This window comes from Hypomesus nipponensis, chromosome 12 (genome assembly GCF_054491055.1).
Source record: "Hypomesus nipponensis isolate SF chromosome 12, ASM5449105v1, whole genome shotgun sequence".
Lineage (NCBI taxonomy): Eukaryota > Metazoa > Chordata > Actinopteri > Osmeriformes > Osmeridae > Hypomesus > Hypomesus nipponensis.
Genome location: NC_140372.1, coordinates 7422122 through 7566300, shown reverse-complemented (window position 1 = coordinate 7566300; position 144179 = coordinate 7422122). Strand labels below are relative to the sequence as shown.

Below are 144179 nucleotides of genomic sequence, written 5' to 3'. Positions count from 1 at the left end.
TTTTTTTCTCACCCTTTTTTCTTATTTTTTTCCCCCTTTTTGCCCCAAGGCTTTACCAATGCTCTGCAGCTCACTGTTTATTCCTCGTAATCTTCCTCTCATCTCGAGGCTAGCAGTGACAGATGGTTATAGGCACACAATAGTATTAAGAGTTAGATTTTTTTTCTTTTCTCCCATCCTTTTTATGCTGCCTGCGCTCTGTACAACAAATAGCTATCAGACACAGGGCAGAGGCTCCTGTTCATCTAGCATAGGTAACTCCACACAGACATCTCTCTGCAGTATGCTCTCCTGTCATTTTCCTCCTCCCTACTGCCAACTCTCAAAGGTAAACTGCATTAACCTTGCTGACTGTTATTAAAAAGATGTATTTCCCAGGTTTGCCTCTCTCCCTATACCAGCCCTCCTGTTTTCTCCTCTGGTGCGCTTGCTGCTCACATACCAAACAAATATTGGGTGTCATCATAAATTCTGAACGGCAGGCAGGGTTGGTCTAATTTTCAATCCCACTGTCTGAGTGTCAGATGAGCGCTCCTGGATGATGCATTGGGGTAAATAAGGCAGGCAAAATTAGCCCTCCTGTCAGACTCTACCTTTTACCCCAAGGCTGCCTCAAAATTGACTGCATGCTCGATTTTCAAAATGAGCCCTTAATGTTAGTCTGACAAACGGCATCTCCGTAATACTCTTCTGTGTCTCACACTAAGCATTAATTAGCTTTTTTTATCCCCCCCCCCTCCCACCTCCCACAGTATTGACATTTATGTAACATGCCATCAACAATTATCCGTTGGAACCAACAACTCTAAGATACCCATTGATTATCTAAACAAAGATAACATGACATGACTCCGAGTATAGTGGTAGCAGGACCTTCTGGCAGAATTATGTTGGCTGATGACATTGATTAGATGAGAACTACTTCTGTCTTCGCAATGTATTTCACAGCATATGTTGGGCAATTTCAATACACTGAAAGGGTTTGGGATGAAGCTCTGATTGTTGGCATAGGACCTAAATTCCATGTCTTTGCCTGTGATGTGCTGTTGATATTGATGATTACGACTACAAAGTATGTCTGTTGTCAAGGCAGGTCAATCGGTCACGTAACTTAATCAGTGCAGCTACAGTAGACTGTCTCCGAATTTAAGTTTGGCGACAGAAAATGTAAGTTCAGTCAGAGTGCTCAATTAAAGACAGGGCACGGCTGGGGTAGGCCCAGTATGGTGCCATGGGTCTCTAACCAGGGCCTCCGCCTCATTCTGCCATCACCCATGGAGGTGAGTGGGCCGGGACATAGGGTGCAGGGCCTGCCTGGACCAGTCTAGGATTAACACAAGCGCTGTGCTCAGGACATATGGCATTTGTCATCTCCCACTGAGAGAGAGACTCCCTAGACTCCCCATCTCCTCCTGTTGGGATTTAGAGCTTGGAGTGCTTTAGTTGTTTACTGTGCATTAAATATCCTCATTCGCCGTGCTCCCCTCTCTAAACTTCGCAGCGTTAAGAGAAAAATGGCTCAAGTGGCCTGCTGACTCTGTGAAGCCCCCTGAGATAGGACTGGAGTCATCAGTAGGTGCACTGTGTAATTCCATATGAAGAACTCTACAGAAGATGGACTTCTGTGACCCCCGCTATCCGCGCATTAGCAATGAAGACAAGCACACATTTTTTTTTTTCATTCTTGGCGGTGCTCTCACTAAACTCTCTTCGGAAACAGGTCTTTCATGCTGGTTTGATAAAGTGTCTTTTGACTCCATTACATGGCAGCTATTAGTTGGATACTAAAGCTGGATTTCAAGTGCTCAGAAATTTGTTAAACAATATGTCGCAATAGAAGAAAGGGTGGTGAGAATCTTGAGGGAGTTTGCCAAAATAATACCAGATTCAGCATGCCTGAAAATGCCTCTTCATGGGTCTCATATTTCATGGACGAACAAGAAGTTAGCTGCACGGGCCGTGATGAATTGAACTGTAGCATATACCTTATGGGAAATCTGGATGGGAGAAAGCACGAGCTCTGGCAACAAATTGCCTTCACTGGCAGTTAGTTCCATGTTCCATTCTTTGTTGGGTGTTGTTGAGGGTCTCATATTGTTTAGTGGAGGTTATTCTTTTTGGTAAGACATTTGGAATCAAATATGAAAATCCCTTTAGGTAACAGTTGCTCCCGATCAGATGCTGCGGGCTGCCACAGTTTTAATGTGCTGGCAGTAAAATCCCTCACGTCAAAGGTCATTTGATGTGCTGGTGCACCATGCTGCTATCGTCACCTGCTTACAGTGGCCCTCATGGCAACAACACTCCCATCCCACACCCCATCCTCAAATCCACGGCATGGGAACAAGCACAGGGCGACCTCTAATCAGGACACATGCAGATTAACAAACTGCTAGGGATTGTTGTCACAAAAAGAGGGGAATAAGAATAGAAAAACCTGAACAAGCTTGTTGGGCTTCCATGTGGAGGGATTCCAGAGGACCCCCTACCACTTCCAATCCTAATTTACCTCTGAATAAACATCACATTTATGAGGATGTTCACAGAAATAATCCAGCTCTGATTTGCCCAGTGTAGAGGAGATTACAAAATGGGATTTTTGTCACTGATATTAGATTAAGTGGCCAACAACACCACCGCAAAAGAGAGAAACATGGCCAGGATAATTCCCACACAAAATATCTATGAGCCAACACGACAATGTAACATAGGTGGTCTCCGCTTTTTGGAAGACTTATTGATACACCTCTGAGGAAAGCTTTGTTTTTGTGTAGGATGTTAAGAATGTCCAGTCATAGCAGAAATAAAATAGGTCAGTTCTGCTGAGAGGATATTCTCTATCAACCAATAAAGCCAGATCAGGGTACAATAATGGTGCCTAGAAAAGACTTTCAGCTCCAACAGACAGTGAATCTGAACTCCCCTCTACTCACATACAGCTTCTAGGCTTCACAATTTGCATGGTTTTCATACAGCCCTTCCTCACTTTACAAATTGTAAACTCAAACAATTCTCATTCATGCACCTTAATTATTAAATTCTTGTCACAGTAGAATGGGTAATGAGACATATCGACTGCTGGGGGATGATTACACAGGTAAGAGTAATTGGGCTGATACTATTGTGATGGCAAAATGATATTGGCTTTATTGCCTGAAGGAAAGCATGATCCACATTCAAACAGTATCTGAAAGAGATCATCACAGCGAAGCATCTATCACTTATCCTGGTGCCATGCATTTGTTTATATTGTATATGGTGTCTCATATCTATGAGACTTTCAATTCCATCATTGCTGTCCCACTTCGGCTTTCATTTCTCTTCCCATGCACTTCCACACATTCACTATAAACGTCTTAAAGACACCTGACACCAATTATAAATTAACAAAAAGTTTTAAAGTAATTATCCATTTTTGTGTGTAATTGTAGGTGGGAATGATGGAAGAGATAGATCATGGAAATGAGAGGAAAACTACTCCTGCTGAGATATGGATACTACAAAAGTATAATTCTAGCCTGCTATTGAAGTTTGTAGTTTAATTTTGTTGTTTAATTAAGTTAACTACCTTTAGGATAGTGCTATAAAATCCACACATTTGAGCGATGTGTTGTCATTTATAAACCCAGGTAGCCTATATTATATTTCCATACAACACTACTATACTATGTACAGTAGCCCAGTAGCCCATTGTGTTGTTTTATTTATTGTCCATCTTTGTCTGGCTCTTTTTTAGTACCATGTTAAATCAGAATTAGACATGCTCAAATATGTTCTGCAGCTTTCATAGATGCAAGAAAGAACCTGCCACATAATTAGCAAAATATGGTTCTAATGCTCTTCTCCTTGAGAGTTTGACCCTGTTTGTTTACAGAGGTAATTTCATTATGCAGTGATATTCCCACGAGTTTCCCTGAGTTAATGCTAAATGTTCACAAGAGGGAGGATAAGTATTTCGCAAATCATCAGCAAAGAGAGAAGAGAACAATAACACTTCTTTTTTGTTGACAAATTCCATTAGTGAGCAAATGTTTCTTTATGCACAAGTTTGCAATAATGACATGAAGCGATGAAACCTACCATCTATGTGTGTATGCACATGATGGTTCGAGCCTACAGTACATCTCAACACAGCAAGGGTACGGATTTTTACAATTTTGGTCAGAATACCTTTGCTTCATATTTCATTCATGCTTCATAGATGCATGAATAGGTGTTGCATTAATTGTTAAGATCTATTAAATCCTTGGCTTTCATCAGTAGGAATGGAAAAACTGTATGACTGAAAAAACTCAAACTGTACAGTACGTGTCTGTCACGTGTTTGTGATGTGTGCCTCTGTGTGTCCGTGTGTGTTTGTGTGTATCTTAGGGGGTTGGAGGGTAAGTAATACAGAAAGACTGAGGTTGGAAAGAGCCTGATGTCAATGTTGAAGAAATAAAAACCACATTTGAAGCCCTGGCACTGATGCTTGTATTTAGGGCCAGATGAGTTTATGACAGAGAGTGCTGGATAGTTACTGAGAACCGTGGCCTTTCTCTTCTCCACACAAACAGAGAATGAAGATGTACATACCATTTCAAAAGTGAGCCTCAGAGCATTCAGCACAGGTTGTACCTATTAGGACAGCTTAGTAATTCAAGAAGCAGCAATTTAGCAAGGAAAAATCTAAAGCCGGCTTGGTTACTCTAAGGGTTCCCAAAAGACAGCTTTGAAAAGTGGAATAGATGACAGAGGGGATCGTCATCAGAGAGGTGGTTAAGGACTGTTAATGAGGGGCCAATTCTGTGCCAGACACTATCTGGCAGATTGCAACAAAGAAAAAAAGGCCTTCATTGTCCCCTAATCTCAGTTGAAGTAGTAACAAAGTGCATTGACGACATTGAGGGTTGCATTTACAATGACAAGTCATGCAAAATTATGCATTGTATCATGGTGTCCAAAGACCTGGAGCTGAACTTTGCTGATTAATGGAGATTCTGACATATTATGTGACTATTGTCGTAAATACAAATCAACTCACTTCAGCTATAAGCTTGCCAACCATTCAGAGATGAGGAAACCCAACATCATTGCTGTAGGTTGAAATATTATAAAATGGCAACAGGACCGACCAAAGGTCAATTTAAATTCTCTTTCCATTGTGACAGGAGAGACTGAAATCAAGGCAACGTTATACTATCACTTAAATGGTTAAAAGTTACATGAGTAAGTTACTGTCCAGACCACTGCAAAGAAAAAGTGAAGTCATATTGTCTTTCATGAAGTCCTTAGTACTGTATCCTGATTTTTCTGTAATTGCATCAGAAAATTGTACTACTCTCCCTTAACATGTCGAGCCATCTGAATTTGCCAAACGGTTACTGTCCTAAGTATGGATGGAAAAATGTATTCTGTTTTCCAGCATAGGGTTTGTAGAACTTGTTAAGACGCAAAACTATATCACACCACGTCTTCCAAACTGATGACCTCACAGGAAAGAACATGAGTGCCAAGCCATTAGAGACGAAAGACTAAACAAGGGGTTCCAGCTCAAGTTACACATTCACCTTGTTAAAGAATCAACCACTAGATCAACAGCACATATTTTTTGTCTGATGGTGACATTGGTTTGGACCATTAGCCAGACGTAGTTGTTCTATCTTAACAATGAACAACAGAACCATTAATTTAGTGAGGGGTACACAAGGTTTAACATATTTGATTAGAAATGCAGAGAACAGCCACTTACTGCCCTCATAGTTTAAGCAATGTTTCACTCCACCTTTTGCTAAGTAATTTGCAATTAATTTGCATAATCTTCTTACTTAGAATCTGAATCAAAATGACATTTTCTTCAATTACAGCAAAACACTGCGACGACTCATCAAGCACTGCAAATCAACAAAATAGGAAATATGAATCTTGAGAAATTAGAATGATTTTGATACCCACTCCTCAGCCACCACCAGCCCCCACAGCCTACTTGGCGGCGTAATCTACTAAAGATTAAAAATTACTATCATAAAACAGACATTCCCTGAAAGTAATCCCCCTTTTCTTAAAACAGGGGGAGGGAAAAATCTGCACGGAAGCCTTTGCTTCTAGTTATGTCAGACTGTATTTTAAACAGTTCTAATCATATACCTTTGTGGACACTTAATTAAAATTACAAAACCAATTTTAATCTGTAGTCCAATTAATATGCAAATATATGCAAATGTAGTAAAACAAGGTGGTGATTAAGTTAAGGACACTCTATTTCATGTCTCCTTTAAGTGTGAAAACAAACCATCTTTTTTCCCCAAGACTTGCTCTGATGGATTGTGATGTTTACTGGATGCATGCTGAGCTGAAGAAAATAACCTTTCCGGTATCATTTCAAAAGGGAAGAGAGGGAGCCGAGACAAAGTTATTCAGCGCATGTGTCCCTAATCCAAGTACCAAGTCATTTTACACACATCATGGTAATTCCCCTAAGGTCAGTGCAAAGTTACATTTATACACTGGCCATTTAGAATACTGTTTGGAATTCAAGACTTCCAGGCTTGAGGTGAGAGTTGACAATTCAAAAGAGAAAACGTTAATTCTACGTAAATTCTAATTAGGCCTCGGAGATAGTCTTTCAAAGTCATATCTGAAGGCAAAAATGTCCAGAGCAGGTAATAAATCTGGATATTGAATAATCTTAAAAAAAAAAAAATATTAGAAGAAATAGACTATAGGTATTACAAATTGAAATGAGTAGTGGTCACAAAACTTTTTGTCAAACTCACCTACTTTCAGCAAAAGATTTACTAACCATAAAATACTCATTAGTTAAAAGCAATTTAAGGCTTTTTTCATGCCAATTGCTTGAAATCTTACCCTACATTCGGAATAACTCTATACAGTGGAATGCATGTAATTTACATATCCATATAAGAATAAGATAATTGGACAAACTGCCAAAGAATTTCGTAAGACAATTAAACCAGACAATGAGACGGGAACAATTCCCTTTTTCTGCAAGTATTGTCCATCTAGGGTCACATAATTGCCTTTTGGTGACAGATTCAATGCAAATCCAATTAGCATCCCTGAATAAAGAAAAACATTTCTGTAGACTTTAAACACGTGAAATCTGCAAAAAAGTTAAATATTCAGTGTAAATGTATTATTATGTTTGATCTCAAAACAAACATAATACAGTGCACTGACAAAGTAATCTAAAATTATGTCTGTGACTGGACAAATACATTGACTATAGATTAACATAATGGAACAGTGAATACCCCAACTGGAGTTGGGGTACCTCTTGCTGACCAGACCTGTAAGTGAAGTCTGGCTACAAGGTAGATGCAAGCTGCTTGAGTCATCGGGCGCTGCTACAAACCTGTAATCCTGTCTGAGCCGAGCGGTGCAGACCTCCCTCAGCATGACGCTTCCCTGAGGCTACCACTGCTGCCGTGCATTGCGCCCTGCTGATACCTCACAGACATGGAAGGATCCAGGTGACTTACACGCTAAAACACCGGGGGGTTCAGACACACAGGCAACACCAGGGCAAAGTCATGACAAGCCCAGAGATGAATGAGGTGGTGGGGCAGAGAGAGGTGTAAGTGAGGGTTTGACATGGAATGCAGGCATGTTGCCATTCGCTTATAGGTTACCTTCTGAAGAATATGCCTAGATGTTGTTTCATTCAGAATTGCAGTCTACAATGTTGTCTGTACCATTGGCAAATGCGCAGAGAATTATCCGAATGACGCTATGGTAATTATATAAGCACCTTTTTCTTTGGAAATAAATATTACAGCCAGATAATGCAGTATAAAACAGGAGACTGAGATGTATTAACAGTATGAAGGTTGGCATTACAACACTGGCCCATATCCATGCATCTCAGGTTCAAAAACCACCAAGTTTTAAACATTAGGAGTTGAATGCCAAACCTTAACCATTACCAAATGCTGAAATTTGTTCATTTTACAACACATGTGCTAGGTTAATGCATATAAATATGATAAAACATTGCTGTTGTGCATGGAGAAAGAGTGATTGAGACAGATATTTTTTTAGAAAAAGTCCATCAGTTGAACATGAATGTAATGATCTTGTCAAAAATGTCTTAATACGGATTCTTCTTTTTTTTTTTACTGTGTATATGCCTTACACATGTAAATGATTTGCAGTATACGTTCAAGTCAATCATTTATAGTAAGGCCCTATCTTATCACAGGGAACATAAGCTAATCACTAACCAGTGCCATCATATTTTATACACAAGTATACTTGGTAAACTGCAAAGACTGCCTGCAATCAAAATACCTAAATACAGAAACATCAAACCGAAGTGGATCCTTATTTCACATAGAAAGTGTGTGACAGGGGAATGTTAGGTATTAAAGCCTGTGTCACTGTGCTCCAACATTCTACTCCATAGTAACACAAAGCAGCTGGGATCAAAATGTGGGCTAGCCATCTGATAGAGCACAAGGAATCGCTTTGTTTGCGTTCAGAGAGGAAGACATGGATGCTTTTTGATGTGACAAAATATGAGCATTTCAAATAACTCACAGGCTTTCAAGTATAACCACACAAAGTAAAGTTGAGAGGTAACAACTGTGGTCTTAACAATCTATGGTCAGTGGTGATTGTAAGGCTTAGAATGGGGCTTGCTGATCCATACCTGATCCACATATCCATATACTAAGAACTGTAGACTAACAACCCCTGTTTACTTAAGCTGGCATGTTCAGGAGATCGGGATCATGGCGATGGAAAAAGAGTGAATGGAGCTTCCCAAAAGTTCTGATCAGCAGGAGTACTGGGACACCATTTGTGCATTAGTGAATGGCAAAGGTCCAACTATACAGTACTTTACAATGAAATCATTATCATAGAAATAATCTAGCATGTAGGTCCAGTAACAACTAGTATGTGATCATATTAACATAGTGTCCAGGACACAATATATTGCTACTGGTCCTTGGCCAATGTAATACTTAGAAATAGGCTTGACAAACGAATAAAGAACTGTAAAGCACACCTCTTCAAAGTCAACAAGGAATTTCTAGCGGAAAGGTATTACAGATGGTAGAGTGAGGGAGGTCCGAGGAGAATTCCACTCAATAGGCAATTTAAAAATTGAATGAGGAGGTTTGACTAAGCAATAAAACCATGCACCCTGTGCCAGTGAGAGCTACTTGGGAGGAATGCCACCAATTATCTTATTTATAAATCAGCGTCCATTTCACTGATGGCTTTATCTCAAATTTGATTAAACACAAATTTCAAAGTAAAAAATCATTTGATCTAATTCTCTTTATTGGTAATAATCACAAGTCCTCTTTAGCCTTCACTAATCAAAAACTCTATTGATTTCCACTGGGCTAGAGGGGGATGGCTTTGAGAAGAGGCTGGACAAGAACACACGGCTCAACAGTCACAACGCTCAAGTGGCCAGAGAAGGCCTGCTCGTTCTTTGGGCACCAAAAAAGGCATGTAACCTAAATGTCAAATGCGGCAGCCCTCTCACGGTGACCACGACTCATCATTATAATGCTCAACTCGGTTCCACCACTTCACAAACCCTGTCTGAGTGGAGTAAACGAGGTTACCCGAATGTCAGGTTAGTGAGAAGGGCGATCGTTCTGCCACGGGTGTCACTTTGGGATATCATCCACACAATCATCATCCTCATTACCAGAGTCACTTTACAGGTGAGAGCACCTCAATGAAGTGCAACCAAGCTCTGCCAAAAGAAAACATCAAGACTCTTGTTGCATATAAAAGCAAGTCATTAGAGCACATTAAAATCCACATTAGAGCTATTACAGCCTTCCCAGCAGTCACAGAGTATCAGTGACTCACCACGCACAGTTCACCCTGCACCACGTCCTAATGGCATCTCGTATGGACAACAGCCCACTGGCTCCGACATCATGATCAGATATTGTGTTTCAGTATCTGTGGGCAAACTTTGAATGATCAGGCTGACAAAAAGTGAAGATTCATATTTTAAGTGACAAAATATGCTTCATGAACTCCAGTTTGCCTCCAGTTCCCATGTGAGATGAAGAAAAGAATACTCTGAAATGCAAACTTCAAAACCTTGAAGAAAACCAACTCTCATAATGATCACTTTTGCTCTGCACGGTCTCTTGAGGAAAACCATTAGATAATGAAATATGCATATTAGTAAAAAGGATGAAAAATCTTTGAAAATACATAACATTGGCTTCACAAAGTTGGAAAGACACACTTGGTGGACAACTGTAAGAACTATTGTAAGCAATACATGTTTGTTGTGAACAGAACACCATTCAACCTTTTGAAATGGACAAATGCTACAATACATCAGATGCTATATTAAATACCACAATATCCAAATGAATTGAGTAAGAGCAAATACGTACTTTAAGCAAGCAAAACGTATCTAGGTCTAAAGGTAGAGAACATCAGATTATAATTGAGCAAAAATAATTTTGAAATGATGCCACAATGTGGAAATCCCCAATACTCACTGGGCCTCCCTTCATTCAGCTTTAATGCCAGCTCACTGGATCTTATCAGAAACTGTCTCTGCCTTCGACAAAAATGAAAGCCCAGACTTGCAGCTTCTTGATTTGCTAAATTATTCACAGAAATATAAAAAGTGCCTTAGTACTGTGTACCTTTATGTTTCACATGGGAACCTCTCAGTCAGGATATCCTGCCGGCTGCCATGGTTACAGACACTTCAGAGTGCCAAGTAAGGCAGTTATTAGACCTAAAAGTCCTAAAAGTGTAGTTAGTCTCTCATATCCGTAAATGTACTTTGACACCAAACTTTTGCAATTCAAGACAATAATATTATTAACCTGGCTAAAACATTTTTTCTCTAGAACACTTTCTTTTTAGTCACACAGTTGCAGTGTGACTCCTGCCCTCAGCTGAAAACAACAAGGATAAGAAATGATATGCATTGCCCCACGTTCAACTGAGATAAATGAGTTTGCATTGTCTGTCAGCCTGGCTTCCTGCTAGTCCAGGTCAGTCCTTATGAAATTACTTCTTGTCAATGTTTTCAAATCCTGATTGATGAATAGGCCAAATTACAGTTTTTGTGGTACAGTATTTCAATCTGAGAAAGCACCATGAGATTGTTATTGACACATATTGAGCCATGGTGATGTGCCTCAGTTATATGTGTGTAACTTGTGTTACGTGGCCTGGTGAGTATAGAAAAAGTTTTCAGCCCTGTCACAAAGTATTGCAAAGCAGTGTACATAATATGTAAGATTTTAATGGTGGGGGACAAATTAAAAAATACTTCAAAGAGAAGGGAATTTAAAAATCAACTCACATGTTTGCCTTTGGTCTACCCAAGGTTTTTTTTTCAAAGACTGGACAAAACTAGAGCAGTTTGAAAAGGACCGCAGGCATGTTGAATGATTGTCAGCCATGCAAATAATCATTTACTTACACTCTGTGAGTTTGCTTTGGATAAGGCAAATTACCATTTGAAAATGAGCTGAAAAACACTCTGGGCAGAGGCTTCTATCATGAATTTCTGCTATGTTGCCGTAGCCACATATAACCACATATACATGCCTATAAACATGTACAAACACACTTTTCACATACCCCCAGATGTTGTCTGATGTGTAATCCTAGACATCCAGACCTGTGATTGACGTCTCAACCAGTGATTAATTGATAAAACAACTGCACACTTGACAATGTTGTTCTCCTGTTTATGGAATAGCAGAAATCCACATGAAATGCATTAACCCTTATTGAGGTATCTTTTAAGAACTCTTGTTTTATTTAAAGTTCAGAGGCATTCAGTTCTTTTTTCTCACTACCCATTTTTATGTTAATCCTGCCCAAATATTTAAGATAGGTGTTTCATTCTATGTGACTATACTTCATTTCACTCCTTCAAAAGGGAATAGCAAGGTAAATACGTTTTCAAAGCCGATTTCACATCTGACCTTGTGACCTTTTAACTTATTAGTACGTTTATCAACTGTCAACAAAATGTGTGAACAAAAGGTTCATAGCTCAGAATCAAAGATAAGCAATGTTAAAGCTGCACTACCAAACTAATACCATTTTGATGAAATGGTCAGGACACAAACAGCAGGGGTTTCTGATCTCTGCACCATTGCAACTATCATCCTCGGGTTTTCACAGAATTTTATCATTGTACTGCAACATTTTGTCTGAAATGCAGTATTTTTATACAGTGATATGTTTTCAGAACTGGTATTGTGCCTTAACTAAGCCCCTTTTTGTTAAACAGATTAAATGACAAATCATAGATTAGTGATGGCAACTCCAAGACTAGTAGGGGACAGCTTAATGATACTTCTACCCTGAAAAGCCACAAAGTGTTGCCCTATATAACAGGGTTAAATAAACAAACAGATAGATTAAATATATAATTTAAAGAATTAGAATTTTGCGAAATGGACAACAACTATCTTTCTCGGAGCAAATTATGTATATTTTTTGTGATGAATAATCATGCCTTGTCTGAAGAGGAGTCAGTACACACGAAGACAGACAGCACCACTTTGGGCCCTCATAATTAACTGACTCACTCAACAATGGACAGATTCTCAAAGAGGGAGCTTATTAACAAAGACATTATGCGAGAAGTGCATTCTTAAATTGATCTTTTGGAGTGTCAGTGGGTATAAGACTGGGGAAGCAAATAAAAGTGTTCTACATTATGTCAATGTCTTTGTCATGTATTTTTGAGTTAAGTCAAGACCTGGGTCAGGTGATCTGTATGGGATGTCCTTTCTTTTTTCTAATAGCCAATTGTAAGGAACAGTTATAAAAACATAAAATATAGCCATAGCACATGGACAAGACATTGTGCTTTTATGCAATGCACACATTCAACACCTAATCTTACAGCTGAATAATAATGGTCTGAACTGTGTCACAGGTTTCAAGCCTTTTAGGAGAGTCTAAATGAGCAGTTAAGGTGACCTATTATGCAAGCAGTTCAGTTTTGTTTGAAACACCTCTGTCAGTTCAGAATGGGTTTTGGCCATCACTTCTCTCTGTCAAGCTAGGTCGGGTCAAAGGCCACCTGGTTCAACCAGGTTGAGGACAGAGCTGGTGAGAAGCAACCTGGGACAAAAGGGCCACTGTTAGAGTTCTGTCACTTTGCTAAAAACATTCACCTCCACCCCTCAAGCCTACTAAAACACAAAAAATATCCCCTGTGGGGACGCTTCAATGGAGGGTTGTGAACGCCAAGCCTCTGCAGAGAAAAGTTTTGATCTTGTCAAGGGAAGTCACAGTGGGACCTCATTGGTGCACTCTAATGCAATAAGAAAACGGTGGAGAAGGGTGAAACGCACCTCTGGTTTCACTGAAAGTCCATTGGACAACGCTCTCAGAGGAACGATAACCTTCACAATCCCTTTGCTTTCATGGTCACCAAACATTTACTGCCTCTGTGACATTAGCAAAGGGTTAGAGAATACATATGCATTTGCTCAACTAAACGTTGTTAAGGGGCTTTTGCCATTTCAACCTTTTTCAGTTGCCTAATACCATTGCTAATCAAAACAATGTGTTATGAAATTAGATGAAAGGGTATTATTAGATGAAAGGGTATTATTTTCATACTTTCATACACACTTTCACTCTCACACCGAGGAAATCATATGTGTTGAGTTTTGCAGATAAGAGTTTAAGAAACACTGGCACAGGCCTTCTACTAATCAAACGATTGCAAGCGACACAGGAGACCAGTTTGGAGAAGTAAGACAGTTTGTTGTTTCACCGCCTTTGACTAAGGTCATACCAAATTAACACCCTTATGACTGAATAAAAATAGCATACTATTAATTTTTTTCTCCTCATAAATCTTAAAGGTTGACCTGATTTTTAATGTTAAACTATGGGAAGGAATTAGAGGGACAGAGGGGAAAAAAACATTCAGATAAGCAGACTGAACTCATTTTAGTCTGTGTTGTCTCTGTGGTTTCATGAGTTCCATGGAGGCTGAGCCATGTTTGAGCTTTTGTAAGTAAACAAATAAAAATGCAATTCTACTACAGACTGTAACAATATCTGCCCTTTTAAAAATACATTATTTAAAATCCAGCAATTTTCATTATTAAGATTGCTACTTTAAGTCAACCAATACTACAAAATCATTTAATTGCAGCCCCATTTGTTAACAGGCTTACCGCTTTGTCTAAGCATTGTGGTCAGTATTCTGTCTTTAAATAGAGCGTAATTATTTCTAGTTGAAGGTCTTATGTTTGTCATTCTGTGTTACTCAATGATAAAGCAAGTTGCTTTCAGACTTAATCGTTACAAGTACATTAGATGAGCATAGCTGGCTAAGAGGTCAGAACTTTATCAACACTTGTACCCGCTGGTAAAGGGTCTGGCTCTGACAAAAGGGGATTATGTCTTCAAATCGAGAACTGATGATCGAGCTCCAAAACAGTCAATTATAGAATTTTCATTACAATCTTTTGTGCTGTGCATTTGTTGTTGTTAGTTTGATAACATGGTACAATGACTTTGGATTGACAAGGAATTATGCCGGTCTGCAGTATTTGGGGTGCAAGCCAATCATATATGTACCAATCTGAAGTTTGCAGAAGAGAAATAACAGCAGCTAAATCTTAATTTTCTAAAACTGAGGATGAAAAACTATAGTTAGCCAGCAGACAAATGATGGGCAGCACCAACATCATGAAAATATGCTAATCAACCTCTGAAATAATGTCTGATAAACTTCTGCGTAACAGTTGATGTGAAGACTTTAAAGAGAAAGAATTATTATGATAATTGGTTGTTTGAGACTGTCTTGAAAAAAATAAAGATACTCCACTGGGAAATGCTACAGTATGAAATATGACTTTTTCCACTGTATGCACACACTGTATGTGTCTATATGTGCAGATCAAGCTGCAGGTTCCTACAATCATAGCTACCACATTAGGAAAAGACTGGCTTCCTTCACTGTAGTCTGTCTGCAGCACAGAATGTTTTGGAGGCATACTTTACTTCAGTGATGGGCTGATGAATATTGCCTTCAGGCCCATGTTTTTTCTAACAGTCTGATGGCACAAGATTGGACAACATCACTGGTGAGTGTCCGAACAGACCTTGAACCTGACAAGGTACACTTACTGCAACTAGCTATGTGGCATGTACATGTTATCACTTTGGAATACTCAGAAATCCAATACTGTATTTATTGCACAAAAAAGGCTTTGCAAACAAATGCAAGGGGACATGCTGCCAGAAAAAGAAACATGGAAAGGATGGCAAATCCTCAAATCAGTGGATAGCACTGCAGTGTCAAACCCATACATAACACACAAAGGAAGCTTGCCCTTAATCTAACTATCATTTATGGCTTTGATATAGCTCTTTCCTTACCCCCCCTGACATATGGCAATTAAAGAACAAAGAAATGGGTACCAAAAACTGAACTGGATGATTAATTCTATTAATAAAAGGCACATATTGTCACTCCCAATGCAAAAGGATAATGTACGTAGCTTTGAAGCCAGCAGTCTCCCTAACTTAACCCAGTCCCTGTTCATCTGTTGCTCCAGTGTCTTTAATGTGGTGGGCCCACAAGGCCTTTATACTGCCACACAATCACGTCACTGTACATCCTTAGAATGAGGATTATTCGCATTTCCTGGTCCGTTTGAGCTTCAATCAAAAGTCTAGGACCACGTACAAAAGAAGAAGAAAAAACCCAGTCCAAGTAACGTGGTTGCTAGACTCAAACCAGATGAAATGTCTCTATTTTTACCTTTTCCTGCCAAGAATAGTCTCAGGAACATCCTGTATTGTAAAGGTTTGGACCCACTGACTTAAGCACTCAGGATACTCCATCAAACAATAATAATACAGGGGATTTGGTTTTGGAAATTGTAAAAGAAAATAAAAAAAGACATCATCCATGTGCATAGATTTTCACTTTTCCTCTCAATCGGGATTTGGATGGAGAGTTGGTGACTATGAAACTATCTGTAACAACACAGTACTCAGAAATTGAGATGAATTTGTTGTAGTGACTTCTAACCTTTGAATAACTAAAGTAATCCACTGGGTTATTTATAGTTTATATCAGGAGCCATACCAGCCATTAACACACAGATCATTATCAGACATTTCAGGGCACATGATAGCCGGAAGGATGAATTAAATATATAGAATGTGCTGTCATTTTAAGAGGGTATTTGGGTAGGCTACAGTAATGTCAGACTTTTCCAACAAAACACTATTTTACAGTTCATCAGCCAGATCACCTTCTTGCATTGACTGAAGTATAACAGATAGAGAAACCAAATCCAACCAGAAATTCACTTTAAAAAGGGATTTGGAAAGATTACCTCACCAGTGATCCAGTATTTTTCTTTTCTGCCTCATAATATGTTACCCAACAGAAAAGAGTTTACATCAATGTGATGTTGTGTACTTATGATATTATGTTTATTTGAGGCCAAAGGGTGTGACAGAAGCCTGGGAATGTAAGACAGCTGGAAACAGTCATCCAATCAGAGCTCTCCTTAACCAAAGTACAGACAACATGTGGTAACCAGAAATCACATCAAAACACACAACAAATCAAACCAAAGCCAAAGACAAACAAAACAACTCATTTGCACACAAAAGAAAACTGAATTAAGTATTGCCCTCCTCTGATAGGGATTCTTGTAAACACGCATCAATGTTAAGATGATACAGCTGGATATCCACTCTATAAGCAGTGATAATCATCACTCAGTGTTTCTAAACAGACGGTTTTCCTCACCCAAGCAGATATAGGCTTTAAATCCAACAAACCAAGAATGAAGCAGTCTCTTCTCATCCAATTTCCATTTTCAGTGTTACCCCAAAGTTTGGACGACAGACATCTCCAGTATAATAACAATGCAGCTTCTATTGGAATGAGTCCTGTTGACGAGGTCATGTGTTGTTAAAAGGTTGCAGTAACTTTCTCAAATAGTGTATACAAACAAAATGCACATTTGCTGTAACATAAAATTGTTGTACATTAAAAGTAAGATAACTGCCTAATCGCAGTGAATATTTTGTAACTGTGTTCAGGGTGTTTTTAAATACATGTGCACACATTTTAACCACTCAAACGTATTATTTCTCTTTTTCAAATAGAGATTATCATATGCAAAATGCTATAAGGCTCTGTCTTCAAATGCTTGCTTGAGAATGCAAACCACTTTATCTCGCTGTGAATTCCCTGGGGAATTCTCTAACCAAGTTTTTCAGTTGCAAAGTTTAAGTTTAATTCAACTTGGCACATATTTTCTGAATACCGTGAGGGAAAACATAAATGTGGTCGCACTTGTTAGTGCGGTTTTGCACTGAAAAGGATCAGACAAAGGCAAGGGAAAGGGCTGCCGTCTTGCGAGGTATTGACACAGGAGATATTCCAGAACAAAGTGGATCCGTGAGAAAGGAGAGAGCGGAGAAAAAGAAAGATTATCTTAATTATCATTCAGAAGCTGCTTAGTGCAGCACCTGTGCATGAATAATATCATTTATGGCCACATGCAGATGTGCATAAATCCCCTTAAATCATACACATTAGCAGAGTAACAAGGAATGAACAAACCATGCTCTCTTATGCTCAACTAGGAGCAAGAATAGTCATTGTCAATCCTCACCTACTCAAAAGATCAGCTTTTCTCTCTTATAGTATTTAGTACCCAGTTCAGCAGAAAGGTTTTGGAACATAACACTTCCTATATTAGGTTTTCAGTTTTTCACTGCATTATAGTGACTATGTTGAGATTATGTGGCTTCGACCTGAATTGAATGAGAGAGGTTGTAGTGCATTCCACCATCTCCATTGTCTTGAAATGAAAACCATTTGATTGGATAAGCGTTAAGTGAATGACTCAGTTATTCCCATGTCACAAATCATCAATTTCAATTGAGTCACACCTACATCAAAAGACTCAACATGTTTTATGAATTTCAAAGAGGTAATGCCATGCCATGTTGTTGTGGTTACATTATATATAGAAAATTATATGACATTTCATAAAGTACATACACACAACAGAATTTTCTGGAGACACTGTTTTCTATTATATTGTAGGCTATATTGGTATACCAATATATAAATAAGTAGAGGACGTGGACAGGATGTGGAAAGTCAGGAACAAATGTATATCAGCACACAGAAATGTCAAGTATTCACCCACTGGAGACTCCTTGAGCGTGGTGTACAAGAGTGGAGCAACAACCCACACTGTCAAAAGTTCAGTGCAATAATAGGACACATTGTGTCGGCTAAAGTCAAACAGGGCTCCATTTGAGTAGAGTACTTGAGGCGAACAATGCCAACAGAGGTATTTGATTTGCCCCCATGTGTCATTATACTGCTATCCACCATGCGTGGCATGTGGAAGACGAGAGAGCTCCACGTTTCTTTGTTTAGTTTTGTGTGTTTTTTTGCCTCTATGCAAATATCTGAAAGTGTGTTTTTATATTAAATGAAAGGAGGGCTATGTCACCTAAACTTGAATAGGGTGGTAGTAAACAGTTTTATGAGCAAGGTAGTTGGCTGTGTTGTGGACGGTGGAAATAGGAGGGAGGGCACACATTTGTGCATGTAGTATGTGTGACCTGGGTTCAACCCCATAGAAGTTATAGAACGGCCACAAAGGAGAGACAACCCGCACTTGCACATCATGATGCCACCCAGTTTGAAATGTCGAGTACGGGACTGGACAGAATACTCAAACAGTGTTAATATTAATCTGAACAATACAGGCATTCATTTGTAATTTGATGCAGTCAACATACCATAGGAGACTTGGTTTGACTTAATCGGACTGGACAGAGCACACATTTAATGAATCTTTCAAACTCCTCTAAGTTGAGCAAAACACAACAAAGGTTAAAATATGTTTGCCAGACATTTTATCATTGATCTTCACTGAACTTTGGGACAATTGTCCTAAACAGTTTTAAACATCTAAATAATCCAAAGGAAATATTCTCATGAATATTCCTCGGTCCCTGACGTAGATGCATGTTTCAAGTGAAATGTTTGAACTCTGCTTTTATTTTTCTCTCACTGTTTGATTTCTATAAGATATTGCATCACAATAAATTATTCATGTCAATTAGCTTTTCATCTTCTTAGACACAAACTCATATGATCCCTTTAATAACTATTTTTCATATTAAAACAGAGCTCTCCCAAGAAGTAGACTACTAATGCCTGAGGACATATCCTTTAAATAAAAGCATCAGATCTTTGCATACCTATGATTTGCATATTAAAGAAAGGAAAGACATTGGAGGAATTGAGCATAGCAATCTAATCATTGCCTTCCTCTGACTAGAATTCCAAATTCTTCTGGGTCTCCCTTCGGTAGTGTAACAAGAAACTTTTCACAAATTAAGAGTTCATTATTCTCAGGACTATTAAAGAGCTTGGAAGATTTTTCTTTGAGCGTCAGTTATGTTGTCAAACTCTATAACTGACACTATTTTGACAGTTTAAGAAAGTCAAAGCGTTTCATGAATATTCGGTGTAAGGCAAAATAGTTTTAGGATGCAATGAGGTGTAACAAATGACGAGAGAGTACTAATCACTGAGATGTGAATAACATTTACAATATTTGTTAAACAAAAACCCATGTTAGGCTGCAGCTGTATAGAAACTGCTTTTCCCCCTAGATGTTCCAGAACGGTGTAGAAGAGTTGGTCAGAGATTGCACAAACCAAACTTCAAGCTTACCAAGCTGAGCACTTCTGTTTTGTGTGCCTTTTGGGTATATATGTCCTGTACATGGGCAGACAAGAGAGGAGGTGCCCAAAGCCGATGACCATGGCTCTAATGGGTCAATCCAGACATGAATGTCACTCGGATGCCATGTCGAGTCACCTCGGACCTGACCCACTTTGTTCAGTCCACCCGTCCACTTGGGGCAGTGGCATTTTCTTGTCCATAGTGTCATCCCCAATTGAGCCTGACATGGGAGAGGTCATCAGTGATGCAATCCCACCACAGGGCTAATTAATCCTTCATAGGAGATCAGATGAAAGATTCCAAACAACGTTGTAGGAGAGACAAGGGATTGATGCTCCCCTGATCAAGTAAATGAGGATCGCTGCCTCAGAGGAAATGTTGATAACTTCATGGCCTCTTACAAACTTAGGCCAGGACGATGTCTGCCTGTTGATGAAATACCCTTAGAAAACTAGGTAACTAGGTAACTAGATCTAGAAACTAGGTACTGCATGCACAGAACTCAACCTGAATTGTGTGGCCCCTGCACTGCCATCTGAAAATGAACAAAATAAAAGTAGCCAATTGCATTATTGGCATCATCCACCAAGGTGTGGTGTTAGCCATGTATTCCATGTAAGCCCACACACAGAGGGCTGTGGAGTGTCACTTGTCTGTGGATCCATTTCAGGTTTTTTCCTGGAAGGTCGTACCTCATGTTACACACAGGGGACAAATGTGGAGAGTTACAGTAAGACCAGCTTTGTTACACACGTAACATTTTCCCTCACAGAGCGCAGGCTGGTCCCTGCTGATAGCAGGAGTCTGCCAAGGAGGACCACCAGCTAGCAAGGTATCCCCTCTGCACAGCACACTGAAGATTCCCATGATTCTTTTAGGTACTGAACAACCAACTTGTTTTTCTTTTTTCAGCATGTGTTTAACTTGATTCAACATGGATTCAAATCTCTGGCGTTGGAGGTCCACGGGATTCACCAACTTTGATTTTGATGAATAAAAAACAACACCCACACAAGTTCATTGGCTTCCCACTTCTTTCCTGTGCAAATTTGGAGATGATTACTCGTGAAAAAGGCAAAGGGGGGTCTGGCTTCTGAGCTACAATTTGTGTGTTTGTGTGTGTATGTGTTTCAGTAATATGGATTTCTAAATATGCCACATTCGTTTTCTCATCAAAAAATATCTAAACCAAAAACTGCACAGAGAAAGAACCTTTAGCTTTAATAGAGGATGTCATATTGTAGGCCACTTACTGAATGAATTCTTGAACACCAAACAACATTTAGGCAACATAACATGACATGCAAATTACCTACAAAAAGTAAATCATATTGACAATGTAGACTCAACAGATTCATTTAGTAATGAAGGAATCTAACAGCTCAGCATTGTCAAATGCTGAACTGCTTCTACACAGCAGTCTGACATTGAATGGAATGTTATACTTTTTACAGATTAAGGAATCAAATAAGAACTATTTCCTTCTAGCAGCATCATAAGTAGCATGATTTAGAGTCATTACACTTCAAAAGTGCTGGCTACACACTTCAGCCAATCATTAAATGATTCTCAGAAAGGAAACACACCTAAATTAAAGGAAGCCTAATGCATGCAGAACTTCCTTGCACATAGAGCCAAGCTCTTAAAAATATTAACCGGTGAGACTCATAGTGTCTGACACAACTTTTCCTATATAGATTACTCTCCCCTCAGTTGTAAGCAGAGAAATGAAAGACCTGTGGTAGATCAGCAGTCAAGGTAAACAGTCGAGGGTTAGGGTAAGAAACATGCATGTACGATCTGAGGTCAAATCTACGACATTTGACTGACTGAAGATACAACAATCACGCTGATGAGTGCAAGTAGCAAAAAGACAGTCTCTAAGTGAGCAGGGCAACACACTGCAACATTGAATCAGTACGATGTAAAGCACCTGCTCCATGCCCACCGATATTTATCCTTAGCTAATCTACAGTGCATTGCGGCCTGTTCCCAATCATTGCCTGTCCAGTCATCAAACTGACGGATACAACAGACAATGTTGATACTTTTTTGTAAACAACTTCAGCATAGCAAGCCTTGTGTAGACTGTTTCTATGTTCCAAATAAAATTATATATCCAATCATGGAGGGCCCCTCTATGCCCAAGGGCCCCTGGGCACGTGCCCAGATTGCCCATATGTTAGATCCAGCCTTGCTTAGGTACATGCTATTTTACACCTTTGTTCTTGAGATATTAGGCAATTTAATTACCGTTAAGCGCATTAAGGAGTGATAAGTATAATTTGCAGTTCATGAACTGTTTTTCAAAATTACACTTAATATAATTAACTTCTGTCATTAGATTTAATCCCTGTTGGGTACATGGGAATGCTTGCCTTAAGAAATTATATATATATATATATATATATATATATATATATATATATATATATATATATATATACGTTAAATTACGTTTACTTCATTTCACCTAAAAGGTTTGGCTGTAAAGGTTTGGCCCCTTGTGATGTAATTATCATTTCCAGGGAGTGAGTAAAAACTGTGCTGAGTCCATTACAAACTCAAACGCATTTTTACCTTGCATCATCATACAGCAACAATGTACTGACCTCATAAAATAATTGGCAATAGCCTCTTCAGAGCTCCCGCTTAACATTGTTCAGGGTTACGGGGCGCATTTTGAACATGTGAAGCTCAATCATTTAGGCTATTAACGATATCCTGTTTACTTTCATACAAACTGCAAACAGATAATAGCTAACATCAAATAGGAGGGCACATGGAGATGTCAATGTCTATCTGAACTTTGCTGGAACAGCATTCAGTCTCTGGTGAGGTATGACACTTTAAATAGACATTTTCCTGTCACATAATGTTGGGGACCATGTTGAATTAAGTCAGGCAGACAGTAACATATTAGTGATGGGAAAGTCTAGGCAGTCTTCCACCATTTGCATGATGCATTCATTAAAAATGCATGTGCCCATCTTGAAAGGATCACCATCATTTGCAAAGGGTTTGTGCAGTGAAATGAATATGACTAGTAGATAGCATTGAAGTTTTGCACTGAAAAGCACTTGAAGACAATGTCATCAAATCCCAAACCTTGGTTATCATACCTACAATGGGAAACTTTGGCTCACTTTCCCACTGATAGGCCTCAGGATGTGTCACTTTGTCTTTGTCTGTGTTTGAATCACGTAGAGGAAAGCCTGTGGCACAGATAATGGTCTACTCTATAACTGACCACTGATTTAAATAGATATGATTACACCTTCACTGGCATGCTGGGCTGTTGCATGAATTAAACTCCTCTCGAAATGTGTAATGAGTGATGCTCCCTGTGCCCAGCTGAGGCCCTGCAGACATAGCCATGATCCAGCATTCTAATCACCCGTCAGCCAAAGCCGCTGTTGCTTCACATTAGAATCTGTGTTTGTGCATATCAAAGATTCCACAAACGCATTGGCAAAACACATAATCACTTTCCCCTCAGAGAGAGTGAGAGTGAGTGAGATAGAGAGAGAGAGAGAGAGAGAGAGAGAGAGAGAGAGAGAGAGAGAGAGAGAGAGAGAGAGAGAGAGAGAGAGAGAGAGAGAGAGAGAGAGAGAGAGAGAGAGAGAGAGAGAGAAGAAGAGAAAGTGAGATGAGGGGAGATCTTCATCATGTGAAGCTGAAAAAGGATATTGAAAAGGTTGAACTTAGCCTACAGATGTGGAATAGGAAAACAGAAACATGCAGACAATACTCAGAACATGAGTATCGTCTGACTATTTTTTGTATTTTACTTTTTGTATTTATTGAGAACCTACCCTGAAATTGTAAGATTGGTAACACTGATGTCAGTGCTGTCTCCTGGGACATGGTTTGTGTGTGCGTGCGTGTGTGTATTGGTTGAGAGGTCCCTTTGGATGTAACACAAAACCAGCGTAGCTTGAATAGCTTCTCCTAAACACTGCTTTGCCGCCATGACTCTGCCAACTATCGCTCATTGGTGGGAACAAGTGCATCAAATGATAAATGAAAAATAATAAAAGTCTATGCAGGGGTCTTTGCAGAGCCGTCCCACTCAACGCCCCAACCCCCTCCGATTTGGTGAGTATTGTTGTCTTTGTGCCCTTCACTGCCTCCTCCCCGCTTTGCACCTGCTGCATTCATCAACAGAGGGAATGTGGGCAGACGTTATCCTCTGTTCATCCCAGAGTGGTGGTATTCAGTTTGCCAATAGTGACACTTTCATACCTTGACAATCAAAAGATGAAATTGTTTTGAAGGCCACAACCATTATCCAGGCTAATATTGTGCTTGCACGGTCAAAATCATACAGTTGAATATGGATATAGTTGAAGCCGAAACAATCTGTTCACAAAAAAAAACCCTGTATTTTATTTCATGGTTGTTACCGCCAGCCCCATTCAAAAATGTTCATAGGAATATTTGTACGAAAAAATCCTGATCTCATGCTTGCCTATTCCAATCCTTTATTTCTAGATTTGGGGTTCCTCCATGACGGCCTGAAACCAAGTTTTGGCTTGGCTTTGGCATCAGGTTGCACATCGTCTGACACTCCTGTCTAATAGCAGATGACCTATATGACATGCGTGTAGTCCAAGGGCAACAATTGCGCTTCAAGGACTCCATCCACTATGGTAGGATAATTTCTTTTATGTTCTTTTTTCTGTTTATTTTTATTTTTTGCACCACTGGCACACAGATGCACCACCTGCTCTGGGTCTCTTTTTGCTATGGCCAGACGGAACAGCTGGCTGCTCTTCTGACACTCTGATTGGCTAATCCCTACTGGTCACTTGTGCTTTTCCTCCATGCCTGTCATTGAACTTTCTCTCTCTCAGTGCCCAGTCCAAGTCTCCTTCACTAGGGCTGTCCTTCATGTACCCCAAGAATGATATGGGTGGCATATGGGAATATGTAAATTATTTAATGAGGTCAAAAGTCTGATCTCTCCTCTACCTTTGACATCCTAGCCACAGCTATTCAATGCTATAGCCTATGCATGCATTATCCAGGAACCAAAGGTTTGTTCGACGTGGCTCTCTTAATTCTGGAAAGTATGAATTTAAGAAATCTTGTACTTTGGAGGACTTGTGTCCAGCATAGGAATCAGGATTTTTTTTCACAGTGTGTCAGAGAGCTTGTACGTTGTGTGTTTCAAGCCAATGGCAATATTTAGTCACTCAGTTATAGTAAAACTTGGATATATTCATGGAACCAATTGTGCACCCTGAGGCAAAATTTACACTTCACCAGAGCCTATACGTAAAATGGAGATGAATCATCAGAGCTCAGCTGTTCCAAACGCACCACCAATCTGGCCAAAACATACGGCAAGATGACACTATTATGAGTTACCCCAACAGCATGTCTTTCTTTTCAAAAATTCAACAGGCTAGACTATTTTTATCTAAATTGTTTTCAAAGCAAAGTTAAAAAACATCATTTATTATGTTGTCTTACAATAAGAATAAAATGGATCAATTAATCTGGAGAATTAGTTGTATTCCAAACATTCTTCTCCTTTTGTTTTCATAAATGTATGGTACTGATGATGGTCTGAAACAGTTTAAACTCCATGCTCAAATTCAGTAGATAATCATTTAAGACCAACCCTTTTATCTAAAGGATAGCACTGAATGATCAGATGGCATCAGGATCAATATGAAAATTGGAATATGCAAAGCATGTTCTGCATTTGGCATTGCTCGACCTTTTCCTTTCATCTGAGCCTTTTGATGTTGCTTTGAATTTGCATACACAGTGTGAGTGGTTAACAGCAATAAGCTATCTTAACACTGATGTACTTTTCGGGTGGTGTTCACCTTGGGTGTAATGTATTCCGTGATACAAACTTATCATGTTTTTATGTGTTTATGTTCTGAATATAATTAGGAATTGTTTGGTACCCACTGGAAAGAATGTGGAACTCACCTTTTTAACTTTGAGACACTTTTGTAAGGTTGGTGGTACAAGGCTGTTGAGGTCATATAAGGAACAAATGTTAAAACAGTTAATTTTTATTCAGTAATTTGGCTACTTTATTCGAGCATGGTCATTTCCAAGAAAAATTACAAATTAAAAATTCAATAATACTTTTACAAAGACAATTCAAGAAAGATTTCTTCAGTCATGGTATCATACATTGTATTTTAACAGTCCCTCTTCATTTTTTTTGCAAAAACAAAAAAAACAACAAAAAAAACAAGATGAAGAAAGTGGAATTTTTCAGTCGAAAATACAGTGTTTTCACAATATTGTATAAAAGTTCCCAAATTTGGAATTTCCAGTCACTGGAAAATTAAGGAAAGAAAATGAAATGAAATTGAAAATTTGCATTTCACAAGTAATGTTTCAAAACACAATAAATGCTCTCTTCACGTAAAATCTGCCCCTAAGATCAGCGCCTGTTCCTTTTTACTAAAATATATCTATATATTGAAGAACTATAGTACTGTACACTACAGTATGAAATAAATAAAATTAGGAAATATAAAATGGGCCACATAAATAAAATGTTATTCAACCTACAAATAAAATGAATGCAATTTTGTTGTTCCAAAAATGGTTTGGTGTAATACTGACAAAAGTTAAAGGAAAGAAAAACCTGAAAATTGCACAACATAATGTAAACTAAGGAACTGCTGCCTATTGTTCTAATACTGACATGGGTGCCTAAAAGAACAAGGCTAACTATTTTTTTAATACTGAAGCTGGTGAAAAGGTAACACATCACGTTACCTTCCTTTTACACAATACAAGGATGGCACTTGCAGAAACACACAGGTTAAAAGGTTTGCATATAAGGCTTCGGCTGTCTCCTTCATTGTTCACTTGACCTCTTCCCTATGCTGTTTTGTCAAACCATTTCCCTTAATTTCAAGGTCTCTTTAAGACTTTAATATCTTAAATACAAGTATTTGTTAAGTTCCTTCACATAAAACAATGATGAGGCCTAAAACGGTGTGGCTAGCTGGCCTGACGACAGGGCAAAACTATAAACACATTAAGTGAAAGAGAAGCAATAATACTGATGGACTGTAGTGTGGACACTACTGCTCTTTTCAACACTGTATAAATATATACATAGGCAATACTTTTTATTATTTTTGTAGTGATTATAGAAGCGGAGTGCAATTTGTACAAGTCACTAGTTGTGCTATAAATACTATGAAACACAGGGTTTTAGGATGTTAGCACCACACATATTTTTAGGCCTTAATACTGTACAATTTTAAAATGTCATTAATGTATTCATTTTTCATGTTTGCATAATGCAGCTTCTTACACTAACCCCTCCCCCTACCCAAATCAAACTTCAAATCAATGTTTCATTGGGCAGACATACTGTTTACCAGCCATGAGTCCTTCAGTGAAAGCTTCCTAGAAGCTTCAGGCACGTGCATGTACAGCTTAAACACAGCAGTGTGTTTTAAACCAAGCAGGTAATAATACTGAACAGAAAATATAATGGGAAGCTATTGAATGCAGTAGTTAATTACATGCCGTCCTCCATATTGTCCTCGTGATCAGATTTGGTTTCTGTTTTGCCATCTAACGAACTGTCGTCCATTGAGTGCTCTCCGTTCTCCTCCTCATCCCTCAACGTGTCCGGGTCCGTGTCCATGCTCTTGTTTTCGCTCTCCTCTTCCTCTTCCTCAAAATCATCCTCCCTCCTTCCAATCTTTGCGTACGTTTCTTCGACTTCCTTCACACGTTCTCGTATTCCTCCGTTCATACTGTCCCTCAGAATGCCTTCTCTGTCCTCAAGGTCCGGGTAACCCTGAGGCGTCATGCCCTGTAAGTAAGCCCTGCTCATCAGCAGCTCTGTGGGCTCCAGGTGGCCCTTCTCACGAGCCTCTCTCTCTGCTGCCTCCCTCTCCTCGGCCTCCCTCTTGCAGTAGGAGTAGCGATGGTTCATGTGCTGGGAGTATGAGCCAGAGTGAGAGAAGCGTTTCCCACACTTGTCACACTGGTACGGTTTTTCACCCGAGTGCAGTCTAGAATGCTCGATAAGGTGATGCTTATGCTTGAATGCTTTCTTGCAGATTTGACACTGGTGTGGCCGTTTACCTGGGAGACAAAAGACAACAGGAAAGAAGACATGAGTTTCCAGCTCACTACTGTTCAGTTACATTATAAAATTAAAACAATTAGGATCAAAATGAAGACATACTTAAAGAAAACTCTGATGATTAGAATGGCATGAAGCAAAAGGGCACAATAAAGCATCACATCAAACTTTATGAACTTGTATGCTTATCCAAAATGAGAACAAAAAGCTTAAATCAGATAATGTGCTTGCATCCATGTGTCTACATTACGGAATTCCCTCCTATTGCTAAAACATGGAGAAACAGCATCACAAACACTTATTGTTGGCATAAGTGCCATACTGATGGACACAACATAAATAAACCATCACAAACTAAACCAAGATAAATCTGTATCAAGGAAATAAACAAACAGAAGATGAAATTGAAGGACAGACTCCTATTGCTTCTCTGATGATCTCATAATGCCATTGCACGATTACTTTGGGGACTACTCTGTTCACCATTGAAGATGAGAATGCAAATAGGGGAAGATGAAATCCAAGCTTCCCACATTGATGGAGGGAGATTTCATTACGTCATGCCTCCAAACTATCTGGCAAGATAAAGGTCCTGGCCCTGCAATGGTGTTACTGGTCATTCCACATATCACCGACACAACTGTTGGGCCCTCCCCGCACCCTTTGAATTTACTACAGCTCAGCATGAAATATAGCAGTCTATCAGACACAAATCAGGGTATATAGTTTCTCCTATGGCATTTTAATTGGTTTGTGACACCCACTTGTGAGCCATGCACACCTGCACGTCTGGCCAATTTCCAGCCTGAAATAGCCCTGTAAGGCCTACAACAGTGGCCATGATATTTTGCCTACACTCTTCTACCACTTCCAACCGGACAGACCGTAGTCTGCAAGTGAACACAGCACTGAATAGCCTAATGCTTGTAAAGAATGATGCAACCAATTGAAATAGATTCCTTGTTAAGGACACCCCTGTCAATGAAGAAACAAGTTAGGTCTTAATTTACACACAACTGAAAAAGAACAGAGCAAGAAAGAAGGGAAAAGTAAAATACCAAAAGGGTTCAGTAACACAAACATTAAAAAGCATGGGGTAAAGTAAGTGTCTAGAACAGTATATACCTGTGTGTTCATATTTGTGTCTTAGGAGGGAACTGCTCTTCTGGAATGTTTTGTCGCACAAGTCACACGCGTACATACCACTTTCTGTCTTCTTAATCTTCTTCCGGGATAGACAGGAGTCAGAATCTGTCATGTCATCCAGGCCTGACAAATAATCTGCTGTTCCGTCAAGCAGTTCCCCCTACAAAATAACAGAGCTTTTTCAATAATCAACACAATGATGTGTACTGGTAAGGCGCAACAAACATCTGAATTGTACTTATTTTGACCTTGTTTAAGGATACTGCATTGATGCAATCAAATGAATTATGCAGACACATTTAAACATTTTCTTAGCAATCTCTATGAAAGAAATACAAAAGGCAAAGTTTGACTGACATGACGCTACTCAAAATGTGATTAATTTTCCCTTGCTCATATATTTGCATTCAAATTTGATCTAATTTTATACATAAAAGGGTGTTAATTCTATATTTATCTGTTCTTTCATATGGAGAAGATTAACCTGATAGGCTTAAACTTAAATTAATGGGGAAAATATTATTACATTATCAGGTCATATTAACAAGAGAAGACCTCTACAGTGCATATTGCCATATTCCTATAATTTCCAACTCATAATGATTAAATCAAGATGAGCGCTAAATGACCATTATTGAGAAGCACCGATGCGCTCATTAAAAGTACTTGTTCTGGTCTGACAATGATTCTACCACACTTGTTTTTAAAGAACAGAGCACTATCATTTTGCAATCAATTTAAGCTAAATGCCTGTAGCTGTATTTTTTAAATCTAATTTAATAACTTAGAATAGGAAACATTATTAATACTTTTTATCAAAATGGTTCCCTCTATGTTAAACAGCCTTCAGCATTCAGCTTTAATGAACATGGAGTCTGTGCATTATTAATCTGAATATAGAGGCTCATTTTGGCTTCATTCCTTTTTTTAAATAAGAAAGTGGCATAGAATTCTAGTTTATCAAGCTTTACCATAGCAGTTTCCACAATCTGCATTTTACTCTAAATGTAATTATAAATACTGTAAACAGGAGCAGGACAGTTTTATTTGTAATAGACATAACAGCTGGAAAACTACTGCTACATGCATTCTGTTGTTGGGACAATTCACAGAGGAGTCTGGAAACAACTGAAATCCTACATTCCATCCTTCAGAAACCCCATGTTATGCCAATACCACTAATGCCTGCTTGGGAGCCACACCACTCTAGGCTTGTTTGACAGCTGGTTATCTACCCGACTTTGCTGGTTCAATGTGCTGCAGGTGAGTATGCTCATTTCACACTCTCGAGTACTTTTTAATTAGTGGCACAATGAGCAGATCTATTTAGAGAATCAGCTGGAGAAAAATCATAAAACCCACACAAGAAAGTGGCTTATTTACCTGGAAACCTGGCTTCCTCTGGTATTTCCTCCTCTGCTGCATCTCAGCAAAGGTAGCTGCTCCGGTTGCATAAGTGTAGGCCATGTGTGGTAGGAAGCCCATTTGATCCATGCCTGGGTATGGCCTCAGTCCCGGGATGCTGGCTTGCATTGGGGGCATGAATGTGGCATGTGGGAACACGTTTTGTGGTGGAAGGGATGTGTACATGGGCTTGGCACCAAAGGGGTTAATGCCGAACATGGGGCTAGTGCTTTTGTCGAGGTTTCCATTGTTGTTGGAGCCGGCAAACTCCTTCTTGAGATAGGCCAAGTTCAAAGGCTCTTCGAAGTGCTGGCGGGGGGAAGGAACACCGTTATGGTCAATAGCGATACTGTTGAGTTTGGGTCTGCTCTTTACAGTTAGGGCATGCTTAGGCTCCTTTATGAGTTTTGGCAGTGACAAGTCCAGTGGCTCAGCCTGGTTCAGGTCCTCAGATGCTAAGCTGTTTGGAGTGTATGAGCTACTGTGGGAGTTTTTAGAGGATGTGGAGGAGAGGTTCAGGGGGGAGGGCGTGTTGCTGCGGGAATGGTCCAATTTCTCGCCCATCTGTTTGGTGGCACCAAACTGGTTGTTTTTTGAGAGTCTGAGAGGGTTATCGCAATTGTTGATGTTGTTGTGGAGCTCTGCAATGGAAGAGGATGTGATGTGGTCAGAGTGTTTGACTAGAGACACCGGTGACCTAGCTACCATTGAGTCTTTACCTGGGGTGTGATTGTTTGTGGCCAGGATCATATCCATGTTGTTCCGCTCTAGCGGAGGGGTTCTTGCGCTGCCGTATTGATACATTTTCCTCTGATCAAACCACTCTTTGACAAATTCCTGAGGAAGCCCAACGGCTATAGAAATCTTCAGTAGTTCCTCTGAATTGGGCTCCATGTTCATGGCAAAGTATGCTTTGAGCACGGACATGTGGTCCTTGTAAGGGTTGATGGGACTTGATAGTCCCTTTTCCGACAGCATGGACGACAGCAAGTGGGTATGCTTGTCTACATATATCCCTTGTTTTGAGGGCATCAGGTTCTCGCTGGGCTGGAGAACGGCCTTTATCTCCTCATTCATTTTACACAGGTAGCGTTCGTGTTGATGCAAAGGAATTGGACCAGTGAAGGTTTCTTTGCAAAATTGGCAAGCAAAAGGTGTAAACATAATGTTGTTCTCATGCATCTTCTCCTCAATACCTGCATTTAACATGTGGTTGGACTTCTCTCTTTTGATATTGCTAATCTGTCTCTTTGAGTCTGTAGTTAAGCTCTGGAGGCAAGCTTTGGCTTCATTAACTTTTTCTAATGTGTAATCGATAATGCTTTTGGTGGCCCCATTGTGGCTGACGACTGGAAGACCAACGGGGGAAGCCCCTGTCAGCCCCTGTTTCTGCTCCTCAATTTGGTTCCCAAGCTCCTTCATGTAGGCCTTGAGCTTAGTGATCTCCTCAGGTTTGCAGTCCATTTTCTGCCTGCACACAGTGTTGTCAACAATCTGAAGGACCTTTTGCACCTCACTCAGGTTGTTCCCCAGGGAGGGATAGCAGAGGAGCTGCGAATCAATCCCCAATCCTAAATGTGGCATGGGGCTTTGGGCTGAGTTGTGGACTCCCAGGGGGCTGCTTCCTCCCATCCCTCCATTCATGAAGGGCCCAGGTGCACCAAAGCCATGGGAGGCCATCATTAGCTTGTAGTCATTGAAGTCTAGTGGTTCTGTTTTGATGTTCAGGTGGTTGTTCTGGTCCTGGAGGCCCATGGGCTTGCCGTTCTCCAGCTTGTGTCGCAGCTGTGTGATGGCAGTGTTAGTGGGGGAGGAAGAGGCTGATGTGGGAGAAGAGCCTGTTTTCATGTTGTTTCGCATCCTCCCGTTGACTGCTATCAGACCAATGCACTTCTTGCTACTGATGTGAGAGCTGTAGGATCCAGAATGGGAAAAGCGCTTCTTACAGTTTGGACACTCGTACGGCTTTTCACCTGGAAAGAGATCAACATTCAGATATATATGACATGGACATACATTGTTTGTAACAATGTATATACTGTATATACAGTATATAATATACTAAATCAAATCTATATTGCCATCATTGCTAGACTGACCAAATCCAGATATTTAAGTTTACCCCAGTCTTAAATCATGGCTATACATATTAAAAGAGAGTGCACAAGCCCTCTTGCTACCTACCACTGTGAATCCGCAGGTGTTCCTTCAGATGGTGCTTGTATTTGAAGGCCTTGCCACATTCTGTGCATTTAAATTTGCGGTTGCCAGCCCCCTGGTTCAGCAGTTGCTGCTGCAGAGAAGAGGATATTCACATGAGCTCCACACAAACATTACAGGGGAAGAGTTCAGTAAATAATCACAATCAGTCAGCAGTCAACAAGCCAAATGGCTTGTGTTGCTAAAGAGCATCTTGCTTCTTCTCTTCCAATTTCAGTGATGGAGTACAAGAGTGGCGATAATAACAGAGGGAATCACATACCTTTTAATTTCCTGGCTTTTGAGCCAAGGAATCATGCCTTTAGAGTTTGGCAGGCTCAAAAATAGAATACATGAAAGGGTCTTTTTTTAGACAGTTTCTCCCTCATTAGATGCCGCAATCTGATCTACTTTTATTAATTTGGGATAATCACTCCAATAATATTCAAACTATTTCACACGCCTTTCCGTTTGCATACCTGCTCATAACTTAATTGTACATAAAGAATTGCACATTTTCACAGATTCATATATTTCCTAATTGGCTGTGTTTTTTGAATCCTCAAACGTCTCTTTAATAATTGGAGAATACATGGCATAGGCTGGGCCTTGATAAAATGTTCAAAGGTAAACATCAGCTGCACCCCTCAAATTTGCAATTCAAACGAGGCCTCCAAAAATCAAAATATAATACCAATAACAACAACAGCGAACGTGCAAATGGGCGCACCAGGCATGCACAATTAATTCAGAGTGGGAGGTGAGCATGTTAAATGGTTAGGAAATACAAAAGATCTCTCAGCGCAGAGAAACCAGCCCCTGATCCTGCCTGACAACTGCTGGGGTGTGCTGATTCTACCCACATTCCTGGGGAGACAGATGGTGGTGCACAGGACACAGGGAGGATTGTTCAAACAGCAGCAACCTTCAAAGATCAAGCAGGAGTTGGGCCGCCAAGCGCCAGTGAGGGACCCCACCGTTCGTATGTTGCTGAGTTGCATAAACAAACAGCAACAGCTGCTTTGGCTCCCCCTACTTCCCTCTGAGGACCTGAGTAAACTTTAGTTGTGACACCATTAATAAGATACAATCATTCTCTTTTCTCTAATTGTGAATGGCACTGGCAAATGATTTTTTTTTTCTGTCACCATCCTTTCCGTGTCATGGAAGGTTAGACATATGTGGGCGGGGACATGTCTGGGTGTTTGTATGTCACTAGCTCCTAATTAGTCATATTCTCTCTAATAGGTTAAGTAGAGAAGGGATGTTGGCCAATAAGCTGCTTTTATAAATAATAAACATAATAATCATAATAAACACTTTTTATATTGACAACATCAATTTTTTGTGATCTATACGTGGTATAATTTTACACTGATTCTCCATTTTTTATAAATACAAAATAGCCAGAATATTAAGGTAGCATGTGAAAAAAACAAGCTCTAACAATATATATTATATATTTTATCTTCTTACAAATAAAAAAGATAAACTAGAATAAGGATAAGAGGCTTTGTATGTGATAGAGTGGAAGGTATCCATGGCCATTTATGGAAGACACAGGGCTCAATAGCAGGTAATAGGAGGATTGGGACAGAGGATCACTGGAGTAGGCCATCTGCTCCTATTTAGATCCGTCTGGTGGATCAGGTGAAAGACTTTGCTGTTGACATCTGATTATATCACCATAGTCACAGAATCTGCTAAAAATGGTTGTGGTTAAGGCGTCCTTATGCAGGTCAAAATAGGTCACCTTAAGAAAATCTGTGATTGCTTCCTCTATGATTACTTCACACCTTCCCTGTTCTTTTTCTGATTGTTTTTTTGTTGTTCATATGTAAATAACAAATGTGCTTGTTCTCACAGAGCTCACAGAGGTATGTGCCACATATTAATTGCCAGTGAAATCCCATGATAGTTAGGTATATGGCAAAACAATTTGAAGTGAGAATATATCATGTTTGGGCAATGCATGGCTTTGAGGTGTTAGAGTACTATGGCAAAAGTTCTTCTTTAAGAACATTAAAGCAAGAAATGAAGTGAAGTTAAAGAGCAGATAAAATTTCTAAATTGGAAATTAACACAATCATTCGATCGTGAACATAGGACTGCAAAATCATATCAGAGGAGGCCATCAAAAAACCATTTAGGCCCCAATTAAAGTTATTACCATTAAAAGATCTGCATCTTCAAAATGCCATGAAAAATTAATAATGATTGCCAATCAAAATGATATCTTTTCTCCAAGGAATCATAGTACATTAAGAATGAGTGAGTGAGTGAGTGAGTGAGTAAGCGAGCGAGTGAACGACAGGAGAGAAAGTGAAAAAAAAGAAAAAAAATAGGCCATATGATTCTCACCTGATCTCTGCCTGGCTTGTGAGTGGCCATATGCCGCTCAAGCTGAGTGCGGTAAGCAAACGTGTAGTTGCACAGGGGGCAAGCAAAGTTCTCTTCGTTTTTCTCATGGCGGTACTTGATGTGCTCCTTGAGCGATGTCAAACGCTTGTAACCCCGGTCACAGTAGGGGCAGGTCAACAGTTGGGCGAAAGCATCTGGAGTTCCAGGTGGTAGGTCTGCATAGGAGACAGGGGAAGGGGAGGAGGGGGGAGGGTTGGGGAGGGAAAGCGGGCCAAAGGGTCAGCAAATCAATGGCAGCTAATGGGCGTTCTGCCCGGAATGGTATGGGAGGTATCTCTGCAATCTGCTCTACCGAGTGCCATCGTGTCAGGCTGGCATCCGTGCCCGTCCACAGACACACATGCGCACACAAACACACACACTCACACAAACGCACACACTCACACGTGCACACACACGCACAATGTACATACATTGCCACATACTGACTACATGCCAATTCTTCTGTCCTCTACATCACTCACAAACTCACGCACACACACACACACACACTCCCAGTCATAAGCCTTGTTCTCTTTGTCTGCTGTTCATTGGAAGTTTTCAATTGAAGCAATATGACATCCACCTCTGTGTCTTATTGTGTAGAGGATGTGCTGCTGGAAAAATGCACCTTGGCCTGGTTTCAACGAACACGCCCAAACCCCCAAACCCCTCCCCCTTTCCCTCCAAACCCAAATCCACTCACATTTAGCTATAGATTCCTATTGGTAATTTAAAAAAGGTTAAGTAATATATAGTTACTAAAATATGTATAATATATGCATTCTAATTCAAACCCTGTTCCCCCTCAAGCCTGAGAGGTGAGCTATCTGGTTTCAGACCTCTGGCAGCTGTTGCTTAAGACTGAAGGTAAACACAGAGGCATCCAGCGAATCTGTGAGACCAACAGCTGCCCGTGTCACTGAGGCTGGTCTGCCCTCCCTGGATTCTTACCATTTTCCTCCTGGCCATTGGCTTCAGGCGTGCCGAGGCGTGTCAGCTCCTCGGGTGCTTCTGGGTAAATGATGGCTGTGTCACCTCTCTGCAGGTACTCAGCGATACTGACAACATGGCTCTCGCTCTCATCCAGCTTACGTTTGGCAAAGAACTCCTCGAATTCTGAAGTGCAATCAACATTCTTCACTGAAAAGGCACGGCAGAGAGAGAAAGGGGAGATAAAGGAAAAGAGGGAGGAAGAAGAAAATTTGATTAATTCTTCCCCAAGAGAAATATCTTACAGCACTGCTCTGAGAACATTGTTGGTCCAAATGTGATGAAGAAAACCTCCAAAACATTAAGGTAGTAGTTGTGAAAGAATACATCTAAATTATTGTGTTACCTGTCACACATTGGCTTCTAAAATAAGAGATATGAGTTAATCTTACAAAACCACTATATTGAGTCATGGGATTTCTTTTTTCAGACAACTAATTTACTAAAACACATGACCAATTATGTTGTAAATATAAACAGATATGTCAGAGACTTGACAACATTTTTTATCATGTTCTAAATAACTGAGAATTTGGTTAGAGTATTTGATTACAGTAATTAGGCAGCCCCCCCAAAATCTAGTCTCGCTATCTAAGCCTTTAAAGCACCAACATTGTTTACATATGTTTTATCCACAGTGCAACCCCATTCCCCTTGTATTGACTTCCACATAAGAAGGTCAATAATGGGTCTCTTGCTGGCTAATTTGGTGTGGAACAGATTACTGGGACAAACCACAATGCTGCAAAAAAATGCCTGACCAGAGTCAAGACAGGCCTTAAGCTGTAAAAAGTGCTGAAGTCACACATTGTGTTCTTTAATATTTCTCAGTCCCTTCTCTTCAGGGAATCCCTAAGCTGCATTGTAGAGATAGCTGCTTCCAAAAACAAACAAGGCTAATAAAAACAGCAACCTTCATTAGTCAAAAGATGACAGACCTTCAAAAGTCCATTCCATGCAAAACAGCATTACATCAAACTAAGGAATTTCAATGCCTTGTTCACACAATAATATCACTTCTATGCTACACAAACAATTACCTTATTTTTTTTTTACCAGAAATTGTATGTATTAATGTAATTTGATTTACCTTTTAATTGGACATTTTCTAAGCCTAGGTACATTCTAAAGTGTGATTTGTTGGATATTGATTATTATGGTCCAATTTGTAAAAGGTCAAGGTGGTGGATTTGTTTGTCAAAAATGGCATGAAAATGTCATTGGTGTCAATGGATCTTTTTAATCGTATGATATCACAATTTCTTGCATTCTCATTAGAGGTCCTCTGTGTGTTTTTGTTGTTTTCTTGTGAGTTTGAGAGAGTGCTAAGGTAAGAATGGCTCATAAACTGTCTGCTGCAGCTTAATAAACATATATTTAGCATATACTGTGCTTCCAGACTAAGAAAGTGAATTCAATATAAACAAAGTGTGCTACGCTACAGCTAACTTAAGACATTTTTACTGTAACAGAGGAAATCACCTAGGTAAAAGCTGCTTACACAGTAATGCGATTGCACTGTTCAGTTCACTTAAACGAATACATATGAAAATAATGGTAGGTTTTCAAAGCAGTGCCACAGCATGCTTTCCACAGCCTTAATGTCTTGAATGGAAACATTTGCCATGTCAACATTTAGAGAACAAAATTCACCAAACACACCCACACACGCTCTTACTCTTAACACACACATATACACACACACACACACAAGAAGAAGTTCTAAGGAAGGGTCCCCGTTATGAAGGGACTGTTTACCCTGATGGCTCCGAGGCCAATAGTCAGTGGTCAGGATTAGATCATGGAGGGAGAAGTTAATGCCCATGAGGCTTGTGGGTAAAAATCTGCATTGTTTGTCTAATTGAAAATGGCAGGTAGGATTTGGCTCAACAGGGAACAGAACGGGACCACAAATACTTATAGAGACACACAACCTCCCACACAAGATTGGCCAAGTGTGGCCTCCAAAGCAACGTCTCCTTCCAGTGGATTGAACTCACCTGTACCGTTTCCAACTGTCTGAAGAGTAGCATCAGGCCCCATAGCGTCAAACTCATCTTTCATTTCATCTGTAGAGAAAAGAAGAGGGAGATGGGGTTTAGTGCCGAAGAGTAGCAAGCAGACCACACTCACAATAAAGACTTCACAGGAAGGTCCTGAGAAAGAAAGGGTTTGCTGTGCTGCAGTGTGCCTAGGCATTGGTTGGCATTCTTAATGAATGCTATCATCTGGACCAGACAGACTTATTTGCCTTAAACATGACAAGACATTGTGTGAAGCATTCTGCCATTCTGGATGAGCTTTAGTTGCCAAACAGAAAGATTAATTCAAGGAGTCCCATCCACCTGAGCAATCAGAGCAGGAACCACCACAAAGGCCCCCATTATTATTCCCTAGCTATGACACTGCGACAATCCATGGTAAACCACAGAATTATAAAAAAGAAAAAAAAGTGTGTGTGTGTGAAGGGGGATTGAGGGTTGCGGGGGGCTTTTAGAAACAGTGGACTTAGGTTCTATTATCAATCAATGTAATGCATGCAGTCTTTAGATTGCCAAGGCAGACTTGCATTTGGCATCCTGGTGCAGGTAAGATAGTTGTAAATAACCAGCTGACAGCCAGGCCCATAAATAAGGATGAAACATCTTTTGACATTGGGTAGATTCCATTGGCAAAGCTAACCAGAGGACACTCTGGGCTTAAAGACAATTGACTTAAGGAGTCCTCTGTAACTCTCTTGCCATGTCTGTAAAAATAACATTGTACTTCCGAGAAGAAAGAGGAAAAACTCTGGTAGCTATTTGAACCTGGGTGAAACCTAAAATGAGGGGAAACTGATAGAAGTCCATCCTTTGATTGCCTTAGTTACACAAAGGAAATCACTCAAATGAAAGCATGGAAATAAAAGAGTGTTACTGAAAGTAAAATCACTAGAAGCCCAAATTTATAGGGAAAATATGTGTTTTTAAGTGTAGAGGAAGGGTTGTTGTTATAATGGTTTCTGTAAAAAATGACAATCATCAAGTAAGGGTCCACTGTATCCTTTTCTTAAAGTGAAACACTTTCCTTCTGCACCAAACAGATAAAAAAAAGCACGGCCAATAGCTTCAGAGAATGAAATGGATTCTTTTGAATGAGAAGTACTAAAACTTTCCCTTGACATGAAGCTTGACTGGGAAGGAACTTGCCAGCCGTTATGCATTTGCATATGAGGGGTTTTAGAGTGCCGTTGTCTCTCAGTAATGACATCAAAACAGACTGCACTCTAAGGAAATGGCCCTTTAGCACCATTGTTGAGGATTCTCTGGTGCATGGTGAGCAACAGGGAAAAATACCCCCCGCTATAGCTACCAAAAGAAATCCATTACATCCCATACTAAAGTTTTGACATTTGTAATTTACTTAATGTTGATAAAGCATTTTTCTCACGTCTTCAGTGATTTGTTTGTCTGTACTATTTACTTAGTTAAAAACAATGTCTGTGCACAGTTGACTTGCCACCTTCTCTCTTTACATGGCAACTTAAAAGTCCTTCTTATCTGTGGTCAAGGGATCTTAGAGTTCTTCCAGCAGGAGGTGGGCTAAGACCACATACATATCACTTCTACTACCTTGCACACACTACATTTGAAACCACTTCTTGTTCTTTTTTGTTTCTCTTTTCCTTTGTACAAAGAAAGTTGTTTTATCATTGAAAGTGAAATGTGAGTTTGTTATCTGCTCTCTCTGTCTGTAGCTGATAAATCCCATGTGCGTGTGACACATGTAAGAGGTGAGGGAGTTAGAAAGCATACACCTAAACAAAGTACAGACTAAAATTTCTCAAAAAAACCAGGTGTCCAGAATACCTTTCCCCGGCCATAATTCCACCTATTTACTTAACACCATTCATACTGTTTATTTTGAAAACATTCCTACTTTTTATGGCCAGTTACTATTGGAACAGGGAAGAGTAAAAACATGGCTCCCCCCTTTTTGTTATTTCTTTGAAAATCCTTGAGCTGTCCAGAAAAGGAGATAGAAAAAAAATACAAGGGTAGGGGAGAATGCAGGTGATTTATTTAAAGTCTCTGTCAGTGATAATGATGTCATGGTTTCAGCACACTGCGTCCACCCCATTGTGGGATGAAAGAATGTCAAGGACAATTCCAGACACAAAACTCTGATTGTGCTTGAACCGGAAAGGCACAGTAAGAAACCTTTCTGTGGTCTTCAGTTCAAAACCTGTATCCTGCGGACAAAGTACCAAAGCAGTCGAGGAGACAGGAGAGAAGCATGGCTTATCTCAGGGTAAAGCTATGTGCTGAGGTGTCATTGCAGACAGTGAGGCACCGTGAGAGAAAAAAAGACAGACAAACACTGTGCCCACAAGCTTGGGAAAGTGACTTCTAGCATCTCTCTAATGAACTTCACCCTCCTCAAAAAATATGGCAGATGTTTTATCACATGAGAAGCATATTAACTGGGAATTGCAACATAGTTGAATTACAGACATTAAGGCACCACAGGCTTTATCAAATAAACAATTACAGCATGCAATGGCTGCATGTTTATCCTCTATCGGAATGTATTTAACTTTTCTTCCGTTTCTAGGGATTAGAGCCCAACTGCAAGTTTGGAAAATGAACTGTGAGTAAACACTAAAAACTGAACATTTGAGATTGATTTTCACTTATGTTTTAGCTTTATGTTGACATCCACAAAATTGTTCAATAACGTGCAATTTTTGGATAATCTTTTTAATTTTTTTTATCCTGAATATTTCCTCTTTCAGCACTCTGCACAGCTAGTTCATTAACAGAAATGAATAGCTAACACCGGCTCATTTAAATGGGGTGTCGTACATGAGTTCTCGCCACACTCTGTTTCTGTCACACAGCTCTAAGAATCATTGACTCTTATTATACATGTAAATGGCTATCATAAAAATAAAAATTTCATTTAAGATTGTTAATGACTTCTGCAGCAGTCTGGCTTCCTTTAATGATTATCCTCTGCCCCTAATTAAAAGTATTTATCTTTCAAGCATCCATGGCCAGGCCCCTGCTATCAGTGATGCTTGGAAAAAAAATGTGCATCACAAATGTTGTATGTATCACCTGTCTGAAATTAACTACATTATTGGTAATGATACTGCAGATACACATTATTTCAGTCACTGAGGCTTGATGTGCTGAGAATGACACTAACATTAATGAAAAGAAATACGTGTTATTTTGGATCTCACAGCGCATGCTGTCATTGAATAACTGTGATTCACCGTTTACAGTGTAGCTACAGTAAATACATAAAACTGTGGCTTTACTACCAACTTGTACTTGGTTAATGTTAACTGTGTTGGAGGAGACTATGTATGTACATGTATATGTACGTATTTTCGACAGCCTTTGAATGTCATTTTCAAGACTATGTTTACCACTGGTCATGAGGTTAACGTCCCCTGACTGTGCTCTGCCATATTACTGTATGTCAAAAAGGGGCCTTCAATCTATGTGACAGCAATGTTGAATCTAAGTTGTGGGATAAGAGTATGTGTGTGTATGTGCGTACGTATGTGTGTTGGTGAGGAGTACTGTTGGCAAGCCTTTCATCTCATGGAAAGTGAAATAAGCTCGGAAATTCTGGCTGTGATCTGAGCGTGGGTGCCCCTTACAGGCCAAGACACTCACCAGTACCGTCGACTGAGGCGCTCAGCATGTCGTTGTCATGCCAAACGTGGTCCACTCCACTGTCCCTCATGTCGTCGTCGTCCTCCTCCTTCGTCAGAAGGGCGTGGCCCACTCTCGGGGAGCCTTCATGGTTGGGCATGCTGGCCGGGCTTCCCGCTCCGTTGAGCAGGCCGTCCTCCTCGGAGACCAGCAGCTTGTCCTCCTCCTCGGTCTCAGACCCCGTCTCCAGCACATTCTCGTAGTTCAACGCTGCAACAAGAAGAACAACAAAAGAGAACATGAGGGGTGTAATTCTTTCGATTCATGTTCCCAATGTATTCCTGTATTGGAGAGAAGAAGAAAAAAAATGATTGAAGCTGCTCCCAGGATCAGGTCCTGATTACAGGTCCGTGTTTGGGATAGACATCCTTTTTTGTGGGTTACACCCCAATTACATTAGTGCCACTGGAATGTGCAGCTTAACCATCATGGTGCATAGACAGCTGCTATGTAGACATGCCAAAATAGCCACTATTTTTCGGGTTGCCGTAAACTGCCTGGGATGCCAGCTAGCTGCACCTTGCGGGTGTGTGTGCGTGTGTTGGAGTGGGGGGGCTTAGATCTCAAGCATACCTGCCATGTTTGAGATGGCCCACAGTTTTGATATTTACAAGTGGCACGTCTGTCATACCATGGCATGCGAGATGCCTAACCCCCAGTAATATGTTGATATTCATCACACTCCACCTTCGTGCTGTCAGAGAGACTGGTGAAACACTTCCTTCCTTTCCTTTTTCTATGTTACATGCAAGACAATAATGGCCAAATCAAGCCATATTCATAAGCACAACTGTCAATGGAAAAAAACGTTTCTGAGATATTTGGATAAGACCAGATATACAATACATTACACTCCGATTAGCTTTTCTTCGTCACGGAAGAAAAATAAAATACAGCGCAGTCAAGACCCATAACTCACAAGTAGCAGCCCGCTTGATTCCACAACACTTGGTCCCAGACACATGGCAGATTTTCCTAAAATAGACAGCCCGTAAATAAGGTCAGTGAACTCAATTGAAGGTGGCTGTTTGTGAATTAGTCAGTCCGCACAACGCTTTTGGGCCTACACACTGGTCCATAAATTGTCCCACGAAGGAAGTCAAAAGACTTATTAGGGAACTAAAGAGTGGGCATGAGCTCAGCTAGAGAAACACAGCATCATGCACAAACACACCTCACTGCCAGTTCCTAAAACACTACTCTGGAGAAACACATGCACAGAACCGCAGGAAGAACAAGAGGGTATGACATCATGGGAAAGCTATTTAAAAACAACCACTTTGTGAAAAAGCTCAACCATTTTTGCTATTTTTTCTATGTGAAACAACAATGAAATAACAACTTAAAAAAGAAAAGCCAAACCTAAAGATTAATTGACACTATTAATTATGGGTTTATATCAATCTATGGGCACACGTCAACCCTTTTGATAGTCCAGACATTTTGTCATAGCTACTCATGCACGTCTTCATTTGTCCAAAATGAAAATTAGGTGCCCCATTTTTGTTCTCAAACTTAAGGGGGAAAAACACTGCACATATCTGTTCATAACGTGATCTCTGTATAATCCACGGGTCTGCACTTGCCTTCCGAACAACTGCACAACAGGTGCAAATTAAAATGAAAACGGCTGCGCAGACGAGGCAGGCAGAATCCGCTGACCTGGTTAGAATACCAATTGACGGGAGAAACAAAACCTTTTCAAGAGGTGTGACCACAAGGGTTTAGGCAAGTTCAGGCTGGGTAATGCCCTCAGACATGAAAAAGAAAAAGGGAAAGCCAAAGAAAGTGAGACATTTCAAACTTGCTGTGTGGTCCAGATATACCTTGGCATAATGCGCTTTTATTATATTTCCCCCCATCCCTCCAAAACCCACCTCCCACTATCCCAAAGGTTTAACCATTTCTTAGCAACGTGCAGCAACCCCCTTTCTCCCAACTTTCTATGGGTGGCCTCGCAGGCTGCTACAACAAAAGAGCAGGAGGCCTGGGAAGCTATCAACCCACCCCTGAAAACCTGATCTCTGGACGCAGACTGAATGCAAGCAGGGCCAGGAGGAGTGAATGAAATTATCTAAGGCTGGACAGGTTTAAAAAGACTTTTTTCTTTCCAGGAGGGTCTTAGGGGGCTTCATTTTGGTGTTCTACGTCGCGTTCCGAATAACACCCGAACGACGGCAAACACACATTGACTTCAATATTTGGACATGGAAATTGAGAGGATAGGCTCTGGGCAAATAGGAGGTTTGAATAGGAGCTAGTATATTAGCCCCAAATATCAGGAGAAGACCGATTACTAACAAAGTAAAGTGAGTCACTGGTACAAGGGAAAAGTTCAATTTCACTGTTGTTGGGTGATTAAAACAGTGTGCTGTCTGTTACTCACATATATAATACCACAAAGGATTTTACTGTCCAAATAATCCCCAACAAGAGATGCCTGTGTATGTCCCAAAGGGTAGGCCTCCACAACTCTGCAGACGAGGTTGAAAAGTAAAGGGAAGCTCCAGTAAATGTGATCTACTCAAACGTCAGCTGTCAGGACAGTATTTATCAATGCAGAGCTCAAAGAAGGCAGAAATGACAGTGTGGAACTTGTCAAGTCAAACGTGTAGCTAGCATTAACTTTAGAAAGGCAGCATTGTTAAAGTGACGTCCCTGACAGATACCGTCTTGATGCACAAGACTGCCTTAGGCATTGTGCGTCGCAACAAAAGTCATTCAAACCTACTAATGTCACACAGGCCATTATTTTCTTCTGTACTTCACTACTAATCAATCTTTTGTGTAACAGAGGAGCGAGACAAAAAAATGATAATGTTTACTCCTTTGCTGTGTTTTCTTCAGATGACACTTTCTATTTTTCCCTTAGTTGAAGTGTCAACTCCAAACAAAAGGCAATTATGGCTGACATTTTCTGACTGATGCTACCTGTTTGATTAAACGTGCTTTCATTTTTTTTCTCCTGAATTGACGTAGAAAAAGGGAACATCTTGTATTGAAGTTGTTCAGATAATTAAAATGACACTTGTAATTGCTCCAATCTGGCTTAATTTCAGGTTTAGAACTCTCTGACATAACCTTTTCATAGTACTGGTATTAGGCTGTCAGTCTTTTGATACAGAGGGTAACTGCAATTGTTTATGGATAGGGTGACAGGAACTGCATCTGAAATAAAAGTTACAATTGAGCACAGAAGGAAAGATGGAGTCAATAAAAAGAGACAGAGTCTGATTCAAATATCGTAATCTTCCAGAAAAACGGAATGACCAACACTTCACCTTTGACAGCTTTCTTCAATTAATTTGATGAAAAGTCAATTCAACACGCTTTATATGTACAAAAGCTATTCACGCCGACAGACAAAAACACATCACAAGTATCTACAGTATATATACCAAAACTCGGATAGGCATAACTTTGATCACTAATAGTTCATCAAACACACAGCCATTAAGACCTACCTTTGATGAGGGAACTGCCATGCTGCTTCTGAGTGTCTACTCTCAACCACATAGCCCTCTGAGTTCCCCAAGCTGGGCTTTGCTGAACCTGCACTCCATCCATAATAAGGCGCAAAATAGAAATACGAAATACAAGAGCTACATGTGCTTAAGGAGCCTTGTTCCTGTGAGCCTTCTGTCCATACTCTATGTTTAGAGAGGGGCCTGTCCTGTCCACACTGCTCCCGCTGCGGTGTGGAGAGAGGTGACGCACACAAGCTCTGGCTGCCTGGCTAGCGGTTAAGGCTGTGCTCCAGGTGATGTGCTGCTTCCCTCCCTATCCATGTTGGTAATGAGCGGGGACATCTACCCTATTGGAGGATAACCGCTCGCACTCTCTCCTGTCTCATGAATGTGAACTAGGCAGATCACCTGAATGGCTGGAAGGGAGAAGCTGGCAGGGGGGTTGGGTAGGCAGGGGGAGGTGAAAGAATAGGCATTAAGGTGGAAATGAGGTCATAGCCTTGTGGGCTACCCACTGGAACGGGTCTAACAATGACCTTTTAATAGTCATAATTTCTTTTAACAACAGTTTAGGGCTTTGAGTGGGCTGCACCCTAGATAATCAGTCTTTCAGGGCAGGAACTGAGGTATGTGGGAGGAAGGTTGTTGATATATCTTACCTTTCTGTTTTCCCCCCATTAGTAATGTGCTGTATTTCACAATTTGCGCACTCAATAATGCAAGTCAATGGGAATGGTAGTATGGTAAACGGACTTCCAGTTATCTTATGTTACTGTACATGGCAGATTGAAGGGGGAGCCGAATGAGCTATAACCAGTAAAAGGGCAGTAGCATGGGGGGAACAAAGGCCTGAAAAGAGAGGGGCAGCTATGTAGAGGCGATGAATGATGAAAACTCAGCGATGTGTAAACCTGGGAGTGTGTGTCTGGAGGAGTATGTGTCTGGGGGAGGGTGTGTCTTTCATTGGAAGGGGGGGGGGATTCTGAGTGTGTCAGGAAGGGGGAGGTAATTTTCAATAATTTCTGTACCCACAGTAGCATTACTGTAATTGAATTAAACTCCCATTTGTTTGCAAGAGTCCTGAGCAACAGGCTGGGAGCAGAGAAAGCTTGAAGGTTTGCTTAACTACTGTGAGGGTCCACCTTCCCTCAGCCTGTGTGGATCCACCATCTGTGCCTCCATGCACACACGCTCCTGCTCTCGACAAATATGCTGGGCCCCTGCCTCCCCAACGAACAAGCCCCAAAAAAGGAAGGCACACAAAAGATCCCTAGGCTGCCCTCAGGACTCAGGACAAGAGGGAGGGGAAATTCAGAGTAAAAAAAAAAAAAAAAAAAAAAAAAAACAACAACAAAAATAACATACTCCTTAAGATCACACCTCAGGTGAGAGTGAGCGCTAGGTTTCATCTAGCACTGACATACGTCAAGCAAAGGAAAGGTTAAAATTAGAAAATTTAATTTATTTGATAATTTCCCAGAATAATTAGAGTTAATATGGGTTAATTAATATGCAAATCTCTCAGCAGATGTTCTGCAGCGGGGCCTTGCGCGAGAAAACAGCCTTTACTTTCTCCTGCATGATTTTGGCTGTCAGTTATTGGCTATAATTACTGTAACTAACCAAATACACACAAAACCTTTCGCAGGATGAAACGACTTCAGTTTGAGTCGTGGGCAAACTGGTACTTTTCTCGGATAAAGGGAGACAATTTCTCATTTTCTTTGACTAAAAAGGCCTTTAAATGCTTCTTACCCTCTCGTCCGTAAATGCAGCAAGTGCTTAAACTATTTAAAATGTGTGCTCTTTGTGTATGAATGTATGCATATGTAAATTGTAAAGCAATTACTATGGTGACTGCTAAAAGAGCACCTGCGCATCAATGCCATCCCTGTTAGGACGAAGGAAAGCTCACCTATCTCTCTTCTGCCTACTATAAGCAGATGGATTATATGCAGTCCTGAGATAGCAGATCAAAGCCATATTTAAATGGTGTTTTGTATTGACGAGTCAAGTTTCTAATGAAATATTAATGTCCTTCCGAAAATAAAAATAAATGCTGAGCCCCAGACAACATTTTTCAAAGCAAATAAGGGCTATACTGAACTTCAAATCCAAACTAGCAAATTCAAAATGATATGGTAGTTCTAGAAAGGTCTGGCTCTTCAGGATTCTTTTATTATTATACTTAGGTGTTTGCTAAAGTGCTCCTGTGATTTCCCCATTCAAACAGAGAGATCAGACTTTTTTATAGGAGTGTTTAGTGAGGGTGTGTGCATGAGCATATTCCTGCCTGTGTGTGTATGCTTGAATGTACTGTAAGCTGATACTCTTATCTGGGCCTGTCTTCTCTCTGTGGCCATGGCTCTGTTTGAGCCTCTTCATCTGTCTCTGTCCCTTCCCCTGCCCCCCGCCCCCCCCCCTCTCTCTCTTTCTCTCTCTCTGTCCCTTCCCCTGCCCCCCGCCCCCCTCTCTCTCTCTTTCTCTCTCTCTCTATGGGCCCCTCCCCAATTGCAAAGGGACACCATGGCTCACTGCCACAGGTCCACGCCTCACCCTCTTGCCTTTCCGCCCCCGCCAGCCCTCTCCACAGACTGCTCTTTTACACACAAGCGCACGCACGCACACACATGCAAACGCACACACACAGTAAGTTTCAGGTAAAGGAATCTGCTGACGGAGGGAAGTACAGTGCCTGTTGTTGGTCTGATGTGGGGTGTGGCAGACACCAAATTGATAGTCACAGCAGAGTGTTATCAGCTAGCTGTTTAATATGACCTGACTCTGGAGCTCTGTTGTACTGTGAGTTAGCTCAAGCCCTCAGAGAGGTAGTGGGCCTTGCTCTTGTGTACAGCCACCACTATAACACCGGTGCTTTCCCTTTATTTATTCATGCATCACTGTCATCAATTACAGCCTTCTGCAAGTGCTGCAGAGCTCTCATGCGTGTGTGTGTGTGTGTATGTAGAGATAGAGAGGGGGGGGGGGAGTGAGACAAAGCAGGGGGAGAAAATGAGAGGGGGAGGATAGAAGGATTGTGTTTTCTCTTGTAGCATGACTTCTATCATGTTTCTATTTATCAGGGACAAAGTAAGTTGCGTCACTGGGAGTATGATCTACACTTACCAAGGCCAGGGAGGACGACTATATCAAAAACACAACCTGTTTACGCTGAATGTCAAGTTAGTTCTACAGGTCAAAGGACAATTTAAAGTTGAGTTGTCCTTTCAACAACAAGATATGTTTTGTTTTCATACATAATGGCACTCAACAGAGAAATCTGCTATGTTGTTATGCTAAAGGGCCATATGCCTCATTTTAATAAAAAGGAATCCATAAAAATAAATTACTGACACTAACTATATGCTAATTCAAATGTAAGCAATCATTGCAAAATTAATTTTGCCAGAACTGATTAAAAGCTTTAATAAATCTATATACAGTATTGCTTCAATCTGATATAGTAAATTTATTACACTTCCTGTAAGATTAATTAGAGAGCTCAGTAACATATTGCACTGCCAGAACAGATTACTGTACGTTTTTGTTAATAGCAGTTAAGCAGAACCTGAGTTGTAATTATGCACTTTAACAAAGGCCATTTGATGGTGATTTGCTTTACTTTAAGGAGAAAATGGGATTAACAGAAGAAGGACAAACAATAACTATAGGCCAGAACATGTTTTGTCCATTCATACTATGTGAGTGATTGTTTTCTGTTCTCACAAATAAGTCTCACCTTTGTGAGGTTGTCAAGCAGACCATGAGATAAGAAAGTAAAAAACGGTTTCATCCGGTCAAGGTTGTTCACGTCCAAACTGCTGTAGCCAGGAGGAGGATTATCTCAGGCACATGGATACACATTGAGGCTTTGCACCTGAAGCATAGCACCGCTGCAGCTGTCAGTATAACATCTCTCTTTGTTATATTAGTCTCCTGGTCTTGAAATCTTTCCCCCTCAAAAAATACTGTTAACATTTCATTTAAGGAATAGTCTACATCCACAGATATTTATTAACTCTGACATTTCATAAATTGTCTTTTCCATCAAACTCATATTCTGATTCTTGCACCAGCAGCCCCATGTAAAGAACATTATTAATGTATTCATATCGGAAATATGAAATAAGGTCTCACTGTCAAATATAGTAGTTGGCAGACATCCAAATGAATAGCAGTAGTTTGGATTCATTGTTAAGGACAAATTTCCCTGATCTTTATCATACACAATGAGGAAAAAAATTGGTGTGAAGGCACATTTTCTGAATAGCATCTGTGCTCCGAGCTGTCGAAGAGACCGCTTACTGTCATAAAACTCTGCCAGTCACCAGCTGGGGGTCAGAAGGGGGCTTTAAAAGGGTCAGGGGGGGTGGGGGTGGGGATCAGGGCCCTCAGATGGGATAAAGATCAGAGGGGGAACTATCCAGGTGAAGACCAGGGCCCCTGGTCTGGCCAATCTGAGCACCTCATTCAGATGGTAATGAGTGTGTAAATCACATCTGTTCCCCCCTCTGTGCCTGGATCTTTGTCACCTGAATAGCATCCCCACCAGGTATCAAACGGGCTGCAGGAAATGGGCTCTTTTCATCCCGCAACCTCGGCTCTCCAATCAGCAAATGAGCGCCCCCTGACAACGGGGCCCAGCGCCCTACAGGGATACAGCCTCCAGAGGCTGCCTAGCCTGACACTGTTACCACTTCCCAATTAGTCACCGCCAGCACAGACAGAGAGAAAAGAGAAGCCTCATCGCCACTGTACACTAGGCCAATCTTAAGATGCAAAAAATAAAAAATAAGAAAAGGGAAAACTGCTCATTCTTACACCACTGACAACTCATGTGGTCCATGTGTGAAGCTGATAAAGATAGGTATCATCTCCCAGACATGTGTTTGTGTAGCGAATAGGTGTTGCAAGAGGCAGAAGACAGATTTAACCTCTGTACCGTTCACTCAGTCGGCAAAGCGAGCGCAGAAACACTCATCGGGTCCCAGTCCATAAGTTATGGATGATGAGTAAACAGAATCAGTATTTTTTTCCTTGAGTTTGGCTTTCTAACTATTTTCATGTCTCACCTGCCTTTTCTACGCCCAGAGGAAATAGAAACTACATGGTTAATTATATCACAAGGGGCATCCCCACAGTGAGAATGTAGGGGGCCTCCAAGTCAATTCTAATTATGATTTCTGACTGGTCCACAGGCCACATGGGGACCTCCTAAGGGCCTTTCACATGCTAAATGCACCTTTATAAGGCCCAATCTTTACCCAGGACAGTTAAACAAAACACCCCCTTTTAGAAGGTTATTGCATAACAGAGGGATTTTACATTACAAAGAGCCTATATCCTTTTCTTTCCAGAACATCTTTTAAGGTGTTGTTGAAGATTGTTTGGTGAGGTTGGGTGCTGTACTCATTCTGCCAGTGCTAACCATCACATCCTAACATCTTGGCCAATGTGTGAGGAGACTATTCTTGAAAATTCAGTCAAGACAAAACTTCATTAAATTTAACAAAAAAAATGACCTCATGCTTGCCCGTGTGTAAAATTACAAAGAAAAAATGGTTGCTACCCCGGTTTAACCATATCAACACATTTTCTTGTCAATAATATGCATGGATGGGCATGAACTATATAATATATAAGTATGTACCTTACATAATTGAGTGGTTTCTTTGGCGTGATGTCAAGGGGGACCAGAGAGTAGGGTACACAGGAGTTTCGTGAGTAAAAAGGAAATTTTGATCTAAGGCTTTTTTCTCTCCACCCTTGGGTTCAGCCTCCCTGTGTTTCCGTCAATCCACCCTTTTTTGATCAGCAGCATGAAAGACTGAGCATGTGTGAATGCTTAGGTACCTGGGGTAAGGAAAGGTGCTAATTAGCACAGCGGGATAATTGATGTGTAGATTACACCAGGAACAAATGCCTCGACTTGTTTGTTCTTCTCACTTTTTACCCCGCTTGCCCTCCCAACCCCTCCCCCACCCCCTTACCTCGGTCTTAATGAACAATTTACCTGCCTTGTTAAGACCGAGCTGAAGCCTGCCAATGAGGAGGCACAAAGGGGGGGTGTTGGGGAGTTCAGTTCCCACAGGTGGAAACACCTTCTTTGTGTGTCAATCCCCCCATCTCAATCCCGCTCCCTTCTCTATATCCAGGGTAAATTCCCTGGTAGGGGAAGATGCAGGTCCTCACAGAGGAGAAGCCCAGAGAGAAGCAGGCCAAGAATCCAGAATGCTAAAAAGGAAACCATTTCTAAATGAAAAGCATGCCATTAGAGCTCCAATGGGCTCCTATTGTTATGCCCCTATAATGCTATTTCCTTAATCTTTTGTCTTTGGGAAACTATTATTAGCTAAGCACTCACAGCTGCGAACGCGTTCAATAGGGTTTGAATTTGTTCATTAACAACGGAATATCCGCAAACACATTTGCCGAAGCTCGCTATTGCTAATAAACTAATAATGAGTAGTTCTCTAATTGGAAAAAGGGAATGGAGGAAGAAATAGAAATGGCGCCTGAGGTTTGGACTGGCTTCCCTAGCTCTGGGAAGGGAAGGGACCATTAGCAGGACAGATGTGGAGGCAAAAGGTGAACAGTTGAAACGTTGCCTCCACGCTGCACTGCCTACCCTGGTAATCCGTCTCCTACTAGTTTACAAGTTAAACACATTATTGTGCTTATGGAGTCTCATTTAGAGACTGCGGTGCAGGATTTTCTCACAGCAGACTCACACACGCAGGGCACTGTCACTGCCTGCGAGCTATCGCCATTTCTCTAAGACAGACGATTAGGAGGCCGGGGGAGAGCTAAGCCAGACAAAGTCGTAAGCTCATTGTTTCTTGATACTTCCTCAAAGTTCCTTGAAAACCTCTTTCCTCTGACTCGGAACCCCCAGTGACTTGGCAGCTCTCAAATTTTCATCTTGACCGGAAGTCATATTAATTCTACTTTCCCTGTTAGAGCACTCCCAGGCAAAATGATTTGCACAATGTAAACCAGAGGAAATGTACCCTGTGAGAAGACTTTAAGTGCTCCTGTTAACCCTATGTCCACAGGATGCTTGCTTACAAATCCATGCAATTTGGTAACAAAATGCAATAGTTCAGGTAGTGTAAAGATGCAAAATTTAAACTGAAGTTCCATTGCCATGGCTGCATTTTATGCCAGTGGTGTTTTTGTGGCTTCTGCTGTTCAGCTGCCTAACTTGTCTTGAGCAGGTGATAGGGTTAAAAGGATGAGAGCTCTTTTTTTATCAACCCTGAACCGATGTTACCCCGACAGATCACCATGTCATCGAAATGCCAGAGTAGCATGTTTGGACTCTGCAACATCAGACTAACTGGCAGTTTCCGTCGCCAAACTTGTTAATTCTCACAACATCCCTCACCCACCCTGCCTTTTGTTTTTCTTCCCTGCCTTTTTCCTGTCGCCATCTCGGTATTTAATCTTAAACTGGCAGGCAGCAAGAAGGGTTTACTTTTCCCCTCAAAGACAACGTGCATGAGGAGGCAAAAGGAAGAGTGGAGCGCTTGCGAGGGACAGGGGAGTTAGCTAGCACAGGAAACCTGGACCGAGCGTAACTTTTAACAAAAGCCTTTCATCTTCCCTGTTTTTCTCAAGACAGTGCACTTCCAACAGTGGCTTCCTTTTAAGTGCATACCTGATAAGGAATTTATTTTTCAAGCATAGAAAAGAAAAGTATCCCCCCTTGTATGTCAACCCTCTCATGGCTTTGAACACGAGATACAGTCCTTTTATCCCCGCAAAACGGGTTTCCTACGGCTATTAACTTGTTCAAAACAGGTAATTACAGCAGGCAAACACAGCCATGGCAGATCAGTGTGTTGCCCGGGCCCACTCCACCTTGGCAATAATACGTCGCCTTAGTGCGTGAGTTAACAGGACAGAGGAAATTCAAGCCCAGGATCCATTTGCGGATAACTAAGTCTAATCCATTTCAGTCAGTTAGTCTTTGTGTAAGGGCCTGGGTGGAGGGGAGGGGTGCGGGGGGGCACCCGCGGGTATATCTGATGGTAAGAGTCATAAATCACATAAATACTTTTTTTTCTTCCAAGTAGAGCTCCCACGGTGTATGGGGAATGGAGGGGTGAGGTGGAGCGGTGAGATGGAGGGGTGAGGTGAAGGGGTGGGGGGTGGAGGCAGCTTCCCTCCGAGCCCAGCATTAGGCATATCATCACCAGGTTAAACCATCAGTGAGATCCAAGCGACGGGACTGCTCACAGATGCCACCCTGCCTTCCCCACCTCCTCCCTGGGTAGCTCCCCTTGCCCACCCCTCTTCTCCTGCAGGACACAGAGCAGATCTGAAACTCGAATAACAGAGGTGAAGCATTAGCTCCTCACCTATCTCCTGATCTAGACAGGAAGTCCAAAAGGCACTTTCGGCAGCGCCTGTGGAGACAACTCCGTTTTTCCCCTTCTCTGTTGTTTGTTGTTTCAGTTAATGAAAACAAAGGGCTGACAGAGAGATTTTATGTTGTTCCTGTGACACACACGACATGCCAGAGACTCCCACGTGGGTGCTTAAACAGGAAGTATGGACTGACAAGGCCCTAAATGTTCTTTACTTTCAGTCTTTGTGTTTGTGTATATAATGTGTGTACTCGACCTCCAACACACATATAAACTACGCCTATGCTTTTTAACATACAAAGTTTGAGTTAACATCAGTTATGGACATTCGTTATTAATTCCTTGGGCTTACAAAGACACAAGCTCTGTTAACTATTGTGATAAAAAGACATTTGACACAGCCCTTTTATATGGCTGTTCCAGAGCTTTCATTACCACTGTGTGTGTGTGTGTGTCTTTCCTTGTTAACCTATTATCTGTTTTGGTCAGTGTAAGGTGTGATAGAGGGAATGGCTACCAGTTTGCCTTTTAAGTGTGTTCACAGGGTGACAACTACCCAGCCGATATACTGCCGAGAGGAACTAATCAAGCTTTAACACCTTGAGCTTTTTCATGTGGCTCTTGGAGTGTGTGGAGCACCTCTCCTGCCCTGGTCGCTCACTGTCTGAGCTACAAATTGGCTCCAAAATGAAATCCAAGGTGCCAAAGAACCATTAGACAGTCAAAGGCCTGAATTCCAACAACGTTGTAATGTGTCAAAATCCTTACCCCACTCTTTGGAGGAATACAATTTGTCATTAGTGCTTGTTAGCGGCCGCATTGTAAATTTGCATGGCCGATACAAGCCTCGGAGAATCAGCAGAGTATCATTCATCCTTGTGGCACCGCATTTCTATGGATCTTTGCCACACATGTATAAATCAAATACACAATGAGCAAGGCAAGAAGAGCCCTCCTTAACCCCTTTCCAAAATGTAATATGATAAAGAACAGTAAAGTCCGGTGAAAAAAGAGACTTATATAAGTCACTGCCACGGATCTCAAACAAACAAGGACAAACAGACACCTGCACTGTTGGGTAAATAGGCTAGCTGAAGGAAAGCTGTCTCCAATTAGACAAAGTAGTAATCTTGTTCTGACAGAGAGGATTATATTTTGTCCTGGTGTGGCTGGGGAGCCGATTTCATTTCCTGTAAAAAGCCCTCAGATCCTCCCAGAGTTACCTGACTCAGCTGCTTGTAGGAATCAAATTCAGTCAGAGATAACAGCTAATCATTTGTCACCCTGAGAAGCAATTCCCTGCAATCGTGGAGGAGAGTGCGCCACTTTATTCTGCCGCTCTGTCAGATGGCAAGAAATTGCATTCCGCCGTGCCTAACCTCTGCTCTCCAGAGCACCGGTAACAACAGTTGACTTCATCAGAAAGCCGCCACGGACGACCCCGCTATCGATTTGGACCGGCCCACCTCAGTACCCCTTGTCCTCCCTGCCCAGCCCTCAACCCCCATCCAAACTGAGCAACCCCTTGGAAACAAGCTCAACTGCCCCCCCCCCCCCCCCCCCACTCACACACACAGAATTCCACAAGACGTACTGCTGCTTTCCTCGTCCTACCATCTTAATCGACAGCTTGGCGTTGTCATGGCAAGGTAATCCTGAACATAAATTATATACTGCTTTTCTTCAGGGGACGTGATGATGATTGCTAGCATGGGTCACTTTGTGTGGAACATTTCATAGACAAGCCTTTCATTCACACCCAATTTTTCTCAAAAAAATATATTAAAAAGATTTTAGGTTTGAAAGACAGAAAAAATCCATTCTCAGTTCATAAGGTTTATAATTTGTGTTACTGAACTGACTCTGGGAATGTAGCCACACTGCATTAGCCATACTTAATTGCATTATTCATGGCATGGAGATGTTCATAGCAGACAGGAGGGGAAAAACACAATATTGCCAGTGTGCAAAAGTACCTCTAACAACTAGCAAATCTAGTGATTTATTTGAAAGAGACTATTCTATTAGATTAGCAATGCTAAATTAAAGACAATTTTTTTGGGTGGGGGGAGTCTAACCTCACAAACGATCATTGAAATGGCAGCTGTCTTTGAGACAGTGCCTTGTTGATTGCGTAAATGCTAAGTCTGTGTTTTGCAGATAAGGCTCTGGACTAGATACAGTGTTGGCCTGGTGTGCACATGTGTTAGTGAGTACAGGAGACAGGGGGAAGGTCAGAGGTGTGAAATCCCTTATCTTTTCCCTTTTTCTCCTGAAAAAGAGAATGAGTCAGCCGTTCAGTTGTTTAAAGAGACAAACATGTGTAGAAGTGCAACCGGGACCTGTAAACCTGACAAGTAAACCTGCCAAGTCCAAGAACAAATATAGGGTGAGAATGTTCAGTATTGTGTGTGTGTGTGTGTGTGTCTGTGTGTGTGTGTGTGTGTATGTCTGTGTGAATGAGAAAAGGGAAGAGGGAGGCGGTAAAGTAAGTGCAGGCTTTAAAATATTTGAAGAAATCTATTGAGCAACTGAAAAGTGGGTTCCTTTCCTGAAAACACTTAAATGATTAGTAAACCTCTTTCTCTGCATACCAAAAAATATGAATAGGTAACATTTTGTGGAGGTTTTAAGAAAAGCTGAGTATTAGTATTCCAAAATATTTCTATCAATTAATGGATGTCGTTATTGTGCAGGCAGGAAGGAAAATGTCTACCTCTCTGAAATTTAAGTAGACTGCACAGACACAAATACCTAGGGAGAAGTCTGATTTTCTCAGGTTTAACTAAATAATGTATGCATACTTTCTCTTTGGCATGATGAAGCAATTTTAGCCTTTACAACCCACCACTACTCAGTGGGGAGAAAGGCCTGCTTCCTGCATGGCTGAATAATTCAAATATCCAGGTGGAGAAGCTCAGAATACCTCTGTTCTCAAAGAAGAAGGAAAGGAGAGAGGGGAAAACAGAGAAGAGGTTTCAATTGGCTAATACCTCAGAGACTAACAGAATGGCACACTGGTAGTGTCCTCTCACTCATATTATATGTGCTGGAGCATTGTAGTTGTGGGTGTGTGTGTGTGTGTTTACCCACATGTTTAAATAGTTGCAAACATACAAATTGTAGGCAATTACGAGAAAGAAAGGAAAGAAAACAGCAAAGTTTTGTAGCCCGAAATGTAGGCTGTCGAGGTGGAAAAAAGGCCAGAAAACGTTGCAAATAGGCAAAAGAAAAACAAATTGTAGGTGTTGTAATGAGAGAAGGTCACATTTGGTTACCTCCCCTGGTCGGCGAGCGTCAGAACCTAGTCAGTTCAGACGAGGGGTAAAAATGGCATTCTGAGTCAACACTGCTGGCTTCATGTCAGGTTTCAATATATGCCACAGGGGACTTCGCCTTCCCTCTCACAAATCTGTGATGACACGCTCACAGAATAACTCACTGCTTATTTTTTTGAGTTCAGGTTGCCCCTGAAAAAAGAAAATCATTTAAATACCTATTTATCATAAAGAAGAAAAAAAAACTGTATTCAAGGTATTGGAGGTATACAATAATGTGTTTGGCAGTTTAAAGTGATAAATGATCTTGGAATGGACACCTAGTTAGTTTTAGCTATGTACAGAAGTAGCCCTCAGGACTGGACTGCAGGGGCTTGTGACACATAGTGACATCAGTGTATCAAATGAAGGACGTGGCTCATTCTTTGAACCTACAGACAGCTCAGCGGTGTGGTCTGTGGTCGTTCAATGCCAAACACTGTTTTACACCTTTGTTGCAATACACTAAGAAAGTAAACGAAGGATAATGAGGGAAGTTATAAAAAAACCCACAAAGCTTAAGTCTAGTTATCCTCCAACTCATACTCAACACCCTAGGATGGAAATGTACTGCCCTGCTGGCCAAACAAAGAGAAGTATGTTGTCAGAAAGTAATAAAAATCAATAAAGCAGGAACTCCCCACCTGGCCAAAGGCCCCAGTGTAACATTGTATACGTGGCGTAAGAGCTAGGATTGTTTTCCATAGACCCCGTCCTACGCCAGCACTGAGCACGGCCTGCAGCCACCTGGGAGCCCACTGAAGATTCACGGTTCATCCCACGGACTTGTCTGCATGCCAGCTCTATTGCATCAGTGTCAGAATGGGAGCAAATGCTAGAGCGCAACTGGACCACCCTTCCAAAAATGTTCAACCCTGAACTCCTGCTTTACAACCCCCCCCCCCTCCCGTTTCCAACCCACCCACCACCTACACGCCCTGGCAGGTCCAAACCGACCTCCTTCGAAAGTATTAAAAAAGAAATTCACAGATCCTTGGGGACAGGCCTCTCATGACCCGTACTGTGGAGGAAGCCCATTTTTACAGGCCCCGGCTAATTTAAGTGTCAGTTTCACACACACACACACACACACACACACACACACACACACACACACACACACACACACACACACACACATGGAGGACGCCCTCCATGCACGCAGGCTTGCTTCTTTTACCCATGTAAGAAACAAGCCAGTCTGGCAACACGTGGCTAAACAACATAAAAACCTGATGCATCTCAATGGTGGCCACAACCGAACAGTCCAAGACTGCATCAGGCATGAGCCTCCAGCCGAGGGGACTGAACTCACTCACATAAAACACAACATGACCCCCCCCCCCCCCATGTCCTACCAACAATATGAGCAGGTGAGCACTGGTGTGCTTCACACTTTGGTACTGAACATGTTCACTATTCTATCCCTTCCTATGGCCTTGTTAGCAAGCGCAATTGACTTATACATTGGACGGGTGAGGTCAGCAAGTTGAGTTGGAGGCTTGCACTTCATTCCAGGCATGCAATCTGTATTAGACAGTCTTAGAGGATGGGTTTAGTGGGCTGTTTTTTTCACAGGGTTTGGCTGAGGATAAGCCACATTTGTGGAGCGAGATTCCTGGGATATGTTGGGCCCACCCACGCGTAGACTGACCTCATCATGGGTGGATAGTAGGGTCACAGATACCAGTGCAGCCCCACAATCAGTGGGTCTCTCCAGTAGAGGACACACTGTACAATGTAGGTGTAGGTTGTGTAGAAACATCTCCACAATGCAGCCTGGCTGTTCTATCAAGTGCATGTGATCCACACAAATGCCGGAGGAGTTTTGGTAATGTTAACTGTTAGCTAACTGGATTTCAAGTTAAATATTTTATCACGAGCGCCTTCAGCTGATGTATGTAAATAAACCAAGATGAATAAATAAACAAGCAGAATAATACAGTTTTTGGGTTGGGTAGGAAATAAAGTAGATTGGCTGACATATATTTATTCTAAGTGCAATGTATCCCATTCAAATCTGCATTCATTAAGCCTTCTTAGGCTTTTATCAGCTGCAGTGGGGAGAGAGTAGAAAAAAGGAATGAAGCATGATGTCTAATTACAGTCCCAAAAGGGGAGCTTCTTGCTTCGTCGTTGTCCCCCCCCTCCACACACACACACAAACCAGCCCCTTCCCACCTGCCCCACCAAACCCTCTCTTATAGAGAGACAGAAATGTTAAGGAGGGCACAACTTTTTTTAATCAACATTACACCCTTGTGAATCTTCCAAACCAAAAAGAGCGACTATTCGCCATTGTCTTGGAAGGGCCTTGGAGAGAGAGGCTCTTGACGATGACACCCCCCCACCCCTCCCTTAAGAAAAAAAAATACAAAAAGAGAAGGGGCTTTATCAGACAGAAGTTGTCTCTGATAGCACTCGGGCTATGGAAGTGCCACTCATGGACACTCGAGCTGCACCACTCTGTAGCCTAAGAATAGCATAAAGTTCCATGGTAAATTAGAAATTATAACGTGGAACCATGGGCCTTTCTTCTTCTGTGGGCCAGAAGGGAGGAAACCGGGGCATGTCGATGTCAGGAGGTGGTGGTGGGGTGTGTGTCGGGGGGGAGGGGTTACAGATCTTATAAAGGACCATTGAAATCTTCTGATAAAGGATTATGACACAGATAATAAATATACTCAACCTTATAAATATTTTAGCTTGGCTACTTCACCGGCTTAATGTGCTGTACGGGCTCTAATTAAGTATGTATCTGATAGATGCCACTACATAATGATGTACTGGTGTCTAGAGTGTTGGCGAGGGACAGAGAGTATCAACTGGAAGCATGCTTTATTATAATGATAGCAAAGTTAATGATGATACTGCTACTTCAATTAAAGCTGCTTACTACTACAGATACTTCTGTAGGCCCCGCCCATTGCCTCTGAAGAGAAGCTAGCACTTCTTACAATGATTTGTTAAATCACATGCGGTTTTGTGAGGACTCTACCTCTACTACACACACACACACACACACACACACACACACACACACACACACACACACACACACACACACACACACGTACAGTGTTAGCCACAGCATTGATTTACATCAAGTCAGTTCTCAGTGCTCAGTTACACTCCCTCTCTCCTCGATTAGGTAGAAGTACCTTTTCAGCACTTAATGCATTTTAGGGGACAGTCTTATTTCAGTCCACCTACTGTATTTGCAAATAGCCAACTAACTCCAAGACTTGCTTCATCGAGCAATATCTCAGATAAGGTAGACATAAGCTGAAGATTTAGCACATTTACTAATCTCATGTTAAACTATGCCAGTGTTTTAACTGACGCTTTATAGAATACAAAAAAAAGTCATGCCTCGAACAAACCAAAAATAAAACATGGACCAAAATAACATTTGTAATGCTTTTCTAAAATGTCTGGGCATTAATGGTATTGGTGAAAGGTCATAAAATACTTAACAATCACAATAAAGAAAGGAAACCTGGCATAGTTTTTGCACAGGATCTTAACACAATTTGTGGTTTAAAATACACATTAAAACATCCAGTCCTTCTCAGCTCAGGGAAAAATGCTAATTGGGACCAAACTGATTCTTCTGGGCTTCCCCTGTTTCTGGGGCAGGCCTGTCTACAGCAAGATACCCAGCATGGCCTTTCGGTCAGAGTTCAGCAAGGTTACCTGTCACCCTCCCCTCCCCCTTTCCTCTCTGGTCCGAGTCTGCTTCAGCAGGACTTGGAAGAAATGCTGAGCAACAAGACTTCACTGCTCAATTATTTCTACATTTGATTCATGTGCAAACCAGATAATCGATGCATATTAATAAACGTAATTGTCATTTTGGCTACAATCCATGCAGTGGAGGCCACCTTGTTAAAAGCCCAGAAAAGTTAAGAGTCTAGACCAGCCGGCCGTTAAGATGGCGAGAGCCAGAGAGGGGGAGTGAGGGACATGCTAACTATCTGCTCAGGTACATACTCAGGGCTTTATTGAATTACCACAGCACAGCATTACATTGGGTGCTCCCCCCTCCCTCCCCCCTCCTCCATTCCCCTTCAACAGAGCTGACCTGTGCCTGACAGGCTCTCAACTGCTCTTATTACTGAGCAAACACGGCTGCCAAGTGCCCATGAAACAGGCCTAATGAGAACATTATTGTATTTACCTTAGATAAGGTGAGCTGCCTGAGTCGATAAAGTCCAGATAACACCTTGTTTGAAAAGCAAACGCGTACGCAGGTCTTTTGGCATGCAGGGGCACTGCAGAGCAACATACTTCAGGTTGTGGAAATAACACAGAAGTATCATGGTGAACTAAATCCACTTCCTTCAAATTAATTATTTTTGATCTATGCAACATGAAATCAGTGATATCCACATTTGTGATTAAAATCAGGGTCATTTAGCACAGTTTCAGTGACCTGTTTACTCATGCATGGTGAGTAGCCCTCACATCGCCTCTTCGCTATGCTAATTGCTAACTGATATTTCCAATGAGAGGCCTCATTGGGAACTGACCTAGTCAGCTCACACTAGAGAAAAGGTTACGGATGAGTCTTTCATTTCATCATCCCTGCTGCATCCAACCCTGGATCTCCTTAGATTTAAAGCATCACTCGATCGTAGGGGATCCTTGAATTTATCACCTATTGACCAAGGTTCAGGACGAGGCTATAAAGACATGGTTAGAGTCTGGCAGATGGACTCTCAAAGCCCTTTCAGCTCAATAATAAGAATAGGATAGAGGATAGAAAGGGTACAAAGCTTGAATTGTGCGCTCAGGAAAAGGTATCCACGGCTGTCAATTCTATGTATTTACACTTCCTGATTCAATGTATTTTGTCCCCCGGTGGCACCTATAGTGTGCCAGATGTGTGCCTCCTGCATGTGACCTGAAACAGGCCTGGAGCAGTAGCTGGGTAATTTCTCGCTCACATTCTACACCGTCGATCGCGGCAGATTTTTGAGGTGAGAGAAACTGACAGCGCTAACTCTCCAGGGCAGAACTTTCCAGTCAAGTGGATCAGCGGACTGAAAATCGCTTATGAATAGTCATTAGGCCTTCATTACAAACCCCTCACAACCCAGTTCTTCCTGTGCAACCAAATGCCTTTTGTCATCTTCACAAGGTACATCATTTAATTGCCAATTGATTTTTTTCCCCCTATATGACAACATGTCACATAGCAAAATGCAGCCATATTCCCCTTAGGGACAGCAGTAACTCTTAGCATCCTGGAATGCTGTGAACATTCTTTAAATAAGGAGCATTCTACACCTAAACAGCTTAAAAACCTTGCTAGGATAATTCTAATGAATACAAAGTACAAATGCAATAATACATAAATTATAATTGGTATGCGGGCTAACAATGAATTTCTTTATGACACTGTTTCTCTCTCTTACCTATGTATATCTTTCAAAGCAATGCAAGATTGTGTGCTTAAATTGTAGAGTCAGTCTCCTGTTTTGGACAGTAAAATGTACAGAGAGGAATATAACCATTCACTGTCAATGGTATTAGTCAATTTGACAGACCTATTTGTCTCCAAGTAAATGTAGAACAATTGTCCTGATTGTTGCAACAGACAAAGGCTATCAGATGACAAGCAGGCAACATTTTGGTGACAGTTAAACAGACAACCTCTCAAATTTCTCTTTTAGACATTCCCATTTCTGTCTCTCTCGCTTACAAGCATGTTTGAGCCAAGCATTGCCGGATATCCAAGCTGGGAGAGGAAAATGCATATGGCAAGGCTGGGTCACTCTCCTAGCATCTACTGTAACTATGACATTATGAAGTTATAGTAATACTCAACACTTCACGTCAGTTATTCTGTAAGCAAGAATTGGCCTGGTTTGCCTGTTGTAATGACACATCAAATCAACAAGGTAATCAGTAAGGTACACTTTGTCTGGGTATGTCTTCCAGGGTGTGTGGGGTTGGGGGACAGGGGGTTGAGATTGTGGTAGTGAGAAAAAAAAAAAACATTATACATCCCCATATTTACAGAACAATTTCATCTGCCTGCGTGGATTGAGTCTGCCCCATCCAGCCTTCAAATGTGGTAAATCAGCACAGTTCCCCTTTGACACAAAATGCAGTGCGATTATCGAGTTGGTACAGCCTTAATAAGCTGAATAATGAGGGAATTTCAGAAATGCACAAGCGCCATTATACCCCAACAATAAGAGCTAGGAGTGAGTAAACCAGAGCAGGGCAGAAGGTAGGCGTTGTGGATATAATGAGGCTAGTGTTGAAGTAATGTACTCTCTATTGTGCACCAGTGTAAATGCCCATTTCTTCACATACACAGCAACGGCATTAAGCCAGTCTGAGATTTTTCCGAAGAATGGCTCAGTGGTGGTTCTCTTTTTTATACTTCACCCTCTGTGTCTCTCTCTCTCTCTTTCCCTTTCTCCCTTGTTTTTTTTTCTCTCTCAGTGACAGGCACTGACATAAACTGGCATCAGACTAGCTTCTTCAAGGCAAACATTACGGCATAAGATGAGCTGCAGGTGTGCCAGGCTTGTAAACATGCACTAATTACATATTTTCCCACCGAATGACAATAAGGTCAGTGAAAAAATGGCAGGTTTTTAAATCCTTTACTAACAGAGAGTGACAGGATGGGTTAAACACAAAGCTTCCGTGTTTTGACAGTTACTTTGCTGAGGTTGACCTCTATGCATTTCAGATTTTTCCACATTCATTGCATCCCCTGTCTCTGCCTAAAAACTCTTAATATTACAGCAAAAAGGAAACCATTTCTAAGTCATCATAATGTAATGAATTATCCAGCCATTTACGTAGACATTTTTTTTTTCTGTTTTGAGAAATGTGTCTGAGCGATTGTAAGTTATGTCTGGCATCTCACAAATTTGGCGAGCTCAGTTCTTTCCCATTGGACAACGGAAGAGGAGTGCATTTCACTGAACACAATCTTTCCTGTACTGTCAGAGGGGCACTCTGTGGATAGGAACATGCATCAAAAAACTGCCATTTAATTGTCTGTTTTTATTAATAAGGTCCCGATATTGCTGTTGGACAAGGCCAGGAAAAGTGCCTTGCTCTGCACTTTTTCCTCAATTGTGTCTATTGTCTTTTGCAACCGTATGCAGGTGTAAAATTTAACAACCCGAGGTAGGTGGATTGTCTTTCTTAAATTCTAAGGAGGCCCATAAACTGTTCTTGTCTATCAGTTTCCTCTGAGACCTGAATCTATTGAGATAGGCTTATAGTGGAGCTTCTGGGAGAGATTCTGTTCGCCTTCTCTGGCTTGGGCCTGGGCCATCCAGGTGGATCCCATTTTAAGAGCTAAGTTCCACAATTCCCTGAAAGCATCGAGTTGACCCATTCTCATCTATGACTGCCCACCCTAGAACAACAGGGATAGGAACTCATCCCTCCATCTTCAGTGGAATGTGTTTTCCTGTTACCTATCAAAGTAAAACCCTGCAAGATGAAAACGAGGCTCAATTCAATGCACTTTGTTTAAGTATCTCTTTCCATTTGTTGATGCTAATCTTTGCAGTACTTTTTTACAAGCTGTTAAAATTGATTGCTGCAGAGGATGGGTAGGTGGTTCAATCTCAATAACAGCATTCCATTATTAGGCAACAAAGAGCGTGGGCCAAGTGCATTTCCCATAGACTTGCGTATTTAGAATATCATCAAATTGATAGTGACTCAAATTGATTCATATAATGAAGGCATGCACCTTGAAATATAATGACCACTCATGATAATTACCGTCACAATTATCAAGGTCACCAGACAAAATAATGACGTTCATTTTGACCCACCAGACATACACATGCTGTGACACGGCATAGCTTAACCATTGATCTCTCTCTCTCTCACTCTGTGCATTATGCAGTCAGCAAATAAGTTTAATGTCAAATTGTTCCCCCAAATATTTTTTGTGTAGACATAAAGTTGCTAGATTGATTGATTTTCTGATTGATTTTTACTTTCTTATTTCATGTATTTTGGAAGAGAAAATGTACTCTCTACACAATCAGACATGGTGCTTCTATATTTAGATATAAAAACAAAAAACTTTCTTTCACCTTATTTTGTCACATAACCTTTGATGCCTGTCTACATGCCACTGAAATTGGGATGACAATTCAAAGCACGGGATCTGTCACTCAGAGCACCACGGCTTGTCCACTCACAGATACCCAAAGATGTTTCTATCAAACACATTCCCATAAATTGTGCATACGCTTGAGAAGCACTGCCCTCCTTAAGAATAAAGACAAACGTCTGCAGCTGACATCTCCTGTTTGACACTTTCAGCCTCAGAACTTGGTACTAAGTTGTAGGACAACACATTCACAGAAGGCAGAGAGGTCATATCCACTATGCTCCTGTGTTAAAATTGGGATTGAAAACAGGCTTGTTAGTTGAAACACAATTACCAATAGTTCCAATAGTTTTCCCAGCACTTGAGCACGCCTGTAATCTTTTAGGATCAGTTGACCATCAAACAATGTTGGAGTAGGTTTCCTTTCACACAGTTGGGCCTGTTTTACATGCTTGGCCTTTGTTTCAACCACACTCTGCAGAAAGATGACCTCAGCTTAAAAACAATAAAGGGCCCATAATGCACTCTCCAGAGAGCCATTGACTTTAAGTTTAGTCCAGAGAACTGTAATTTTCTGAGCAAATAATGTTGATGTTTCGATGAGAGTAAAAACGCTCTTAACTCTACTCTACTCAAAAATATGTAACATCCATCCAAAATACATACACTTCCACCACACCCACCCATCCACCCACCCACCCACACAAAACCATACGCAAACAAGCATGAGCATCAGTGAATCAGGCAGGAAGCCTTGAGTTTTTAACTACAAGTATGTAAGTGTAAGAACCAAACAGAGAGTGAAAGAGAGAGAGCAAGAGAGAGAGAGAGAGAGAGAGAGAGAGAGAGAGAGAGAGAGAGGGAGAGAGAAGGAGGGAGGGAGGGAGGGAGGGAGGGAGGGAGGGAGGGAGGGAGGGAGGGAGGGAGGGAGGGAGGGAGGGAGAGAGAGGGAGGGAGAGAGAGAGAGAGAGAGAGAGAGAGAGAGAGAGAGAGAGAGAGAGAGAGAGAGCGTGACTGTGCATTTGTGTGGGTTGGTATTGGCTGGGGTTAGGGGGGGGGGGGGCACCCTGAACAGCTAAGAGGATCAAATATCTAAGCACAACAAAGGCTATGTCACAGGGGCGTTCAAGTCACAAGCCTCCCTCACTCCTTCAACAACAGATCCCCCCAAACTTCTAGCCCCGTTACCAGGACAGCACAGGGACAAAGAGACCCCAATATCACAAAGAATGAAACACAGGACAGATGTAGGTATTGTTATGCAGAGTATCTTCCTCTTCCCTAGGCAACCTTGTTTCCCCAAAGCCACAAACAAAAAAAAAGCTCCTGTATAACCTTATTTTAAAAATGATGGCCTAAGTCGAGCTATCTGGGCTTCAATGCTCACTGTTTGCTGCTTTTTTGTAGGGCTCAGGAAAGTTTGATAGAGAGGTCATTCTGAGTTGGGCCATGACAATATGGCTTGGACGGTTCTTTTCATGGTCATCTGGTGGGGCCTGAGCCGTGTCTGAAGTGGCCCGAGATGAAGCCATATATTGTTACAGCTGGGAGGCCACTGAGACTCTCGGATGGGATGAGTCTGATTGATTAAGACCAGATGGGCGTCCACACACTTGCAGCAATGACAAAAATAGAAGCACACTGTCTACGTTCCTGAGCAATGCATTGTCGTACTCTAGTCAGAGGTGGACAACTACTGCCTTACCTCTAAATCTCGACTGAAGAGTTATTTTGTGTCAGTGTTTGACCGTCATGCATGATATATTGAATATCTTGATTTAAATTTCCATACAAAAAGACTTACTAAAATATTACAGCAAAAAACAAGTTCAATTTGAGAGAACATGACAAGTTGACCGGTTAGAGAGGTTCTTTAATTAGATATGACTTTATCTAATTGTTGAAAGTCATCTGGCCCCAGCTCTAGTGTAAATCCCCCCAAGTCTAGACAGAATTCTTGACAGTCTCAACTAATGTCTCTGCAGTCAGATTGGCAAATGCAGAACGGCAAGGCAATTTAACGTAAGGCCCTTCTCCCAGGCAATAATATAGTGTGGCAGGAGAGACTGCTTTTTAAAGAAATCAATTAAGTTTTAAAAAGGTGTTTCTACCCACAGACAGTGTTATTATTCCAGGCAATGGTGGGGGAAGGTTGACGGGGCATTCTCTAGGGGGGTGAGGGGCGAAAAAAAAAAACCCTCCCCCTCCTCCCTCACCTCCCACACACACCTCTGTCAGTGGTCTCCCCCAACACAAAGTTTTATTTCATGCTCATGCTGTGGCCTTAAACTGTTACCTTCTCGTTATAAATCTTCTCAGGTTTCACCTCCAAGTGTCTGTGTGCTGATCTCTGACTGGCATTCCTCGTAGCCATGTATGACTCTTGCCTGGAGGGCACTGATGAACTGGAGCCTTCTGCCCTTGCTCTGTCATACCCTGTTTAAGATGAGCTATCCTTTTACAAAGGGCCCCTGCGATCATTCCAGAGGTGGGGAAGTTGAGGTGGCGGGCTAAAAAGAAAAGCTGGACTTCTGACTCTGGGGAGCGTTAATGGCATGAAGTCAGTGTAAGGAAGCAGACAATATGTCTTTTTTTTTCTTCTTTTATGTTCTCTGTATGAGGTGCCGCTGCTTTTAGGATTTCAGTCAGTTACACCATATACCAAAGGAGTAGACTCTTTCCAAACAAAAAGGTGCTTATTCACCTTAAGTTGGCTTTTTTCACTGCCCCTGGGCTCCTCGCTCACAATTATTCATAAAACGAATACACCTTGCGTAAGTCATAGTTTTCGGTCTTAAAATAGTATCTCAGCACAGGGACTAGCTAGCATAAGCAAGGTGTGTTGTACTTGGAGTAAAATAGCAACCGCTTTATAAGCCTTCCCAATACCACCCTCGGTGTTCAGAAAGGCTGAACACATAACTCTTATTTATGTCTTTCAATTCAGCCTCAGCAATTCATTTTCCTGATCAATTAGAAAACCTTAAGGCATCTGTAATGTATTTTGTTTGACAGCACACACATACATCTACTCTTCTCTCAATGTTAGCATTTGTGCCAGCGGGAATACAATCAACCAGCTAATTTCCATTGTTTTTTGTATGTGTTTGTTTTATGTATTCTCTTGAGAGTTGGCAGCTACCTACACCTTTGAAGATAATTGCAGGGTTTTAGTTTTGCTTAACCGACATAGTTTCCCTGCTCTCTGGAAGTATGATGTTAAAATGAGTCCGTCCTCAGAGAGAATGTTTGGGAGCCACAGGTATAAGTGGAGAGCTAAAAATGTATGTGGTATCAGAAAATAATAATCACCTATTCATTTATAGGTAACACTCATGGGATTTGAGAGCACATGCAGCATCAGTCTGTCAACATCATCCAAAAGTTCACTTTAGATGTTCCAATAACAAAACAGCAGTCTATGTAGTTTTTTTCTTCACAATGTTACTTCTCATAACAGGTTACATTTATGAATCATTGCTTGGTTCTCAAGGGAATGAACTCTGCAATGAGGAAGGCCTGGCCTCAACCGACTTTGCTCATGGACAGGAAAATTCATTTCAAAATATTTATCTCTATGAATACATTTTAGTGATGAAAAATATTATAAAATCACCAAACTGGGTTGGGGGATGGAAGCCTAGCTGCATGGAGGTAGTTGGAAGCTCCCCACAACATTACAAAGGGAAATTGCACTCAGCAGGAAGAAAAATCATTGTGTTACCCCAGGTGAAAAATATTGTTGCTTTGCTTAAAAGTGAATGCAAGGCAAGGCTACATTATTAGAATGTTTAAATATTAATTCTTCTGCTGGGTAGTAAAGATGATCGAGTCACAGTGTCAACTACTTTTTTCTCTTCCTCTTTTCTTCTCTTGGAATCTCACTCTGTATTGTTCACTGTCTTGGCTAACATGTAACAGGTTCATTATCCTATATTTTAAGTCATTATCTTGATATTAATGTTGCAAGTCTTTGATATCCATATTTTATACATCTATAAAGCCTTTTCTCAATGCTCTTTAGAGGGTTCTGTGTGTGTGATAACATGAATAAAAACGGGCGTCTCTTTTCTTCTGAAAACTCTTTCACGTTACTTTGAACCAACTCAGATAAATGATTCTGCTCTGGATCAGACATCTCCATCTGCAAGAACTCTGAGGGCAAATTAGAATTGATCTTAGCTGTCAATACCTACAGGTACAAGTCAACATGTTTGATGCAGTAGGATCTTTACAGTATAGTTAAACTACTTAAGGTCATTTATATGTATTATGCCTGACTGTTCCCTTTTAAAGGACAAATGTCTAAAAAAGCTTTCTTCTATCTCTTACAGTAACAGTACAAATATAAATGGATTGATGGGGTTTGCCAAACAAGCCAAGAGTTATTTCTAAGGATCTTTTCTGGCACCCAGGTAAAACAGAGAAGCCGGCTCTCCCTTTTCATGTCAGAGGAGATCCAAAGCCACAGGATAAAGATGGGCATTAAGACTCTAAGATCTAAAACACTTTGGGAGCCTTCAGAGTGAAATGGATAAAGATACACAAGGCTAAGGGCAAAGTGACAAGGGGAGAGAAGGTGCGTGTGTGTGTTCAACAGCAAGAGATAGAGAGAGAAGGAGAGAGAGGCACGAGGCAAGATGTGGGGGTTAGGAAAGCGAGAGAACAGGCTTGGGCTCCAACTCCTGACTGTCACTCATGGCTGCCCTGCCAGTATTCCCCACCTGAGACGGATTGCGATGCATGTTCGAGTCACTCATGCACAAGAAGCAATACACAAGTTCAGTGTAAAGCCACTTTAAAAGCTCATCAGGCGCATACTTTACTTGTAGGAAATACCTTATTCATGACGGAGCAGCCTGGGCCTAGGTAATTACTTGAATCAAGGTGGCCTCGGAAATGTTTAAATCTACAAGGACGCAGAGAGCATGAATAATGCAAAATAATTTGCATCTAAATTTTTTAAGTGTGCTTTATTCAAAAACTAAAATGCGGCTTCGATTAAAGTTTGATGAGTAAAAGCTGAGAGCTCCTTGCATGCTGTGAAAAGCTCCTTATTTGTAGAAATTATTTAGACCGGTGATAAAGGGGCAGAGGAAATGGGGAAAGGATACGGCCAGAAGAACTGCCAATAAATAATAATTAAGGGAGAGAAGTATTAGTGTGTCATACTGTATATTGAGAGCAGTGGGAACATTCTTCCTTTTAAGAAAAGTCCTTGTCATGAAAGTTGTTTGCAGGTTTTCAAAGCGAACCGATATTTCAGAGGTATTGTAAAGGTTTGGAGCTTGATCTGTCAGGTGCAATGATACAGAGCATGCACACACTCACATACGGAACACAGAAACATAGTTACTGTTCCACAGTACATCCCCTAGAACGAGACAGAACAACTCTTTCAACACAACCACAAAGATATGAAAGTGCTTACCTGCTGCCACATGAACATTCACAACGGGTAGGGACGGATCACCGGAACGAAAGGGGGAAAAAAGAAGAGATTATCAATCAATTTGCTTTGCAGGTTACACAAACAGAAGCTTAATGGAGGATAGAAAAATACAAAACAATCTTGAGGTTTGTTGTTAAAGGTTCAAATTTGCCCGATGATGTTGCTGTTGGGAGGCAATGATATGTTATTCACAATATCTTGTACAATTTGGACAATTCACAAGAATGACATATTAGCTTCATCAAATGAACATGATACTTGCAAGGTCTTATTTTGAGAGTGACTATCAGTCCTCTTTACAGGCTCACACTCTATTTCATCTATATTGTAATTAGTGTTACCGCTGATTGCTTTAGTGGGCAAATGCAGAGAACACCCTATCCTCAGAGCTTATGGTCGGCTGCATCTATATGAGTAACATGTTAATTATAACTGTCTCCTCTGCTTGTCTGAATTTGCATTTAACCTAGATTTAGGGTCAAATAGGGGGTTTGTGTTATATCCCATATTGTCTCTCATTCCAAACTTCCATGGTGTTCTCCATGCATTGACAACCACTACTGAACACTGGAACTGCTTCATCTCATTCCCAGTTTGAGGATTCTCACACCGAATATCACCTCAAAAGAAACAATCTGAACCAAGGCATAATCTTCCATCCACACCCACCCTCCCACACACACGCACACCCCTCCCTTTGTTAAACAAACTATATATCACCAGCAGCTTTTTTTCTCTCTCTCTCCTGGCCCAGACTGAGGGGGGACTATTTTTAACGGGGGCAGAAACAAAGGCCTCTCCTGAGGCAGACCCCCTGCTCAGTGGGTCACCTAGCTGAGCGACAGTGCTCCTTTTTCCCACGCTAACCTCAGGGCTCATTTGCATCAGGGTGCTGTTGGGACGATTATTTTCAGGTGAGCTGCTTTGTATGGGGCCAGGCCTGAGAGGCTACGCAGGCTTGGGGGCCACCCCTGATCCTGTCCTTAATTGCGACTGACTGGCACCAGATACAATCACCCTCTTGATTCAGCAAATTGTCCACCGGGTAGCCTGCGGTGACCCCACTCTGGGAAGATCATCTCCCAGCATCTGGCAGAGGTAAACAAGGTGTGTTCTCGATGCAACCAGGAAAAAACAAAGATGCACCGACTGTATTTTTTCTCTCTCAACTTTACCTCTCTTATTGCCTCTCTATCTCTCTTTTATGGGCCCAATCAACTAATACACCGTGAATCCCCACAGCTGTTGGGAAAGTTATGTTCAACAGATTGCCAAAGTTGTTTACTACACTGAGAGTTACTGTATCGTATTTAGAAGCACTGTTTTTTTCTGTTGTTGGCAGTGATGAGGGTAAAAGTAGCCACTAACTGGTGTGTGTACACACGTATATCTCTAATATAATTGTCAGCATCTGGGCCTGTCCCTCCCAGTCTTTGGGCAAACCTCAGAGCTCAGCGTTTCACTAGAAGTGTAATTATCATGTATCCGAATGGGAGGATGTAATCTCTGTCTCTGATTAAAGGGAATGGAATGGAAGCGAGGCCTCCCTTACACATGTTTACAGAGAGGCACACCTTCAAGAACCATCATACTTCCACTGACCATACAGGGAAAGTTGGCTGAGATGAAACATGTAACATCCTGAGAAGTTGAAAAAAAAGCGGTGCGCACTGCTATACAACTCAGAAACACATTCTCGTGCATCGGGTGATAGTGCTCAACAACATAGTACAGCAACCCCACATTATCTGTGGAAATGGAATGTAAGGGAGTAGTTTCTCCTCACCAAAAGATAAAAAATGGATAACTGTCAACACTGCCCCTGAAAGGGTTTCAGTCTGTCAGGGCATCAAGCTACCTTCATTTCCCTTGCTTCCTAGAGAGGTGACCATTTGAACTCCCTCTGAGAAAGTTCTTTCAAATCCATTTTGTCTGAAACAATTCAATTTTCCAGACTCCCTGTTTTACCCAATAGAAAAAGAATTACAGAGAATCTAACTGAAACACATTTCCTTAGACAATTAATTATACTGTTTTATGAATGGTAAAACTGTCAGATTCAAATTTTGATATTTATTTCACCCGTTTCTAAGCTCACTCTGACCGATGTGTATCATTTTCTACCCTTGGGTGTGAGTTTTGTATCATTTCCTTAAGATTAAACTTTGATTATATCTGTTTGCACTCGTGAAAGATTGCCATTGACGGGAAGCCGATGTTTATCTCAAGATGTGCTAACATAGTGCATGACCAACAATGAGATGGGAAGCACAACAGCTAAAAGCAAAAAAACAAGTCCAGGGGACAGATAACATGGTGACAGAAAACATCAGATTATTTTAAGGTTTGTGAACAGTTTGAGTTTCATGTTTTGCAGTGCCTTAGTTGGTGGATTGGGACAAACCAACTACTTCACTAATGAAAACACTTAACAATACCTACGTAAATGAAGAAAATTCAAACTTCTGATCCCTACATGTGCTTCATTGGTGTCATGGAGAAGAAATGACATTGACAATGACTTTTCTTGAGGACTCATTTGGTAAATAAACTATAAACTACTACAAACGATGTTGAAAATAAAGGTCTTTAAAACCATCCTAAACACTCCTGTGTTGAGTTACGCATCTCAGAGATTATAATCTTCACTCAATCTCCGAAAATGAGCTTGATGCCTTATGCCCAACCCACAATCCCCCCCCCCCCCCCCAAAAAAAAAAAAAAAACTTATCAGCAGATACTCCCCTTCACTTTATTTCATTTATGAATTACAAGAAAGATGCTATTATATATTATTAATTTCTGCTGTTCTTTGGCTCTGGCTTCGCCGGTGAGCTGCGGATGTCGGAGCAGTGTAATTATGTTCTAGCCGGGCAGCCATCCGTTTCCTTTCAAAAATTTACAGGATTCTTAATCACGTTGCTCATTTGGGTGCGCAGTAGCGAGGATGGCGAAACCCAAACAGGGCACGTCTGTTTACACAGGAACACCTGCTTAGCATTGATAGCAGATGTCAGTCAGTGAACAGAACAAAAAAAAGGAGGAAAATGGAATTAAAAATGCAAGCATCACCAACTTCTTATTATTTACTTACTGGAAAATGAACTACTACAATGTTGAAAAAAAGCCTGACAAACGCCCAAAAACTAGGCCCTATAATTGTGCTCCATTTATTTATTGCTCTCTCTTTAGTTTCTCCCACCTGCATGAAATGAGAGCAGGCAGCCTGCACTATAGACATGATGAGATTTGACTCTAAAATTTGGAGCCTATTCCCCCCATCTTTTCTGCTAAGAAAACATCCATGCAGCTTACATTTCTATCCGTTTGCATCAGTCTTTACTGCATTATTCATTTGCATTATAGTGGTGGTTGGTAATTAAATCTTGCCTGGGATGCAGTTGTATTTAAATGAAATGTGAATATTTTAGTGATGAAAATGCAGAACAGTGTTAATCTAGTTTCCTGGCCTTATAAATGGATGACTATGAGCAAGCTCTGAAATACTTTATTGTTCTTCCCAGTCTTACTAAATGGCTTTTTCTTAAGAATAATAGTCATGAATCAACAGCTGCATTGACAAACATATTTCACCAAATGAATATGCTTGGGAAAAGGGTATTTGATACCTTGGTAACCTACCCCCACCAATAGTAAAAATATCAACAGTAAAATGGCCACTGAGGACCTTAGTGACACACACAGGCACACACACACACACACACACACAGAAAGACGCAAATGTGGGGTACTGTGCCTTTAAAGCGCATCTGGCCTAGAGATGTAATAAAATTGACATATTGATTCCTTTGAATTTACGAATGCCTGTTTCATAAACTCCATTTCCAAAGGCCTAGGCCTCTTTAGAGCGCTGTCATTTTTCCCCCAAATGGATCAATTATGTGCCCACGTAATCCTGTTACCTGTGAAATCCACGCATACTTCTCCCATTTGTGGCAGTTCCCAGGCGGACAGACTCACATTATGTGCACATAAACAAACTAGAGGTTTTCACTGATATTAGGGATTGTTTTCTCTCTGTATCTTAGACACTGTAGAGTAACTCCCTAGGGGTTTAAGAGAAATCTTCTCCTCTCACATACAGAGTTGTGAAGCAGAGGAGTCACCTTCATACAGCCAATTCCATATCCCCCATTTATTCTAAAGACCCCCAACCCCCTCCACACACACACACACACACACACATCTACAAACACACACACACAAATATATACCTAAACAACTCTCTCCTTCACGACAAGACAATACAACAATAGATTATAAAGTTCACTTTCAACTGTCAGATAACGCAAGGATTGGCTTTTTTCGGGAAGCATCGTATTAGTTAAAGGACACCTATGCTCACCCTTTGGCTGTTTTGTTTAGAGAGACAACTCATATCCACGATATCTCTTTTCACTACTGTGTTAGGGCACTTTAGAGACTCTAGAAACGCTACATGTTTATGGATCACAGTGCAGTATCAGGTTAAACAAAGGGTAGGAGCCATTGGAAATGTTACATTACACTTTGTCAAGCAGAAATGAAGGATACCAAGGTAGGAATAATGTTATGGCACAGTGAACCTCAAGTCACCCCAAATCTGTTCAACTATCTTAGGTTCTTGGGAGAAAAAAAGGAGAGAAAGAAAAAATCTGTCCTCGATCTTATTTTCCACACTTCACCGGGCATCAAGCTGCTCAGTTACACTACACTTGCACTGAACAATCTGTCTGGTGAAGGTTCACAAAATTCTGAAATACCTTGTCAGATACAGGCCTGACCTGTTCAGTGGAGTGACTCTGAAAATAATAAAATAAAACAATAATGAAGGGATATGCTTGTGAAGAAGAGAGGGGCTTGGGGGAGAGGAGGAGGGAGGGGGGGGGGCGCATGTATGAAAGGAAGCACTTTCTGCTCCGCGCCTCGCCGCTCCTCGCAATCGGCCGTGCACACCCCAACCATTGTGCACGAGGGGCTTTAAAGATAAATGGCTGCATGTTAAACCACATTTGACATGCTGTAACAAAGGCAGCCACCTTGGGTCTCAGGATGCAGCCAAACACAAAATACAACAAACAATCCCAGCAAGGATGTCAAACAAGAGGTAAAAAAAAAACACACACACACACACACACACACACAAAAAAAAACATGTGTCACATAGCTGTTCAAGTTTGGGAGCTGAATCGGTAAGTGAGGGAGCCGTTGAATCACACAGGACTGTGGAAAACACTGAGAGCTGGGGGTGGGGGTTGGGTGGAGGGGTTATACTGGGTGATGGGTCTGAATTTTCACTGGACTAAAGGCTCAGCTAAGATATAGTGAAGTCGATATGTCCTAGTGAACTGTACACTCACGTTCATTATTGCTTCACAACGATGGAGACAGCATTTAGGACCATAATCACTAACACTAAACTATGTCCATTACCCCTCTGATTCTTGGAACTTGACAGTTGAAGGAACACACACACACATGACATGTGACAATGCTTTTCTATCTCTATGCAAACACATTGTGGATGAACCGCCTTGTCAAAAAACTGAACGCATTACAGTAACTGGTGAAAGGGAAACGGGCCCAGGAACACCATGGCACCTCATGGAACATGATGATGATCTTAAAAATTGAAATCTGAAAGTTGGAGTCTAACGAACATTACCAAACATCTGATCTCACGCCAGGCCTGACGTAATAAGGTCAAGGTGATGATGAACACTAACTTAATTCCCAGAAAACATAAACGGAGGTACAGGCCACCAGTAGCAGGCCCCTGTCCTTTAAGGGAATTCTTTGGAAAATGTGACTGGGTTAAAGACGCTGGCCTGGGGAATGAGAAGTTTGGTCCCAGTAAGAGGTGCTACAGACACAGTGGACGGAACAAATGAAGACTATAGATTGTTTTTACAACTGGTCAAACCTTGTGTTTCTGAGGACACATCCACACATGACCGTATTCTTTGGCCATAAATACGTTTTTCTGACTGATTCATCTGGAAAAAAAGACATTTCTAATGTCATCATCTTGTCTTTGGTGTTTATTTTAGCAGAAACAGCAGAAAGGAATACCAATCTGATGCAAACGAATACTGAATACCAAATAGCTTCAATATTTTGCAAACAGTTTCACCTGCATGCTGGGAATGGAAAGAGCAGCCAGGATGGTAATCTTGAGTTTGCACAGTCTCTGCAGTGCTCCTTTTATAAATTACCTCATCAGTGACTGAAATTAACACCGATTCTTGCAGGCAATTTCTCAATTTCCAATGCTAATTACGTTTTTCTCTTCACTTTTAAATTCTGTACCACCTGTTTAGGGGAAGACATCTTAGGTAGCGCAGCCGCATTTAATCACAATTTTAATTAACCACCCTGTAGATGTGAAAAAGAAGCAATTATAATTCAGATGAATGATGATTTTTCCACATTAAATTGTTTTGTTTCTTCGTTATGTTGATTGCATAAATACAAGCGGCGGACAATTTTTATCTACTGTAATTTTGTAATTGTTTCGTAAAGAAGAAAAAAAATGAGTTGGATTGACTGAGTTCATCTGTTTACAAATTGTTTAATTTTGTTAACCCTATGACTGCCAGTTCCTGTTGGTTTAATGTCAGCAATCTGGCAAGCACTGCTGCAATAAAATGAAGTATAGCTGTCTACTTTGTCTACCCAACAGCTTCAATTCTGCCTGAGCATGAGCCCAGGGGAAAAAAAGAGACTTAACTATGTCATCTTTATCTCCTTCGACCTTAACCAACTATTTAACAAAATGAAAGTCATTCCCCTCCCCTTTTACTACAGTGCAGACAGTTGCAAATGAAAGCACAGATGGGTACTACAGGGATGGACTCATAATCTTTATAAGCTCGTGAAAATATCATTGGGTTTGAAAAAGAAGACTGTGTCTTAGAGGACTTTCACAGGCCTTGTTCTCAGGAACTTCCTTTTATATTAATGTCAGAGTGAGTGTCACAATAAAAAAATACAAAAAAGGACAACGATGCAGGAAATTCCCCAAAACAATGTTGTAGTCATTGTTGCTTTTCTGTCCAAATGCTTTTGTCCCCTCTCACTCAGCATGTGAACTCCTGACGTAGCATCTTCATCAACAGACAGAGACACACCTACACAGACGCAAATGTCTTTAGAGCTGGCTGAATCAGAAGGAAGTCAGCAGGTCAAGGGGGCATGGCTAGGCCTAGCCTCCAGATATCTAGTGGAGGCCCTGTTCAGACCTCTAGCTGCAGCTATGGCCATTAAACAGCACTCCCAATGTCTACCTTCCCCCTGCAGCCTCCCTTGATAATCCCACTGAAAACAGCTTTCAGTTTGAGCAGAGACCATGCAAAGAGAGGTCTAAAGACCAGCCACAGGCCATGGCGTTTTGTGAGCAAACTTTGGTGCGGAAAGACTGACTGCACATGGAGCATGCATGTTCAACACGACAGGATTCCCCCCACGACTGGAGTAATATTCTTTATGCAACAGAGTGAGAGTGAGGGAGGAAGAGGGAGTGTGGTAAAAAAACATCTTCAAAGAGAAACAGTTAAAATACAGAATCCTGGAATGTCTTCCTCAACAGAACACATGCATACCACGGTCTCATCCTGTGACTTATTTCAAGAGAGCCTCAGGAGATTTACAGAAAACTTTGCATGTATATAAAATAATTTTTGGGAAAAAAAGGAAGCACCCTCTCTGACTATTAGTGGCGATGGCTAGAAATAAACAGAGCATTAAATCCTGCAAAACTGTGACAAGGCCAATATGCACGCAGACAATACCGGCCCAGCATCTCCAGGTCTTTGTTCCCAGCTTAACAAAACTCCGCCGTCACACCACTTTAACTCAATGCTGCCTGTCGAACGGGCATCAACCAGTCAGACCCTGCCTGTCACATGCAAAGCTGAAAAAGAGAGGGAGAGAGAGTAAGACAGGCAGACAGAGAAGCTAGAGAGAGAGAGAGAGAGAGAGAGAGAGAGAGAGAGAGAGAGAGAGAGAGAGAGAGAGAGAGAGAGAGAGAGAGAGAGAGAGAGAGAGAGAGAGAGAGAGAGAGAGAGTGAGGTGTGATAGAATGAGAGAGAAAGAAAAGAGACTCGTACTCCTGGGCTCTTAAAGGTGCAAATATATTTTAAATATGTGTGCAAAGAAAAGATGAAAAAGGCAAACATGAATACAGAAACAATGATGGGCTACTCACCTCTCTGACTCCCCCTTGATAGGAATGTATGTTAAGAGGCTTTCAATTCTGCTCTTAGGGGATTTCTACATTTTACAACAGAATCTTTACAGAAGACTACTTTGTGACGTTGCATAGACAGAATTGGAGCAGCGAGAATCACTAAAAGTTTCATCACACTAGTCCAATCTCCATTCCTCTAAGGGACATACTGTAAGAAAGGAATGGAAGAACATTACCATGCTATGCAACTATATCCAATGATTGACCAATTCCAGGTAGTGGAACCATTGAGCCCGCTTCATCTGTGAGCATGTAGATTTGGGCATGTGCGTGTGTGCCAGTGAGTCTATCTGAGTTTGTATGGGAAAGTGGCTACTTTTTTCTTTGTTACAGAGTTATTCTCAGTGCCAGACGCTCAATATCCACTCCTGCACTCACTGAGAGATTTTGATCCAAAGCAATATCATCCATTACACTAAACCTTTTTTTCTGGTCAATATAAAACAACAAAGGCCGCTCCCTTCCCCGATACCAAATAAAGCCCACACTCTTTGCTATGACAGCCATCCCTCTCCCACACCATGAGGACTGATGAGAGGAGGAAAAAAAAGACAAAAATGTGGATGAGAATGCTCGGTGCCTCCTAACTTTACACCCATTACCCCTGTGCCCTAGCTCCCTAGGGGGAAGAGGGAGGAGGTTCTCCTATGTTTCCACCCAGGCCGGGCTAGCTTTGTCTCACCCTCCCGCCCTGCCACTGTCAGTTCGCTGCCTACACCCTAGCTGTCTCTTTCCCGGTCCCTTCCCTGTCAGGTTCTGGCCTGCCAATTTCAACTTGAAGCTTGACTGGGCTGATTTGATGCAAATACCTCAGGGGAGAATCCTGAAACTGATGAACAGTTATGTCAAGTCGATTTTGCACCGTTGGGAAAAGGTAACCTCTGCGTTGGAGGAAAAAAAAAACACAACAAGGTTAAAGAGACAGGGAGGCTTCGCACATGTAATAGTGCCGGGCCCTCACGTCCCCGCGCCCTGCTTACCGCCCCTCAGAAATTGTAACTGTCAGTGGAAGTACTAATTGCAGACGTGCCAAGCTGCCATTATAATAAAATCAGAGGCAGAGTCGACATTAAGTATGGCTGCCTCATTTGTGAGACTGCTGAAAAGGTAGCATAAATGAATATTTCATTACTTTAATTACTAAGGAATACTCCTTTCCGCCAGTCATGGAATGAGTGTTGCTGTAACTAATTATGAAAAGTAATAACATTAGAGATTCAGTGATTGCCAGTTTATAAGGTACCCTGCATGCTGAGATATAAACTAGAGGGACTGCACTGTGTTGAAACACACAGGGAAAAAACGGTTAGAAAGAGAAAACTCTCCTTCTTTCTCTCATCTGTTTCTCTCTGTTTCTTTCTCCCTGTCTCTCTGCCTCTTAAATTTAAATGAGTACAGACAGAATATTGAGAAACTTTCCCCTTCATACACATTTCTTAACAAAGCACCGATGCTACCTGGACCGTGAAGTGCAATTTGATTAATCCTTTAATTCACAAGACTAAGTACCTGTATGGCTCTACCCTAACTGCTGCGCTGCCAGCCATATATTTACATTACTTCATCATCCTCACTTCTTTGATGTCAGTCACTCAGTTTGATACTTCTGCTTGTCCATTATTTGACTATGCCGCCAATAGCACATTCCAGTTTAACATATCACCACTGACATGGTGGTTGGGAATAAGAAAGTACAAGGTCTACTTTGATGGGCATGCTAATTCTAATACCTCTCAGTAGTAAGAATAACAACGTGAGAATTTATCTCAGGAATGTTGGAACAAGACGGTTGACTGATAAGACAGTCACTTCCCTTGGGTGGGGTGCTGGGAGTAGCAGTAATTAGAGTTCCAGAATGGCTGGCTGGCTGGCTAGCTGACTGGACTGCCCTCATTGGAAGTGAATAGGGCTTGGGCAGGTAAAGGCCAGGCTATGCCCCAGCTCCATTCTCAGCACAAACATAAACGCTGACATAGCCCAGCCCCATACACACCCAAGGCAGGTCCTGACTCGGGCCACTGCAAGGACCCCGGCCCAAGCTTCAGTCCTGGCAACACAGCCTCAGCATGGGCCCCTGTCCTGTGAGTCAGAAAGGGCTGAGGACAGGGCTGTCGGTGTGATTATCCCCTTGCTACCTGAGGAGGTGTTTGTTTGACATTCGTGTTTGACAGCGGCGGGACACAGGGCGTTCAGGGGGCTTCATCTCCAGTCAAAACCCATTAACACGTGAATTCACCTCTTTGAGTTTTTACGAGGCCAGACTAGTTCACACACTATCGTTACACATGTCCGTACTACGGATGACATTTAAGGGGGGGAGTTTTTCTTCTCTCCTCTTTCTCCTTGGCTCACTTTTACCAAAGGTTAAATGTATGTTTGAATAACAAGGGGAACACAATTTCAACAATTTCCTCTACTCCTGCAACCTTCAGTGAAGAGCCCATTTGATCAACGATAAGATGAAAGCATTTAAATTGAGTAAAAACTGTAGTGTTACAAATGGCCTAATCTTCTCAGCAATCAACTGCAATTATGTAGAAATAACACAGCAGAGTTTACTTCAATATTCAGCATGGGCACAGGACATAAACTAAATCAGACATGCGTTTTTCCATGGAAAGGTAGAGAGGAAGCGTCTCTAGGTGCCTGGCTACTGTCTGCATAATGAATAAATGAATGTAAATGAGACCTGATGAGATAACATGTTCTATTAGCTCACTTTAAAGGCTAAAGTGTCCAGTGTAAAATGAGTTTAGTTGTATGTGAAAAAGGCAGACATTTCCAGATGTCACGATACCTTAATCCACAGATCTGTTATTGATTGGTCCACTTGCCCATGACCTTGCCAGGAGTGCTCTTCCTACCGACAATCAAACATACATCAAAGTGTGTGTGTGTGTGTGTGGGAGGGGGTATGTAGGTGCTGGGGGGTTGACTTGGTGAAACGTGTCGACTTTAGAGGACGAAACTGAGGGCTGATCTCAACACTTCTTTTTTCATAAAGGTGACAACTTAGAACACAAAAGGGGGCGTCAGCAGTGACAGAAACACTGTACAGTGGCATACAACGGGAATTGCAGTGACGTTAACAAAAGCCATTTCATGGGAGATATAGCAGATTGTTTTATCAGAATTACCCTACCACTTCTGCCCTTCTTCTTACAGAAGCAGAGGGGGCTACCCCTGTTCATTATCACTGGCATCACAGTTTCTGTACACCTAAAAATACGGTCATTATTACATACTTATTACTATTCCTTGTACATGCTGTTTAGACTGGTGGGGAAGTGGAGGAACAAATGTCATACATGTTCACCGTATTTAGTCATGAGGAAAACTACAAACCGCACAGGAGGTAAAATCAGCTATTTCTATTACCTTGAAGGATTTCTCTATTCACATTGTGAGGAAGAAATGACGCTGCTGAGATTTGAAGTACAAGGTGTTTAACAACTTTTCATATGTTTAATTAAGAAATCTAAATGTTAGTTTACACATGCTCAGCCACCTGCCGCAAGTCACACCAAGTGTTCTTCGCAAATAGAAAAGTTGACACTTGGAAAATGATGAAAATCACATGCACAACATTGTAAACAGCTGAATATGTACAAACAGTGGGGATGAACAGAATGGATGGGCCAAATAAAGACTGTGTTTTCACTTGAGAACAACTCAAATGAGCCATGATATTTCAAAATACATTTTTCATCCAATGCATGAAAAAAATAGCTTTGGATAAGCTACACACATAAATGAAGTCCAAATGCATGCAATTATTTGCCAGTCCACTGAAATTTCAATTTCAGTGTTTGCGTTTGTAGGAACGCTCAGGAATGGAAAATCTCAAAAAGGAAAGGAAGACATTCGTGAATATGTGCAACTTCAGCCGTAGAGCCTCGATACTGCAGGCACACATCACCTTACAGGGGAGTAGATATGAACTGTCAAATCACAAGAGCACGGTGACAGAGAGGGCTTTAAGCCTGAGACACGGCGGAACGCCGCCGCAAACACCTTTAATTCTGTCACTTCTCCTCCATCATTCATTCTTTCACACCCCGTGAGCTCCTGACGTCCTCACAACCTGGGCTGCTGACAACCACCACATAGTCTGTGATTCAACACAGGACAAAGAGAACAGAGCTTCTCCAGCCCATCATTAAAAAAAACAACAACAACAACAACAACCAAGCATTCGGGAATGTTATTTTGACATTTCAGACCCAGCTAAGTCACAGAGAGGTGGGCTGGCAGTAGAACAAACTGTTCTCGAATCATCGTTCAAACAATATTGTACCCGCATATGAGGACTATACAATTGAGAATTGCTTCACTACTAAGTGATTCATACACTGGTGTTAGTGATGATGCAAGAAACTCAAGCTACCCTTGTTTTCTGTGGTTCACTGAATAGACAGATCTATGGAACATAGAGGACATGGGTGACAGACCAGCAGCTACAGGACAGCTGAGACCATTGAGGAACAAATGAACCCCATCTAGAATTATAGGTTGAGTGTTCTATGGCCTTTTATTCCTCTCTAACCACTACTCTATGATACTGGACATACACAAGAGACCTACTAGACACGATAAATGCCAGACTCCTGACATTCTAAGTGTCACATGAAACACCTTCCGTGGCACACAAGTGTAAGAGGGTGTGGAAGACAGGGCAACTTTTCAGCAATGACGGACAAAATGTTCCTGAGATGCATAAACACGGACATGAGTTCTCAAAGTGAGAGCGTGTCCACAAAGAGTTAACTAGTTTCCCTGGCATCAGAGCATGGGTTAATATCACGCCTGCCTAGTAAGGCATTATCCGTGCACCTCTCGGAACAAAAGGCTCCTTTTGCAAACAGACTCCTACTTTCCCCAGTGTCCAAAGGTGTTTGCTGAAGTAAATCTGCCTAAATCCCGCACAGCTTGGGGAGGGGGAAGGTGTACAGATAATCCTTTTTCTTAACAAAAAGTTCTGGGGAAAAAAGGGAATTCATATCACATGATGCATTTAAAGTTGTACCATCCCCTTTCTTAGCTAGGCAACTGATTTGCATCCCATCTAATTAAGAGAGAAGAAAAGAAGATCTTACACAATAAAGATATCTTGCCAATCAACTTTGAAAAAAAGACTGCGTTTAAAACTTTGTTGCATTTGGTCCAGATTTCAAAGGGCCAAAAACAAAACTCTAATCTTGAAGGGAGAGAACCAGGCGATTTAGTAAAGAGAAACACTAAAGCCAATATCATTTAAAAGTGTTTTTTCATCCCATGGCACAAGACCAGTAGGTCTTAAAAAAAAAAAATGCATATTGTAACTGTGGAGAGTCTGCAACAGCTCTCACTGAGCACAATGGGACAGCCCAGACTGTCTTTGACCCCAGAAACACCTGCTCTTTCACTGACATACAAACACACATTTATGAGGAATCCACAAAAGTGTCCGTGAAGAATGTGATCTGATAATTGCCAGTCAGATTTTGTTGCCCAGCTCGTGTTGCTAAATGGGGAGAAAAAAAAAACAAAAAACAATTGTATATTGAACACACCTGCTCCTAACTATATTAGACTTCTTACGTAGAATCTGATTGGTCTCAGACACTTTTTTTTTTCTTAAGTGTGAGAGTGAGTGGCCATGAATAGTACGGGCATGCCATCTCGTAACACTATCTGGCTGACAGGAGGGTTAGGCCTGGGTAGAGTAGGAGCTATATAAGGCTTGTAACCAGGGGAGGCCCTACAAACAGCCACAAACACCTAAGTTATTTTGCTCACCACCCACCCTTCTGCCTTTTTTTTTGCTCCTCTCTTGCTCTCCTTTTTTCCCCCTTTTCATCTCAGGCTTTCTGATGCTGAATGCAAATGTAGCCTGCTGGCGGTGAAAGGGCTGAATTGTGATTAAGAAGAAGAAGAGCTCCTTTCTTTGTTCTCCCCTCGGGGGATGTTTACTGGGAGAGACACGGCGGATCAGATATGAAAGGCATTCAGGTCAGCATTGATGTGAGCGAAAGTGAAATCATACCTAAGGCATTCCAAAGACCGTGGTGTCAGGGGTTCAGCTAACGGTGCCTGTGCTGTGTGTGTTCTCCCCGTTAGGCGAAAATATCTTCACAAGCAAGGGAAAAAATAATAAAAAAATAAAGAATGGAAAAAAATGGGGGGGAAATTGTAAAAAAAAAATATATATATATATACAAAATTCTGTCAACATTTTTGGGAATAAAGTTTTTCCATGGGTGTCCAGGGTCTGAGTGTGAAGAGGATAGTTAGGCTTTTGGGGGTAAAGTGTACTGGCACAACATTTATCAGGTTTGCTTTTCACTGGTTTATCTGAGTTAAATTCTTGTGTGCACGTGATTTGACATACAAAAATGTTGGTTAAAAACTTCATATATTTGTGGTTTTGACTGAAAAGGTATGTACATAGAAAATACATGTTTAAGGGAATCTAAATATATATATATGTAAAATATTTTTAGATAAAAAACAAATTCCAGATGTACATGGCATACTCTATGACATTTCTCACATGCAAAAGTAATTATCCAAACTAAAAAGCGTATCTATGGTCACCAAAGAACCAATTTATTTTAACGATTCATACAGGACAATTACAGGAGAAAACTGCTCAGTTTTCTATTTACAACTTGGACTAGCTCTGGGAAAATAGATATGTTTAGTTTGTTTGATACAACAACAAAAAATCTACAGTGTTGCATGAACCAATCAGTATGCTTTTAAGGATGTTGAAGGCTATATCATGTAAACTGCCAAATAGTGTGAGGCAGTGTAAAACAACAACATTCTAATCATACAGCATCGTTATAGATACAATCAGCTACAATATTGCACACTATGAAACAGATTCATACAAGACAGTCGTCTCTTCCGGCAGACTGACTTCTCTGTCTCTTCTACAACGGACAGTGCAGCCCCCTGCCGAAGAGAGATTATTTATTGCTGGCTTGTAATATCTTCAGTAATTATTTCACTTGCTTAAACAAAATAATCCTTCTCTAAACACTGATGCAGTGCCATTCCATTTTTGTGCAAGTGAAAAAGCCATCAGAAAAAGGTGTCTGCTTTGGCTGCTTAGACAATTGCACCCTTGTGGGAATGGCAGCGTGAATGGTACAGTGGACACCCCAGCACTATTGACGTTATAAACATGTAAATGAAACACATTACGACTGACAATCAATTGTCCGTGTGGGCTGCAAACATGCCCTCCTTTTCCCTGTGACAGCAACAAAATACTGCCTACCTTGGGAAGAGAAATTTGTGAAAAGGGGGGTGGGGTGGGGTGGGGGGGGGGTGAAAAGGAAAGGCTTTTCTCTCGACTGGGGAGCAAATGCACCTTAAAAGCAAATGAATAATAGAGATGGACAAAATGTTTAGACTGGAAGGAATCTGTCATTGTTTGGGCTGAAAGCAAGGCTGCAGCAAAGAATTAGTAGGCCCCCCTTTTACCTTTAGCGTGAATGCACAGAGCTTTAATAATCACATTCAGACCATTGTAGTAAACTTGTGGACCACGAGGGAAGCTTTTTTTTCTTGAATTATGTAATCAATACACTGCGATGGGACATATATCGGTTGTAGGATAAAAGCAAATTAAAAGATACCTTTAGAATTGTAAAGTTCTCCTCACAGAGGAGCATCTTCATAAAAAGAACACAGAACACAGAACACAGGACACAGAACACAGAACACAGGACACAGAACACAGGACACAGAACACAGAACACAGAACACAGGACACAGAACACAGAACACAGAACAGAGAACACAGGACACATAACACAGAACACAGAACACAGGACACAGAACACAGGACACAGAACACAGAACACAGAACACAGAACACAGAACACAGGACAAGTCAAACAGCTGACAGCAGAGAGGACAGGGAAAATACTATCCAGTCTCACTGTCTTTGCTCATCTCAACCCAAGTCCCCTAAAAAAATCGTTTTTGATAGCCATGGTTGGCTAATCAAGTTAAAAGGACAAGGTCTAACGTGCACTTTGCCAGCTGCACTAACAAATAGCAGAGCAGACCCTCACAGCTGGATTTGACTAGCAACACCTGGACAGGGTTACAACTGTAACAAAACTGCTTAACCGCAATAGATGCTAAAACTTTTTTATATCTACATAAAATATTGCAGGATAACATTCAGCAAGTTTACTTCATGATAGGATACTTCATACGTTCTGTCAATAATAAGCCGTCTGTAGGTAAAACTTGAACATCTTTTGAGTCTGTGTGTACTGAAAATGTTCACCTGAAAGTCCAGGTAAAACTCTTATCAGTTACCTTCTTGTCATATGTTGACATGAAACCGCACTAGTGTTCACCCAACCTCCACACATCTCATTTCAATATTGTGTGCAAATAGAATAACATCTTAGCTATTTGCATATATTGTTAATAGTTTCAAGTCATAAACACAATCAGTTGATTGTGGTAAAAAAGCAGAGGTAGGGCACATATTTGTTCTCTCTAAGACTATAAAAAATGATGCATTCATCAACATATTTTGCAACTTGTATTATTTCCCTAAACCCAATTGAATTCATATATCCTGTATGTCAAACATTCCACCATACATGTGTGTTTATTTTACTCAATGATATCCCTGCATAACCCTACTAAGTAGCCTTGCTATCACCCAACGCACTGAATCCATGTAGAACAGAATAACCACTGAGCTCAGGACAAACCCATCATCCCAAAGAGAAATATATTGAAGGCAGTGCATGGTGAAGACATTACAAAGGGCACAACACTGTGATAATTATACCATCTATAAAAATGTCACAGGATGAATTCAAAAATGGACTAATCCAAAATACAACTCAAATTGTTGGAAAAGCGAGAGTATGTTAAGAAGTCACATACACGTTTATTGAAATTCAAGTGTGTGTGTATTTGTATATGTGTGTGTGTGTGTGTGTGTGTGTGTGTGTTTGGTAACATAACTTCCTCATGCGGAGTGATTGAATATGATCCAAACTTTTAGCAAAACAGGTGGGTGCTGTTGCCTATTGAGTAAACAGTAAACTATGTGTGGTAGGCTATGCTGTATTTACATGATGATACTTGTAATACTTCTTTCAATAAAAAGAGATTTGCTCATGTGCTATTCACAGGGATATACACGCTGTTATGTGTATGCTGTAATGAAAACGTTGTCATTGATTAGATCAATACACAGCCCTTAATAAAGGCAAAAAACAAGGCAATTAACTATGACGAGGGTAAGACACAACAGATGCGCATCTAATTGCACTATACGGTTTGTATTCCCGTGAATAAAAGTACACAACCGGACCAAAGACAGACATGACTGAAATGATCTACTTCCTTTAGCATGAGAAGTCTGCAGGCTACAGACTGAATTCAACTGACAAAATAATAGTCACAAATGTATATTAAAGTCGGGTCAAAGCGCTCATCAGTAGCATGTGCATAGGCTTTTGGACATGCCTTATAATCTGTCCGATAAACTCTGGAGATAACTAACCAGCCAATAGCTGGAGTAGCACACACTACGAGACCAGTCTACGCGCCGCAAAGTGTATTGCATGCACCCGTTTGCACAGTCACCAACGTAGTGGGACACTTTCAAAGCAGATCATTATTCTGCTTTCCACAGAATGAAAGAACACAAAATATGTGCATACGCTGACAAAACATTTTGTAATTGCCCAATATCGTACTTTTTTTTTGATTAATTAAAAGCAAATCTCTGAACAATTCTAGATTACGAGACAGATCCGAGTAACATACGCTTAAATGTAAAATACTTAAAAACACCTGCAAAAACATGTAGGCTATTTCTACAGTAGCCCACATAAATCCGCTCCTCATCATAACGGTTTTGAACCTATGGGAAATAAGCTGGCGCGACAGAACCGTTATCGAGAAACTTTCTGACATTCTTCCCATTCCAGCTCAGTCATTTTGTTGAGGCACAAACTACTCAGAACTTCTTACAAGTTCCGTTAAACATATCATAGTGATATAACGGAGTCGGCAATTAAGTATGTATTCTGATTTCACAGAGGTTGATCCGCCTGTGTACAATATGTTCACATTACGCATTCTATCCCAGTTAGAGCCCTTTATCTCCTATGAGACGGGAGGAGAAAGCGCATTTCGCGTTTCCTCAGTCTGTCCAGACCAACACACTGACCTATCGTCACAATATTAAAGCTTTTGAGTAAAACACATATTTAGTAATGACAATTTGTCTTTTCTTACCGTTTTTCCTTCTTGGGTTGGCTTGTTTTCGCCTCTTACACCTGGGGCCATCCGCCATGATCTCCTGCTTCATTGATAAGAGTGGATCAGATGGCAGCTCGCATGGACTCGACTCCTTGAATCAGCAGCACGCAGGCTCAATATCTAACAACCAAACACACAGCAACAATGTGGATACAGGGAAATCCTATTTGAAAATCAGACGCTAGATGAAACAAAAAAGGAACCTTGGACATTTGTGCTATATAGGCCTACAATATGTAAAGAAAATAAATGAAAAACTGAGCGATAAGCAAATGTATTCTTCTGATCTGAAAAGCAAATGACATGGGATGCAGCGTTAGTGAAAGGAACACAGACGACGGTAAAGAAGGCAGAGGAGGACACAGGGAATTACACCTTCAATATTAATCATAATAGCTTCCTGACTACTAGAAGGTTCTAATCAAGTGTTGCATATCAAATGTAAAACTATTTGTTTGTACTTTTTTTGCTGCTCACCATGTGATGTCCTGCCGTGATAAAAACATAACTATCCTATCCTTTTGGAAACTGTCATCCTCTACACTGTTTGAGGCGAGTTAACTTTAGCAGACTAAGCTCATTGAGAGTTTCTACATTTGTTACAGGCAAAATGAAATGGTTAGGTTAACAACGTGAAGCTTTTTCTCAAATGTCAAGTTTCACATTCAAATGCTATACAGCACTCGATCAGAGCGTCACGAGCATGTCTGTGTTTACCTTATTATGAGTTGCAAGGTATGACAATAGAAACAATAATGCCTAAATTAAGAAGCACTTTTTTCCCAAAGTAACCTACATATTAAGTCTTAGTCTAACTCTATGCAATTATATAAAGACTTGTGTGGGGTTACGTAATGCAGATTTACATCAATTAAAAATGCAAAATGTATCTAAATATTCCTAACCTAAAAGCCATTCGTTGCTCTTTTCCGTCATTGCATTGATATGAAAACAATAGTATAATTTAGAGTGGCTATAGCCTGCCCTTATTTCTGGAAAGAGGTGTAATGTTGCCTCCACTAATTATTAACAAATAAACACTAAACGCAAAAAACGACTAAAACATTAAAACTGTTTGTCAACAAAATACAATTAAATACATTACTATAGTCAAAAACAAATGTAGCCACATATTAGTAGTTTGAGAACATTATTTTGATAGATATTGTGTTAAGAAAGGCGGTTTAGTTAGATAACTCTTTTAGCACGCTATATTGGTTGCCAACTGAAACACGCTAACAACGAGTTGGTTAGAGAGGGAGGGAGAGAGAGAGGGAAAAAGAGAGAGAATGGTTGAGTACGAGGTAGAAATATCCCTAATTATTTTTCTTAACGACCTAACGGTTTGCGAACGACAATAAACGCTTCTTGTTTTGCTGTTAAAGAGGAGGCAAAGGCTAGTTACTCTTTACCACGGAGTAACGCGCACCTCATCCACCTGTGCAGGTAAGCAAAGTTTAAGGCATACGACATGGTGTGAGACACTCTATGGGTTGAGGTATTCAACATGATAAACTACCTACTGTCTTGTAAAATTTAGGTCATTAAACAGTGAAGGTAAAGAAAAATTACATACCTTATTTTATATTGTGCTATCTTGTCGGTAGGTTCAGTTGAATGCAATGAGAATGCAGCAGTAACAATTTGGAGAAATGTGGATCCTTGCAATGATAATAAGCCTTAGAAATAGTTGGAGGAAGGACCGTTATTCCTGCTGGGCAGGTTAGAACTGATCTCTTTCAGCCACTCCAGGAAACAAACCTGGGGACGGACTGACGTGTTACGCCTCTTCTAATGACATTTTTTCTTTTTCTTTTCTACAACACAGAGGAGAAACCCTGAAACACACGCCACCTATCTTCACGGGAGGGGATAATTGAGGAGCACCAAACGTGAGCATCTTCTGGGAAACGTTCTAAGTTTTTTTTCTTCTTTATCTCTGTCCTCTCTCCCTCTCTCTTTGATCTGAGTGAAATGAACTATGTCGGACTACCGTGCAGCCGAAGAGAGAATGATATTTGAAGAAAGTTGGAAGGCTTAACCACAATCATCACCACAACTGTAAGGATTTTATTTTTTTATTTTATTTTTATACCGAAATAACAAGCGGTCTTAATTTACCGACCCACAGATCCCTATACCAAGGGAGAGGGGAAACTCATTGTTTTGTAAAGTCTTAATTTATATTATGCAACATTTTAAAGATGTCTAATATAGTGATGTATAAAGACTTGTGTTTTATATGCTTTTCTCTCATCACCGGTCGTGCGCCCCCCTTCAATATCATAATAACTAGCATTAGAGGGGCGTACTCCCCCTTACTGTTGCAAGTGTTCGGTGTCCCTCACTGAGTTCGATAAGGGAAGTGAGATTAGTCTATGTTACTCTTGGTATCGTACACCTTTACTGTTCAGTGAAAGGTGAGCAAGGTAGCCTTTTAGTCCACTTGTGAAAGTCAGGTGGAAGACAAGCGGTCTTCTTAAGGATCGAAATGCGCGTATTCCAAAAATGACAAGTTTAATATGTAGCCTACACTGTCAGTCCCTGTACGTGTATCGATGTTAATAGATTTATGTTTCTCTTGTTATGACATGACTTGGTTATTGATCCAGTTAATATTTGCAATACAACCTATTCACAGTGTTTCAAGATATGCTCGTGTCTCTGGGTGTAGTGGCTCCACCTTTAAGAAGCTGTGATTGCTTATGTAAATAAAGTATTATTTCTGTCTTATCTTACGCAGTTATCAACAGTACGAATAATTAAATCATCAATCTAGGGGCTGGACCGTTTGATGCCTTTGTCCAAGGCCAATCAGATTCCGCTGAACTCGGAAACAGTGAGTGTCCACATCTGGCATTTTAAAGGTTCCAAAACTGTTAGTTTATCCGGTATGTTTTAGAAATTTGTTGTTATCATTATTAAAAAGTATTACTGTTTTTTTTATTTTTATCAGACAGGTATACTTCACTATTATCGTTACTGTTTTTATATCAGTGCATCACAGAGTGATATCTAACCTGTCATATTCCTATGATGTAGAGATTGGAGTTCCTCTTTTATTTTAAACAGCTGTGCAGTTGCAGGTAATGAATCTGCATCTGTCAGGTGCGCAATTTGATGCATTTGGTAAGTAGACTTATTTTTAAAATACCTTAGTTTCTGTAGCACTTGATTCAACTGTATTGTTTGTTGACAAGAATTCAGAGAATGATGCATTGGTTGTCACGGTTCCGGCTGCAGTATGTTGAATATGCAAATTGCTTTACAACCTACTAATTATTTATTAAATGTTGGAAAACCGCGTATAAGGTTTGACTTCCCAAATTGCCCCCTCCTCCTCAACCGTCATCCCTCCCACCTCTTCTTCACCCCAACCCCCTCAAGTGACATCCCTCGCTTTCCGCTTGAATATTTTATACATACATATATAGCGTGAAAAGGGATTACAGTTTTTAGCCGACCTATAGGGGGACCTTGAGGTTAATTAATCTGTTAATTCAATTGAGAAAAAACAACAACATGGTCATAGTTCTTTTTGGGATAGTATTCTATAAATGTGTCATTTAAAGACAATTTATGCGGTGGCAAACATCTCTCTGTGTTCCTGTGAAAAATGACTTGAGCATTGACAGGTCGGATGATATTTAAGAGGGTGTGACCTAAAAGTAGTATTTTGATGCTGAATAAAACTGTACAGCAATGTTAATATGTATTTTCCATTGTATGTGCCAGTATTGTGATATAATAATAGGAAGAAAGAAAATATATTCTTATACAAGACAAAATATTATTGGAAATATGTCATATTTCATATTAACATGCAACAGTTATTATGTTGTTGACGGTAAAAATTACAAAGGAGAACTTCATGAATAAAATACTGTTTGCAAAAGGTCATCCTTGCGTTGAACAATTACTGACCCGAATCAGGCCTGTTTAAGGGTTAGAAATTAGCAAACAAATGCATGCAATAGTCCCGTGGCCAGACAAATATCACGTTTCAGAACGTCTCCATGTGACTGGGAAACTTCGAACATGAGCTTGGTCCCTGGAAATCTTACATCTGCACTACAACTTAAAATGCACAGGTGGTGGGAACCAGTCCACTGGAATCCTCAAACTAAATAAGAGAGCCGGGGGAGAGGACCAAGTCACTTCCTGTCATGAGAACATCCCAGAACTGCTTTTGTTCAGGCCACATTGTACTGCAGAGGTCTCTGGATTTATTTTGACCCCTAACACAAGACTTTGACAGTGTGTTGTGTTTTAGATGCAGCAACAAACCCATCATTTTAAATGACAGTTCAAATCATAGAACACGATAGATGCTTACTGCAGTCATATGTATTGTGCACTGACATGTAGCCTGTTCAGCTTTTAGTAAAAGTGTGAAACAAACACAGATTCTGAGATCACATCTTTTCATGATAGTTTGTTTGTATCTTTTCTCATACCAGAACAGATCAGTCTGTCCATCTCTCAGTGGGACTTTCTTTGTGACAGTGATATTCCCATGAAACAGATACAGATCCCTTCACATACACTCCCATTCTGCACACAGAGTAAGGAACTTGAGAGATCAACAGACAATTAAAGAACAGAGGCGACGGAAAGTGTGTGATCTCAAGAACTCTCGAACATGTAAAATGAATCTAGTTTACATTTGCTGTGAGCCTTACAGGCGAAGAACACTCATTTGCCAGTGCATTTCTTCAGATGTTTCTCAGTATGTACGAAAACTGAGGAGAGAGAGGACACATAACTGCACTGAAACTGATTTCTGAGCAACAAATGCTTACATCAAAAAGTTATTGATTTTTTTAGTTGCTCTTGTTGGATTTCAACAGGCTGAGGCTCTGCAAATTATCACTTATTTATTTGAGTCCCTCAAATAAGAGACATATTATATGCTCTGCATTTGATATTTATTTATTTATTTTTGCTGTGGAAAGAGGTCAGGTCCCTGGTGGCCTGAAAGTAACAGATTGGGCCAGGCGATCTGGCACTCAGAAAAACCAGCAGTTTTTCTCCATAGAGTTCTGGAAGCATACCATGTATACAACAGAATAAACAATATATTCATATTTAATATTTCACAACATATTTCTCACTGTCAGATGCCTTTCACAAAGGTAAGATCCATTTTTTTTTTTTTTACTTTCACCCTCAAAAGATGACTTACAGTAGTCTGAAATTAATAATTGATGGTGGCTATGATGAATTATTAATCAAACATTTGAATAATTGTTGTATCTCTAATTTCTACACACATTTGCATATCAGTCTTGTAATGTCTGCTTCCACATATGATGTTATGTTCTCAGAGGACACAAAAAATATAATGAATAACTTACAGTCCACCCTCAAACAGTCTCTCTCTCTTTCTCTCTCTCTCTCTCTCTCTCTCTCTCTCTCTCTCTCTCTCTCTCTCTCTCTCTCTCTGTCTCTCTCTCTCTCCAATTTCCATAATATAAGCTCAATTACAGTAACCTGGTTCTGGTCAGGGTAGTATGTCATAAAGAAAACTCCAATGAACTAAATTTGATGAGTCTGTAATAACACAGCAGAAAATGACATGCAATTTCCCTCAGCCACCGGACACTGTTTATTTAATGGAAATGTGGCATCACTGTTATCAGGTTTGATATCTAACAGCTACCAGCAGAGCTTTATTCAAAGAATTCATTGAGAGGTGGGTCACTTTGACAGATAACATTACCATTGTGTAAGGGAACCAGAATAGAGCACCATCCTGTAGCTCTCCACCACTAGTTGCTTGCTGGAATAAATGTCAGTGTATTTGTGTATTCACCATATCAAAAACATACACGTCTACAAGGTGAGCCTGATGTCACATAACAGTGGATGAACAGTCCTCTTTTGTAAATTGGATAAGACATCACAACTATTCAGGGGTTAGGTTAGTCAGTGTGATATGTGGCCATACACATAAGAACAAATGACCATTGTGATAATTTCCACTCAATATTTTCCTGCAAAGAACTGCCCTTTCATCCTCACCTCTCGTCCCAGTCTTTTTGGCAGTGCCCTAAACAGATTGAAGGGAGTTGATTCATCTTTGATCCCTGTGCTTGTTGTCAAAGCGCCTGGGATTGAAGAGACTGTTGGCCACAATTGACTGCGACAATTAGGAGATGATCAGAGCCCTAGAGTGGAGCACTTAAAGGGTAATTTACATGTCAGTTTGTGGAATAAAAAAAAGAAGAAAAAAAAAAAAGATATTCAGCTCAGATTTTTTTTATTTCTCTATTCCTTGTAAACTGTAATTTGTCCTCTACTAAGAAAAACCTGGCAGAGGAGCTAGGATGCCCATTACCATTTGAAAAGAAGCAATCATGGGGCCACTGCTGAGCCTATTGTCCAGTGAAAATGCTGATTTGCAGGCAGAGAGTAAAGAGAAACCTTCTGTGGAGGTAACTCCCCTACTCATAGTGGCTTCTCATGGTCCAAGTTTCTATTTTACACCTTCAGCCCCCACACTGCCTGTCAGTGTGGAGTTGTTTTATGACCAGGGAAGGCGTTGGACTCTGGGCAACCTCCTCTCCAGTGAAAGAGAGGACGGGAGGTGGTTTAAGCTAACAGCAGGTTGATAGGATAATACCAGTCATCTGTTGCCCTGTATCATTTCTATTGTACCACCCATTTAATATACCCCCCCCCCACCTTTTCCCCACCACCCTTTTGTTGCCCTATTTTATTTATCTTGCCTTTTCAACTGTGTATATGTCTGTGTGTGTGTATGTGTAAACTTAGTGGGACAATAAACACAGAGTGAAGTGTAAAGTACTGGTGCATTCAGCCCCTGTCCATGTTACTTTGTGTACTACAGATTCCAGCCACAACCACAACCATTCCTTTGGGTATGTAAACATAACATCTCTCACAAACTGTTTGTCCCAAGGTGACATAACAAAAGTATTTGACTGAATTGATTCTAGCAAGCACACTTACAGTAAACCCATTTTGTTTCTTTCAGTAACCTATAATTTTCTAATATTCCAGTTCCACATGGGTCCCTACATCAAGGCAAACTGTTTTGGGTTAACAGGAAAACATAATAAAAAAAATGTCCAAATGCAATGTGTGGAATTCAATAAGGTTTTCCATGGTATAAAACTGGGTGTAATGTAAAGAGGCTCAGACAAAGATAGATGTCAGACAGGTCTTTTCCACATGAACCCTTCATCCCTTCATCCAGGGCCTCCTACTGTACCAGATTTTGTTTTCAGCATACAGTAAACATATCCCTGATCTAAATCCCTGTAATGCCCTTGTAAGTGGAAAAGAGTGGAAGGAGTATTAGACAGAATCTACTAATCCCAGAAAAATCTGATTGATTAATTGCATGCTCTGAAAATAAAACCAGGAGGAATTAGGATTTGGGCAGGTGGAGTGGAGCTTATAATAACACTACAAATGGGCTCCAATGGGCTCCAATGCCAACTGTCTGTTCAAGGTCCTTCCTCTGTATTTCTGAATAGTAGACATACATATATACATATATATATATATATATATATATATATATATATATATATATATATATATATATATATATATATATATATGTATATATATTCTGAAAAAAAAAATCAAAATGACATTTTAAGCAGTTCATAATAATACTCAATTATGCACACTGCCCCCCCACGCACACACTCTTTATCCTTTACCTGTCTTTTATGTCGTCTTTTCCTCCGCTGCAGCGATGTCAAACAGAGAGCGGAGCAACTCAACAGGGGAAATGAAAGCAGACATTAAGGACACACAGAGAGATGAGAGGGGGAGAGCACGATGTGTCTTCCTGAGCCTGGTTCAGTGGGAGAGAGGCGCTGGTAAATCTGGATCAAAACCCAAGCACAACAGGAGGCCTGCGTCTCCCAGGTAATGGCTAAATGACGAGCACATGGGCTGTCACCATATCGATTCAAGCTTTTCCTTCTAGCCAGTCACAATTAACTCTGACTTTATCGTCCCTTTCAACGTGAACGAATGACAAACTGAATCAAAATATCTGGGTGAGGTCTGAAACTGAAAATCTTCTTGTGTTTATGCCTGAACCTGCAGCTACATACCAAATACACGTGTACCTCTCTTACATGGTTTAGTGCAAATGCATATCCATAAAATGCAGTTCATAGGCTGTCTAAAAGGATGCTTATTTTTAGAACAAACATTTCTGGGCCACACAACAACGACAAAAATACATGTGCTGTTCAACCATCTGCTTTACGTTGCATTTTTTTTTTTACTTACGGCTTTGCCACCCCTATATGGGTTGGATATGTTCTGAGCTGGGATTGTGCTTGTGGGTTTGTGACTGGAGGCTTTTAGAGTTGAATCTGACCTGGCCTTGGCCAAAGGACAACAATAACAATGTTGAGTCTGTGAGGCCAAGTTCAGAGAGCCTCTCCTCTTCAGCATTACTGTGCAGCCTCATTGTATCCAGAATAAAACTCAATGTTAAAAAGGGAACAAGCAATGCTTGAGTCTGTGCACCCCTATCCTGTCTGTCTCTCCCTCTTTCTTTCCCTCAAGCTCTTTCTTTTTCTCATTCTCTAGCATTTGCTTAGCTTTATGCTAACAAATAGGTGTTTGTGCCCCTAACGGTGTCACAGTAAATTTGGGTTTGAACTCCTGCCAGCAATGGCATGGTCCATGGATCTTAGGGCTTATTGTTTTCCCTGCTGCTTGTTTTTTAGGTGGAATGCTTTGGGACAGACATGTTTTTAAACAGGCTAAATACTTCTGAATAATCAATCTGAATAGCCCCTTCTCTAAACCAGCTAACATTGAAACTATTTGGTGAGCCATTGTGTCATTTAAAGAAGCATACAACATCAGAGCAACACTACAGATCTAGGATAAACTAGCTGAATAGAAACTTTTAGTAAACAGTATTTAAACATTTTGGCAAATATAAACAGGGTCTAGATTAAACTGAATTGGTCAATCACATTGACGGTGATCTTTATCATCTTTATAAACATATCAAATGTTTATAAAATAAAATACAAATAATCAACAGTTAACTTTAAATCTACACCAATTCCAGAGTAGCTGTAGTCTTGTAGCAGGGCTTGTTCCACGGCCACAGTCTACTTATTTGGCTTTTCTGGCCCCTCATTACAGAATTGTTTATCAATAGGTGCACCAAGTGTCAGTAGTTTTTCTCATCAAACAAGGTCTGACAAAGAGCTGTGGTGCATGGGAAAGAGGCAGCTAGGTGAAACTAATGCCATAGATGTTTGATTCATCAGGGGCTTATTGTTAACAGGGACGTCTGATTGTAAAGGCTCAGTCAAGCAAAAGAGTGCAGAGTAATCAGTCGGATTTATAGTTTGCAGGGTTCAGAAAAATCAACCCGAACCTTTGGGTCTGGCAAAAGTGGGCCTGAACCTCCAACCCCCCCCCCCCACTCACACCTCCCAACCAAACCCCCTTGTTCACATTGATACCCCCCCACATCCCACCCTCTCCCTAACACACACACACACACACACACACACTCCAATGCGGCAGACCTAACCTGAACCTGCCAAATAAGGTCATAGCAGGAGGGGTTCCTGTCAGGTGACCTTAGATATTGGGATTACAGCTGTATGGCCTTGTGTATCATACCTTCTGACTTAGAATAACAAAGGATAGCTTTCTGCTCAGCTGTTATTTTCCTGTTTCTCATAGTCGACTACATTTATACAGTCCTCATGTCTAAAGATGAGAGGCCATTGTAAATAGCTGCTGTGTGTGTGTTGAAGAGAGAGTGAGACAGAAAGAGGAAGTCAATGAACCTGACAAAGGGATGACAACACATGTGCTGCGGTGAATTCATAAAAAAAATACAAAATACAAATCTGACTTTGAGTTGTGCTACTCCTGCACCCAACCCCCCAAAACCGTCATTTCTGCCCCATCCTGACATCCCCCTCTGCTGCCCTGTCCCCTCCCCTCCTTAGTCTCTACCTTGCAAATTAGAGACAGCCTTATTGAGAGCCAGATGTAGGGCTCCTAGCGAATGAACGGTAAGCTGTTGTACTTTAAGCCTAATGGGAAGTTTTATATGCAAGGGCCTTGAACTGATTAGTATAATTCCTGCTTTAATACAGCTGTCCCTCCAGATTAAGGTAAACCAAATGTTGCAATCAGAGATTAGTGTACCTTGCTGGTTATTAACATCCCTGGTTGTTCGAGCAAGCACGTCAGAGCCCAAAGCTGTGCATTTTCTATTTGCAGCTCAAAAAAGTGCTGAAACTTGAACTTCTGCACCTGTTGGGGGCTGGTCTGTGCTACCGGGTGGGATGTGTGTGTGTACAGGGAGACAGTGTCTTTACAGGGGAGACAGTGTCTTTACAGGGGAGACTGTGTAGAGAGGCTGTGTCTGTACCTGGGCACCTGTTCTGACATGTCAGTCTGGGGAGCTGAGCCAAGCCTGCCAGGTGCCCTAATGCCTCTACATCCTGACTGGACACCAGCCCCACTCGTGCTCACACACTTGGCCTGTTGTGTCAAACGGTATTTCCTCCACGGTATTTCCGCTACAAACGAAACAAACAACACGTCTCCGAGTTTCTCTCTCCCACGAGCATCCATTCCTCACGGAATTCATCCTTCCAATACGTTACCAAATAGCATAGAAAGAGGACCTTGTGTTATTGTTTGTCTGAACATGTGCCATTGTGTGTTTGCGTCTCCTGGTTGGATCTGTTTATGGTAACATAATTGGAAATTTGCAGTTCAGTGAAAATGCCTCAGCGGAGCTTTCATAACTCCCTGAGAGGATCTCCAAAGGTGGTAACACCACTCAATTCTGCTTCTTTGACATTTGTTAATATGGTTCAGTTGCTAATCCACTATTATAATGCCCGTACATCAAGGTCAGTTCCATGCCAGAAGAGAAATCATTATGGATGCTGACCCACACAAAAAAATTATGATTACCAACACAATGGTGCACACTGAGTTAGCATGAAAGGGAATGTTACACTATTAAAGGAGATGAAATAGCATGTTTAAACATTCGGAACGCATCAAGTTCACCTAGCTTTGGAGGCGTGCTTGCTAATAGGTGAGAGGTTAATAACACTTGACTCTGGGCTCACTGCAACTGTCTGGACAGCTTTAATGTCGTGCACAGACCTCAACAGTAAATCCCATTAACCTGGCAAAGACCATTTAAACACTCGGACTGAAAACCTATTAGGTGAAACTCCACTAACTAGCCCTAACCACTCAGCTGAAGTGATCCTTGAATTACTGTGTCATCTGTTGTGTTAGGTTTACGCTGGCTGTAGAAAAAGAAAGGTGAAGAGATTTAATTGTCACAGAATAGCATAACAACTTAGGCTGGACAAAGACAATGTTGTTACCTTGTGGTCCTATTAGGCCATCATGGAAACCTAAGTCCAACACAAAGAACAAAGAGCTAAAAATGCATCTCATGTATTATGCTTTTATTGACAGCCTATGCAGGAGGCAAGCCCGTGAGTTCAGACTTAAGTCTAAAGCTCAACATTTGCACCACTGCACCGCTGTTGATTGTATTAAGGTTAGAGGCTGGAGGTAAGCGGGGATGTCATGCATGATGCACTTTTGCGATGTTCACACACATCCGATTCAATCTGTTTGACAGAAAACAACGAGCACAGCTAAAGGTAGGCCAACGCCGATGTTCCTTTCCTCTCAGCCATGTTGTATATAACAAGCACTATTCTGACTCACTCAACTGAGAGGTTACCTCCCATTGAAGACGTCTCTTGGCTAGTTTTATTATGGTCTGAGGGTAAACTCTGAGCTCTTTTGACCCATTCAGGGATCACTGAATTCAACATCCAATCAATAGGAGAAATATTAGACCCTCTTTGCTAAAGGTAGATTGCAAAACCTGGCTAAGTCCTGTTCATGTGCTCCCTCTAAAAATGGTTTATAATTAGGAGACATATTTTAGGTTGATAAATCCAAATACAATTTGACTAGCTAAAGAACAAAAACATATCTACCTGAAGTTTTAATTTCTGTGATGGCACCAGACCATACAGAAACATACAAGAGAACAAACAATACAAAAAACGTGCCTGATTCAAACCTACACAACATCATCAAAAAAGAGGACATGCAACGCTATAAGCTCTTGACAGCTCGACAGCTCAGATGGGCGACTGCCAAGCCATGGCTAAATATACACTGGGGTCAGTCTTTGGCAGTTCTTCTCTATTGTCAGTCCTGCTTCAGGTTTTCTGATAAAAGAGAGCTGCTTGCTGAAAGTCAAGTGACAGTTGGGACAGGAGAGAGGGCATGGGCAGGGCCTGTACGTGCTGGAGCCCCTGCAACTGTGTGCGGGGGGGACGTGTGTACAGGGACCCCATGGTCCTGACCTGCCGGAGGGTGATAGGCACAGGCGAGGGGGGGGGGGGGGTAGGACTTGTCACGGGGGTGGTCCCCAGGCGCAGGGCCAGAGTGACGGTGGTTGTCCTGCTCCTTCCTGTCGGGATCCGGCTGCGCGGAGCATTGATGAACTCAGCACAATGTCGAATGGGGAGTGTTTTGGCAGCTGAGACAGTGGGGCTAAAGCTGCAGGTCAGAGATAACACCCTCGCAGATCTCCGTGCGCCTACTAGTGAGTGGCCATCCCATCAGGGCGAGAGAGAGAGATGGAGAGAGAGAGATAGAGACAGAGAGAACGAGAGAGAACGAGGACGAGGGAAATAACTCCCGTTAAGCAAGCTTACATCAGGAACCTTTTCTCTTGACTTGGTTGTGGTTGTTGTTAGCCAAATGCAGGCCGACACACGGGGGTCCTCTGCCTCCTGCGCCAGCCCCAAAGCGCCCCACCTCGCCACGCTTCAGCAGAGCGTCACCTCACATCTGAAGCCATCATCAGGAAGCAGGTCCTAATCTTGGGGAGGAAATGATAAGCTGATGGTTGAACTTTTTTTTTTTTGGGGGGGGGGGGGGGGGGGCGGGGCTAGGGGAGGGGGGGGGGGGTCCAAGAGGATGTGACTGGCTGGTAAAGGCATGCAAACTCTGTCATTCCCGTCAAGATTCCACTTCTGGCCTTTCCTTTTGCCGAGACCGTCACACGATGAACCCCGCAGGTCGAACGCCTGGGAGAATAACAAACTGCTAATCTTGTCTCTCACATAGGAAGGAAGCAGCTACAAGGTATAACAATAAAACACAGTCATTCTATCAATTATGCATGTGCATGCAAATACCAGACAACAATTTCAACAACTCTCATGTCTCTCAACCTCATGTCTATGTTTTGCATTCAACTCTGTGAATAGTTAAATATACATGTCAAGTATTGGGAACATGACAGGCAAAAAAAGGGGGAAAAAAAAGACTTTGGGCTTCAAGCTTGTGTATATGAGGTAACTAGTCAATATTATCACAAAACATGGTGTATTGCTTTGTTATTAGGAAATCCAATACAGTGTATTTATCGCATAAAAACATGACAAATGTTCCACCGGTGTAATCTCAATAACATCATGTTGCATGTTGACGGCTCATCTGGGAGCGAGCGGTGGATTTGGGTTGCCTTTACAACAACACAGGCCTCCGTACCTACGCTTCGACACAAGAAAAGGGAGGAGGGCTTGATCTCCCCTTTGGAAAGAGGGGGCGTCCTGCCAGTTGCAAAAATGAATTAAATCAGAGGGATTAACAGTACCTGTAAAGACCTGTCAGGTAGATTTACAAGGCCTGCTGATAAGGGAACAGGAGGGATAAACGCTGCCTGGCATCCCGTCGTTGCCAGGCAGTCAAAGGGAGAAAAAAAAGGTTCTCCTTTTCCTCCAGCCTCCACCTTTAATATCTGTCTTGGCTCAGGCTCTGTTGATGAAGACTTCCTGTTTGTATAGACTCACTCTCAGGGTGATGAATTCACTCCAAAGCTGCTCTGGTGTGTGGGTGCGTGTGTGTGTGTGTGTGTGTGTGTGCGTGTGTGTGTGCGTGCGTGTGTGTGTGCAAAGGGGAAGGAGGGGAGGGTGGAGGCAACAGCTGCTAGAATCCAGGGGAAAAAGGAACAAATTCCAGCCAGAGAACACTGAGTGAACAGCTCTCCAGCACGGCCCCAGAGCTGTCCCTTAGGAGCCCAGGCCCCGGCCAAGCCAAGGAGGCCGCAGCCGAGGAATCCTTCACTGTATTGTTACGCAGCATCACTGTAGGAGACTTCCAGTGGCCTTCCCAGAGCTACAAGTGAACGTGTGTGAACAATTCAGCCTGAAAACAACTCACACAGACTAGGAATTTACAATGGTAATAGTTACACGAGCAAAAGACACTAGGCAACAATGACCAGGGTGAGTTGCCATGGACTAGCACCACAGATGACAAAGGTTAATTGTTGGAGAACGTGCTTCTCACTGAGGTCATAGGGAAGTCAGAAAATTGTGTAAAATAGACTTGCCCTGTCCAACCCCCAGTTGCAGACATTGTATTACTGAGCTGACAGGGAAGGCAGCAAAATGACAGAGGATGAAGTTACGATGCAGAAGCGCTTCCTTTAAGAAGTGGGCAGTAGGTGGGTCTGTTTGTGCTCAACTCTGATTTGGAGTGATGGGCAGGTCATGTTTATGTTAACCTTGCTGTCATGACTTAAAAAGGTCCACGTTATCTCAGGGCATATTTATGTATTAAGTAATGTAGTGCACATGCTAAGCTGAGACTCCTGTAGATCTCTGGCTAGTGGGTACATTGACAAATGTAATTGTTTTTGCTGGCGTAGCCAAGGAAACTATGACCATTCCACATATATAATTTAAGTTTCTGGAGACTTTGTCAGTGGTGTGTCTGGGTTCAAAGGGTGTTTTGATTCTTTTAGTATCATACTCACCTCACCTAGATGGCCCAGGCTAAGGTTGATGAGACCACAGTTTATGTTCAAGTAGCCCTGCGCTAGATCCCAATGAGTTACATACTCACTATAAAGGTTTACATTTTCAGTTTCCGAGCACAGTTTGGAAGATGGAATTTAGACTGGTGGTTCTCACGCAACTTTCATTGAAGGAGACACAAAAAAACAGCTATTTGTGAGCTATGCAGCTGTGTCTCCTGGGGTGAAAAGGAAAGTTCAAGTCAGTTATGTCAGACTAGAGTCCATGTGACATTCTTAATTCAAGACTAATTTTACTGTAAACATGAGTAATTAGTATTAGCCTCAGGAAACAATTGTCTGCTGCAGTCATAAATACAGACTCTTTAAATAACTCAGTTAACCTAAAGCAAGAAGAGTCAAGCATGTAGAAATATGTTCTATAGGGAGGATGTATTGCTCCATGTGAAGATATGGGAGGGAGACCTGTCAGTTGGAATGTTAACCAGTCCTTCATGACCTCTTAGACGCAAAACACGCTGTGATGAGTGTGGTGTGATCTCCCCTGATATGGCCTTATATATCCTTATAGAGCATATTCCCTAAAAACAACTGAGTTTTGACTTGGTGATAGGTTATTTAGACGTAGAGCCTAGGTTCACGCTATAACAGGCTCTGCTTATTTTAGGCATCAAGGGTAGACCTCGCCATTCTGAGACACTCTAATTGAAAACATCAGTTTGCAACATTTACAAGGACGCTGTAAAACATACTCCCCTGTGCTGTATTAAGTCACTGCACCTCCATGTATCCACAACATACATCATCACACCTCTCACCGTCAGGGTTTGTATGAGAAAGCAATCCGCAATCGTAAGCTATTCAGACCACTTTTACCACTTTATTTATGTCCTCGGTGCAGTGAAGCATACAGCAAAGGCTTCTTTGAAGGGAACTGCCACAGGTCAGATTTCTAAGCTGCAAAATATTGCCCGAGATCGAGTCCACCATCGGCATTTAGGCCATGTCCCTGGTGAAAATGCTCTCACCCAGGAAGATTAGGTAATACATGATATCATAGCTGTGAACTGCAGGTGGGGGCTGCTAGACTAAAAGGACATTTTGCATGCAGGTGGCTTGTTTCAAACCAAACATTTACAAGAGTACAACTATGAAAGTTCACCAAGGAAAAATAGCTGTGTTACAAAGGTTAGTTATTGTAGAGGAACTTCATTCCTCTCACAATTCCAAACTGATCATTAGGTATTTATGAAACTTAACAAATAAATACATATTAAGTAGTATATGTTTTTCCATTTAGTGTGACTTTTTTGTAACATTGGGAACCTAAAGGAAAGTGGCAGTGTTGAACAGCAATACGTAGTATCAATCTCAAAACCACCCACCATCCCTCTCTCCTCTCCTCGGCACCGCAACCCCGTGTTTGCTTACAATCCCCACTGGTTCAGGAAACTCTAAGAGTGGGAATGTTTTCAAGCCATGACAAAATGTGTTTGGCTTGGATGAAGCAAGCATTCTATAATTTACACTATGAGATGATAGGTTGTTCTCAAAGTTCCCCCCCCCCATCAGAAGTAAAATATAATTTAAATATGCTGACATGAACACTGGTTTTCTCACTGCTTAATTGTAAATTAATTCTATGGACAACCAAAAGTGTGTTTGGTTGTATACATGCTAATGTGACAATGACAAAGGTGTATTACATTGTGTTTTATATGCATTCATTTTTACAAGCAGCTGATGGAGACAGATGAAAACAGGACCGCCCGTGTCCAACCTTGGAACAGACACAGTAAATGATTGTGTAACAGGAAACAAAGAGCTCACAAGTGAAAGGTTTGCCGACATCAGCGGCTTCATCAACGAGCGATCTCAAAGAAACCAGGAGCTAAACGGCCTCTCGTGTTCAAGAGGAAAATGGCTTTGAAATGCAGATTTGGAGCATATCGACTGTCACCTGTTCAGAGCACTCCAACTCCTGCTGCTGAAATGAGTCTTTTCAAGAGACACATTCGATATGTATCAGCTGCCAAAGCCAATTGGTTGCGATGGCTCTATTGTCCCTGTCTGCGTAGTAGAAGGTGTCAGCCCATATGAATACATGTGATTTCCTTTACTCCATCTTGCTTTGGGCAGACAGTTCAATGCCTCAACAAAGAGATGTCCATACCTTCTCAGGTTTACTTTCTGACACTGTAGTCTTACCCTGAAAGGATACTACTCACTATGAAAAGCTTCATATAACCACTTTGAATTCACAGTAGGCTATACACTTTTCCTCACACCTCACTCAGACACCATTGCCTTATCTCAGATAATTGAGAGTATTATTTCAGTGCGGCACTATTACTGTTTAGCCCTTTTTTTGCCATAATTCAAACTGAAATACTTGGAGCGATTTGACACAATTACACCCTCTCTTCCTTCTGCATTTATATCCCATTGGAAATTGCTCATTAGAGTGAGCTTTGCCTTTTAGATAACTTATAATGAGGATGAAATGTTTTACGTTCGGAGCACACCGACGGTTCAAACAGGCCTACTTCAGGCTAATTAGAGATACATTCAACTTACATACACATTCAAATGCTTTATCTTTAAGATAGGTCACACACTTCTTTAAGACAAAACTCACTTCCATTATGTCCATGCTATTAATAGATATTATTGATGCCAAAACAGACTATAGTATTATATATGTGCATGAACTGCACCCTCCCCCACCCCCCTCCCCACACTGTTATTGAATAAGTTCATACTTTTATGAAACACAATCTGTCTAATTGGTACACTATTCAGATGAATACAATAATGATCTATCCCTGAGATTTGACTTCACACGTTTTAGCTTTCCACTTGACTAAGTCCTAGGTGTCTTTAGTGGACGCCAGCTTGTTCCAGTTAATATGGGCAGTGAACCCAGAGTTCTACCTGACTGTCTGGGACAATAGCCAGTTTCCTTTCCCATAATGCTGTCCCCCCTCTCAGAGGCACAGCGCCTATAAAACTGTCAGTGAGCATGTAGGCCACGTCACCTTTGCCATGGTTTCACACACAAAGCCACCTTAACTCACTCACGTACAGACACACGCACACACACACACAGGCACACACACACACACACACACACACACACACACTTAAATCATGCCATAAATACACTTAAATCATGACATACACTTCAGCCAAAATACATACAACAAAATGCATTGACAATCACAAGGTCCCTGCTGCACACAAACAGATCCTTTCGAGGGTAGAGTAACATTCATGTTTAAACATTGTCATTTCCTCTCCTCGGCTAACAAGAAGGACCAACATTCACAAATGTATGCCATCCAAATGTAAATAAATGTATTTGTGCTCAGACTCAGGAATTAATTAAACAAACACAATGCTATCATTCTGTCAGAATACCAGCCATCGGTGAGATAGATGAAGTGATGAGCTCGATTTTTTTCTGTCATTTACTCCTGGCCTTCCCAGGCCTCTGAACGTTCTACTCTGGTGGATGAAGTAGGAGGAGGCCTGCCGTCCAGGCAGAGGACGTGGGCCAACGGCTTCTGGCCTGACAGGGGGATTATAGAAAACAGATGACTTACGCTTCTAATTTGTGAGCTTAAATTGCAAACAGAATTTCAGGAGTTGAGGAGAGTAATAAATGGCAATAGCACGAGCCACACACAGCCAAATCAGCATGCGGTGCTCGCAGGTTCAACTAAACTAGAACAGACAGGTTATGATGGTCTTGTACGTTACAGCGTAGAGAGTCTTAAATTACCTACACTGTGGAAGGGTCAGACGTCGCAGGGAAGGAGACACTGGAAAGGACGGAGAAAACCGACTCCCAGTTTGAACATGATGAGCTCATTATCACAACATCGCTAAACACACGGGTACAACTCGGCCTCTGGATTTCGGGCCAAACAATAAACATGTTGAACATGCCTAATTGAAGCAGCACCATAAGCTGTTGTGTGGTCGTAGGTTCTGCTTTGGGTCGCACCTAAACCGATTAAGGTCTGCTGGGACAAAAGGTCAGTTGGGACATAATGACTGAGCCGTGACATGTTTTGCGTCAAGGTAAAAAAAAAAAAAGCCTACTCAGCAGCACATAAAAACGTACACCTGTTAGCAATTACCCGTTCCGAGGTCTTCTAGGTATGGAGAGGAATATCTGGTTGCTAAAGCCTTGAGGAATGTGTGAATCTGGCGTTGGGACTTCAGCTTCGGGTCTCCCAGTGAACGCAGGGAGGCCAGGAGGCCACAGAAGTACGGAGCGGAAATACTCTCCGGCAGGACAGCTGGCGAGCAAGTGCCACCTGGCACCTGTTCTGGCACTACTGGTGTGTGTGCGTGGGGGGGGGGGGGGGTTACAATGTTAGCCTTGTGGCGCTGAGCTCCCAGGATACACTGCAGGATTAGCTTGCTCCGTCTGAATTCACAGCTCCGGGAGGACCAGACACACAAGTGTGGAGAGAGGGAGAGGGAGAGAGAGAGAGAGAGAAAAAAAAGTGACCTTATTGCTTAAAAATGCAGGGGCTCCAGAATGAGGGCTGGGGAGGCTGTGACAGGCCACGTCGCTGACGGGGAGCCAAACCCAGAGAGGGTTGAGAGAGCCGCCCATGTGTTGTCAGACTGTGAATGGCTGGATGGGCTTGACACTCATTTCCATTGTACCAAGCAAATGACATTCCATCAAGCTTGGTATCAGATGTGACACGTTGATGGTTGTGGAAAGAGACAAAGACTCTCTACGAATTCTAAGTGTTGCTTCTCACCAGGTTAAAAAAAGGGGATCCACATATCTAGTCACATTCAAATAAATATACTTTTTGAATAAAAAATGATGTACCCTTTTCATCCTTTACAAAACTGAAATACTCTAAGTACTTAATTTTTACTCACCATGTTAGTTCCTGAAATATATGCACACACCCACACACACAAACACACACATCCACAGACCAAAACTGAGAGTGAGAATGTAATTTACTAAAGTGCCACACTTTATAAAGTATATGTTGGGAGGGCTGTCTGATAGACAATGTTAGTGGTGGATCCTTGATAAAAGTCAAAACACTGAAACAAATATCATAATACCTTGTTTTGCAGATGTATTCTAGTATTACACCAACACAAAACATCACTCTCCTTGTGAAGAGGGATATACAACACCACTTCAAAGCTATCCTTATCTTTCCTTGAGACAGACAGGGAAAATAATTGAATGTAAATGTAAATACAAGTATAACCAAAGGTCAAATGTAAGTGTCTTGATATTTACTTTACAACGCAAAATAAATGCTACTATGATAACAAATACAAATAAAATTCTTATTGGATTAGGATGCAGTAAGTAAAAATGCCTTTGAAGCCTTGTATATTTGTCTACAAAGAGGTATGTCAACATTCACCATAGTCACTGGAAAGGGATACTGCCAGTGTTGAAGCACATAGGACTCAAAAAGGTACATTTCTGAGTCATCACGTACTCCAGGGTCACTGGGCAGACAACACGGCTCAGTCTCTGTGGTTAATTGTGCAAAAGTTGGCGGACAAACTCTATGGTGGTCCACACTGTACTTGACACTGGGGGTGAAGTGGGCTGCCGGCTCAACTTAGTCCATTTAACAGCAGAGTTGAAGTGTTTACAATCAGTGTGTCTGTCGTTCCATTGTCTCATAATGAGGACAGAGAATCACCTGGTGAGGGGAAAAGGGGGCCCAAAGAGGAAAGCCTTTGTCTGTACCAGAGACCTTCCTTGTCGCCTTCCCAGGATAGGGTATTTTTTCTCCAGTTAAACCCCCTCAGTCATTAGTTGGCTACAGTGGGGAAACGTGAGGCCCTTTGCGGGACCTGAGCCTTTTCAAATACGAGCACGCCTTTTGTTTTTGCACCCTGTCAAAAACGGTCACCTAATTAAACCTGATATCTCTGGTCCAAGAAAAACGATTTGTTAATGGCTCTTTCGGAATTTACTTAATGAGTTTAGATGCCCATTGTGCAGCGGCAGCTCCTGTAAGACAGTGTTTTTGAACAGAAAAAAAAAAATGAGGGCGAAGATTGAGCAATGGGAGCAGTGAGCTGACATGACTGTGGGCTAAATAGGCAAGGTGTAGCATGAGCAGAGGGGGCTATGGAATCAAGGCAGGTCATTAATGCGTAACAAAAGAGAAGCATACCCAGGGGCCGGGGTCCAGACTGCCCTTGCATTGTGCAGTGTAGCGGACATTTCAGGAGCTATCTACACAACACCTTGATCACATCAAGTAGCTGACACCATTTTCTTCAGCAAACTCCAGCGGCTTGTTTTGGGGGCCATATCTGTCTTTTCCCTCTCCCCCCATTCTTGCTTTTGTTCATGTCTCAAGGCCTCTGCCTCCCTTTCTTCTCGGGTCTACGGAGAGGGAACAAGCTTGTTAGCTAGCATGGATATTTTGACTGCAGATACACGTTGGCCACTTGCCTATGGAAACAGTGTCAAAGCACAACCTGGCTTAATTGTCACATCTGCAGTCCTGGGAGAGGTCTTTGGTGAGGTTCAGCCTGATAAATATCAAAAGATCCTCTCATCTCTTTCTTTTTCTTTATCCCTCCTTTTTCCAGTGGAGGAAACTTGTAAATTAATCTTAGTGTCAAAACAAGTCTTTTTCTTGCTTTGGATTCTCTAGTTATGTTTCTGTCCCAGAAGTTTTCATCAAAGGACAGCAATGTCAGAAACATTGTATAAGACCATCCTTGCAATTTATAGATTTGATGTTTATTGAGGTTTGCAGGCCTCAGTTTATCTAATGAGAGTCCGAATCTAAGCTTCAGATAAACAAACAACACCAAAAAATGAAGGTTCTGGTTCAGGACAACATGTTGCACTGTGGCAAGTTAAAAGGGAATGACAATGCAGACTCTGTAAATTTAGGTAATTTAAGGATACACTAACATTTGTAGTGTCATGAACACAAATGTGTTGTGTTCCACACATTTAAACACACACCAAATGTCTGTGCTCCGGTTCTTTTGTTCCCCCATCAATGCTAGGAATGCAAGGAGTTCCAGTAAGATAAAATACAATTTGAGAGTAGGTATTCTATTGATGGATATTGTTAGAAAAAAGTGCAAATATTTACAAATAATACCATACAACTACATATATCAATGACTAGAGTACAAATATTTTTGTTACATAGGAGTTGCTTTATAATGAAATAAGTACATTAAATAGCATTAAGTGTTTGTGGTATAGGTTTTCACAAAAAAAAGAAGTCTAAGAAGGCACCTTGATGGGAAAGGGTGTAAGGGTTAAGTGGATGATGTAATGGAGCAGTTTAAGGTTGAGTTACTTAAACACGATCAATGTAAAGCAACCAATCTTGCCCATACACTCGTATTATAACTTGTACTGCTAAAGACAATGAATAGTAACAATACAGGAGTTACTCTGTAACTACGATGTTGTCTCTACATGTATTGCTATGTAGTTACATGGTGGTCAATGTTACCTTAATGTAAGATATTGCTATGTTGTTTTCTCTGAAACATAGAGAGATTCTAGAAATTACATCTCTTAACGCCACATCTTCAATTTAGAATTATTTGTGTATCACATACAGTATAAACATTAATCAGGCATCTACCATGGACGTTCAAATTAGATGCACAGCCCAATTATTGTCTGTTATAAAAGGACAGAGTTAACAGTTTGAGCCGTTTGCCCACTACCCTTTCAAAGCACACTTGGTCACTTGTTAGGTTTCACCTCCAAAGCCGAGAGACACAGTTTTCACACAGACGACGGTGCTACTGAGAAATGCCATGGACGAAAGGCAGATGGTTGAATGGTTTCTCCAATTAATGAAGGAGAGGAATGAACATTGAAGAGGGAAGAGTGGAGAGAGGTGGGTGGAAGAAGGCTGGAGTGGGTGAGAGCGCACGGCTGGGATTTTTATAACCCCACTCTTGTTCGTGCCCTTGCCTTACTTAAACCAGTTAGGCCTGTTACATTAGCCATTGGAATGGTTTATGTACTTGTACCAATTCAATTATTTGTTTCTCCGACTCAGCTGTGGAGGAAGCCAAGGAAGGCACTCACATAAATTCTAGCTGTTAATTTCCAAGTAATGCAGTGGCCGTGATCATTTAAGACAGGACAATTGATACCGCTGTCAGGAGAGAGCCCTCTCTAAAGGATGTTTTTACAGAACATCATGGTGACACTTTGCTCAGATGAATGTCCAGGAAGGCTTTTGATTAATGTAATGTAATAAAAGAAATGGGGGCTAAAATGCCTCCGCACGTCTTGTTAAGAATATTTGATTCATCATATGAAATTCCAAACGGTTCTTTCCCTTCCCTCGCAGAGGACCTTTCTATCATTTTTTTGTCATCAATCAATATATGCGACACTGACAACACTTAAAGTCCCTCGCACACTCCCTCCCGCTCCCTACCGCATTTTATGGCTCTCATTGTCAGGCTTTCGTAGACATGTATTTCCATGTCATCTTTCTGAGGTGTCAGGGACGTGGTGGGATCGTGAGCGAAAAGTAATGTCACTTCATTTATGTCACTGGGAGCCAGAGATGAGCAGTGGGCAGTCATGCACTCACAAATAGAGCAGAGGCGTAAGCTTACTGAATACAACATTAAACAAACATATTATTTAGGCTGCAGCCACTTTGCTCTCTTATTTGACCTTCCTGTCATCCCGTTGACAGTATTTTGACATGTTTTTTGTGCCTCATCGATCTTTACTGTATCACTCTGACATGAAGAAATCCAAAATCCAAATATTAATAAAAAAGCTGAAGCCTGCGAATGTTTTTATTTTATTTGATATCACTGACTTTACATGCCACAGATCTACTCCAAGCAGGACTGAATCTGCATTTCTGCATTTCTTGAGATTTGTACTAAATTCATTTCATGGCTCTGTCAAAAAGTACAACTTGGACCTCGCTTCTTTGGTGCTATCATAACCTGACCTGCAAGTCAGAGCTTTTTACACCTGAGTGACTTTTAAACATGATCATGTTAATGTATTATCTTACCTGTTTAATGGCTAACAAGGTCAAAGTCTTCCGCAGCTTCGTCTGATTGATGCTTACCATGTTGCAACTCACCTGAATCTGTGAATTGTTCAACGGGGCCTGGTGTACCTTTGCTGTGGTTACACATTGGTGAGCAGACTCTTTCTTTATCTCAGGTGAGTTTGTTAAAATGTCCTTAACCCCATCAGAGAGCTGAGACATCCTTTGAAACAAAAAGTTCATGGTGCACTCACTTTCTCTCCAGGAGCTTAACCATGCACGGACACTGAATCGGATTCCTAAGAAGGTCCATGAAAACAATTATTAAAACAGAAAACCTCTCCAGTGTCAGTCTGAAGTCAAAAGGGAAAAGCCTAAGTTGTTTTTTTGTCTTTTTTCTAGAGTGTATGAGTACTGCTCTGCATTTCAGATATTGATGATTAACCATCTGCACCTTCATTTAGAGGTAGCAATACTCTATTTGATTAACAACATGCATATGTATTTGTGATGACACCTTGCTGTAATCTGCTTCAGGAGGCTTATCAGCAAATTGATATTATCAATTGTAATGTTGGCAAATACCATGGTCGATCTTGTCGTGAATGTTTATCTACACCAACACACCCCCACCTGCTAAGAGGTGCCACGCTTTAATGAAATTGTTTGAATATCCAGGCTGGTTGCTAAGGAACAGTGTTTTCTTCCAGGGGATGTAATGCTTGCAGATTTCTGTCATCAAATAATGATTAGAGATGTGCCCACCTCAAGGTGTTCAGAGCACTGAAGGGTGTATTCAGCCCCAGATTTACAAACAGCTCAGACAGGGTAAAATGAGCCTTTGTGTGAGACTCTGGCACCAGTTTCCACTCCTGTGGCACTTTAAAAGGAAACGTGATGGTTTCTCAGCAAACCAAGTGTTTGTTATACCTCTGATGGCTTCATGTTGTAATGTGATTGGCAATGCTTGATGTTTACATTTCTGAAGGAATAACTAGCAGATTATTTGCAGTTTTAAGGAATTATGCGGTCAGAAAATCTCTTCTGTTCCGTCGACAAGGTGGCTATGTACAGTTGCAATAACACCTATTCCTAGCGATTATAGAATTGTCACAGTGAACTTCAGATAGGTCTCTTTTCATCTCTCTTTGATGTTTGATTTAAACTCTCCCTCTCTCCATTTCATATTTTACATACAACTTTGCATGTTTGAGACACCGACTCATATCACCAACGCGGATAAATGGTTTGACATCAGGTATTCAAGACAGAGTAGATAAATAATAGACCCCTGTAGGAAGACATCAGGCAACATGAGGCGTCATGCTTTCTGCAGACACATGAAACGCTTCAAATGATACCCAAACACCTACTGTAGCATTTTAATTGATACGGTGTATCCTTGCTGAACATTCAGTCTGCTAGCTTCTTGTGCCTCTTGCATCGAATTGATGGTTGCCCCCTGACTGTAGGCGAGCATCTGGACAATGGCATACGGTCACCACCGTCTCTCCACAGGATCTCAGAGTGAGATTCAATCAGAATGAGGCAGGAGGGCCACAGACTGCATAGATCCAAAGCGCTGATCCATGGGTTTACCCTGCCTCCTGCGACCCCCCCCCCCCCACCACCACCACCACCTCCCTAAAATGTGACGCCTTTGAAGGTACTGTTATTGGTCCATTCACCACTGGTTTAGATCAATTTTTGGCTGTTAATGGACAATAATTGAAGTTCTAGAACCTCCACCACACGGCTTCATAGAAAGAGAACTGTGAAGAATGTGTTTAATTCAAGCTCTGACTAACAGTAGCAGGACCTAAATTGACATCTCTGTACTCTCAGAGTAAAGACATTTTCTCACTTAGGCTTAGAGGCACACTGCTGGTAATTACAAATTCCATGGAATAGAAGCTTCCGCGGGTAGCTGAACTGCAGACGCATCAAGAGTCATGCAGAAATGGCTCCACTTGTATGCATTAATGCCCATATCAATTGAATGGTGTTTAAGTACTGTGAAAGGAGCCAGTGTCAGACATGGGGCCCAGCAACACACAGAGCATATGGTCAGCACATCTTGTGATCTGCATCTCTAATGTGGACGGAGGGAGAATGTTAACTGTGAAAAATAAATGTCATCATGGGCCTTTCATTTGAGATGTTCTTTCAGATAAGAATTCTATGGTAGACTCAGCAACTCAAATCAATTGGCACAATTAGAGCCCGAGGCCATTACATTGTGCACACTCCACCACATTCGTTACACAGAGTGTCCTTCCCTCGTTGAGTGCAGGAAGGCATTTCAGTGACTCAATGGGGTGAGGAAACTCAAAAGACACTCTGATCTGAGCAAATACATTCCTGACTGGAGGTAAATCACATGTTAACCTAAGCCTAGTCATACACCAGTGCAGGCTCAGCTTACTGTCTCAAACAATACCTTACAGCATGAAGGACCTCATTGTTACCCAAAATAGCACAGCAATCGTATCAGATAGCAGTAAATCGAGCGGTGAGCAGGTTGTGAGGTTGTCTGGGTGTGTGCTGGCGTAGCGAGTGACTCATCAGGACAACTTCACAGGAACGAGGGGTTGTTGTGTATCCTGGAAAGTGGGTGTCACATGGTGGCTGACACATAGACCCGGTCTAGTGGCAGATTTCACACACCTGTTCGCCAGAGAGAGATTTTGCAACAAGAGGAGGGAGGGAGGGAGGGAGAGAGAGAGAGAGAGAGAGAGAGAGAGAGAGAGAGAGAGAGAGAGAGAGAGAGAGAGAGAGAGAGAGAGAGAGGAAGAGATGACCACTCTTCGATAAAAGGGACTAACCACAGCTGCACTCGTGGTTTAACAGATACAGGAGACAGATCCTGATTATGCAACTTTAGTGTAACACTTGGTATGGTGAGTGGGTAGAAGGAGGGGGAGAGGGAGAGAGAGAGAGAGAGAGAGAGAGAGAGAGAGAGAGAGAGAGAGAGAGAGAGAGAGAGAGAGAGAGAGAGAGAGAGAGACAGCGAGAGAGAGAGAGAGACAGCGAGAGAGAGAGAGAGAGAGAGAGAGAGAGAGAGAGAGAGAGAGAGAGAGAGAGACAGAGAGACAGAGAGAGAGAGAGAGAGAGAGAGAGAGAGAGAGAGAGAGAGAGAGAGAGAGAGAGAGAGAGAGACCACATCAGATCACCACATTTCCATATTGACAAAAAATATATCTATCAGTTAACATGAACACATATGGAGAACTGTTCTGGAATGTAGTATTAGTTAAATACTGTGCTGGAATGTAGTATTAGTTAAATAAAACAAAGCCAATGGACAGGGTTACACATTTATGATATAGCTTTAGTGAGAAATACTCATGGACATACTGTTCTTTGTAAATGTAAACCAATCTTCATTAGCAGAGCACAATTCAGCCAATGCTGTATTATTTGCATTTAACTCACACAAATTAACGAGATGCCATCTACAGTTCGTCTGTGAGGATTGATATACTGCAATTACTGCAATTCATGTTTATCCTCTCTATATCATTTTTCCCCCTAAAAAGACGAGTGACTGTCGGGGCTTTGCGTTGTGGAATACAATTATGATGTGGCAAGATTTGCCAGGGTTTCAATCTTAAAGGACTCCTCTGAGCTTCAGCTAACAGGCTGGCTTGGCACACTTAGGTCGACTCCACGCCCCAGACTTCCTCACCTAAATTAACATCAGACAGACCCAGATTACAGTTAATTGAGAGGTTTGCACACAGGCCAGGTCTCCTCTAAATACTGTTCTGAAACCCTTGGATGAAACCATCAAGTAGGATTGCCTGGTGTTACACCATTCGCAGTTCACAACAGATCACAACACTAGGTGCAGTCAGAGAAAGGAGAGGGAACACATGCCAGACCTTGGAATGATGAAACAGAGCTTTCACACAGCAAGCAGTCCTAACAGGCTCATACTGTATGTGCAAAATGAGGAGGAGGACTTAACTGGCACAAGTAGCTGCTCACGACACTCTCTCTTTCTCTCTCTCTTTCTCTGTCTCTTTCTCTCTCGCTCTCTCTCTCTCTCTCTGTCTTTCTCTCTCTCTCTCTCTCTCTCTCTCTCTCTCTCTCTCTCTCTCTCTCTCTCTCTCTCTCTCTCTCTCTCTCTCTCTCTGTCTCTCGCTCTGTTACTGTGAACAATCAGGTGTAACATTGTGTGTCTCTTCACAGATCTACTCATTGAAAAACGTGGAAAAAAAACAACTTGGTGGTCAGCCCCTGACAGATGAGCTCCCCCAGTGTGCTGGAGGGGGATGACGTGCAGTCATACGCACGCACAGACGGACAGACTGACAGGGGTACAGGTGAGGAAGGGCCGCGCTGGCGGGCAGTTTAGGGGAGCCGCGCTGTCAAAAGGGTAATAATTAATGATCAAATGTTAATGGTGACGGCAGGGCTGCCGGGCCTGCTCATGCCATTAATTCAGCTCAGTGGAGCCAGGCTAGCTCAGGACCTGCCGCAGCTGTCACCGCGCTTGCTTAATTATCCCTTCGCCCGCGGCCTGGGATGGCTCCCCTGCTCTCCCTCCCTCTCCACTGCAGGACAGTACGGCGGCAGTCAAGCAGTAACGGGAAGGGCACGCCGTTTCCGGGGTGCTGCCAAGCTCCCGGCGTTGGCGGAGGGCAGTGTGGGTGAGTGAGAGCGGCCCGTTTTATGGCGTCTCAATGAATGTTGTCACCGATGGACTCGGGTCTTGGGGTATCATGTGAGGGATAGCATATGTCCTCATTTGGGTAAAAATGTGGATAAATTAGACGTCTATGCTACAAAGCGTCAGCTTGATTTCACACTGTTTTGACTAGCTGAAAAAAAACAGAAACAGCTAGAATGTACATTCTCCTCTTTCTCCATTATGTCGATGGCGGAAAAGCACCACATGGATTCCCAGTCTAAGATTAGAACAGAGGTAACGTCAGCCCAAGACTGAGACGCCATGCGTCCTTGGCTAGCACACACTCACATCTAATATTTACTAGTGTCAGATATCTCAACCTGTCTACTTTGAATGAGAGGAAAGTTTACCTGCACGTCTCAGTGCCGCATACTTTCGAGGGCAGGCTTGCACGCTAACCAATAACCTTTAATATTTCATCCTGCTTGGGTGATGTTTAGAGAGTCTCTTCGCTCAAAGTTGAGCGCAACGCACGGAGGGAAATACATCCACTCTCTCTAGCCTGGAGGATTATTTCCGTACCTGTTCAAACATGCTCCCGTGAATAATTCATCCTGTTGAGCCAAGCTGCCTTGTACTGTGTGCACACCCCCATGCTTTTACCTCGGCCCGTGAAAATGTACCTAGCCCCGTGGACAAAACGGGGACGCATCAAAGTACTGATGTCTGCCTCAGGGAGGGAAAACAACATTGCTTGTGGGGGGGAAGAAAAAAAACACGCACAACAAATGCACCACTCTTGTAACCTGTGTTGCACATAGTGGGCTGTGATTTGTATGAATTATAAATATGGCGTACTCTCAGAAAGTGGATCATTCAAAGTTCTACCTGTTGCGTGGCCAGAGTTAGCTTGATATGACCCACATGAGTACGTGCTCCTAAAGAACACCTGATATGTTGAGTGAAACGTTTCAGGTGAGATTTGAGTTTTAACTGAGGAAGAAGAGTCTTAGCTCACATTGGTAGTCTTCCCTCTTTCTTCTTCCTCTTTACAGTCCCTTTTCGTGGACAATAGGATGTCCCCTAATTGCAAATGAGAAGTGATTCTTTAATGACTATGGTGTGGGCCTCTTCAATTTGGAATAATCAGGAAAGAGTGTCTTGAGATGAAAGATTATCAAAGGAGCTCAGTGCGATAGCTCACAAATTAACACTATCAAATGCTCTCAATGTTCAGTTATCTGCAAGGTTGCATGATAATTACATCTAAGAAGGAGCAGAACTTTTTTTTCTTTCTTCCTAAATTCACATTATCATGATTAGAACTAGTTTATCTCAATGGATCATTTCATTTTTTAAACAGCTACAACTAGTTAAATTAATACCAATGTAATGTTAGAGTATAGATCATTGTAGAACATTGGTACGATGTAGTGTGGCACAATGTCTGATGTCTAAGGTCCAGAGACAAACCAACCCAAAAAAATAAAATAATTAAAAAAAAACTTTACACAAAAAGGGGAAAAAAATACAATCTTTAATGATGTTCTGCACTTTGAAGCCTTGATTTTCCTGCATTTTTTATTTGTCTCGCAGGCACAGACTGTATGCCGCCTTTCGACACAACTGAAGATCCTTTCAGATGGTACTGGTCACTACCCGGTACAGGTCCAGTGTAAAATGTCAGATACATGAGGAGTGAAAACTGGCACATTCAGCTAACTGAACTTTGAACTGACTGTGACCTGAATGTGGCTTAATCAAGGGCCCTCTACAGTAAGGAACAGCATCTATTATCATAAACCTTCCATTTAGGTAATGGACATGGCTGTCACATTTTACAACTACGGGATAAAGGCTGGCTCTTTGAGAAGTTACCTGTCCAAACTTTACTGCATTGTATTTTTTCCTAAATCTTTAACAGTTGTACATCTCAACTTGCAACATTGTAAAAACAAAAGTATGCTATAATTGTTTGTTTCTCTACAAATATAGTGCCGTATATAATTAGCGCCAATTTGTTATAACATAAACTTAAACATGATCTGATATAATAATTTCTGGGAATCCTATTCAATATGCATGATTGTAAGTCTATACTATCAAAGGCAGGAACCCCACTGTGATACATATCCCATTTAGGTGTCAATGAGTACAGTGTGGTGGTCCTCCAAGGATGGATAAAGAAAAACAGGCAACCTTTTCTTTCCTATTTTTTCTCTCCTGTGTCGCACTCCCACTGCATGCAGGTCTCTATCCCCCCCCCCCCCCCCCCCCCCCTCCGCCTGCACTGGGGGCAGCTTTCTGCATCAGAAGAATTCTTGGCAAATTAATGCACTACCTCTTGGGCTAATTAAATTAGAGGGGATCAAAACTACAGAGCGGCTTTTGTGGTGGACACAATGTTGTGCTTCATGCGTCTTTGCTCAGGGTGGAATTTCTGCCATTTAGCCCGCTTTTGCCTGCAGCTGCATTCTGGACTTTCTTACACAGTCAAGTTTCCTAATTTGCTTGAATGAGAAATAATTATTAACTGATAATAAGAGAAGGAGTACTGAGAGCTGCAGGCAAGGATGAGTGGAAAGGGTGAATTCTGCAGCACCTGAAGCACATGCAATTTTTATTCATTCCTGCCTAAAACGAAGCATTCAGGAGTAAAATTGCTGTGAAAATGACAAGAAGAATTATGGTTGTAATTCTTCTTCTTGGGAAATGTGTGCAGTTTTGTTTCAGCTATAACTGGATAATATTACTAACAAGTAACCACATACTTCCGGACCTTTAAGACTTGATCTTTCATGGTTGGAGTCGAGAGGGTGGGAGTATTTCACAATGATTATGTAAGAAAATCAATATGGATTTAGAAAATATTAAATAGACAGCCGGCGGAACAAAACTGATGTAATAAAGAGAATCGAAAAGGTAGCTGGTTGATAGTTAAGAGAGAAGTTTGGCCGGAATCAAGTTAAAGCTTAACTTAAATGCCATTGCGAGCAGCCATTGTGAATGCAACACACTACAGATAGTCACACATTATGACCAATTTTCGCCAGACTTAATCAATTGAATGAAGTTGCCTTCAAGTGGCTGCAAGGCAAATGTCTGGGAAAGAGAGAAAGAAAAAAACTGATTTGGATCAGCATCGAAAGTCCTGTGCATGTTTTGCATGCCTTCAGGAAATCTCTTAGATGTCTGAGAAAGCCCCTCCTCCGACAAGGCTCAGGCCGTGTTGAGAGGTTTGTGCCAAAGGATTAAGAATTAATTCAGTCATCAAAGCTTCTTACCTTGTCATTAAGGTGGGTTCGCCTATTTAGAAACTGATAAAAAAGACATGCATTCTGTGTTCTGCCCTGCCTCCATAATTAGAACATGCCCAGTGTAATACAGTCCACCGCAACACACAAAGGTCTCAATATTCAGATACCCCTAGTTAGGCTAAACTTCCAGAGGGGAGGCATCCTGAGAAACAAGCCAAGAAACAAACGTGAAAGGTAAAAATGAGTGTTCTGTGTGTGGGTGTATGTATTATGTGTTCATTATTACAATCCTGCATACAGGGGGAATTTGAACCTGCAATACATATACATTGATCTGCAGTCAAATGCTCTACCACTGAACCATACACATCCCCGTCCAGTTTTCTTCTACTCACAGTTTTCGGGCAGAGATGTTGCCATTTAGATGTTGGAAAGCAGTCCTTTCTCCTGTTTGAGTTAATTTCATTAAATCAAGAGGTAAATGAGTATATATTTCCAAGGGTCATTCTCAAGTAAATCACTCTCCAGTATTCTCACTTCACATGCTATGGAGCCATTGACGTTTTTATTGGTCTGTGGCAAGGATCCTAGAAATTTACTATATTCACTTTACTAAATGCAACCAACCCATCATGATATAATTGACTTTCATGCAAACAAGGCAAAAACAATAATGCAATAGTCAACCTGATGTATAGCACACAACAATGGCCACAGACTGCAGTGGAATTGTTGTGTGTATAAAGGACACACACGGCCTTGTCTTTCATTAACGCCAGTGACTCCAACTCCTTCCCCATGAGGGGGCAAAGGTCCACACCACAACACCAAAGTATATTACAAAAACACACTCACCAGGTAGACCCATTGTTACGTTTACCTAAACTAATCTTCCACCACTAAATGCAAGACATTGTATAATATATATATATATATATATATATATATATATATATATATATATATATATATGATACATAATTCAAAGATTAATTTGAAATGTGAAAATGTGCCATAAGAGTGATACAGGCTTTACACAGTGAAATGGGCCTAATAAGCAGACAGCTGTCTAAATTGTAAACCGTGTTCTAATCCTGTGAGAATGAAGTCCTTCCTGTGTACCATGGCTTCTCTCGGTCAGTTCCCTACCCTGTTTAGATTTGTGAGCTTGATAAACCTAGACAGCCAACAGGTCTGTTATGAGTGGGAACAAAAACGGAGGGAGGGCAGATTTTCTCATAGCTAAAGTCAACTGGGAGATAATACCTCGCCTCTAATGGGGCTCAGTGCTGTATTATCTGCCCTCAGATATTTTTTGACTTCCTTTTTACTCATGTGGAAGGAGTTTGTTTAGACCCCTCGCTAACATGGCCCCCGACGCAAACCTATTTGGATTGTGTCAAACGTTTTCAGGTAGACGAGCAAACAAAATGGCCAACTTGATCAGGATATGAAATAAGCTCCCCCGTAAAGTAGTTATCCCTCTCTTCCCCCTTTTCCTACTTGTGCATAGAGAGATAAGCCTGATTTAGGCATTCCTGTGATAACACAGGGATGAGCAGAAGCCACAGTCAACCTAGGTCTGGTGATTATGGGCTGAATATGAGCTGACACTACGGTGAGAGAGCTGTTGGGTTGGCTGAGATTAAATAATGATTCCTGTTGGAATGAATTAAGGGGGCTTTTGCGAATGCTGCGGTGTGGCACACACCTCGGAAGCAAAATTGCTATTTGAAGTGATTACGAGGTCATTATACAGCGTAGAAGCTAATGACACCCATCTCAACTTGTCTATCACTTGGGCCCAGGCACGGCAGCAGCAGCAACAACACAAAAATCATACCCGTAGCTTTTTTTTTTTTTTCTCTCGACACATTGGTTTTACCATCAACTGTCCATGAAAAAACGTGACACATTCATTTCAATATCATAATTTTCACATCAAGAAAAATGTGCCAAAATATTTTCCTGTGAAAGCGAGTTCTATTTGTCAAATTCTCTTCAGTCTAATCTCTCAATATTGCGTTATGAATATTCGAATGTAAGGAGAGGGGGAAAGAGCATGGTGGAGCATTGAGATTTTTAATAAGCACAGTTTATCTTGGGGACGAAAAAAAACAAGCGGGCAGAGGGCTCTGTCTGCAGCACCCCTCACAGGTGATGGAATATGCACAAAAGACTGTAGCGCATAATGGCTACCCTGTTTTCTGAACAGATGGTGATGGGCCTGTTGCTAGGATAAGGCCTGAAGAATTTAGTTTTAATTCCAGATTATTTGCCTCACTGCCATGAATTTCCCTTGGTTTCCTCAGGCAGAAAAAAAAAGAAGGAAAGGGGGCCTGAGCCAGGTCAATAGAGGATTCTGGGAGTCTGTCTGTTCAGCTGCTGAAGATCACCTGGCCTTGGGAAGCAGGCAGGAAGGAAGATTTGGTTTGGCATGAGAGCTCGGCCTTTGATGCCTCAGATAGCAGAGAGAAAACAGCCAAGGCCCCACTATTACAAGTCTGTTGCCCTTCCAAATTAAGAAAAACATGTTCCTGAGGAGACGTTAGCCTCACTCTCTCATTTATAAAAACAAGTAGAGCAGATAGACACATGCGTGCAAGGTCACACACTGTGCTTGCGTACACGTGCATGTGCAGGAATACACATGACAATTCATGGACACACACATACAGTTTGACCCAAGACTAAGGGAAAGTGTTGGTGGTCCAAGAAATAAGTTATGCTTTATTTGATCAAAGATATAATTGTGTCTCTGTCCTTGAACTGTCCCCTGGGACATCAACATCCAAATAAAGCAAAGAGAAACTGTTACTTATACAAAAATACCTTGTTTAGAAAAGCCTTTCCATGTGCTACATACATACTGTATACATACAATATCACTATTAACCTTGCTTGAGATGCTATTCGAAAGAAAGAAACACATTTCAATTAAGTCAACATTCTAAGGAAACATTAACTGTTTGAGTGGACATCGAACAGTATGGTGGTGGAAATGCAGGCCACCTCCATCCATTGTCACGTTTAAGACATGTATTATGAAAACAATGGCATAGTCTCACATCTCAACTACATACTACATATGAATACATAGAAACACTTCGTAATTCCTTAAATCCCAGCTCTTTGGAGGAGAGGAAACGTTCCCATTGTAAACACTGACTCGTGAGCAGGGCTGTCTCTGCTCAATCTCCCACAATCACACCAACTGCCAGCCGTGGCTGAGTTTTCCCTCTCGTCTTTCCTCTTTTGTCGGTTCCTCCCACAGTTTTAACTTTCCCACTTGCAAAAATGCAGGGGCTTTCAGCACATACTGCCACCCTATCTCACTGTGTACAGGACCCTGTCGGCCTGTTTCCTCTATTGCACTTTTTTTGTTTGTTCTACTGTAATCATTTTGCTGGCCCAGATCCGTGTGGGTGTGCTGGCAGCCATACAAAAAGGGGGGGGAAAAGTAACATGGGAACAGAGTTAAGGTTGAATATTTATTAGAAGAAGCCATCTGGCGTCAGACCGTCTGTACAGGAGTCTCTCTTCTTATAATAGTTCCTCTTTTTCTTTCTTTCTATTGCCCTCCTCTAATGTCCTATTGAACATGTCTAACTCTAGCCACATGCTTGCATAGCTTTTATTATTGTTATTATATCATTATGTCATTACAAGCTCTCTTAATCTGTAAGGTAAGAGCTAAATGTGTGTCCCTTTACTGGATCAAGCACGGCATTTAGACTTCTTCTCAACCCTACTGAGACATGGTTGACACATTAGTCTATTAACTGGTAAAGGTGTTAAATTACTAAGGTGAAATTCACCTTAAGTGCAGCAGCTGTGTATGTGCATATGGGTATGTGTGTATGGGTATGTTTGTTTGCATGTGTGTGTGTGTGTGCACATGTGTTTGTGCATGTCTGCATAATGTGTGTGTGTGTGTGTGTGTGTGTGTGCGTGCAAGTGTGCATTACATATTGTGCATATGTGCATCCACATGAATGTGTAAATGCAGTGTACTAACATCTTCCCTGAATAAAATAGAAGAATCCCACTAGGGACACGAAGGGTAACCAGCTGCTTGTCACCCCAAATCTCAATGGAATGTCTTGCATTCCCCAGAGGATGTAAACCACAGGAATCCTCATAGTTAGGCCTTAGAAAATACTGGGAAGCATGCACACACATCTTCGTATCATAGACACAGAAAGGGAACTTGACTGCACATCTCCATGATACACTTGTACAGTATATAAGCTTGGCTGCTTGATCATTGTTCTTTCATGTCATTGCACTGTATTTATCGGGACCCCAACCTAATAAACATTATCTTTTTGGAATGACAAAACTGTAAATACTAACTTAATAATTAGAAGACAGCTTTGAGTGTGTTCTTCAAACTTGGACTGCAAATGGTGGTTATTCTATTTTCTGCACAAACATTCGGCCACTTTTTCTATCCCTAAGCAGTAACTATAGGACACCTTCAAATGGCCTTGGACAGATGCTGGGGACGGTGCGTCAACTACAATCTAGCTGAGACGTCCTCCTCACAGGAACTCAGGAATTGTGAGGGCTTGAGAAGAAGCGTCCTGAGCTTAGGGCTGGCACAGTTAACCGTGCTCCAGCTCCTGCACCTGTTACTGAGTGCCAGCTATTCAATATTAGAAGCATTGTGATGCTCCTGTACCTAAATATGGGGGAGGGGTTGCCTGTTTATCTCAAATGTATAGCCGTAATTAAAAAGTCGGTCCTCTTTCTAAAATGCACTTGGGCTCAGTATAGTAAATTGACAGTAAAATTGAACCTGAGTTGGTAATGTTTATAAATTCTTTTGCAATAATTCACAGGTACACAACATGCATTCAAATTAGAGAGGAATAAAAGCCAAGGAAATTCTCATCTCCACTCAGGAATATGAATGTGCATTTTTATGAGAAGTAAAGTGCCAAGGAGGTAAGTACCTTGCCAGCTCGATGAAAAATGATCCCAATTAATGGTTAAATTGCTTGTTTTCTCATAACATACATATATTCATAACTCTAAAATCAAATAATTGCCGCTTTTATATTAAGGACAATAAAACTGGAAATATTGTGTTTTCGAAGAACAACTGAATATTTTATTTGTATTTTCCTGGTGGTTTTCGGGAAACAAGGGTGTCTTGAAAACATTTGCAGAAGTATGATGCATATGCAAGGTTCTTAAAGACAGTCAAAAGAAATGCTGCATAATTTATCTTTGAGGCTGGGTATGTGCAAATGATTTCATTTTTTGATTAAATGCCAAAAGCAGCACACTGGTCTTTTACAGATTACCAAACTTATGCATTTCTGAGAGGACATATCGCTTGGGTTTTGCGCCAGGAGGTAATTTTGAATTCTTTGCTTTAACTACTTTTGCTATGATGTCCCTTTTTCGGTCCTGACGTTTTTCAAGTAACTGAGTGTTCAGACCACTCACACTATTCATGTCTATATGAAACTAACATATCACAGTCAAACTTCTTATAATATTCATAGTGTGTTCTATAGCGTCAAACTATTGTTGCTTCATCATAGCATATCTAAAATGACAGCTGCCTATCAATCTATGATATCCTTGTAATCCAAAGGGAAAATTGAATTAGCATATAATGACCCAAAACTGGAAATTGTATTTTTGTTTAAACTCTGTTTACTTGATTGAAGCATAGCATTGGCTTGATGCACACATACTGTAATGAAGATTAAACCCTGAACACCAACCCAGGACCCATTGTTTGGGGATCAGACAGCCAGTACGATATAATCTTGTAAGGTTTACGTTAGCTCAGTGTGATGTCATATTTTTCAAATGTAGGTTAATTATTTAGTTCATTTATTTATGGATTACATCCTAAGGCCTAGAGGTGAAGTAAGCCCACTCTTGTATCTATTCTTCAACTAAATGAACACAGAGCTCTGAGGAGTTTGGATTAATTGCAAATAAAGAGGTTATTCTCCAAAGAGAAAGGCCACAATTCCCTATCCTTCTCTCCACATAGAATGCACAACATGAACTCTTAGATTAACATTTGAACTGTAGGTAAGGTTCGAACTGTTAACAACTTTAACATTTAAAAACTGGGCCGAGTTCAAAGTCAAACACTGTTTCGAGTGACCACTGACTGATTACATATGAGGTCCACTAAAATCCATCTTCTCTTTTGGTAATTATGAAAAATGTATACAAATCCACCTTGATTACACATGGTGATCATAACTTTAAGATAAAAGACAATGTCTGCTAAAGCAAATAAAAGCCAGCTTGTCACCAGTTTCCATCTTTTCTCAAACATTCCCTCCTAAATGTTAATGATATTGCCTCCCCAAAAGCCACACCCCAGATTATTTTCAAGACATACTGTAATCCAGGATGAGAAATAATCAAATAAGGTAAGACATAAGCCATCTATAGTAGCCCTGCACTGTGGCGCAAATCATGCTACTAATGTCACTTATGTCGTGCAATCTAATGAGCTCTGTCACCATCAACTCTTTCTCGATTTGTTTGGTCTGCTTTTAACTAGCGAGTCTGTAGAATTGTGCCAAACACAACCCTGTTCCTATAGTCAATTATTCATGTGATCAGCATTAGGGCTCCCACTCTGAAACAGACATTTGATCTTCAGCGTAGTTACATCCAGCTTGGCTTTGTTAAAGTGGAGATCCACCCACCCTGATTGTCAACGTAATTGTGCAGGCATGTGTACCACTGGAAAGGAAAGGATCTCATACAATAAATTCAGCAGCCAAAAATGAATGCCATGTGCTGCGACAGGGCCTAACCACAGTGGAGTATTTGAGGTGGCGCCATGACGCCTGGGCCCACAACTGTATTCCGAGTTACCAAAATAACGTTATTTAAGTGTGAGATTCTTAGAGAGAAGAGCTTTCTTCTCTCTCCTCTCTCGCTTTCTTTCACACACGCAAACTTCATATTTCTCTCGGTGGCTGTGATGAAATAACATGTGTGGCACTAAGAACAGCAACAACAAAAAAGCATTGTGCTGGTTTTCATGTGTCCCAGATTCTAGCTCAAACTTAACGATAACCACTATTTAAATGCTTAACCTGAACAATAACATTTAACAGTAATAGAGAAATGGATATTTACTGCAACACATGTTAATGTACCATTTAGATAAATGAGGGCTCCACAAATACAAATCTACTAAGGAATACCTCATTCTGGCAGATCAATTATATTATACAAATATATTATTTTATTATCATTTCTCTCTGCATCTGAACACTATTTGCTGGTTTGCAGATACTTGTTAGGGTCAAGGTTATGGTTAAGGTAAGGTCCATAGTTATCCTGAACCTGAAAGGCAACCTGTTCTTAAGTTATTTTTGCCCAAATATGTTCTTTCTTACAACAGGTGCAAATATACAATACATGTCATCCTGAATGTATTGAACTCTCTTATCTTGGTGTTGGTTGGTGAGGAAAGCAAAGACTCACTAAACAACACTACAGTCCATGTGGAGATCACAAGGAAAGAAAGTGCGTCAATAAATAAGAAGAAGGCAGGTCATGGTGACCGCACACGGTGCAGCGGTCAAGGTTGACCCACGCAGGCCAGTTGGGAGCAACTCCTTTCTGACCGGACCTATGGAGAGACTGCTGATTCAGCTGGGCTCACATGTCCAGAAATACACCACCCCATACAGACCCCTCAGACAACACAGACTCCATCACATACTCTCAAGCTGTGTGGCACATTACACACTCTCACCGCTAACACACAAACCCTCACTCCCAAACGCACAGGTGTTAGACCTAGCAACAACTTCTGATGAGGCGAGAGCCTTTGTACTGAAGTATCCGATCAAATGATTCTCTTTTGATTTTCAGTATTCATTTTGGGACTAAATGAATCCAGAGCACATGACTGATCTTTATTGGTTCCATGTTGGACCTACCTAAAGAAGTGATGTAGTGAATGAGCAATATACAACTAAGTGTAAGAGGCCGACAATGGGAGAAACCCATAAGTAGAAGAACTCAAAGGGCTGACTCAACATAAAAGGCGCACACTTCCCATGTAACCCACACAAAAGAAAAGGGGAATTCCACCCTGTGAACAGATACCAGGCAGTCAAGAGGCAGAAGAGAACTGAAGGATATTTACGAGTTGAACTGATGGAGAGACTGATTGTGGTGGGAGGGGGATGGGGGGGGGGGGGGGCAATGTGTGCATTAGTGCTGGGGGGATGGGGGTTGGGGTTGGCCAGGAAAGGTGAGGTGCACGTGCTTGCTTGATGAGAGAAATTAAATAATCATACACAACTCGGAACATACTGTAGACACTGTAGGAAACCTAGCAAAAAAAGCGGATTCATTTTTCAAATTCGATTGGACCGACATATAATCAGACATTTACAACACATGAACCAGAGGTAACATATGTGAGTCAGAACGTGTGGAAAAAAAATATCAGTAAAAAGGTTCTGTATGCAGTTCGTCCACTCCAGTGTGTTATGCTGCTAAGTTTAAGACAGGACAGGGAGCTGGAGTCAAAGAGCACATATCTTTCAGCCAAGATCAGGGAGGCCCTAAATATAGCCTACATCAAGTTGAATTTATTGTAATATAATGAGAAAAGGATGTTCCCTCTAAGTGGATGCGAGACATTCATTCATTATGAGGAGTTTAGTGTTCCTCCAGTTTTCTCATGTGAAAGTTTTGAGAAACTGCTTCTGGCAAGAAAATAACTCTTCTTCAGGTTTAATACACTCCAGCGTTTAAGATCTGCAAGATATATACCTTCAATGGGTGAGAGGAGGTATCAAACCCTTTTATTCAGCCCTAGCTTTTTTTTTTTTTTCGTTTTTAGAGAAGTGCTATTCCGTGATTTGCAGCTGGCTATCCCCTCTGCTAAATAACAACACTGACGGTTGACGCAGAACCACAATCCTCTCTCCACATTCCTAGATGTTCCATTTTAATAAAAACAAATTGTAATACACACTAAAAGGTTAAAAGGAAAATCCAATCTGAGGAGACATAAAGGAGTGAGTGAGGGATCTGACAAGATGCTGTGTGTTATCTAGCTGTGGCAAGGGGCACCATGACCCACTGTTGCCTTGCACATCATTAAGTGACTGGATTTTCTTTTTTTCAAACATGTCCAGAATTATTTCACACCACTTCCTTTGCAACTTTTTTTTTTTTCTTCACGGTTTGGCATCCAACATTAACATGTCACTCCATGGTTGAGGCATCTTTGAGAAGGGAGTGAATAACCTTTAAGGACCGCAATGACTTCAGTAATGAACTCCGCTTTCTTAACAGCCTGTCAAGTCTGTCACCAGGTTTTACAATCAGCTTCTCACTTGAAAAAAAAAAAAAAAGTGCCCTTCAAACCAGAGGTGTAAGGTGGAGTCAGTGCTCTTAACACATTTCATCATTTTAATTCAATTTGGACATATTCAACCAGAAAATGAAATTATTAGCAGGTTGGTACACTAAGGGAGAAGGCGGTGTCACAGCATATCGCCTATTGGGCCGACGTGTCAAAACACACACCATAAATTCATCTGATTTAAATAATGTGACGCGCAGATTTGTTGTAAAGGGAGAATATGAACCTCGCAACTATTCAAGGTCATATAGCTCAGAGTGTTGCTGGTGTTAATGGAAAAGAGTGGAGTTGTTAGTCATATAATGTTGACTGATAACTGAATTTTAGCCTGCAAGGGAAAAGCTTTGGGGGGGGGGGGGGGAGTCCATCGTTCTTTGTTATCTTAAAAGCTTTCCTTGTCACTGCTACATAACTTCCAATTTACTGCTGCTTATTTGAAGTGTGCGTGTACTATTTACAGTAAGAAGGCTGTGACCTAAGTAACTCTCCTTTGGAATTAATTGGAGTTGTGTAATGTCAAAGTACGCACACTGCACTTACTTTGGTGAAACTTTCATGTGCTGTACTCTGCGTTCGGTTTACTCAAAACAAGAGCCCCCTCTCTTTGCTCCTGAGAAGTTAGGTGGAGGGTGCTGAGATGCACTGATTTGCCATTGCTATGCCACTCTTGCTCAAAGCAACATGCAAAACCATGCCCCGCTCACTTGAACTCTCTCTTCAGAAGAGAACATTCGGTGGAAGTGTGCTAGAGAAATATTTGCTTTGAATCATCAGAAGGCATTATTTCATTTAAACAGGTTTTTGATGTCAGCTCACTTGCTCCACAGCTGTGATATGGCTCAGCTGAGTGAAATCATTCAATGGTGAAAGAGCATAGCCGGTGTGTTGAATGATTGAGTGTGTGTGTGTGTGTGTGTGTGAGTTTAGAATGTGTGTTTACGTAGGTGTGTGTCTGTCTTGTGCACTCAATAGATTTGTTACACCATACGGCTGTTGGAGAACCAGACAGCGTGTTGATCACTCATCATTACACGTATCGCTTCAGGTACTGCCTGTAAAGGTCCTTGGATCTGAGAGTACCTGTCAGCGCTCCACTGCCTCAGACAGCACCAAGAGCTCGGCGTTCTGTCACTCGAACTCGTTTTCTGTAAAAAGACTACAAAAGATCCAGACATTATACCATCTGTATACATAACATAAGTGCAACATATCTGACAACAACTACACTTTTCAAACAAGGGAAGATTTAAAAAAGGCCTGCTGTCACGTACTAACCCCCAACAAATAAGGATTCAGACACCAAAATGCGGCCGTATGGTTATTCCATATGGACTGCTAAATTGCCATTTGGTTTCCAGTGGAAAAATCCTTTCATTCCTCTCCAATGTACATGTATTCCCTCATCTCTTCACAGAGACAAAGGTTTTGGTTAAGTCTTTCAAACCCTTTTGCCAGTGTCAGATATATTATCCTAAAACTGGAATGTATTACCATGAGGAATAAAAAACGTTTTAATTGCTTGGTTTATTGGAATATTCCTATAAAATCACCAAAGTCAACATTGACTTATGTAAGCACATATGATGTACTGTGAAATCTGGGCAAAAGTCATAGCAATAACTTAGAAATATGTTAAGGATAGTAATATGCTGAACTTATTGTGTAATATATGTAATATATTACACAATAAGTGTATGATTTTATTTAAGGTAATGTAAAATGAAAGACCACGTCAGATAAATGTAATATATTACTGTAAAAAAGTCCTTCAGAGATTCACATTTCCCTTTTGATTTTTTCGAACACAAATGTCCCTCCCCCTCAGACAAAAGAACTGAACAGGAAGTAAAAAAACATTAATGTCTACAATGCGTTAATGTTTTCAGAGCCGCAGAGTATATCTTAAATTGTAATTACAACAATAATCCAAAGTGATCTGGAAGGCCACAGTGGCCCCAGGCCGGGACAGTCTTACACGCGCTGGTGTCTCCGTACTTGTACCACCGAGGTGACATCTGCGACTGAATAAATCAGATATGGAGTCTCCCCAACAGAATAAATAAATAAGGGCTGGGACATCGCCTCGCATCAGAGGAGGGAGGAGAAAGGTGGTTCCTCCAAAAGACAATCAAGAAAAGTGACTCTCGCCAAGTATAGAATGAGCCTGCCCACTGTCTACTGCATCAAGTCCCCTTGTGTTCGGCCCACAAGACTGGGCCATACTGTACACACGGACAGGGGCTACACAGGCAACAACCAGCACACAACAGAGTAGAACAAAGCTCTGAGTGCCACCGTACACACAACACTGGCCTGGCCTTTACACGTAATTAATTGTCAAGCACAGAAAATAAAATATATTTTTTAACTGATTTTGACCGGCTGTAGAAACCCTATAAAGGCAATCTGAGATAAACTAGTATCCTACCTATACTGTTTGACAGTGGTCTTTGCTGTTACTGTTAATATACTAAAGAAAGGATAATACACATAGGGCTAGTCTGGCTCAGAGGACTTAGAAAATAATAATTGCCACTGTTGTATTATGGGTTTTCCTAATGTAAATCTATTTTAGGCTCTGAAATATCCATGTATTCCAAATGTGGGAAAAGTCTGTCCTTTTCCCTCCCTGGGCGTTTGATGTTTCCCAGCCTCTCTCCAGGCCTGTGTGTTTTTGTGTGTGTGTGTGTGTGTGTATGTGTGTGTGTGTGTGTGCGTTGGGGTGTATGAAGACCAGGGACTGGAGGAGAACTTCCTCTTTGGATCCTCTCTGTTTTCTTTTGAAAGAATGACATTCCTAAGCTGTTTCACTTTCTGACAGGAAGTGGATCCTGGCCAAAAATGATTAAAGCAGGGGGAAAGGATAACAGCTCCAGAACTGCAGAGGTTCTTCGGGAGTTTGGAGTTTGACATTGTGTCAAACATAAGTGAAAAATTGTTTAATAAAAATGAATTACTGAGCAATTGGAGAGTGGGATCTTGGCATGTGTACCTGGCTCTTATTGAGAGATTTGAAAGAGGCCTAATAAACAGTATTTGTAATTGCTAAGCATGATCCCACAATATGGCATTTAGATAATTATTTGATGGTAGCTACAAAAACATTCCTTTATACACTTCAGTTCTGAGACACACCCACATGCATAACATGTAACTGATGGTTCCCACACACAGCTCTACAGTTTAGTAAAGTACATGGGTAAACAATAGATCTATAAAGGTTTTATTTTTAGACAAAGCATAGTTACCCCTCTTGCCAAAGTATTTCATAATTAAAAATTAATGAGGCATGGTAAGATTTAAAACCAGGGGCATGCATACTTTATGATGCTCTATAGCCCTGTCCATGACACAGGGTCATAAGAAGTGCAATCTATCCTTGTTTTCAAAACTCGTGTTCAAAATTGTCGCGCTGTCATTAAATATTAAGCAGCCAACAGATGTGGCCTGATGAGTGCATACTGTCATGCACCTGCCCTTTAGAAAACATTGTAACATGTCTGCTAATTAGGAGGTTGGGTACTTCCAGTATGTTTTTGGCAGACTTTAACACATTCATTTGGCTGTTTTGAGAGTTTCAGAGTTTCAGTCTTTTGCCACCAGTAGTCTTTTAGGTCTAAATCTATGAAGTGATGTTTGTTTTACCACAGAAATATGTAATATCTGAGAGGAAACAGAGGATCGCTAGGCCCAGAGGTGGAGTTCTGGAATACTCTCAGGTTCAAACCCTCGCCTATACATCACTCTGGATGAAAGCGTCTGCAGAATAAATGAAATATTTATTTACAAAACTTTGAGAGGAAACTGAGAACAGAGGCATGAGAAAGCAGAACAGTTACTGTATCTACCATGGCAACACCCAGAGGAGTCTTGAGTATTAACAAGTTTACCTCACTCTAAAAGTCAAACACATAAGTCCATGACATACAGCGAACATATCCATTCTGTATCAGTATATAAATAGAGAAAAAACGTGTGGAGAGTAACTACACTAGGCCGTGCTCAGTCACAGACCAATCAGAGAAGTGAGTGAAGAGATTTCCTAACAGTCAATTCAGGTAGTGATCATTGCTGAGTGGATCTCAGTTTCGCTGTAAGCTGAGGTGATTTATCTTTCCAGAGTATACCGGTCTCTGCTAAACCGTCTTTCCGGTGGGGGAGGGAAGCTGCATTAGGCAGTTATGATGTAGTGTCAGTCAGGCCTTGACGGCTGATTTGGAGCCACTTTCCAGACAAGTCGAATTGATTAGAATAGTCAGTCAATGTCAAGGGGAACGACTTGTCACTTTCGAGGGCAGCTCTGTTCGAAGTGCCTTTTAAATACACCCCGGTGCCATCGGATAGATCACATCAAACATCACAAATAGATACTGTTGCCTTCGTCAGTAATTGCAACCATCCTGTCCTGACACTTGGGTTCAATCCCTCCATTCCTTAACCGATTGGCTTTGACAAGGAAGAAAGCTGTTGCTGTCAAAACTGTTAGAAGAGATGATATTTAAGAGGTGTGCGCACTGACGTATATCTATCTCTCATAATATCACTGTAGCTACGGCAGTCTGCCCCTGCACTAGAACATCAGCTTAACTTGATCAAGATGTCTCCCTGTAAGAGAAGTTATTCCTTCCCCCTTTGACTGTTTTAGGTAAGAGGAATGTGACAGGTACCATGGAGTGGTTGTGAGAGAGAGCCCCATTGAACATGAATTAGTCAGCTAAGCTATTAAATATTTATTCAGAGGATATCTCTCTTTGTCACATCCTTTAGAACAATGAGGACAGGACTAAGATGTCGCTTCCTTAATCTGAGAAGGTCAGTCATGTGGCAGTGGGCCACAGATGACTGAGTTTCAGGATACAGGATATCCTTCCATGGTAAACTAGACTTACACAGATGAAGAAGAAAGAAAAAAAAAACTAAACAAAGTACAATAAATTGGATGAGTGAGCTATTGTAATAAACAATGTAATATTGTCAGAGCTACAGCACAGTACTGTCCATTCTGTATGACATGCCCAAGGGGGATGGGATATGCTGTCTTGAAAAGTCATCCCGCCTGTTTTACATTATTTAAGTGCATAAGAAACATGTCTGTAATACAGTGAAGAACATATTGAAAGCAATTGTATGGATTTCTGAATATAATACTTTGTTAGACATTTAGGAGATGCAGTCTGTCTTATGAACTGTAAAATATTATGATACATTTGGCGAGGGGAAAGGGTGTGAATACAATAATTGCTCCAACTTTTTATCCCCCAAAGTATAATTTTGGGTTTTGCTTGAATTGTGTGTTGGGGCACAGCCACTGTAACCCTAACCACACAAGTACATTGACTATCCCCAACAATAACACTAACCCTAACCACACAAGTACATTGACTATCCCCAACGATAACACTAACCCTAACCACACAAGTACATTGACTATCCCCAACAATAACACTAACCCTAACCACACAAGTACATTGACTATCCCCAACAATAACACAAACCCTAACCACACAAGTACATTGACCATCCCTAACAATAACACTAACTCTAACCAAATGAGTGAAACGACAAAGACTCATACTTGGCGAAACACAGATGAAGAACGCCTTAACTCTTCTGCAAGGGAGTTTGAAATGGGAGCAAGAAAAAACTAATGTTAATTGAATAAAGGCCCCTTTAAACTGTGCAGCCCTAACACTTGGCAATTATACTGTCGGACACCCACATGAATTCCTCTTTCTGTAATCTACTGCATGGTACAACTGCTGTAGCACCACTTCATATGATGTGGTGCTCTAAGGTCTTCAAAATGTCACATTTGGAAGAACAAATAAAGAGGGTATATTATGTTCTTGTTCACCATACTGTATTAGGTGAAGATAACTTGGTGAATTCCAGGGCCTGAATAGACACTGATTCAAAGATATGCATTTCCACAGAATCAAGACAAACAAAAGCACATCCCATTTAGCGCAGTAGAAAACACATTCTGTATTGCAACAGGGGTGCATTATCGCACATAGTAGTTCCTAATGAAATATGTCTGAATTAGGGACAAAAACATGGGACTAATCCAGGAGAAAGTATACAGTAGCCTGCCAAGATGTTGATATGCTGATCCTCATAATGTCACAGTTGCTTACCGCAGAGTCAGAGGCAAACTTCATCATATTATTACAATGTAAATCAAAAAGTCGCCAGAAAAAAATCAAATGAAAGCTGGAATAATAATGCCTACCGTAAATCCCAAAATCAAAACTCAGCATCCCTTCGTCCTAAATGTACCGCTGTCATAAAAGCATTTTCATCGACAAATGAGTCTGCGGGAAAGGTCAATAGTTAATTGAATAATCTATCACCTTGGGATGGAGAGAGTGTACCACGGTATGCAATCAATGACAGAGGCATTAAAAGGTCAGCAGCAGAGTTTTATGATAAGTCACCTGGTTAATGTTTTCTTTGTGTATGAAGTGGGCGAGCTCTCTTAGACAACAACCAACATTCACACCATCCACAATCGTGACCTGAGCCATTCCATTTCAAATGGAGAAATGGCTGTGGTCTTGGTCATTGTGTTCTGCACATTGCTGTTCAACATTACCAATGCAACATGAATGTTCTTTAGAGTAATATGCTTTTGCCATATCATTGTGTGACCCAACTATTAATTATAAATGAGAAACATTTGCTTATAAGGCCAATTTGTTCCTATGCATGTGTATACATTGGGGGCACAAAGGTATGCCAGTCTTGTTTGAAACAAAGGATGAATTGCAATTTCAACAGATGCTTCTAAGAAAACAATAATTATGCAAATCTGAAAACAGAATAATCATAATCATATTCATTATTTATAGGTTTTGTTTTTCTTCTTGCTATAATAGACCAGCTATGAGGTGAATACTATTTAGTTTTTTCTTCTTTAATTGCATACATAGAATTATATTATGTATTTCAACAATTGCTTGTGCAATTTTATTATGACCATGGGGTACAATCAATATGATTACCAATTTGGTTATGGGAGAAGTTTATATTTTCTTCAGATTCAAACTCAGAAATTTACATTTTTCATATGCAAAAACAAAATACATTAGGACAACTATTGCATTAGGGGTCAATCATTATGAATTGATATTAACCCTACAGTAGGTGATACTGTGATTTTATTTTATTTTAAGTTCCTAAGGCAAACAATGTTTGCTGACAACCTGTTTAGAATAATCTGTTGTTTTGAACAAGCCACCTTTCTGGGGCACAATAGTGAAACACACTTAATGGGCAAAAATCTGAAACTGTGAGCACAACCAAGATTCTAATGGAACAACTCTGCTGAGATTGTTTTGTTTTCAACATTCCTACACTACTTCCACAACATTATTAGTGAACAAAACTACTGTTTTTGGTGACATAATAAAACAATGTGTCCTGATCCTTGGTCACAATGTGACAAGGCCTACGGGGATGTAGTAAATAATACAAAGACCCAACTAAATAAATGGATTAGTGTGATCCCTGGAAGGGGAAAAATGTTTTCAGGCATTGTGCTTATTTTGTAGTTATGAAGTTACTACACTACAACAGTACACGCACACAAACCCACACCCATAAAGAGACAATCCGTGGAGATAGCTTGACTGTTCCGATCCCTGTAGTCCTTGACAAACTTTTTCAGCCTAAATGATCCACTGTGGCATTGTACTTGTCAGCCTCCCCCCCAACTCCTCATCCCTTCCAACCACCACCACCATCACTGTCAAAGCAAACTTTAGTCTACTTGTCCATGCATGCCATCATCTCACAGAGGATTTAGACATGCGAAAGATGACAGATTCAATTAGTCATGGTGATAAACACCATTGGACAAACACCATTGTAATCGTTAGCAATTGACACACTGCAAAATCAACTTAGTATTTGCCTTTAGCTTTGAACCTTCCAATTCAAATGCACTTTCAATGTCAACGTAGAAAAAAATAGTTTAAGACGTTGCCAAGTTGATGCCCTACTGTCATACAACCTAAACAAAAGTGTATTAAATCCTTTTAGGAATTAAGCCATTCTAATTATCCTGCCACATCATGTTACGTTCATCCCTGTTCCATCAAATTGAAGTTCTGCACATCTTCTCATCAAAGGGTCCATAGATTGTATGCTTGGTCAGTAAGACTCTTATGATACAGTATAGTGTCAGTACTTCTCAGAAGTTAAACACTGCAAATACGCATCAAACTTGCAAAACAATTTTAGCTTAGATACATGTGAACTATCTATGCTTTTATAAAGCATCCCAGAGCATTTAGGCAAATTGATGCATGCGCTTGTCTGCAGTAGCTCTTATTGTAGCCACAAGGTGAAAATATCGAATGAGATGTTATTACGTAATGTGGAATATCCCATTTAAATAGACAGCGTTAAGTGTGAACTCCATCACATTCAGACAGACTGCTCTTGAAAGGCATATACAGAAATGTTCAGAACTCACTAAAAACTTGGCAGGGTCTCAGACCACCTCCTCACTCTCACCATCTTTCATGTGCTACTTTATGTGCTATCACTTCTGTTGAACAGTGTGGAGTGGGACAGACAAATGTCTGTTTCATATTGAAGAACCACTCAGTAGCTTTTACCCTGAATGTACTCCAGGGATGGGGAACTACAAAAACAGGCCCTGAAGTACGAAGTCAGTGTCGCAAATGCTTAAGAGTAGAGGACAGCATAGGGGTTTGGTGGCTGTATCACCTTTGTTGATCACAACAACAGTCATTTAGCACCGTCTGCAAGCCAATGTTACTTTTGTTTCTTTGTCTTTTTATCCATAAAAATATCCACCCGGTCTTCGGGGGAAATAGACAATTTCTAAAAGAGATACCAATGGGCAATTTCATCCATCTTACAACCCCCCAGTACATCTTTGGAGAAGAGGAGATCTACAGTCTTCTTGTCTCCCTTTTTCACCAGTGCATCCAAACCTCATCCATAAATGTTGTGTGTTCTGGCTGCACAACAAGGCAGTCAAAGGAAGCAGGGAATTGAATGAAAAGGAAGGTAGACAGGGAGAGAAATGTCTCCTTGGGGGTCAAGCCGACAAAATTGAAAGTCTCAGGTAGTGCCTGTCGGTTTAATAAAAAGGATAGAATTTCCATTTACCCCAGGCATTCTTAATGTATTGTTCTTGTTGGGAGACACTGGGAATGAGTCAGGAGCCAAAGAATACACTTTATAGACACAAATAATCGTAAATTGGGAATGTCACCTTTAAGCCGAGGCATTTTTATTATTGTTAGTGAAGCTGCTGAGTGGGTTTGATGTTTTATTCTCTTGGGGATCCCAGTGTTCCCGAGCACTGAAGTCCTGTCTTTATCTGCCTCGCTCAGAGGAGAGGGACTTTAGCTAACTTGCTTCCCATACTTCTCTGTGATTGATAGCAGATGGCACGCTTTAAAATAAACCTATCCATTAACAGCACTCAGTGTTTTTTACTCAGGGCATTTACAACTTTCTAGAGCTGGGGAAAACATCCATATCAAGTCTCACCAGTGGAGCCGCTTGCTGTACAGGTGTAAGCCTTTTATTTACTGCTATTATTTTGATGTTACGAAAGCCCATGGTTTATGGGAGAACCTTTATAGATCCCCACTTTCAGAGGAATATTAACTGCCTCTCCATGATTCAATATGAGTAGGGAGGCCAGAGGGACCCATAGAGCTGGAGCAAGGCAGGTACTTGTCTAATTGAGATCCCCAGAGACCAGTGTACGCCACATAAATTTGGTAGATAGCAAGTCCACAACATTGACAAAGGTCTAGCTGCTCTCATCGCCCTCTGTCCATTGCTTTTGCAATATGCAGTATATATTTTCAATTTGCTCCAATACGGCTAAGTCAGTTTAGCCAAATGGACAAAGCCAACATTCATATATTTAAATTAGATTTGAAACACTTGACTGACTCCACTGTGTGTGAAACTCAGAATGCCTGTTTACTCTCTCTGTTTTGCATTGCATGTGAGTGTCTGCAAATTAACACAGGGGGCTGCATTTTCTGCTCTATGTTAATTGCGAGAAATAATATTAAGGATGTGCGATTCTTGTTTGTGTGCATATTGCATTATGTGGGTAATAAATTCAGGAACATTACCAGGGACAAAGCTTGTTATGGACAAGTAAGGTAGTGTCTAGATAGGCAGAGATTTAACTGTGACATACCTAATCTCGAATATATTTGCATTTCACATGCTAAATCCTATGCCTACCCTAATCATTTTAATATTCATTAAAATGCATATTACTATCATTCATATAACGGTAATCAGGACTGATTTAGATATTTAATTTGACCAAAGAAAGAACACCTGAGTTCCTGGAACAAACAAACAACAATAATAAATGAAGTACAATATTTTAGGTGTACAGGTAACTATAGTTTACACTAAAGTAAAATGGTATGGCCTTTCAAAAAATCATAATAGATATGATTGATAGGACATACACCTAATGAGTGGCCGTGTGGGACCACATCTCATCTTTTGCTATACTTTATGAGCAGTCTCATTGAAGCCCTGGAAGTCACCATTGATTTGACCTTCCTATCCAATGTCTCAATTACTGCATTCCACTCAAATGAGGACTTTATAGGGTCATGTGGTATCCTATTCTGAAAATCATCCTATCTCATACCTTTGCACACAGTCTACCGGCATAGTTGTATAACTTTCGAAAAGAAGTGTACACAAAAATGCAATGTTGCATTATACAACAATCGGTCATCATCTCGTTATGATTCAAGTCTTCAAGTAATCAAGACTGATTACTTACTATTCTGCAGTATCAAATTACATACCAATCTGTAAACGGACACATACAAAATAGCAGAAGCCCAACATGGTACAACCTGTCATATCCTGTAGAGGCATGTAAATTAGACATGCTCCTACATAATTGTGTCTCTATAGAAAGTCACAATGGAATATTATAATATCAAGTTCCATTTGTGCTTTCGGACAGATGAAGGAACATAATATCGAAGAACCAGTTGGTGCATGTCCACCTTTTCTAGAATCTTTACAGCCTACCATAAACCTTAAAAAAAAAGCATGGACAAAACTGCATGCGGTAGGTAATAGGATTCTGGTTCATCTTAAGGAAATGTGGGGTTGTGTTAGGGCAGCTGTAGCGCTGCGTCACCCCTAACCGGTTCACCTTCAGCAGCCAGCCAGCAGGCAGGCGAGCGATTGAACGGAACGCAGGCTTGAGTTTAAGATGACCGTAAACTTCATAAGTCATGACAGCCAGGTTGACATTAGCGTGACCTGCCGGAGTCCCAATCACACCCCGGCTGTCTTAGTCTGCCCGTGTCACATACAAAAGCAACGCTTAAGGATCTGCGCTCAGTCTTGTCAAAGTCGTCAGACAAGTGGCTGGTCTCAGAGTTGACAGTTGGTATATCCGCCAAGGTCTGAATGCCACCCCCCACGCCCTCCCTCCCTCCAACCCCCCCCCCCCCCCCCCCCCCCCCGCCTCCACCATTACCTTTTAATTTCTGATGCTGATTTATTTCCGGCACATGACGGTCAGTCGACTTCTTTTCTCTCTCCCTCTTCCATCCCGGAGATCAAGACTGAGCCTTTATTACTGTAAGCACAAAATGCCTGAAAATACAATTAAGCCTGTGACCCAGATTTCTGTGCAGACCATATCATAACCCTGGTCCTCCCTGGCGGAGTCCCCTTTTTCTGCATGCAGATGATAAGGAGTGAGAGAACTCATCATAGAACAGACTTACGAGGCGCTCATCAACCATGGACCGCAGACCTGGTCTCAGGCACCCCGGGCTCTTACAAGACTCCCTTTGATATCGGGCCCCACTGTTCAGTATGAGCACCCACAGTGGTGTATAGAGGAAGAGAATACAGTTGCTACAAGAGAAGAGAGCACTTTTCTGTATTGAATAATGACAGACGGTCTCCATGTTTGGAGAAGCGGTTTTCTGTTGCAGAAGTTGTTGCTGTGGCTGTGTGTGTTTACTTTTGGTTCCGCATGTATGTTGTTTTAAGAGATGTGGAAGCTCAATATTTATTTAGTTGCTCTGGCTACTCGGCAGATTTCACGATAAATATTAGCTCACAAATATGTGAGAGGGACATTTATTGAAAGTTATTATGCCTGACATTGTTTGTTTGTCCACAGATATTTAACTGACATGCTTAATTCGATAGATACAAAATGGTGGAACTTTTATTTACATCCAAAACTATCCAGATGAAGCAAATCCACTCTGTATTTTTGTTTGTTTTTTTTTTTTTGCAGAATGACAAACTATTAGAATTACTGTATTACTGTACTTGTTGGTAGGAGGGAAACAATTTCAGGTTAGACCGTGATCATATCCTACTCTACCAAGAAAAAGAAATGTCTCAAGAGACGCATGTCCATATATATGCAGGTTTATAAAGTGAAGACAGGGTAGAAGAAGTCCACCCACCACATCTTCACACAGGATTACAAGGCCAAGCTCCTCTGCCAACATTCCTCTAGGTAAAGCACAAGGGAGTGATAGAGGGAGGGCTGGAGAGAGTGTTTAAGAGAGAGAGAGAGAGAGAGAGAGAGAGGAAAGACAGAGAGAGAGGGGAGTGTGAGGGAGAGAGAGAGAGAGAGAGAGAGAGAGAGAGAGAGAGAGAGAGAGAGAGAGAGAGAGAGAGAGAGAGAGCAGGAAAAGTGAAAGGGAGAGCAAAAATGCATGTCTTTGGAATCAAGCAAGGGGTTTGGGAGCCAAAGGGCAGGAAATGGATGGAGAGGACAGTTGGAGACTGCCCTTTACAGGGACAGCTGTTCTCTCACAGGTACCCTTTGTAAGTAAATCTGCAGCCTCTCTTTTTTTCATTGCAGAATTAGTAATTATTTGATCCCCGGGGGTTTGTGGTGATGTTTTAAGTTGCGTACACTTGGAGCGGAACATACTGTGAGACTCTGCAGCATCAGGAAAATACATTATGTGATGCAGCCTTCTCCAAATGTTCAGGTTGTAGAGGAGTAGAGTACAGACTTTTTGTCTGCAAAAGTCTTCAATCTTATGATCCCTCAGGGGCTGCAAAGGTGTTTAATTATTTAAGGTGTTTGAACAAAAGGCTATTCTCGGCCTAACAGAGCCACCAACTGGACATCCTCCTCAGTGTTTGATGGATGAGTTTCTTAAGCACTCCATTCCTGTTTCCACCAAATGTCCCCAAAAGACTCCTGGTGTATTGAGGAAGAGAGAGATAGGCTCTGTATGACTAGTTATGAGACGTGCATATAGTACACTTTCTTTCAGTTAGGAACTTCACACGAATACACACATCAGTAGAAGTGATGATATTGGTTTTGTATTGCAGTAGGAACAGCACAAAAAGTACTTTATATAGCTCCGCAGTCTCGGTTCCTGTTGAAATTAAGTAGCAATTTGAATCCACTTTAATAACAGGTTTGGGGATTTCAGGAAACTCTGTTCTGCTGTGGTTCGTCTTTTACAACTTTCATCAGATTTTTCCACACATTAAACATTTACATGAAACCTTGTGAAACCATTTTGTGGAATGACAATACCTGCACAGTCAGGAGTATTGCGTCAATAAATACAGGTTGAAAAAGTATTTAAGATCACTAGACCTACTATGATTAAAGGGAAGCCTCTGGTTGGCGTCAGTGTCAGAGCCTTACGGTTTAAAGAGAAACCCTGAAATCCAAGAAAAATAAATCAGCTCATCTGATTTATAGGTTATTAGAGTTGACACAGTAAGGCATACCAATGAATGTAAAAATGAAAAAGCCTTGGTAAACTGACCATTCGTCTCTTTACTGAATGCCGCTTTCCATCATATCTTGAGGCTTGTCTGCTGTGAGTCTCTGTGGTGTAAACTCTGAGGTGTTATCTGTTGTTGGTCTGACAGCATCGGGAAAACCCAGCTTTGACCTGGTGAGTGAAGCACCAGCTCCACACCAGAAAGCCCAAGAGAACCAGCATTGAGTTACCTCTATGGTGCCATGCCTTGGTCAGGCCCGTTCATTCTCTGCTTCCAGGGGAAAGGGAACACTTTCCTTGACCA

The 144179-nt window shown here is 41.3% G+C and overlaps 1 protein-coding gene and 1 long non-coding RNA gene across 4 annotated transcripts; one reads left to right on the top strand and one right to left on the bottom strand.

Annotated features, from left to right (window-relative positions):
* Positions 1-26404: 26404 nt before the first annotated feature.
* zeb2b (zinc finger E-box binding homeobox 2b) lies at positions 26405-90649 on the bottom strand. Of its 3 annotated transcripts, none has more exons than XM_084667907.1 (10): positions 90513-90649; positions 88913-89056; positions 41639-41887; positions 37970-38038; positions 35931-36119; positions 34938-35152; positions 32562-32670; positions 30357-32350; positions 28953-29133; positions 26405-27826 (listed from the first exon to the last, which is right to left on the bottom strand). In XM_084667907.1, exons 2-10 carry the CDS (start codon positions 88983-88985, stop codon positions 27252-27254), a joined length of 3654 nt encoding a protein of 1217 aa, XP_084524033.1. In that variant the 5' UTR covers positions 88986-89056; positions 90513-90649; the 3' UTR covers positions 26405-27251. The 3 variants fall into 3 exon arrangements, with proteins under 3 accessions (XP_084524033.1, XP_084524035.1, XP_084524034.1); XM_084667909.1 differs by having other exon boundaries at positions 29031-29133; XM_084667908.1 differs by lacking the exon at positions 90513-90649 and having other exon boundaries at positions 88913-89339.
* A 135-nt stretch (positions 90650-90784) lies between these two features.
* LOC146260859 (uncharacterized) lies at positions 90785-119651 on the top strand. Its single transcript, XR_014724751.1, has 8 exons — positions 90785-90997; positions 91680-91775; positions 92009-92065; positions 95790-95820; positions 96667-96844; positions 117020-117153; positions 117391-117480; positions 119058-119651. It is a non-coding gene; the product is annotated as an uncharacterized LOC146260859 (long non-coding RNA).
* The last annotated feature ends 24528 nt before the right edge of the window (positions 119652-144179 follow it).

Coding starts and splice junctions, on each gene's coding strand:
- zeb2b (XM_084667907.1), bottom strand. CDS start 88,985: ATGAAGCAGGAGATCATGGCGGATGGCCCCAGGTGTAAGAGGCGAAAA. Junction 38,039..41,638: donor CGCCTCAGTCGACGGTACTG/GTGAGTGTCTTG, acceptor TTTTCTCTACAG/ATGAAATGAAAGATGAGTTT. Junction 32,671..34,937: donor ACAAGCCAGGCAGAGATCAG/GTGAGAATCATA, acceptor TCTTCTCTGCAG/CAGCAACTGCTGAACCAGGG.